Raw genomic sequence first — 144,179 nt, 5'->3', positions numbered from 1 at the left:
TTTCTGGTTTTGGCCTGTAGGGCAGCAGAGTTTTGTATAAGCTGCAGCTACTGTATGTAATATTCCTTTGAGTAAGACTGATGAGATGTCTGCTGCAGTAATCTGTCCTGCTGGTAGTTTCTCTGGGTCTCGCTTGGATAAAAGGGATCTGATCTGTGCCAGATTTTTAGATGGTGATAGGCTGCTTTAGTAATGGCTTTGTTATGGCTGTTGAAATTATGTTCTGGCGTTTCTAGATCTAATGGTAGGAAGTAGAATTGAAACATGCCTTATCAAAGAAAATGCAAAAATAATCAGAGTTTAATGAAGGTTTTAGGACCAAGCAGACACTTTTGCCGCCTGGTAGCTCTGCAGCAAGCAGCACTCGCACTATTCACTCTCAAACCGGACTACATTTAAAGCACCAATCTGTGAGAGTTTAATGTCAACCTCAGTTTAAATAAATATTTTAAATAAATACTCAAGTAGCAATATAGCATGGTAAGCAATTTGACAACACTATAGGAAAAATTTCAGGACTTCAAAAAGTATTCAGCTGACAAGTCTCCAAACACAAACTATTAGCAGATAAAATGCAGTATTTAAGTCTCTTTTTAAATATAAGCTGATGGGAATAACTGCAAAAGGTCCACATTTTGAGAAAAATAACCACCACTTTAATTCTGTTGTGAGGCCTGAGACAAAATCAGTGCCCCCACCACCACCACCACCTTGATGTGAGATCAGATGGTCCTGATACCCCACTATAGTGGTGGAGATGCTGTACTGTCAGTGAGCACCGTCCTCCACATGAGATGTTAAACTGACACCCTGACTCTTTGTGCACATAATAAATCCCAGGATATTCTTTGACACTCTGACATCCTGACTAAATTTGGACATTGCCCTTTATCCACCCACATTTATCCCAATATTGAGGAGATTTACTTCTTCAAATGTGGTATTTTGGGTGTTATTGAGATTATCTGAGCTATAGAAATGTATTCTCATATATTACAATCTGTAAATAAACTGCACTCTATGATAGTTAAGTAAAACTGTACTTATGAATTTAACACATAATCTGTAAGGGCCAACCAGCACTGACTTATTTACCACACAAGCAGAGCTGAGAGAGATGGTGCCTATGATAAAGTTAATCAGTGGAAACTATCTAATATTTGTGGTATAGTAAGATATAACGTGGTTCCTGTTAATACTTGTTGTATCTTTTTCAGATCACAAATGATTTGGTCTAGAGTTATTTAATATGTCAGTAAATATTTTGTTAAATTCATATCCAAAAGTATCAATATGGTCAAATAATGTAATAACACAGGCTATTGGAGCAATAATGCATTTATGCATGTACACTACTGGTCAATAGTTTGGGGTCAGTAAGAATTTTTTTTCTAGCATTTGAGGCACAGGCAACAAAATCAGCTACAATGTGTTCAGAGCAGAAAAATCCAATATTTTGTAAGGTATAATAAATAATCTGATTGGTGTTTTAAGATGAAACTTTACAGACACATTCTGGAGATGAAAAAGACTTCTCTTAAATCTTGAAAAAGGGGTAAAATAGGTGCCCTTTAAACACCTTTTTGAACATAAATCACACATATTAGATGAGCCTCTGAGAGAGAACTTAACCTTCTCCAATTTCAGAAAGCCTAATATGTCATGTAACCAGACTTTGTTTGCGGGTAGTTGGTGGGATTTCCACATTAAAAGAAGTCTTACGAGCAACAAAGGAGAAGGCGATGACAGTATTTTTGTAATCGAGGGTTTTGGTAACCAACCCTAGTTAGGTTAGTGAAAAGTTGCTCTCAGTCTCAACAAATATCAGTATATTTAAATACTAGCCTATATTTTAACAGTGCATGATTGCATAGTGACTACATAATAAAAGTCCCTCTATATAGCCATGTTAAGTCTGTTGTATGCTTTTTACATCTGATGAACATTGCAAAAATCAGAAATATTGTTTCAAAGGAAGAGATGGAGATGCTTCTTTTGTCTCTTCATGGTTGGATTATTGGAATGTCAACCCAGACTCATTTTGAAAACGTACCTCTATATACATTTCTGGAGACCGCGAAATACATCCCTGGGGGTACGTTTTTTTGAAGTTTTTGTTTTCGCGAATCCACGAGAGGTCACCGTGTACGCTTTTTGAGATCTCAAATTTCTCTTGAGAGTGCCATTCGTGCCTGCTGTTCTCGCGTAGACCCACCAGAGGCCACTGTTGACTGACTGTTTGACTGACTGAATGACTCTATGACTGACCGACCAATCGACTGACCCACCGTCCTCCTTCCCTAAATCCAACCAATTTTATTGAATGACCCGCCCACCCACTTCCCTAAACCCAACCAACAATTTTGAAAAGCAATCCAAAAAAAGAAAAGCCCTTGTCTGATTTTTACCACGTTTTGAGATTTTGCCACATTCTCACCCTGTTATTTACTTGTTTATTTTATTTTTTGGCTTTGTTTTTATCTTACCTGCTTTCTGGAACTGTTCTTCACTAGACTCGAACCCCGTCGTCATAGTCAACTGCTCTCTGCGTCTCAAGTCCTCCGACGTACAGGTTACAGCGGGAAAGCTGCCCATACGGAGGTAAGCTGATAAGCACGAAAAGGAACGGCATCACACCGCCCTGTAGCGCTCGTTTAATTAATGAAATGCTGCCATACGTACCTCTGGCTACATAATTCACGGTCTCCAGAAACGTATATACGTTTTCAGAATGAGCCTATGTTGTGTAATGTTCTGTTCGCTTGTCTGAACAAATCTTCCATGGATCGATTGAAAGTTGTGCGGAATGCAGCGGTGAGGCTTTTAACCAGCACCAGTTGGAGGTCGCACATTACTCCTGTGCTTAAGGCACTTCACTGGCTTCCTATGAGTTTTAGAGTAAATTTTAAGATTCTGGTCATTACATATAGAGCTCTGCGTGGTCAAGCACCCCTATATATTCAAGATCTTTTTATGTAGTCAATCATGTAGCCGGTCTCTGAGGTCTTTTAATTTTGCCCCCTGAGCAACAACGTTAAGAGTGGAGGAGACCCATTTGATTGGCTGTTAGTAAAGTATTAGTCATTTCGAAAGTCACACCAACTGGCCCGCAAAGAAATCCGCACAAAATACACCTCCTTCAGTGTGCAGCCATCATGAACTCTTCAGGCTCAAACTCAGTTAAAGGCCACCAAATGTGTGTTTTGTACTTGTTTACACAGGGTTTTAAATGAGATCCAGCCTCATTCACAACACTACATTTCATTTTAAGTAAGAGTTCAGCTGAAATGTACTAATGAACATTTGGTTTAAAATCAACAAGAGGTTTCAGATGAACAGTGCAGCAGTGTGATTGTGCTCGATCAGGAAATGTGGTTTTGAAAAAGACCTGCGTTGTATTTGAACTTATAAAATGAATAGTTCTGGTTCTTGATTCTGATTGGCTGAGCTGTATTTGAGTCATAACAGTTGTAACACTCTACAAACAGAAATACTTTACAAACACACACCTGTGACTGTTGCTTGGCAGCCATTCAGCTGTTAGTATTGAGCCAAAGAAACTGCTTTATTTGCTTTTATTTTGTTAAACTTGGCTATTTATATAGAATTATTTCATAACAATAGCCCATGCCCCTTCACTGTTAAGAATTCACTATAGCTTCACATGGAGTATTGCTTTTTAAAGTAATTACCAATGGAACACATCTGACCTCCTCTAATCACCATTTCACCATGTTTTAAAGTTCCCCTATTATGGGTTTTTGAAAATGACCTTCCATGCAGTGTGTAACACAGCTCTAAGTGAATTAAAACATCCAGCTGATGTTTAAATCTGAAAGTGCACCGTGTTTAAAAATATAATTTTTTAAAATAAAAGATTTGTTTAAATGATTCATCGTTCATCCGAATCTTTTGCCTGTTCGTATTGATGTCGACACAAAACAATATCAAATATCAAGTGTCGGATCTGGTCAAACGTGAACGCTCCTTTCTCTTCAAACACTAGCAGAGTGTGGGTGGTATTGATCATGACTGAAGGTGTGTGAACATTAATGTGTGAACGTTCTGGTGATTAATGCAATAATCTACCCTGCAACGGGGGATTTGCCAGCCATTTGTTAAAGGAAGGATCAGAAAAGACTATTAATGTTTGGGTCTTTGTCAGAGTAAACAGTACACAGTTCATGGATCAGTTTCTCCCTTCATTTCACGGCTGTGTGATTAAATTGGTTGCTTGCAAAATATGTATTTAATTGTGTTTTGTCACTTGTAATTGCTCCATGCCGCTTGTACTGTATCTGTTTAACTCTTTATATTCACATATCACGTCTAAAGCCATGTTGAAAATGCGGCGCATGCCACTTTATGGATTTAAATGCATTTGTGAGCTCGCGATCCTCTACCCTTTGTCCTTGTCATGACCACACTCAGCTGTTCCTACACATGTGTGGCGGTCAAGTTTCAAAATAGTTCAGCTTTTGCCACTGTGTGGTATAATACTGAATGTGTGTTGTTGTTTTTACTTACGGTTAAGAATAGAGTAATATGCCTCATAATGCACTCCTAAGGAGGGGTTTGGTGTAAGATGGCTTAATCTCTCCAGAATATCAGACCCTGAGAACTGTTATGGAATTTCATGAGATGCAATAAAACAATAAACTCTCTGATCTGAGAAGAAGATCAGGAAACCAGCTGTTCAACTGTTCTATTCAAATCAACCTGAGACAGGTGACAATAGGCTGTAAACACCTCACCAGGGGGTGATGCGAGAAAGTTCACTCTTCTCCTTTCACCTCCAGCCCCCCTTCTTGACCTACGTTCAGAGCACATTTTCACATTAAATGTCCAAGGTTTTAATATGATGTATCTTGTAGCCTTATATTCATGTTTGGTATCATTTTAAATGTCTCTGTGTGATTGGTAAAGTGGTCTTAATTTCTCCGTAATATTTTACTTGTATATGTTGATTTGGTTTTTGGCTTTGATAAAGCCTTTGCCAGATGCTCCCCCCATAGAGAACTCATCACCAGGCAAGGGAGCTTTTGTTGTCTTGAGTTTACAACTGTTTGTTCTGAGTTGAGTATATAATGGTGTGACTAATATCATTGGGATCTTGTAGCCAAGACACCCTGTTGCAGCATCTCTGAGACTTATGCTGCAACCTATTTCTCTGGTCAGGTATGCATCTCTAACTCTTGGAGTAATGGATGTTGTATTTTTACAGTCTCATCTCTGAATTGGTTTTCTAATTGTTTTATTATGTAATTGGCATAATACAATTTTACCTGACAAATAAAATGTTAAGTTTTGACTTATTCTGAGTCTAAATCTTTTTATTTCCAGTAGATTAAGTGGAGTCTGCGCTACCTTTATGATTCAACATGATTAGACTTTCGATTTTAAAGGCACATTTTTTACTTTACGGAGCCATTTTGGCACAACAGCATGGAGATCTTTTCATCATCTAATCGCTGATTTTAGCAAGTTGCATGGGCTTGGCTAAATTGATTGTTCTTTTAGAATGAGTGAGCAGTTTGCAACCAATCTATTTGAATAGTTAATCCTACACTCTCTGACTAAGTGTCAACATTCTGTCCGTGAGAAGACACGCAAACCTGGGGCGTGAAACTCTGAGCAGCATTTGGTCCCTAATAATCGTATAACTGAAGAGTAAGGAATTAGATATAAATCAAAACTCTAAATTGAGTGATAAATTGAATGAATGTGATCGGCTCTTCCAATTAGAAATACAGTCTAAATTTTACGATCACTTAAAATTGGAGTCAGATTAAATTTGGAGCTAAAAAAACGAATATAAATAAATTCTAATAAATAAAAACATTTTTTTCAGAAGCACTAGAAAAAGTTTACACACATTTAACCTTCGTCCATGCAGTTAGTTTCGCCATTGGGCTAATAGATGGACTTTTACATTGGCAACAAATGAATCACTGAAAGAATCATATAGGAGTCGTTGGGATAATTAGGTAAAAATAAATGCATATTATAAGACAATGAAAGTGTTTTTTGACCTTGCATGCATATCAGACTGTTGTTGTATACCACCAAAACCAAAATATTACCTTTTATAATGCATAATAGGATAATAGGGGTTCTTTTAATGAATTCTATGTGTTATTAACTGGCTTGGACCTTGCAATTTGAAAGCTCTTTTTGATTTATATTCACCTAGCATATCTGACGAGTATTTTGGTCTACTCACTCACTCACTTTCTTCAGCTAAGTCATTGATTTATGAGGGGTCACCACAGCGGAATGAATAGCCAATTACTCTGGCATATTAACCGAGCACATTCATCCTTAATGCTATTTACAAATATATTTTTTTAGTATTCCACAGTGTATTCATTATAAGCAATATAACAAGAATAAAGGTCAGTATATTTACAAAACGTCCATTGAGTGGCTAGTGACCTGAGGTATGTAACAGCGTACGTTTATTTTTCCTATGCAAAAGTTTACATCTATCGAATTTAGTGTAATTCACCCTTATTTTCGAGATAGTAATGTCTCATACATTAATAATATATATATATATATTTTTTTAATATATATATATATTAAAAACAAAAGAAAATCATCAGCAAAACGAGGGTAGGTCTGGATAATAAGTTGTCACCAATCAAAAGACTGATTTTAAATACATTATTATTTTTTTTAGAGAGAATGTGGTTGAGATTATGAATATTGGCCAGATGCTGATCTTATTTGGAAACTGTACCATGACAGTGACGATAAAGTCATTTGCTCAAACTAAACCCTTCAAGTTTCCAAATGCATGTAGTAAGTGCTTTAAAAACGCAACCGACAAATATGAAACAACCCTTGAATTGAAGCGCACCATTGTTAGATGTCTTATGCCAATTATTTTTGTCTAGTCTGAAAACTGTTTGACCAGTAGTTTAAACCCTCATAAAATTGTAATTATAATGTAATATTGTAATTCTAAATAGTTGTGACAATGAAGACGATACAACTGATTGATGCTTGCCATTTTATACTTTTATTGAAAAATTTATGGAAGAATTCAAGAAAAAGCATTTCTTCCTTTTTACGTGAAGTCACTAAACATTCCCAGTTATGTTGTGGATCCATGGAAGATATGCTGAAATCCTAGTATACACATTAGGACGCAAACGTGAATTACAGAGATAACGGTCACCGAAAGAAGTGATACCAACAGCAGTGTCTCCACAAACCAAAGGACCTCCTGAATCCCCCTGTTCAAACACAGATCAACATGTCAAATTAGTTCAAACATTAACATAAAGTCTGAATCATTTTTCATACATACATTGCAGGTTCCACCATGGCCATAAACACAGATCATCTTTAAGGCCTTATAAAGAGATTCCCATCTGCGTTCACACTCTGCATCATTCACTATAACTGTCTTTGCCTCCATTAGAAGATCCGGCTTTGGGCCATTCTTCCACAGTCTTCCCCAACCAGCAACACTACAGAGAGTATCTGCTTCAACATCTTCTCCTTTCTTTGGTAATGATATCAGTCCAACATTGTTGCTCAGTCTGACTTTTGTCTTTAGCTGTAATGCAAAACACAATTGTTAGTTGTGAACTAATTGGTATATACTAATATACAAAATAATGTTTAACTAATGCACATATAATCACGGGTCATGTATAACTCTTCAAGAGCTCAACCAATTATTAATGATTACTTCATGAGCAACAAATGAATATTCATTATATGATTCATAAATTAATCAATAAATTATTATTTAAATGAGTCATTATGTATTTATTCCCTAATAACATATTATATTATCTAATGATATAAGTTCACATGTTGATTGCCATCATAGTTAAAATCATGAACTTACACTAGGTTTGTGCCCTAGTCAGGCAGCGCTGAAGCAGCGCGAGAGGATCACAGCGCATCAAGCGAACAGTATTGACAAAAGGAAAAGACACAACTAAAGACACTTAAATGCCTGTTTTTGTTGTATTTGCAGCAGCTCTGTGGTGCTCGTCCACAACTTCATGCATTGGGATAAATTAGGCTGTCTAGTCTCTGTGTTCAGTGCGTTACAATCATGGTGGAAACCCAGACAGGCTGTCAGGCAGCGTAATACTGGCGTGAATCAAAGCACATCTAATGATCGGTAATTAAATAGGAAAAAAGAAAAATAGAATAAATATCTATACTTTTATATTAGACACACATCCAATGCTTGTATTTGCAGCAGCTCCACATCCACAACTTTACGCCATGGGTTAAATTAGGCTTTACAGTCTCCTTTACTTCCACTGTTTATGTTCAGCGGGAGAATCTCAACCAACCCTGTGACGTCAGACACAGCGACATTCTAAGATGGCTGCGCCCTAGGTCTAAAATCTATAGTAAAACACGCCGTTTTCTGCTAAATGCTTACATTAATCAAGTTTGTTTAATATATTTTCATTAAAGTGGAATCCAATGTACAAAATAAGGTTAACTTGACTGAGTGCTTCATTTCCCATTTAAGCTATTTTTGTTTGTTTGTTTTAAAACAACCACCAAATGCCAAAAAATGAAATAATTATAGGTTGATACCTTCAAAAGCATGATGTCATTCCGATCAGAATTCAGTTTATAGTCTGGATGCGGGATGTAGGATTCCACTTCAAAGGAGTTGTAAATTTCATTTTGACTCAAATCATGGGCGCCAACCACAACTGTGATGACATCACCCCTGTTGAAAAAGCACATTGTATCACTGCCATTTGATTCACTTTATGATTGTACTACAGCTGATGTGTCATTCAAAATGGATTTTAGTCTACATCACAATTCACAGTAAACAAAACTCTTACTTCTTCCAGCAATGTGCAGCAGTCAAGACAAACTCTTTACTAATGAGGAATCCACCACAGCTATGCCAGTTGTTTTTCTGAAGAGAAACCATGTAAGGTCTGGAGTGAGGTTTTGCTTCAGTGCCGTCCTCTATACCCACACGAGCTGAAAGAAATAGCGTTTTTAGTCAATTATTGAGAACCTGTGCTTTCAATATTCTTAACAAATCTGTTGAAGTCAGTCTCACCAGTGAAGGTCAGGTGTGGAACCAGAGAAACCAGCAGGAGCACAGAGATGATGATGATGGTCATGATGAAGACTGTTCATGTCAGTCAGTGTGACAATCAGTGAGCTCTCAATGACAAAACACTGTAAATATATACCTCTCTAAAAATAGACATTAAAGGTGGGTGTAGACGTTCAAACTGATGTTTTATTATTTAAATTTGGCACCCTGAGCAACAGCTTTTTTATGAGAGTAGACAAGACCCATTTGATTGGCTGTCAGTAAAGTATGAGTCATTTTGAAAACCACACTAACTGGCCCACAATGAAATTCTCACAAAAAACACCTCCTTCTATGTGCAGCCATCATGAACTCTTCAGGCACAAACTCAATTAAAGGCCAGCAAATGTGTGTTTCTTACTGTTTTTACAGTTTTTACATTTTGAATGAGATCCAGCCTAATTCACAACACAACATTTCACTTATGCCAAGAAAGAGGTCAGTTTAAGGTACAAGTTTAAGTGTATACTACAAGTATACAATAGGTTAGATCTCAGTACATGGCATGCACAAAACAAACTAGGGAAACCTCAGCTGGATATTTCCATTCACTTAGAGCTGTGAAACACACTGCATGGATGGTCAAAATCATGATAATAAAACCCATAATAAGGGCTCTTGACGTTGTTTTAAAAGTACATGTGATCCCAGATATGTAATGCGCACACAAAATGCATTACACTTTAGTGCAATTCCCCTTTATTATTCAAGGTGGTCATCATGTCTCATATACAATGATAACATGAAGTTTCATAGTCAACACAGGCATAAAACGAAGAAGATCACAAGCAAAATGGGCAGTGTTGGGGAAAGTTACTTTAATTCAAGAGTTCACACTTAGCTTATGATTTTCAGTAAGCTTGTTTGGCATGCTGTATCCTTGAGTCCAGGGCTTCCTCTCATTTGCAGGACGAGAGGGGAGATTGAGCTCAGGCAGATCTCAAAAACGGTGAACTTATTTGAGAAGGAAAAATACTGATACTAGAAAGCTATAAAATAGTACCCATTTGGCTTAGTCTGTTTACATTTGACGCATATCTTTAGACGGTGGGAGGAACCCGGGGGAAACACAAGCAAACATGGAAAGAACACGCAAACTCTGGACAGAAATACCAACCGGCCTGGCAAGGACCAGATCTAGCAATGTTCTTGCTGTGGGGCAACAGTGTTAACCACTGGGCCGCCATGCTGCCCATTCTAGGTGAGAAGGGGAGGAAGGGGGGTTTTGTCCAGATGAAGATATTTGTGGAATAAAGACTGTGGTTATTTATAGTGACTTATGATTGGAGGATCATGATTAGCTATTGCGGGACCAACTGTGGTAAATCACAAGCATGTGATCCTCTCAAAATTAGTTAAATAAATAGAAATTAGATAAATAAACTTCACAAAGTAATGATTACAATATTGAGTTACTCCCCAGAAAAGTAACTAGTTGCAAAACTTAGTTACATTTTAGGGTAAGTTATGTGTTACGTTACTTTTAAGTTACTTTTGTGTTACTTTTTCTGACCTGGGTGAGGCTTAATCTCTTTCAGAACTTGCAGGGTTGTTTCTTTTCTACAATTCAGTTCAGTTCAGTTGTCGGCATCTAGCTCTCTGCAACTCTCACATGATCATCCGCTGAGCCCACAAGGGCTGCGCCTGGTCAGTATCTGGATGGGAGACCACATGGGAAAGCTAGGTTGCTGCTGGAAGAGGTGTTAGTGAGGCCAGCAGAGGCGCTCAACCTGTGGTCTGTGTGGGTCCTAACGCCCCAGTATAGTGAAGGGGACTCTATACTGCTGCTTCAATCATCACTCTCCCTCTCCAGCCACCTCTCACCACACCTGTGCACAATCACCCAAATTCTAATTACACACACCTGCACCAGCAATCACTAGTCACTATAAAGACTCACCTTTCCAGTCGATCATCGGCTGGAATCAAAGTCAGAAGGTTTACCTCACCTTCTCCCCTGCTCGCCTTCTTCCGTGGATGTTTCCCTCCTCCCAAGGACATTTCTCCTAACCTGTGGATGCACATACTGTGAATAAGGGAAATGACTATTATTCTCTGGTGGTTGAATGAAGATCCTTGTTTACCTTATGAACTGTTTACAAGACCGCTCAGATTCCACAAATATCACTTACCTGCTTCTCCTGCTGAACTATCAACATTGTTTTGAATAAATAAAAGACTAAAAGAGATAACCATCCTTGTCTTCATTGTGTGACCCTGACATTAGCGTTCCCAATTCACCTATAGCACATCTTTGGGCTGTGGGGGAAACCGGAGCACCCGGAGGAAATCCATGCCAACACGGGGAAAACTTGCAAACTTCTCGAACCAGCAACCTTCTTGTTGTGAGGCAACAGCACTACCCACTGCACCACTGTGCCGCCTTGAAAGGTAAGTAATTATCATTATTATTTCTACCATTCACAACACACTGTATAACCTTCATTTACCTTTAAAAACACATAAAAAAATGAATGTAGGATAATGTTATCTTCTGAGAACTTTCTGACCCCAGAAATATGCATGTAATTTATACAGATTAATGAAAGTTTCAAGCAAAGCATTTGCTACTTTTGTATGTTTTTATTTATTAGTTATTATAATTGTTGTACCCCAACACTGAAAATGAGCAAGGATCTGGTGAATGAGTTGCCATCAACCAAAATAGTTGCTGTGTCCCAATTTGCATACTTGTACTACACCCTAAAAGTATGTACTTTTTTTTGGGAAAAGTACACACTTTTGAGTGTGTAACAGAAGAGTATGCAAGCCTTTAGGTCATACTACTTCCTCGTTAACAGATCGTTGTGTTGCTTAGACTCAACAGTTTCTTGTCCTCATAGTCAGTCTGTCAAGCATGTTCATGTGTAGCACTTAGTCATATTACTTGCCTGTGCTTTGCTTCAGACAATATGTTGTAATCATTATAGTTGAAAAGATCTGTTTTGAGGGGCAGCACAGTGACTCTGTGGTTAGCACTTTTGCCTCACAGCAAGAAGGTTGCTGGTTCAAGTCCTGGCAGGGCCAGGAGGCATTTCTCTTCAGTGCCCCTCATAAAACATATGCAAGAGCAATTGGTGGTTCATTTCACTGTGGAGAATATATCGGATAGAGACACGGATGACTGCCAGGACACCAGGCCATGGTGCGGTCAATGTAGGGAGGAGTGACAGTTGAATTTTGGGGGTTGAATAAAAGTAGGCTGCATGGTGGCGCAGTGAGTAGCACTCTCGCCTCACAGCAAGAAGGTCGCTGCTTTGAGCCTCGGCTGGGTCAGTTGGCGTTACTGTGTTGGCGTGGGTTTCCTCCAGTTGCTCCGGTTTCCCCCACAGTCCAAAGACATACATTATAGGTAAATTGGGTAGGCTGAATTGTCCGTAGTTTATGTGTGTGTGAATGAGTGTGTATGGATGGTTCCCAGTGATGGGTTGCAGCTGGAAGGGCATCCGCTGCATAAAACATATGCTGGATAGTGCCAAACAAGTTGGTGTTTCATTCCGCTGTTGTGACCCCAGATTAATAAATGAGTTTTATATAAGATGCAGCTACTTTATGTAATATTCCTTTGAGTAAGACTGATGAGATGTCTGCTGCAGTAATCTGTCCTGCTGGCAGTTTCTCTGGGTCTTGCTTGGATAAAAAGGATCTGATCTGTGCCAGTTATTTAGATGGTGATAGGCTGCTTTAGTAATGGCTTTGTTATGGCTGTTGAAATTATGTTCTGGCGTTTCTAGATCTAATGGTAGGAAGTAGAATTGAAACATGCCTTATCAAAGAAAATGCAAAAATAATCAGAGTTTAATGAAGGTTTTAAGACCAAGTGGACACTTTTGCCGCCCGGTAGCTCTGCAGCAAGCAGCACTCGCACTATTCACTGTGAAACAGGACTACATTTAAAACACCAATCTGTGAGAGTTTAATGTCAACCTCAGTTTAAATAAATATTTTAATTAAATACTCAAGTAGCAATATAGCATGGTAAGCAATTTGACAACACTACAGGAAAAAAAATTCAGGACATCAAAAAGTATTCAGCTGACAAGTCTCCAAACACAAACTTCTAGCAGATAAAATGCAGTATTTAAGTCTCTTTTTAAATATAAGCTGATGGGATGCTGTACTGTCAGTGAGCACCGTCCTCCACATGAGATGTTAAACTGACACCCTGACCCTTTGTGCACATAATAAATCCCAGGATATTCTTTGAAAACGGTATAAGAGTCTCACTCTGATATCCTGACTAAATTTGGACATTGGCCCTTGTCCACCATGCACCCACATCCATCACTATATTGAGATTTACTTCTTCAAATGTGGTATTTTGGGTGTTATTGAGATTATCTGAGCTATAGAAATGTATTCTCATATATTACAATCTGTAAATAAACTGCACTCTATGATAGTTAAGTAAAACTGTACTTATGAATTTAACACATAATCTGTAAGTGCCAACCAGCACTGACTTATTTACCACACAAGAAACATGTTTGTTCAACAGAGCTGAGAGAGATGGTGCCTATGATAAAGTTAATCAGTGGAAACTATCTAATGTTTGTGGTATAAGTAAGATATAACGTGGTTCCTGTTAATACTTGTTGTATCTTTTTCAGATCACAAATGGTTTGGTCTAGAATTATTTAACATGTCAGTATATTTTTTGTTAAATTCATATCCAAAAGTATCAATATGGTCAAATAATTGAATAACACAGGCTATTGCAGCAATAATGCATTTAGGCATGTACACTACCAGTCAAAAGTTTGGGGTCAGTAAGATTTTTAAATGTTTTAAAATAAGCTTTACTAATAAGCTTACTAGCTTTTTTAAGCTGTGTGGACAGAGCTGTGTGTAGGTATAGTGTATCCACAGTCTTATTGGGGTGATCTAAACACAATAAGTCTCTTTTGAAATTTCCTGATGTTAAAAAAGGATCCAAATCCCTCCCACTTTAAGGTCAACTGCAGCATGACGTAGGATATTTGGTTTCCCCATCCACCCAATTGATTGACAACCACGTATCAACATGTCTCCGTAGTAACTCGTATAATCATATCAACAAAACAGGACAGACGCAAAGCGACAGAGATTAAAAGATCTGTTCAGCTCGCTGTGATCATCAATCATCATCAAATGTGATCGAGAATCTACCGATATTCATACAGCAGTGTATATTAACATGTATCCTTTCACATTTACCGTGCAAAAACAGAGCAAAGTTAAACATATGCACTGTGTGTGTGTGTCCAATGTAAGTGTGCATGAACTTTGGAACTGCATTGTGTGTGACTCATCGAAAGGCTTGAATTAACTCCACAACAAATACATCGAATAACCACCGGGAAAGTGCTTGTTGTAGTATTTCTCACAAACATTACGTGAAATCTGCTTCCTTCATGTCTGTCACTGTGCTATTTATCTGACGGAGACAGAGACACACTGACTGGGGGGGGGGGGGGGGGGACTAGCATTTGAGGCAAAGGCAACAAAATCAGCTACAATGTGTTCAGAGCAGAAAAATCCAATATTCTGAAAGGTATAATAAATAATCTGGTTGGTGTTTTGAGCTGAAACTTTACAGACACATTCTGGAGACACAAAAGACTTCTCTTAAATCTTGAAAAAGGGGTAAAATAGGTGCCCTTTAAACACCTTTTTGAACATAAATCAAACATATTAGATGAGCCTCTGAGAGAGAACTTAACCTTCTCTAATTTCAGAAAGCCTAATATGTCATGTAACCAGACTTTGTTTGAGGGTAGTTGGTGGGGTTTCCACATTAAGAGAAGTCTTACGAGCAACAAGGGAGGAGAAGGCGATGACAGTATTTTTGTAATCGAGGGTTTTGGTAACCAACCCTAGTTAGGTTAGTGAAAAGTTGCTCTGAGTCTCTAGAAATATCAGTATTTTTAAGTACTAGCCTATATTTTAACAGTTCATGATTCCATAGTGACTACATAATAAAAGTCTATATAGCCATGTTAAGTCTGTTGTATGTTTTTTCATCTGAGGAACATTGCAAAAATCAGAAATATTGTTTCAAAGGAAGAGATGGAGATGCTTCCTTTGTCTCTTCACTTTGGAATATCAACCCATAATCATTTTGAAAACGTACCTCTATATACATTTCTGGAGACCGCGAAATACATCCCAGGAGGTACGTTTTTTTTAAGTTTTGTTTTCGCGAATCCATGAGAGGTCACTGTGTACACTTTTTGAGATCTCAAATTTCTCTCGAGAGTGCCATTCTTGCCTGCTGTTCTCACGTAAACCCACCAGAGGCCGCTGTTGACTGACTGTTTGACTGACTGAATGACTCTATGACTGACCGACCAATCAACTGACCCACCGTCCTCCTTCCCTAAATCCAACCAATTTTATTGAATGACCCGCCCACCCACTTCCCTAAACCCAACCAACAATTTTGAAAAGCAATCCAAAAAAAGAAAAGCCCTTGTCTGATTTTTACCACGTTTTGAGATTTTGCCACATTCTCACCCTGTTATTTACTTGTTTATTTTATTTTTTGGCTTTGTTTTTATCTTACCTGCTTTCTGGAACTGTTCTTCACTAGACACGAACCCCGTCGTCATAGTCAACTGCTCTCTGCATCTCAAGTCCTCCGACGTACAGGTTACAGCGGGAAAGCTGCCCATACGGAGGTAAGCAGTCAGCTGATAAGCGCGAAAAGGAACAGCATCACACCGCCCTGTAGCGCTCGTTTAATTAATGAAATGCTGCCATACGTACCTCTGGCTACATAATTCACGGTCTCCAGAAACGTATATAAGGCTACGTTTTCAGAATGAGCCTATGTTGTGTAATGTTCTGTTCACTTGTCTGAACAAATCTTCCATGGATCGATTGAAAGTTGTGCAGAATGCAGCGGTGAGGCTTTTAACCAGCACCAGTTGGAGGTCGCACATTACTCCTGTGCTTAAGGCACTTCACTGGCTTCCTATTAGTTTTAGAGTCAATTTTATGATTCTGATCATTACATATAGAGCTCTGCGTGGTCAAGCACCCCTATATATTCAAGATCTTTTTATGTAGTCAATCATGTAGCCGGTCTCTGAGGTCTTCTGGCAAAGAAAGCCATTCCCAGAACTCGTCTTAAGACTAAGGGCGTACTCACACTATGTACAGTTGTCTTGAACTGGGCCAAAGCACGCTAGTGTTTCTGTACGTGGATAGTTAACTTGTTTTAATATGTTTTCTTTTATTCATAGGTGTTCTTTTACCTGTTTCTAGTTTTCTCTTATTGTAAAGCACTTTGTGACTCAGTGTCTGGGAAAAGTGCTTTTACTTACTTATTTTCCTACTTATATCCATCAGAAATTCTCCTAAATTATGTTTGTGTGTCATCGGAGGCCAAAATTTGATTTTGACTAAAGATAATATGTTTTTGACTAGATTATTAGAATTTTGAGGCTTTGCATGTTGGTGTATAGTTTTGAGATTGTGTTTATAGACATGGTGAATTGTTTTCAGAAAAAAAACAACAATATTTTCCCCCATTCAAATAGATACAAGCTGTATTTCCACTTGCATACAAAAAATTTAAGTTGTCAAGATGCCCCTTGATGCAGGTTCCACCGTAGCCATAAACACAGATCAGTGCTGAGGCCACATAATCAGATCCCCATCTGCGTTCACACTCTGCATCATACATTATAACTGTCTCTGCCTCCATGATAACACGGTTGAAACTATCTAGCTGACAGTGCAGCTTTGCATCAAAAGAAATACGTGACATATCTAGCCATTCAACACACTAATAGCAGGAGATGAAAAAAACAACTGAATTTATTATTTAGGTAATAATAAACATTGATGAATGGCTGTTTTAACCATATTCTTTCAATTTGATGGTCAGCACTTACAGATATGCATAGTATATAGTTGTTTGTTTGTTTTTTGTCTGAACAGCTAGAGAGTGCACTGAATGCAATAGAACCAAAGGTGTGAACAAGCTTCGTCCATTAAGGCATGACTGAGACATACATGTACCTGTCAATCCTCCTGTTTTTCCTAGGATTCTCCCATATTTTATTATTCTATCCCACTATAATCTCTTTAAATGTACCCATACTTCATATTTGTAATCTTTATATATATAGAAAAAATTCCACTTGTTGTAAATCTTTTTAGACGTGCTTGAAATGTAGCATACTAAGGACATCTGCTGATTACAATTAGACATTCCCTTTCCGTAAGGAATCTGTAATTGTAAATTTGTATGGGACTTGTAAAAGTGTTTAGCGTTTTGTTAATTTTTTTGTGAAATGTAAATTTGTTTTGTCCTTGGTAAAATAGTTTTTCCTATGTAATTGTGTCTTATGATTGGTAAAAATGTTTTTCAAAATGTAAATTTGTCTCGAGCTTTGTAAAAGTGTTTCACACTTTGTAATATTGTTTTGCACTTCCCGGCCACCGTAGTTATATGTCTTTCTGTTGTATTCATATTTTGTATCTTTCTTCAAAAGAAACAAACCCAGCCGCTCGCGACATCAGCAGAGCTGTCAAACGAGCGTTATTTTGCCCGGTCTCTCACACAGGCATCTAAACGCGCATGTATCATGCACAGACCTTTTACACTTGACAAAAACTCTCGACAACCTTTACTGGCTGCTGTGTCTTTAATATGGTGTAGAGATTATTATGCGTTATCGAAACATCAAGGAGGACGCAGCTAAGAAATGTCACTTATAAATTAAAACTGTATTTTTTTATGCAACAGCCTTGCATTTAAAAGGGAAACATAAAGGCGAACATAAGCAAAAAGACCCCTAGCCTGTAAGTTGTTTTATGGAATAGCCTATCTTAAACTGAATATGTATTTATTTATTTATTTATTTATTTATTTATTTATTGTTTGTTTGTTTGTTTGTTTGTTTGTTTGTTTGTTTGTTTGTTTGTTTGTTTGTTTGTTAAAAAGACCGTTTTCACATTTGCGTGTTTCATAATTGGGTAAACTTAGAGAGCAGCAAATGGTAGAGTACCACAAATACATACTGTATATACATTTATATTAATTTATATTAAAAAAAAAAGGAAAAATATTTGACCAGGAGTTTTAAAGACCCCCTATAGTTGTGTAATTATAACTATGTAATATTGTAATTATAAATAGTTTTGACAATGAAAACGATACAACTGATTAATGCTTGACATTTATTGAAAGATTTATAGATGAATTCATGCACCTTTCTCCATTTTTTATATATCATGAAGTCACTAAACATTTCCAGTTATTTTGTGGATCCATGAGAGATATGTTGAAATCCTAGTATACACTTCAGGAAACAGACGTGAATTACAGAGGTAAGGGTCACCGTAAGATGTGACTCCAACAGCAGTGTTATTACAAACCAAAGGACCTCCAGAATCCCCCTGTTAAAAACAAAGGTCAACACGTCACTAGAGAAATGAGTTCAAACATTAACATGAAGTCTGAATTTTATATCATACATACATTGCAGGTTCCACCATGGCCATAAGCACAGATCATCTTTGAGGCTTTATAAAGAGATTCCCATCTGTGTTTACACTCTGCATCATTCACTATAATCGTCTCTGCCTCTCTTAGACGATTAGGCACTGGGCCGTTCATCCACAGTGTTCCCCAACCAGCAACACTACAGAGAGTATCTGCTTTAACATCTTCTCCATTCTTTGGTAATGATATCAGTCCTACATTGTTGCTCAGTGTGACTCTTTTCATTAGCTGTAATGCAAAAACACAATTGTTAATTATAAACGCATTATTATATACTAATATATAAAATAATTCTTAACTAATGCAGATACGGTATAATCATTGGTATATGTAACTGTAATGCAAAACACAATTGATAATTCTGAACTTTTTTTAATGATGATTCTGCTGTTTTTGTTTGTTTGAAAACAGAAGCACCAAATGCGCAAAGGTGAACTGAATTTTCAAAATAAAACAAAACATTTTAAACAAGTATTGCAGATTTATACCTTCAAAAGCATGATGTCATTCTCAAAAGTATTAGAATTATAGTCTGGGTGCTGGATGTAGGATAACACTTTAAAGGAGTTGCATTTTTTACGCAAATCATGGGCGCCAACCACAACCGTCAAGATGTCACTTCTATTGGAAAAGCATTTATTATTATCAAATGACGCACTGTATGATTGTACTGAAGCTGATGTGTCATTCAAAACAGATTTTAGCTCAACACAGTTCACACTAAACAAAACTCTTACTTTTTCCAGCAATGTGCAGCAGTCAAGACAAACTCTTCAGTAATGAGGAATCCACCACAGATATGCTGCCTATAATATTGAAGAGAAACCATGTAAGGTCTGGAATGAGGTTTTGCTTCAGTCCCGTCCTCGATACTCACATGAGCTGAAAGCAATAGTGTTGTTAGTCAATTACTCAGCACATGTATTTTCAATATTCTTATCAAATCTGTACTTCAGTCTCACTAGTGAAGGTGAGGTCTGGGACCAGAGAAACCAGCAGGAGCAGAGAGATGAAGATGATGGTCATGATGAAGACAACCAGTGAGCTCACAATGACAAAACACTGTATAAATAAACTGTAAAAATAGACAGGTGGGTGTAGACATTTAAATAGTTTTATTTTTGATTTTGCACCATGAGCAACAACGTTAAGAGTGGTGGAGACCCATTTGATTGGCTGTTAGTAAAGTATGAGTCATTTCGAAAGTCACACCAACTGGCCCGCAAAGAAATCCGCCCAAAATACACCTCCTTCAGTGTGCAGCCATCATGAACTCTTCAGGCTCAAACTCAGTTAAAGGCCACCAAATGTGTGTTTTGTATTTATTTTCACAGGGTTGTAGATGAGATCCACCCTCATTCACAACACTACATTTCATTTAAGCCAAGAAAGAGTTCAGCTGAAATGTACAAATGAGCATTTGGTTTAAAATCAACAAGAGGTTTCAGATGAACAGTGCAGCAGTGTGATTGTGCTCGATCAGGAAATGTGGTTTTGAAAAAGACCTGTGTTGTATTTGAACTTATAAATGGATAGTTCTGGTTCTTGATTCTGATTGGCTGAGCTGTGTTTGAGTCATGACAGTTGTAACACTCTACAAACAAAGACTGTTTCTCAATATGCGTTCTTGTCTGTACTTGTGTCCTTGTATCCAGTGTTGCCAGATGTAGCTGACTGATTCCAGCCCAAAAACTGTTCAAGGGGTGGGGGGGGGGGGGGGGGGGGGGGGGGGGCACAAGCGTTTCTACACTGTTGTAAGCATTTGTATGCGAAGAACGAAGGCTATGGCATCTCTTTGGGAGATCAAAACAGGTTTATGAGGGCAGACCGGGGCTGGTGGGCACGGCGTTGCAAAACCGCCCAAATTTTCACTCCCCGCCTATGTCATTTTTTACCCGCAAAAATAAATTCAAAACCGCCCAATCTGGCAACACTGCTTGTGTCCTCGTGAAACGTCATCAACTGTTGCCGAAGTACTGTTCCAATTCAAAGTTCAAATTTTGCCAAGTACAGATAAATTTTGCCAAGGATGCATAGAGAGGTGACTTGTGCGAACTTGCGAAGCACAGATTTCCCTGAATGCATGAATAAAATCCAGTTGCAGGCCCGCAGAACCAGACGTGTTTTAGGCACACACAATCTAGCACACACAATCTAGGCAAACCATATATGGTTACAGCGGATGTTAATGTTATTAACGTCTTCTTGGACATCGTCATCGATATATTTTGATATATATGGTTAATAAATATTGTGCATAATAAACATTAGTGTTTACTTTATTTCACAAATATTACTAGATTACTATATTAATAGACAGGCGAATGGGGGTAACGTTGTTTCCGATCGCCATTCAATTATAATATACTGAACAGTTTTCTATCAGTCATCATAGATGATCAGTCATTATTGTCTGACAGAGTCAATATAGCACATACTCATTTGCTGGCCTTGCTGAAAGATTTAAATTGGACAGGTTTCATTTATATAATGGATTCACTTATAATGAAGGAAATAATAGCAAGTTAATATAGGCAATAATACAATTTGGATGTAATAAAAATCTTTTTACATGTAATAAATGTATAACACTATATTAATATTTTACTCAAGCGATTTAATAGTGTGTATTTGCTTAATTTTCTAATAACTTTTTCATTAATGATTTCCCACATTAAATACTGTAGTAATTTATAGTAAGCAATATATTGTTTTTAAAACAAAATTTATCAATAGAAACAAATTAACTATTAATAATTAATTTAAAAAATAATAATAATAAGTACATATATATATATATATATATATATATATATATATATATATATATATATATATATATATATATATATAACAGCTGTGACTGTTTCGTAAAATATAGTAGTTTATAATCAGATAATCAGTTAAGATAATCAGTTTATAACTATATTATATATTATATTATTTTACAACTAAAGTTATTAACCAAGTATCATAATATTAAGATCCTAAAATTAGTTTATTACACTTAATCCTACAATTAGACTGTCTATTATGTTTTCTTTGTGTATGTGGACACATGAATAAAGTCATAGGTGTGTTTAACCAATTATTTTTATTTACATAATTTAAGTTCAGAAACTGCAGAGATGTTAAAAATGATCATTACGATATAATAATGACTGAAATGGGAAATCATATTTGTGAAAATAAATAGGTGGCGATAATGCTAAGGAGTTAGTTACCATATATCACTGATCATCAACTGGCGGCCCGCGGGCCGAATTTGGCCCGCTGAGCCGTTCAATCCGGCCCGCGACTCGATTACAAAATTGTGAGGATCAAAAAGAAAATAGTGGTCCACATTATTAAAGCAACTAAAAATAACAACAACAGAGTCTCTTGTCAGAATAACCACCATTTATGACTATATTTAGGCTACACTCCAAAATGAGGACAGACTCAGACAGACTATGCGGTGTTAAGCATTTGTTTCAAACAAGCTTAAAAAAACTACAAAAAAAAGCGAATGAACGCATAACTTTTCCTCATGCCCTTACTTAACATTTGTTTTTTTTATTTCTAAGTCTCAACAACGTGCTTGATACTAGTTTGAAACTTAACAAAATGTTAAGCCAAAATTTGATTTTTATTTGATTTTCTTCTTGGGGGTCCGGCCCCCAAGGAGACTGTCTGGTAATGCCCTGGCCCTCTGACAAATATAGTTGATTACCCCTGTCATGTATGGTTTGCCTAAATCGTGTGTGCTAGATTGTGTGTGCCTGAAACGTGTGTGGTTCTGCGGTTCTGCAGCTGGATATATCTCCAATGCATTGCAGCGTAACCAGTGAAAGCTAATGGCGGAGGAGGAAACCCGCACGGTTTTAAAAATACTCATCTGTTGTGACACAAAATAAAGTCTTAAGAGTTTTTCAGGCGAGAATATGGTTGTTTTAAACTCGAATTGGCAGTTTGTTTATTAAGATAACGCGTCTTTGACGATGTGCCTCAGCTTATGCGGACTCTGACCCCCAGTCTGTCAGCGGGAGCTCCGTCATCACCTCCCCCGCCGAGAGCAGCTTTACATCGGCTAGTCCATCTCGGATGTACCGCTGGATCTCATCTCTCCATTGTAGTTAAAACATGATATTTAATACATCTTGTGCATATCTAACGGACAGTCTTTGGTCTTGTAAATCTATTATTTGTTCTCAGGTGTATTATTTTGGCAGTGTTATTTTGTTACAGTTTGTAATTGTCTTTAATTATGTTACCGTGTTGTACAATGTTTGTCTTTGTTTACCAAATTGCTTAACGTTATCTTTATTTCCTATTATTCACTTCTTGTACTTTATACTTGTATAATGTCTATTGTAGTTTATTAAATCTGATAATCAAAGACACGAGTCTGTGCAACCTATTTCACTTCACATTTATGGTTATTTACGTTTATATTTTCTTAAATCAAAATATAGATTTATAATATTAATATAATATCAATAATAAGGCTGTGCTTTATATAACTAAATCCTTATATTGTTAATGTACAGTGAAACCGATGAATCCATGGTGAGGTAAGTGACATTATAAAGTTTGAAGAAGTACCCGACTTGTGTCCTTGGTGTTCTTCCAAGTCTGAACTTGGCAAGTCTGAACTTCCAAGGACGCAAGTCTGAACTTTGCATACTTGGTATTGAGAAACAGCCTAAATTAATTTACAAACATACACCTGTGTCTGTTGCTTGGCAAACCATTCAGCTACTAGTATTGAGCCAAAGGAACTGCTTCATTTGCTTTTATTTTGTGAAACTTGGCTATTTATATAGATTATATAGTTTTTTTCTGTTGTCAAACTGCTGATAATTAAAGACGGTCACAATTTTTACCGGTGGTATAACATAGGAAGTCCCCCATATATCATTCTGTGTCATTCTGTGACAGTCGCACAACATTTTCCTATGAGAGGTGTGCCTGACCAATGGACATTGAGTGCTTCAGAAAGTATCATAATGTCTAGGGGAGTCATCTAATCAATAAGTTTAATGAGTTCAACCAATACACAGTTGTGATTGTTTTGTAATAATTCCTCCATGTCTGAGGGAGATGTCAAGTGCCGTGGTGGGCATTTCTCTCTGTCTCACACTGAACGCAGTCGAAAAATCACAATAGACTGGGTCATCGAACCAATCAGCGCAGATTAGCATCGTGCTAAAAATGGTTTGGGAACAAATGAATCTCTGAACAAATCATATGGAAGTCGTAGGGATAATTAGGTAAAATAAATGCATATTGTAAGACCATGAAAGTGTTTTTTCACCTTTCACTGCATGCATATCAGGCTGTTGTTGGAGACCTCTAAAACCAAAACATGATCTTTTTTAATGCATAATAGGGGCTCTTTAAAGGAATTCTATGTGTTATTAACTGGCTCTGACCTTGCAATCTGAAAGCTCTTTTAGGTTTTTATTTATCTAGCATATCTGCCAAGTTTTTATGATCTACTCATTCACTCACTCACTCACTCATCTTCGTCTTAGTCCCTGATTTATGAGGGGTCACCACAGCAGAATCAAAGGCCAATTACTCTGGCATATTAACCAAGCACATTAACCTCATCGTTAATGCTATTAACAAATCATTTTTAGTACTGCCAGTCTATTCATCATAAACAACATAACAACAATAAAAGTCATTTGTAAAAAGTCTATTGAGTGGCTAGTGACCTGAGGTATGGAACAGAGTAAGTTTTGTTTTTCCTATGCAAAAGTTTAAAATCTAACGACTTTAAAATAATTCACCCTTATTTTCGTGGTAGTAATGTCTCATAGAATAATTATATATATATATATTTTTTAAATTACCAGACGCTAAAAACACGAGAAAATAATCAGCAAAATTAGGGTGGATCTGGATAAGTTGTCACCAATCAAAATACTGATTTAAAATAGAATTTATTTATTTTATTATTTTTTTTTAGAGAGAATGTGGTTGAGATTATGAATATTAGCCAGATGCTGATCCTATTTGCAAACTGCACCATGACAATGAGGATAAAGTCATTTGAAAGTCATTTCAAGTCAATGAAACCTTCCAAATTTCCAAATACATGCAGTAAGTTCTTAAAAAAACACAAAGAGAAATATAAAACAAGCCTTTGAATTGGAGCGCACCATTGTTAGATGTCTTTTTATGCCATTTACTTTTCTCTAGTCTGAAATGTTTTTGACCAGTAGTTTTAAAACTTCATAATGTTTCAATTATAATTATGTAATATTGTAATTCTAGATGGTTGTGACAATGAAGACGATACAACTTGTAATTTAATACTTTTGTTAAAAGATTTTATGGAGCAATTCAAGAAAAAATATTTTCAACCTCCCACCACCAAAGCATATACAAACAATAAAAATAACTTATGTTAAGCTGTTCACAATATTTTAACTTCATTTACTATACATTACAGGGCTCGAAATTAACATTTTTGCTTGGTAGCACTGGTGCTCCTAACTTTACAAAATTTAGGTGAATCAGCCAAAATTTAGTCGCACCCACCAATTATGACTAACCCACCATTACTACAAGTTTTATGAATAGATTTATTGCATTTGAATTCAACACTAATCAAAACTAACAAGCAAAAAAAAATGTATGCATGCGTGAGGAAAATATGTCTCAACGAAATCCCTTTATCACAAGAAAACACATTTTTATAACATAATTAAGTGATCGAAAGTTACACAGACCGCTCACCGGCCCTGCACGCACTGCTTGACATGAATGAATCTGTCAACGATACGTTAACTGTGCTGTGTTCTCACGGGTGGTGTCTGATATTGCACAGATGCTTTTGACATATACCTTATTGTTTGCATACGTCATTTTAATAGCCGTACTGGTCTTTTCATGAGCTGCAATATTATGTAATCTTAGGCGGTGCAAGCACTTTTGCGATGGTGTATGTGGTGTTAAATTTTACATATAGCTGCCACTTGCACGGCTGACAGCATCTGGCGATTAAATGAAGGATTAAACAGAACCTCTTGTGCTTAAAATGTGTAGATGTGGCAAACAGTTAACTCACCTGAAAATTTCGTCGCACAGACTTTTCAGTGAATGGCTTTAGTTATTTTTATAGCGGACTTCAAGCCACTGGAAGTCTTTTATCCACTCTTCGAAAAATGTAGATGGTGGATTAACATTCACCACATGATCAGCAATCAGATGTGCCATTATGTGTAGCTTTAGGTGGTTTCTAAAACTAAATCTGTCAGTGTTGTTTTCATTCTCTCATCTTCAGCGTGTTACATTTTCGCGGTTGTAGCTTCTGTCATCTGAAGGCAGAAGGCGTTGACTGAGTGATTGAAAGCTGATTTTAACCAATCCATTCGGGTTCAGTTCTAGAGCAGTGGGCTAATAACAAGAGCAAGAAGGCGGGCAAACGTTGCGACCTTTGTTTACTGCAGCAGCAAGTAAAAACTGCAGTTTTAAACTGTTCCTGAGTGCTGCATTTCAAGTGCAAACATGCATTCTGCCAGAATGTGTCCTAAATTCATCCTGATATTTCTGACATTTCTTACTTTGGTCTGATGGGGTCTTGCTCTTATGCGTAGTCAAAGTAGACGGTTTCGATGACTCAGGCAAACTGTCCACAGTTTCCTCAACATTTTTAGATTTGCGAAATATAAATTTACCCATCTCTGCAGATGCGGTTTTCACATCCAGATGCGTGCTGTATTAATAACTAGCGAGTTATGATGTTCCATTCACTTTTTTTTTAAATACTAATCAGTAATGTCTTTAAAAAAATCTGAAAATATTAGCTTTCACTTGGAATACTGAAAAAATATATATTATAATCACTGAAAATTACAGTTTTTAAATCACTCTTGCGACCCCTTGAAATTATTCTGCAACCCCCAGTTTGACAACCACTGCTGTAGACTTTCGAAAGGCAATATAGCTTAAAGGGGCTAATAATTTTGACCACAAAATGGTTTTAAAAAAAATAAAAACTGCTTTTATTCTAGCCGAAAATAAAGCGAATAAAACTTTCTCCAGAAGAAAACATATTATCAGACATACTGTGAAAATGTCCTTGCTCTGTTAAAACAAACTATGGAAAGAACTAAATGGAAAGACTGGAAAACAATAGGGATAATCCATGCAATTCTTATTGATAAACATATGTTCTTAAACTTTAAGGGTTTTTACATCCGTTTTATGCCCCAGTCTGCATCTAGGTGCTTTATAGTGATTGATAATATGATACATGATGATCATTGTGTTAAACATTCAAGATATACAACTACGTGTTGTATTGTAATATTCCACAGAAACAGCAAATTGTTATCTGCTTGAAAAAATAAAAGGGTAACTGGATAAAGGTAGTGTGGTTGGGGCAGTGTTCCTGGACCTAAAGAAAGCCTTTGACACGGTTAATCACAGTATCTTACTAAATAAATTAAGAGAGTTCAAAATGTCAGCAGAAGCCTTACAGTGGTTTAGGTCTTATTTGGGTGGGGTGTGTGAGGGTCAATGGGATGAAGTCATCTGTGCGTTCTAACAATATTGGAGCACCTCAAGGGTCTGTTCTTGGCCCATTGTTGTTTACAATGTACATAAATGACCTTCCAGATTGCTGCCCAGGAGTTAACTGCCAGTTGTATGCAGATGACACAGTAATCTATGTGTCAGCTAAAACACCGTGCCGGGCAGGTGAGCAACCGTCCCAGGCTTTACAACACATTTCAAGATGGCTTGAGCTGTCTCATTTTACGTTAAATGTCAAGAAAACAGTTTCTATGTGCTTTTCTATAAGAAATAGGCCTGTACGGGATACATTTGAGGTGCTGATTAAAAATAAAGCTATTAAAGAAGTGAATGAATTTAAGAATCTTGGCAGAACTCGAGACATTAATTTAAAATTTGATAGTCATGTTAAAAATATGAGTAAGAAAGTTAAGCCAAGTCTAAACTCTTTTCGTCTTATTAGAAGGTTTTTAACATATCATACTGCAAAATTATACATGCACACAGTGATATTCTCTCACTTGACGTATTGCATTACATCGTGGTCACAAGCCTCTTTAACTACATTGAAGCCTATTGACTCAATATATAAACAAGCAGGTAAAATTATGGACTTAAAGCCTATGCGATGGCATCATTGTGAAGTTTTATGTAAACATAACCTTTTTAGTTTTGATAGTTTTATTAAATTTAATTATCTTAAATTGGTTTTTAAATGTTTAAATAATCATGTTCCAATGCTGTTTTCTGATTTAATCAGTAGACATCAATCCTCTCACAGAGTCACACGGGCAACTGCTAATGGTGACTGTCTAGTGCCAAAGTTTAAGACCTCTTTTGGCCAGTCTGTTTTCTCTGTAAAGGGAGCCAAACTGTGGAATGATTTACCTGTTAGCTTAAAATCAGAAAGTAATCTAAATATTTTTAGTAGTGTTCTTAAAAAGTGGTTAAAAGCAAAACAGCAGTGTTTGCACAAATAGTCTACTGTTAGTTTGTCGGAGCATGTCGCCTTTGCTTTCGCCTTTGCTCCAGTAATTTTATGTAAATAATTATGATGCAGTGTATATGTTTTTATTATAGTTCCATTTTGTCAATTGTGTCAAGCCTCCTGTGGACAGGTGTTGAGAATTAGCAAGTTTGCTAAAACACTTAAACAAATGCATTTGGTTGTCCAGTGTAATTGTGATGTCCATGTCAAATAAATAAATAAATAAAGTTATATTTCAGCAATTTGTGAATAGGCCAAGTTGCAAGTAGAAACTGTTCTTGCGTGGTTATGTTGTGTGCCTTTTTGGGAAACACATGGAATTGGAAAGAACATTCAAAACCTTGCATATATAAAACCTTCTTAACAGCCAAGACACATCATTATCGGGAAACCTAGCCCTCTTCAATAATGAGGAAACCAACAGATATGTTGCTAATACATCTGAAGAGAAACCATGTAAGGTCTGAGGTGAGGTTTTGCTTCTGTTTTCTCCTTTCTATAACCACATGAGCTGAAAGTATTAGTGTTGTTAGTCAATTCCTCACCACATTCATGCCATTTCAAAAGTCACACCAACTGACTCTGGTGACACCAACTGGTAAATGCACTAACTTATAAAGACATTGTGTAGCCATCATAAACACTAAAGCCAAGAGAGCAGTTACAGTTTAAAGAGCCCCTATTTTGCATTATAAAAGGTCATATTTTAGTTTTGGTGGTCTCCAACAACAGGCTAAAATGCATGTAAGGTCAAAAACACTTTCATTGTCTTATAATATGCATTTATTTTTACCTAATTATCCCAATGACTCCCATATGATTTGTTCAGTGATTCATTTGTTCCCAAACCTCTCCTTTGCGTGATGCTAACCTGCGGTGATTGGTCCGATGAGCGAGTCTGTTGTGATTGATTGACTGTGGTTAGTGTGAGGAATGCCCACTAAGTATATGTGTGAGCCCAATGCAGGAGTGCATTAAATCAATGCAGTTAAACACCAGCATATTACTCTACTCTTAACCCTAACCCCAAGTAATAACAATGACACACAATCAGTATTAAACCACACAGTGGCGCAAAATGCATTTAAATCCATAAAGGAAGAAGCACACATTGTGTTTTCAACATGGTTTTGGTTGCAATATGGGAAATAGCCTTAAAGATTTAACCTGAGAGATACATTACAAGCACTAATATATAATATATACGTGGTTACAAGCCGCGCAGAGTGATTACAAGTTACAACACACAGTTAAATACATAATTTGCAATCTACAGTAAACGAGACAATTTTAATCACACGTACATGTTCTGTAGAAAGGAGAAACACTTACAGGATCTGGAGGAAGAAAAAACTGGTCCAAATAAACTGTGTAACAGTTACTGACAAGGTCCCATACATAGTCTTTGCTGCTCCTTCATTTAATAACAAACAACCGGCGAATCCCATGTTGCAGGGTAGGTTATTGTCTCACTCAGAAAAATGGTGGGAACAAACAGAACACCTGGTATACTGGTATTGTTGTGAAAACGATTTTTAACCCTGTATTCCCCACAGCTGCATGTCTGGCCATTGCTCAGTAATAGTAATCTTCGCGTCATGATCAATCCCATGATCATTTGTTTTACCAGATCCGGCACTTCATATACAGATCCAAACCAAGGCCGAATCATTCATCTGACTCTGAGTCGACTCAAAAGAATCAATAGTTTTAAACACGTGTGCAGTGCACTTTCAGATTTAAACCTCAGCTGGATGTTTCTATTCACTTAGAGCTGTGTTACAAACTGCATGGATGGTAATTTTCAAAAACCCATAATAGGGGCTCTTTAAGTTGTTTTAAATGTACATATAGTGTCTAGTGATCCCAGATTTGTAAAGCCTGACCCCATGGCTAAACATGTCGTTTATACAGATTAATGAAAGTTTAAAGCAATGCATTTGATACTTTTGATCCTATTAAAAAGTAAAATCACTGTCCATTCAGATAATTCTCTTTTCCTTTCCTTCCATGTGTTCAAAATAGTGAGAATATTTCCATCGCAGAAATGTAAGGCCCTGCCATCTTTTTTTCTGTCTGTTCCTGCATTCTCTTATTGTGTGCAAGATTCAACATGACTATGATACATTTTAATTAAGCAATTAAAAAAAAGCGAATTATCTAAACTAAAAAGTAACTCATGTTACATTTTTAAAAAAGTAACTCAATATTATTACTTAGCTTTTAAAAGTTATGTGTTACTTTACATGTTACTTAGTAAAGTAATAATATTACGTAACTCACGTTACTTGTAATGCATCACCCCCAACACTGAAAATGAGCAAGGATCAGGATTCCGTTCTTTATACATGGATTACTTAACCAGCTGGATTTGGTTATTGACGATTTGACACAATCCAGTATTGTTTTGTTCTTCAAAACTCATCAGACAGTTGTTGTCATAGCAACAGTTCTGGTAGCTCAAACCTGCTTGGGAGCAGGCTTATTCCATATAAACAGGATTAGATCGAGTCTTTTCAAGCAAAGGTGATACTGAAAGTACCAAATGCTGATATTTTCTTACAATAGAAGTTATATATACTTGGAAAAATAGTGAAATAGATTTAAAAACGATATAGTTCCAGTTTAAGTTTAACGTTTAGTTCATCCAGACATTTTAATCTGATTCGCAGACTTGTTTGAAGAACTAAATTAGCCAGAGATCAGATATCAAGATTAAAAGATCCAGGATCTGACAAATCATCTTGGATCATATCTTAGATCATTTAAGCAAGGTACAAAGAACGAACCCCTGGTGAGTGAGTTGTCCTCAACCAGAATATTGACTCTAAATCCACAGTTTTGATCATGTAATTATTATCCAGATGCTGATATCATTGAAAAAATGCAACATGACAGTGAGGATTAAATCAGTTGCTCAAAATGAATCCTTTCAAATTGCCAAATGTTCAGAAAAATGCTTTATTTCACTCTCTTGTAATTGTTAATAAAGTATCACAAGACTTCTGCGACAGCAGTTAAGAGAATACTTAAATTTAGAAACGGAATTTTACTATCTAGCATTTATCTTCAGTACATTCGTCATGGTAAAGATGCTTCATGTGGCTCTGAGGGGGTGAATAAAAGTCTCCTATAGTGACTTTGCTGGAATTAATAGGTCATTTGTGTACTTTGGGTGATTCCAATTAACCACCCACCACTGCTATTTGTCTTTTTTTGGCTAATACATGAGCTCCTCTTCTCTGAATCCTTTGTCAGCTGGTACTGTAACTATGGCTTCACAGCAAGCAGCACTTAACCTATTCACCATCAAACCAGCCTAAAACTAATATCCCCAAATATTCCCTGATTCATAAAATAGTTTTGTTGTACTTATAATAGATGGTTTAAACCATGAGTGTCCAGTCCTGAAGAGCTGACGTCTTGCAAAATTTAGGTACAACCTCAATCGTAACCAACTCCTACTAGACTTGCTAGAAATGTTCTAGACTGTGCTGCCCCCACATCCTGAATGAGAAATGAGATCAGAGGTGTGAAGAACAAGTGTTAAGATCAGAGGTGTTAGTCTATGATCATAAAAATAATAATAATAATAAATAAAAAATGTTAGCTCTGTAAATTCTTTCCAAAAATGTTTGAAAGTATCTTAGTGGACTGAAAATTATTTAAAATAAAGCATATAGTGAGTTTTTCCCAACACAACACCCAAAAACAGTACTTAAAAGTTTTTGTAAATGTATTAAATGTACTCCAAAATGTTTTTTTTTTTTTTTGTTTGTTTGTTTTTTGCACTGTAATTCATCTTTAAAGAGAGCACCATTTCTTACCATCTCTGCAAACATTCATAGAAGTGTTGTTTGGGTGGGCTGACTCATTTAAAAGGGTTGCTCTGCCGACACCTTTGAGCCAAGTTTCTTTAAAAACATAAAATCCAAGATGTTTTGTAGAGTTAACAATCATTTGTCCATAAGGGAATGAATGTTTAAAACTCGACAGTACTGTTTCTGGCTCTACAGAAAGTTTGCAGTGATGTCTGATTGTTGTATGTTAGATGACAATAGGGTGCTTTCCCAGGGGTCTGTGTGGGTCCTAATGCCCTACTATAGTGATAGGTATGATATACCATCAGAGTTATTTGTAGGATATTTGTAATCTTAAACAAATGGTTACAAGTTTGCTTTCCTGCAACAAAAACTGATGACTATGAAAAACTCCACTGTTGATGATAAATAATAATATGTGAGAGCAAGTGTATAATAAAATATAAACTATACAGTTTTACATTAATTTTAGGCTACATGTCTATACGAACATCTACAAGATAAATGTTTTGTGAACACTTACGGTGTCTGACGGTGCTCTAGATCTGCCGGTTTCAAACCACTGGATGTATATTTTCCAAATCTGCTGGCTGCTTGGCATGTCACAACAGTATGAACCGTTATAGGGGTGGTTATTTTAATTATTAATAATATACAGATCAGAGTAAACTATTTCTAAACTATTATAAAGGGAAAATCGCAGCCGCTCCCCATACAGTACATCTTGTTTGGATGTCCCCTGTAAATCACACCCTGGGTAAGACTATCCATTAGATGAGTTGTTAAACTATGCCCCTAACACTCTGTTGTCCTAAAAATTCCAGGATAATTCACATAAATGCTGTTTCTGTCTTATATCATCCCGTTTTTGTCCTAGAATATTATTTAATACAATTCAGTCCATTTTAACACCTTTTATTGACATTTTAAACCATGTGTCAAGCTTAACCTGTGAAGATTTTCTTAATTACTTTGTTGACCAGGTTTCCTCAATCAGACAGAGTCTTTATAGCAGTAACAATGTAAGTCTGGTTACTTTTTTTTTTTTCTGAGGCCATGTCTGTGCTTAGCGTGTTTGAACAAGTCTCCTTATCCTACCTTTCAGACGTTTTATATATTTATATATAACATATGTCAAGTAAATTATGTGTAATTATGTGCAAGTAAAACAGAACTTACTGTGGTAGGAGAAGCTGTGAAAATCTTTATTTATTTAATAAATGACTTGTGCCTTAGAAGAAAAAATTGGTGACACTCAGGCCCCGTTTACACTAAAACGTTTTAGTCTTAAAACGGCGTTTTAAAATGAAAATGATCCGCATCCACACAGGCGTTTCAGCTAGTGTTTCTGAACAACTCTCCATCTTCTGTATACTACACCGATGTAAACGCGCATCGCGTGACTACACTCTGGCATGCACTGCAGCATACTTTGAGCACATCTACTCATATGAGAGCTGTGCGTGTCGGACTGTTCATCAAGGATTTACCACGGGATCTAATCTCACTATATTTGTTAAACGTGATATTTAATTCATCTTGTCTCTATCTAACAACATATTCCCTGACTTTGGTCTTTTGAATCTATTACTTGTTCTCAGGTAACATGTTTTGGCTGAGCGCAAATATTAATTGATGTAACCATGTATACTAATTCTGCACATTTGACTGATTGCTTGCCTTTATTTGCTATAATGTATAAACTTGTTGTATGTTATACTTTAATAATGGCCATTATTGAGTATTAAAACTCATATTCAGCAAAAGAAAGGGTATGTTTCATATTTTCAAAGAAAATGAAAGGAGGCAGTTCTGTTATAGGCTCCGTTTTGTTATAAAACTGCGTGAAGATGACAGTCATATATGTGGCTACTGTACACAATGTTAAGTTAATATCAAAATGAAAAAATAGGCAGTTTCTCATGTCATGTTTTATTTTATTTTTGGAAAAGTGAAACAACGTAGCCAGGGTGATGTGAATGAGGTTAAAGTACACTGTTCCCTTTGAAGACTTACCCGACGTGTCCTCGGGAGTTGTCCATATCAAACTTGCGAAGTCTGAACTTACAAGGAGAGGATGCAAGCCTGAACTGTGTTTAGGCTACTTAATATTGAGGAAAAAGCTCCAACGCAGCCACGCCTCTGTTTTCAGATGCCTCCGTTTTCCCCCATCCACAATAACATGGAGCAGCAGCGTTTTCAAACTACAAACGGCCTCTTCAGCCTTTCCAAAACGCTCCATTTTTGGCGCTCGAAAACTTTAGCATAGTGGTTGAGGCGCTTTAGAATGAGCAAAACAAAATTTCAGATGTTTTACAATGTGGTCAGCCTGCTGGTTTGTCCATTCACACACATTTTTATCATCACATGACTTTTTTCTAACTGGAATATGTTCGATAAAAGTGTTTCCATCATAGTTTATGCACATTTTGTCTTATCGAATAAAAAGTTTATCCTACTCAGTTACGCACATACAATTGTTATGACACAGCCCTATCACCCTGCAGCCCAAGACCAGTTACTCACTAAGCTAAGCAGGGCTGAGTCTAGTCAGTACCTGGATGGAAGAACACATGGGAAAACTGGGTTGCTGTTGGAAGTGGTGTTATTGAGGCCAGCACAACCTGTGCTCTGTGTGAATCCTAATGCCCCAGTAAAGTGAAGGGGACACTATACTGTCACCAACTTTTGGATGAGACGTTAAACCGAGGTCCTGACTTTCTGACTGTCCATGGCACTTCTCTTAAAGACTAGGGGTGTCCTGTGGTCGCCGTCGCTTCATCTAAGTGAATGTTGCACACTGATGGTGGTATGGAGGGACCCCCCTCATGATTGTGAAGCGCTTTGGGTGTATGGCAATAAATGCGCTATATAAATTCACATTACTTACTTACAATTTTCAAAATTGATGCGCAACTTGCCATCCAAAAATGACATAAAGATAACTTAGCAATTAAAGTGAAGGCATGTTTAGACTCTGCACCATGTGCTCTGATGATTTCAAAATGGCTGATTTATTGATAAAACTAAAAGAGTACCTGAAGTGGCCACTAGGTGTCAGTATTTAACAACAAACTATGGCATAAGGCCAGGATATAGACAAATTACCAGGTTGTAAACATTCAGGATGCTCGCACAGCGAGGTTGCAGAAAAAAAAACGGGAGCGCTAGCATTTACAGCAAGGGAATGACATCTGATGCTGTACAGAGTTTGTTGTTGTATCAGAGATAAGTTATACTGATTACATATTATATATATTATTTACATAATGCTTTCAGCATATTATAACACCCAGTGATAAGCACAGTTATTTGGCAAATTAACGCTAAAGTGAGCGGCGTTTGTCTGACAGCTCCATGTGCGATAGCACCCTCGCAATGGATATTGGATAAGATTAAACGGCCAAGCATCTGGCCCAAATAATACAACTATCTAATTGAAACTCCAAGTGATTTTACAAGAGAGAAGTTAAAGGCCTATAAGTCTTTGGATGCCTACAATTTTGTTCTGTGTGGTCATGTGCAAGAAATAATGTTCCCTGATTACCAGATTCAAAGTTTTGTAGTGCTAAAAACCGAGGTTCTGCCTTGCCACAGACAAGTAAAGAAGACAGAACTGTACAAGGCCTGGGTCATCATCAACAAGCAAAACTATTGCATTCTGACAGCAAACTGCAACTGTACGGCAGGGTATGTGAACTTATATTTTTACATTTCATTCTAAGTATTCAGTGTCCGCAGTTTAATTCACCATATTTGACTGTTTTTGCTTAAATCATTGCTCCAATCAAAGATCGAGGAATTTGCTGCTGCTCACATGCTGGCGAATAGTTGTAAATGTGAGCACATCATGCCAGTTCTTTAGGACGTACTCACACTATGCTATCCGAACTGAGCCCAGGCCTGTTTCCCGGATCGTTTGAGAAGTGTGAGTGCTCTGAATTGGGCTCAGGCACGGTTCAGTTGGCCGGCCTTGGCCCGGTTGTAAGAGGTATGCCAGAGCATGTTTCACTTGGGCTTTGTAGTGTGAGTGCAAAGCCCGCCTGAGCCCGAAACTGAAGACGAGACGTGACTTTTACGGGACTGTTTCATATGGATTTATTAATCATTCTTACTGTTCAATGAACGCAAACTGTCGTAGATGGTTAATGACGCAAGCCCCTCACTGCACGACAGCTGCAGCTTTAGCAAACCTCCTAATTTCTGCAGCACAAGGAATTTATGATTGTTTATGAGAGTCAAAAGTGGCTGATTTGTTCGACGAAATATTTGATTGCGTGTCACTGCATCCCACACGACCAAAACGATATAACTAAAGAAATTCCCACTGTGCTGAGCAAGAGCGCTTCTTTTTGAACAGCGCATCATCAATGACGTAAGCGTGCTCAGGCGTGAATGCAATGTGAGTGTGGGCCGTCAGAGGAGATGGGAGGGGGGACAAGCGTGCTTCGGTCCAGTTCAGGTCAACTGTACATAGTGAGTACGCCCTTACTCTCTTCACTGGCTCCCTGTTCAATTCAGACTTGATCTGAAACTACTGTTGTTTGTTTTTAATGCAGTTAACGGTCTTGCACATTCATATATTTGTGAGATTTTAAAGATTCATAAACATAACAGGGCCCTATGATCAGCAGGCTAGTTGTTGCTGAAGGTCCTCAGATCTAGGTATTAACAATGGGGTGATCGTTCTTTTGCAGTGTCAGCTCCAAAACTGTGGAATACCCTCCATATCATCACGAATGTGGCACCATTTAAAGCAAAACTTAAAACCTATTTATTCAGAATTGCTTTTAATATTCAGTAGTGTAAAATGCTGTTTTATTGACAGTCTTCTTTAGATTGTGTTCTTACCATCTTATGTGTTTTAATGTGTAATAGGGTATATGCCGAGCTAGTGTTGTTCCAATACTGATAAACTTCCGGTGACCTGTTATTGTGAGTTTTTTTCCATTTTATATGGTTTCTTTTACAGCATCAATGTTGTAATGTAATATAAAAACAATCAGTTAAACAGACTTTGGCATTCATTTAGTTGCTCAAGCGTAAAATGAGACAAAAAGCCGTTAACTAGCACGCGCCCGTCAGAATCGGCAGGCTAGCGCAAAAGCTTCATTGATTATACTGGGGTAAAATAAATGCTCATATTATAAAGATATGGTGTGGAAAAATGTAATTTAATGCGGTGCTTCTTGTACAATCCGAGACCCACTTTATATCGGATATCACTCAGCCAGTGGAGATTGCTGATTTTTAAAGAAAACAGACCTTAAACTCGCCGAATTTGCATTGGCATACAATTCACCGGAAACGATTAACCCGGGTTACAGGCAAATTAAAAGTCCTATTAGCATGCTTCGGCATACACCCTATTTGGTTTTAATGCTGTAAAGCACTTTGGGCAGCCCCCTGGTTATAGTAAAGTGCTATATAAATAAAGTTGATTGATAGATTGATGTACATGGTCTTTGTCCACAATGACCCATGATCAAAACTGCTGCAATATTACATTGTTTACATTTTTGACCCTATTCTCAAAGCTGTTCTATGGTGTGACTGTCTCGTGCATAGTTTGATAAGTTATAACCCATTAAAAAAATGCTAAATCATTAATAAATACATCAGGTCTAATTTTACAAATAGCTATTTTAGTAAATTGCAATACTTTTTAAAGCCATATATTTCTAAAAAAAAAAACTAAGGAACTTAATACATTTTGTCACTGAAAACCATGTGCACTGGTGTGAGACTATGGGCCCTATCATACATACACCCGGCGCAATTAGGCGCAGGACGTGTTTCCAATACGTGTTGCTATTTTCAGACCAACGCAATCTTGATTTTCCCGTCTTCCGCCACATTGTTTAAATAGCAAATCCATTTGCGCCACTTTGTGAACTCATGAGTGTTCTGGTCTAAAATAGAAATGTGTTAAAGCACATTGTTGGCGCATTGCTACTTTGAGGCACTAAAATAGACTGCTCAATAGACCAGCTAAGAGCATGTCTAAAGTCCAGAGTGCATCAGATGTGCGCCTCGCTTACACATTGCTTAAAGCACACAGAATGTACAGCAATACAAAAATATCTTTACAAATTTAAAGGAATTAAATATTACAAAAATTATTTTCTACATAAATATAAAAACCAGTCTCTCCATGCCTTCTTCATCTTGGGGGGCCTTTTTTAGTTTATTCACGACAATTTGCTTAATGTTATTACTAGTAGTAGTATTATTTATTATATGCATATTTATATTTGTTTTATTAAAAAAACTTAAGCTTAAGCTTAGATATGTCCACCTGTCAGGTTTTGGACCATATGGGGCATAGGACGTGTCTTTGGATAGAACTCAGTTTTTTGAACACACTTCATTAGTATTGTTCATTTATTCGTTTGTTGAAAATTAAAACTGAAAAGAAATAGTTTTGAAACCAACCTTTATGCTTAACAAACGAAATTATTTATGTATAGGCTAATGGATGTCTTCAGTGAGTGCGTCCAGCACGTTTCCTTATCCACGAAAGAATGAAAGTGAAAGTAAAGGCCAAATGGAGGAGGCTTTCTTAACCCTTGCCTTGCAGATGTTCTGTTTAACTGTTTTCTCGTTAGTGAAGCGTTCAGTTTTTACACTTACAAAGTCCACCATGTAAATAACAAATGCGCCATGGTGCAACGCAACTTAAAGGGCATGGGAGATGGGACTCTGATTGGTTTCTTCTCAAAACACACCTATAACTCATTAAGAGAATAAGCTAACCCTCCGCAGCGCAGAGCGTATTTTTCTGTCCTTAAAATAGCAAAAGGGGATTCGGACACGCCCTTAATGCTTTTCCACCCTGTGCTTTAGACTTTGCGCCTAGACCTTTAAAATAGTGTTCTGGGCTATATGACAGTCAGATATACAAGTACAAATGTGAAAGCAACAGAAGGCCACAGGTGACCGTTTGAGATTATTGTTTTGTTTTGTTTACATTTTTTGTTTCCTTTTATTTTTGACCATAAAATGATGGAATTGAATTGTTCAATTAATATCAGACAGCAGGTTTTGACAACAGCTCTCTGTGAAGAGAAGAATACTAATAGAAAAATAGTGTTTTATTCATTTACAAAAGCAAGTTTTATTGTACACAAATAAATTTGAACAAAATAGATGGCTTGTGTGCTTGTAATGATGTTTTACAGCCTGCAAATAACATAATTTGAATGCCAAAAAAGATCTACAGCTTACGCTTCTGTAAATTTATGTGGTAAATGGAAACACTTTCAGAAGTTAGATAGCATTTTTTTTTTCAGCTGATTTATCACCAAAGTACCAACAAACACTGACTTATTTTACACACAGAAACATATTTATTTAGCAGAGCTAACAGGAATAGAGAGATGGTGCTAATGATAAAGATAATCAGTGGAAACTATCAAATGTTTGCACCTCGTGGACATTAAGATGTTGCATAAGCAAGATGGTGTTCAATTCAATTCATTTCACCTTTATTTGTATAGCGCTTTTATAATGTAGATTGTGTCAAAGCAGCTTCACATAGAAGATCATAGTAAATTGAAACAGTTTCAGTTCAGTTTTCAGTGTTTAAGTTCAGTTTAGCTCAATTTAGTGTGGTTCAATAATCACTACTGAGAGTTCAAACACTGAAGAGCAAATCCATGCAAGCCAGTAGCGACAGCGGCGAGGAAAAAACTTTTTTATAAAAGTGTCTTGAAAAATATCTTGTCAAATATTATTTAAGTATGGCAAAGATAAAATAAATCAGTTATTAGAAATAAGTTATTAAAACTATTATGTGTTGAAAAAAGTCTTCTCTCCGTTAAACAGAAATTGGGAGAAAAAACAAAACAGGGGGGTAATTGCCAAGGCTGAACAGAATACACAGACAGATAATACTCAAACTGAAAATTTATTTAATAAAGAACAAATGCAGCTGCCATTCGCAGACCACCCGCGGGGAACGCAAACTGGATTAAAGCAACAGAAATGAAGAGAGCGGTTGAAGGAGCAGTATGAGGAGATAACCCCTGCAACAGAGCGAGTGCTGGAGCTGGCGAGCGCAGAGGTGGAGGCTGGATTCAAAAGCGTGGCGACTGTGCAAATAACAGGCAAGCAATCACGTTAAGTTATAAATTATAGTGCTGGCCTAGACTGGACGGGACAGGACAAGACATAATTCACTCAAGGCATTAAGGAATAGCATAGAGTGTGTAAGCTTTAATAAACAATAACCTGGCAAAGAAGTACAAGACAGGGCAAGTATATGTAGGTTGAGAATCAGATCCAAATAGCAACAGGTGAGTAATGTGTGTGTGCCAGCACCGATTGAAGACAGAGCAGCTCAGATCAAACCTGACCAATGACACTGATAGTTCTGACTTTAACTGTCAGTCCCCAGACTTCATATTTAGCTCAGTCTCAGCGATGAGAATGTGTCCTTATTTTAATCTTAAACTGTTTCGCGCTGCGAAAAGGGGCGGGATTAAACAAGATGATTAGTGATTAAAAAAAGCGAGCGATTGGTCCTTGTTTTAAATTTCTGTCCAGAGAGGTCATGTTTTGATCCTCGATTGGTCTCACGCAGTCAAGTGATGCGATTTAGCAGGTCAGAGTTCACCAAGCTTGAACTTTGCACCGCAGCGACCTGCGAAACGTGACGCATGACCTTAATTAGTCACACCAGAGTTTGTGTGTGCGAAATTCTGTCGTGCGGCGCTGCGAAAAGGGGTGGGATTAAACAAGATGATTAGACATTAAAAAAAGAGAGCAATTGCTCCATGTTTTAAATTTCTGTCCAGAGAGGTCCTGTTTTGATCCTCGATTGGTCTCACGCAGTCAAGTGATGCGATTTCGCAGGTCAGAGTTCACCAAGGTTGCGTACGTATGAATGGAAGTCTATGGGAAGAACAGTCAAGTGTTACCGCAGCTTAATGCGTGTGCGCCAGCGCTGATTGTAAGACGCAACAGCTGAAACACAATAGATTAAGACAAAGCAGCTCAGATCAATTATTCTTATTTTAATATTTTAATCTTAAACTGTTTGATTACATAATTAATTGTGCATATTATTTACATTCTTAATTGTGCATGTCTACATGACTAAGATGTACTATGGACACACATGATGTCACAAAGATTCCCGTATACTGGGTGTTTACATAAAAATGAAATTATGTTTACATAGAATTAAAAATTACGTTTTTAAAGAGTGACCTTTTTGAAAACTTAAAACTTCTGTGCATTTTTCTAAGTTGTGCATTTTCATGCTCCAAAAAGCTGTTGTCGTGTAAATGTTATTCATTTTTGTGGCTGAAAACCTTATGACCTCTTATTTACCACACATACACGCGCATCAAAAAATAACATCTTCGTGGGGCATCAGCAAAACTGCTGAGTTGTGTTTCATACATCAGATGTGGTGAGCAGAAGCAGAGAGATTATGTTCATGGTTAATATAATCAGTGAAAACTATCAAAAGTTTGCAAATTTGGTGGAGAGTAAGCTGTGGTATAAGATTGAGGTATAAGATTGTGGTATAAGTAACATAAGTAAAATTTCTTATTAAACTTGTGGTCTCATTTTCAGGTCACATGGTTTATTATAAAACTGTTAAGCACATCAGCATAGATTTTAATATTTGATTTAATAAACAAAGAAAAAAGTCTTACATGATCCATGTGTAGTTCAAAAACATAAACATAATTCTGAAAAATAGGATGAATGATTATTCTAAGAAAACCTTTGCCTTTCATTTCTGTAGAAGATTTAAGAACAGTGTGTATACCATAAACTGTGTGTAGATATATATATAAATGAAACAACGACTTAACTCACGGCTGAACTATCATAGTATGATGCATCGTTTAGGAAAAGAACAATGTAGTGACGAGTGTTTCCCAAAACCCATAGTTTCTCTGTCGCAGATCCGTCGCTTGAACCACGTTAGTTATAGCATAAAATGCCCATAATGATGCTCTAAACTGGGTGGAGAAACAACTTCTTTAGAGAAGAACCCCATCATTTCTTTGTGCAAATTATATTGTTTTACACAAACAGGCATTTAAAAAAAATCCAATATTGGTTTTTGTAAAAACATGGACTCGATTTCCATATTAATTTAATTACTTGTAAACATATAGGACCTATGTTTGCTTTACTAATATTATTGATAAGTTTACATACATATTACATATTCTATTCTAAAAGATAAAATCACTTACAAAAGCTAACATGTATTCTAATATATAAATCATATAAATAAAATAAATAATAAGGAGATTTATTATAACATGAAATTTAATATTTATTGTTAATTAGGAAATTAAAAATATCCTATGTTAATAATAATATTAATGATGATGATGATTATTATTATTAAGTAGGATATTGTTTATTTATTTTTTTGAAAAGTCTACTTTTACAATTTGACACATGTAAACCACAGCAGAAAGTTCTAACCAACAGGCCCATGTCATATACAGAAGAGATACTAATAAATAACCCAATATAAATTAAAAGCATTAACGTATGCTATGTTTTTTGTTTTCGCAAGCTTTGAAGACGTAACATGAATTCCGCTTTTAAATAATAGGTCACCTATAGCTTTCTCCATGAGGCTGTGTTCAAAATGACATCAATGTTTTCAAAGTGAACTGCAAAGGGAGCACAATTGCAAGCATGAAGATCGCTAAAACTGAACTTTAAAAATAGTTTGAAAGCAAATTACACCTAAGAGAGATGACTTTAATGCTTTTTTTAATCATTCCAACTTTGAATGTTAGAATGTTTTAAATGAATGGGTCATCGGGGGGAAAAGTGGGAATAGAACACAGCCAGGAACTATGTTTCTAACTACAGCTCCAGAGGTGTAGTTGCATGTGCAGAAGTTTGCGTCACAGTTTGCGAATGTTCATTGGAATGAGGGATTTGGGAAACGTCAAATCAACGAACTATGTTGTAACAACGGAACTTGAGACCTTAGTTGGCTAACGATGGTTTTGGGTTACGCACCCCAGAAAGACCACACAGAGGTGTTTTCACAAAGAAACTTATCTATTTTACGCTTTGTCAGTTTAGTGCTAATTTGTAGTTCAGCACCAAACAATTTTGGCACCCAACCACACCCCTAAACCCAGCCGTCATTGGTGGATAAGCAAATCGTACTAAATTGTACGAATGAGATCGTACGAACTCATATTAGCCACTAAATCAAAAAATTACGAATTGTCGTGAGATTGTGTGGTCCTTATTCTCCAGCTTTATGTTGATCGTATAAAAACAAAGAAAACAATCTGAAGTTGTTTTTATGTTATATATTCCAGAAATGTTACCAGTCCGGCCTACTTGGAAAAGATTTTCCTCCATGTGGCCCCTGAGCTAAAAGAAGTTTGACACCCCTGATTTAAAGAAACTAGGAACCAAGGAACTATGGGTAATGTAGTGCACCATATATGGACGTGTAATATACTGAACATTCTTGGTGATGTAATACAAAGCAAACTAAAAAAATAAAGAATCAAATTCAAACAGTGATCACCAATGTTTTTTAAATGCAGGATCCCCAACCTTGGCCTTGCTAGAATAAAACTTCTAATTGAAACTTTGAACCATTAATTAAACCTTTAATTGAACCTGCACTCGTTTATCCTACTTTCAATTTTAACCAACTTTCATTGGATTTCCATTTGGATGACATTTGGAGGGGTGAAAATTTGGGTGACGCTGCACTGTGACAACAGCAGTAGCCAGATCATATATAGTGCCACTGTAAACAAACAAAAAAGATTGCTTAAATAGTTTTCAGTAACACTTCTGTCGGTTCTGCATTAGCATTTTATAAACCAAATAACAAAAAACCAAAATCTTGTAACAAGCTGGATATTAACGTGCAATGTAGTTTTAGATGCAAGGTAGCTTTTAAAAGCATTTTCTTTCAACTTTTCATTTCCTGTAAGTCTTTCAAGTAGTACATGATGTAACTACATAAGAGTCAAGTTTTGCATTTTAAAGTCAAGTTGTTATTTTTGAGCAAGATACTAATGGTCTAATCCAATTAAATGCTTTATGCCAAGTTAAACTAATAGTTCTCTTGCCAAATCCAAGATGGTTTGGCTGAATAGATTCAAAGTCTCAATTGTTTAACTGTAGGAAGGTTGTGATATGAGTCAATATTCCAAAACAAGTTAATCCAATATTTTGATTTTAATATCAATGAACATTTTTAAACCGACTTCAATGGCCACTCCCAAAAATTGTAAACATTAAATCTACCAGACACCATTAAAACACTCTGCTCAAATCTATTGCTGTTGCCATCAGTTCATCTCTTTGTGCTGTGTAGATCTCCAATAGACCCTCAAAGACAAACATTAAATAATCTGTGATGATACACTCTACACCAGTGTTTCCCAACCCTGTTCCTGGAGGCACACTAACAGTACATATTTTCTGTGTTTCTCTTATCTGACCCATTAACTTCAGGTTTTGGAGTCTCTTCTAATGTTCTGATGAGTTGATTCAGGTGTGTTTGATTAGGGAGAGGTTGAAAATGTGGACTGTTGGTGTGCCTTCAGGAACAGGGTTGGGAAACACTACTCTACACACTTCTGTTCCTTGTTTACCCCAAAGGGTGAGTTTTAGTGCATAAGTGGTACATTTATGCATAGAGGCTATATATTAAGCGGAGAAAGGTCAAGCACTGCTTTAGTTTGAACAGGACACATCAGTCAAGTTTTCTTCAACTGATGGTCAGCAGGTCATGACATTCACCAATCTACTTCTCACATCAATCACAGCAGTCTATTTGTTATGATCGCCAGCCATCGAGAAGTTGCAGATCGCTGGAGAACTTCAAATCCTATCATGCTTGTCACTCACACACCAGTTCTAGATCACCACAGAGCATCACAGAGACATTCATTCCATGTTCAGTATTGTTTCTTGTTCCATGTTCTTGTTCCCATGTTTTGCTCTGTCTAGCTTTTGATTCTTGGATTGTTTTTTTGGATTGTAATAGTTTCCTGCCTGCCCTGACCTTTGCCGGTCTCTTGGATTACTGTTGTCTATTGCATTTGCTATTAAGGTTTTGTTCCTATTTTAACCCCTGCCTGTTGACCATTCTATTAAAATAAAGCTGCATGTGGAGCTCCATTGCTGTGGCCACCTGATCTCTCATTACACTATTGAAATCCATACATCTTATCTCTTCTCAATGATCGGTTGCATGCCAATTCTAAACACTCTCCACCATCCTCCTGTTAGCTCCTATCTTGTATCTGATATTTGTCAGAGGTATTTATCCCAAGTACATGGTTATCACCCTCAAGTCTCTGGCATTTACATTAAATTGTAATTACCTCTGCACCGAGTTTAGGAAAGAGCGTCAGATGATTGTTATGTTTTCATTTCATTTATTTATTTGATTTGATTTTTTCACCAGTTTGGTCAACTGATCAAAAACAACCCGTGGTTATTTTAACACCTAAATAGCTTTTTCTTTAATCTTGAAATTTGATGTATTTTTCTAAAATTACCTCAAAATTATGGAAAATTAACCATTTTCTATTTTCATGAAGGTTATACTTATCTATGAAACCATTTTTTACCCAACAACAACTACAAGCACACATTGGTAAACACATGCACATTCCAACAAAAGGGACATGCTCCGACCTTTAGGACATGGAACACGAAGACCACACCAGTGTTAATATTGCATTAAAAATGGTTGACACAATGAGGACAGTTCAACTGATTGATGCTTGCAATTTGATTGTTTTATTGAATGATATATGGAAAAATTCAAGAAAAGCATTTCATCCTTTTTTCATGAAGTCACTAAATGTTTTTAACTTTCAATTGGATCCACTGAAGATATGTTGAAATCTTGGTATACGCATTAGGATAGAGACGTGAATTGCAGAGATAACGGTCACCGAAAGCTGTGATACCAACAGCAGTGTTATTACAAACCAAAGGACCTCCTGAATCCCCCTGTTAAAACACACAGATCGACATGACACTAGTAAAACAGGTTTGTACATTAACCTAAAATCTGAATCATCATTAATACCTACATTGCAGGATCCACCGTGTCCATAAACACAGATCATCTCTGAAGCCACATAATAAGATCCCCATCTGCGTTCACACTCAGCATCATTCACTATAATTGTCTCTGCCTCCATTAGACGATCAGGCACTGGGCCATTACTCCACAAACCTCCCCAACCAGCAACACTACAGAGAGTATCTGCTTCAACATCTTCTCCATCTTTGGGTAATGATATCAGTCCAACGATGTTGCTCAGTCTGACTTTATTCTTTAGCTGTATTGCACAATTGTTAAATGTAAAGTTATTTTTTGTATGATCATACTGGTGAATGTTTTAAGGTTCAAAACAGAACTCCCAAAGATGAATTAAAAACATCTTCAATAGAAATTTTTATATTTTTAACAAATAAAAGAATTACAGGTTGGTACCTTCAAAAGCATGATGTCATTCAGATCAGGATTCAGGTTATAGTCTGGATGCGGGATGTAGGATTCCACTTCAAAGGAGTCGTAAATTTCATTTTTGCTCAAACCATGGGCGCCAACCACAACTGTCAGGACGTCACCTCTGTTGAAAAAGGATATTATATCACCGCCATATGAATACACAGCAGCTGTGTCATTCAGAAAAAACTACAACACAAAAAAAACGTAACATTTCAGTTTACACTAAGCAACTCTTACTCTTCCCAGCAATGTGCAGCAGTCAAGACTAACTCTTCAGTAATGAGGGATCCACCACAGATATGCTCCCCATAATATTGAAGAGAAACCATGTAAGGTCTGGAGTGAGGTTTTGCTTCTGTGCCGTCCTCTATACCCACACGAGCTGAAAGCAATAGTGTTGTTGTTCAAATATCTGCCATTTAATTTCACAAATGTGCAAATTGTGTGTTGTACAGTCAGTCTCACCAGTGAAGGTCAGGTCTGGCCCAAGAAAAACCAGCAGGAGCAGAGAGATGATGATGATGGTCATGATGAAGACTATCTGTGAGCTCGCAATGATGGCCACATTTTAAATAGCACGAGAAGTGGGTGGAGTCAGCAACTTTTAAACGAAGTAATGAAAATTTGAGATTTGAAGATAAAGTGGATGCTTTTTGTCTTGTGTATGTTTTGTGTCTCTACTGCTAGAGAGCGCACTCAATGCAAGAGAGCCAAAGGTGTGAACATGTTTCACACATTCTGTATGCAAACGACATGACTGAGACATACCTGTCAGTCCCCTTGTGTTCCCAGATTTCTCCAATATTTTACTATTCACACTATCATCCTTTTAAATGTACCCATATTTCTACCATATTTTAATCTTTCTATAAGAAATCCAGCTGGCTGTTATTGATTTATTTGCCTTCTGGTTCTTAAGTGTGGGACTAGTCAGGGATTCATGTGGGATAGGTGCGGTTTCCTGACATTTTAGCCAACCCATTAGATAAGAGGTTGTGGTTAAGGATTACAGTATGTAGATTATAGGGTGATATTGCAGCTTCATATCACACTACTTCACATTAAAATTTACACTGGTAGCAAAATCTGATGGGTAGCATATTGCGTCATCAAAATGCACTACCTACTTTTTGAATGGGAGGTAGGGCAAATTTGAACATTGGCCCAATGCATAAGCAAACTAAGCGGCTGTTTAGGGTCCCATGTACACCAGTGGGGGCCCCCAGAGTGCATAAAATAACTATAATGGTGATTATACAAAATGCATTATTCAATGAAAAAAAACACACAATATTTTGTTAGCATGTTGTGCGGCTTGTTTGCAGGGTAGACACAGTTCTTCAAGCTGCTTCAATCAATCTGAAGAGTAAAAATAGACACTTTGGGATGTCCATTTGTCATGTTTATTCTGACTGCTAAAATAAAACTGTCATCAAACCAAGGTTATTATAAGTTAACGAAAACGAACGAAAAAACGAAAACTAAAATTTAAAATAATTGTCGTTAACTGAAATAAAAATAAAAACGAGAGTTTTTCAAAAAACTAGAACTAACTGCAACTGTATTGTGTACATACAAAACTAACTGAAACTAACTAAAATTATAGCAAAAACCCCATTCGTTTTCGTATTTGTAAATGTATTTAATACATAATCTTACTGTAAGCCTTTTAGAAGTAAATCTATTAACTCCTCGCTGCAGGTGTTTGACCCGTAGGGCACCTCAGAGTCTGTAGTCCTGCTGCCATTGGCCAGAACGAGCCGGTTCTCCTCCAGTCATCCTCGCTGTTGCACCCACGACAAAAACAACGAGTGGACATCACAGCAGCACGGTGATAGCATTAAATACAGAGACTTACAACTATTACTTTAACACGTTTGTGTCCAATAATGGGTTTTTTCTCTGTATCGCGATCGCGAATGAATCTTTTTAACCGGAACTAGTTCACCTATTCAAACTGAATCCTTTGAAATGATTCACGTCTCCAGTAAGCACTCGTCCATAAACTACTTACTTTTTAACAAGCCTAATACCCCCTCTAACTCTAAATAATCCAATAAATACTCTTATTCAGTTATTAGAACAGTGACGTTACACTAAGATCAAATTTGAGAAGCGGTTAACCGATAAATCTGCGCATGCGTGATTCAGTGAACCGAGCACATACAGTACATGTCAGCCTCCTGTGACTGAACTAAACTTCAACAACTGCAGCGCGGGTAAACCGAGGGCTTAAATAAGAGGATCTGGTGAAACGTAAGTTTATTTCATGAAAGAAAATCGTAATGGATTTTAAATAGGTGAATCATGCTTCAGTTGGGTTGCAAAACTTTATTGTAAGACATTTTTCAGATCATGGTGATGTTTTAATTGAAATTACGACTTTATGAAATTATGACTACATAATGTTGAGTCCTAACTTCCGCGATAAATATCTGAACTTCCCTTTACTACTGTGTATCTAACATTATAATCAGCCTTGCACACATATTGTAATGAATGCTGCTGTCTTGTGGGCTGTTGTATTTGAGTTTGAGGATGAGTAGATGCTAGTGTTCATGTGTCCTCTGAATACAGGTTTCAAAAAATGTATGGCTGAGTTTTTATTATACAATATTTATTCTGTTGCTTTTGAATCTTGCACCTAATAAATATCCTCATTTAGAAAAAAAACTAATACTGAAACTAATAAAAACTAAACTAAAACCAAGTCATTTCAAAATATAGAAACTAATAAAAACTAGTAAATCTCCCTCTAAAACTAATTAAAACTAACTAAATTTGAAAACAAAAAGTCAAAACAAAATAGAAACTAAAACTAATGAAAAATCCAAAACTATTATAACCTAGCATCAAACACAACATTTAGGCCAGAGATGCTCAAACTAGGGCCTGTGGACCAAAGTTGGCCCATGCTAATCTTTAATTTTGCATTTGAGAGGAGGAGAATGATGGGGAGGTGGTTGGGCTGAATATCTTTGACAGAGATCATCATTTCGTATTTAATGTAACCTTTTGTTTATTTAATTTCCTTTGTTTCGTAAATGAATCAGACACTTAATAATGTAAACACAGTCACTCGACGGATAGTGAACAATGTACAAGACGTCTGTAAGCAAATCAAGGCTAAGGCAAGTGCAACTTAGCATTGAGTTCCATTGTATTTTTAATTGGATTGTTTATGTTTTTACTGTGATAATAATAAAAATACTGCATTAGTTAATATAATTTAAAGCAATGTTTTGTAGTTTAGTTAAAATTTTAGGAAATACAAAAGGAACATTACTCATGGAAACATCAATGTAATACAATTTGGTAAATTTACCTTCGGCCCACAGCCCTCAGTTTAGTTTGGTTTTTGCCCTTCATAAAAAAAAAGTTTGGGCAGAATGAGCACCTCTGATTCAGGCAATTTTTCTTACTTTACTTCATCTATAAATATGAGTGGCTGACCTCTTGTGGTGAGTTTATTAATTACATCATTTTAATGAGTCCATAATCAAAGCTGATGCTGCAGTGAGGTTTTGCTTCTGTGTGGTACGTGCACTACACCGACATTCAGATAAGCTGAGAGAGATCAGATCAATGACATTTTTTATCATTTGATCAGTCTCGCCACTGAAGGTCAGGTGTAGCAGCAGGAAAATCAGCAGGAGCAGAGAGATGATGATGATGTTCATGATGAAGACAATGACTGACCTCTCAGTGATAAGCACCTTTTAAATAATGTGAGAAGTAGGTGGAGATATTCAGCTTCCTTTGTAGTTTTTCTTTCATTTTGTGGTACAGAATGCGTTACTCTGATGGGAAAATTTCACAATTTTTGTGGCATGAATTAAGATGACATGACTGAAACCATCCGACATTAAGTGCAGCCTTTTGTGACAAAGTAGCATAATCTAGCCATTAAATAATAGCATGAGATAAAAAAAATAACTTTATGGTAATATTTAGCTAATTATAAACTTTAACTTAAGTGACGATATGTTTTCAGCATATTCATTTAAATTTGAGTCCGAATTTACAGATATATTTATGGCTGTTTTTTCAGTCTGTACCACTAGAGGTCGCACTGAAAGCATTCAAGTAAGCTTTCCATACAGTACATAATAGGCATGATTGAGAGCATGGCCAAAGTTGCCCCTTTGTATCCCTAAATTTGGCCCGTCAGAGGGAAAATGATCGGGAAGCCTTTAACAGAGATTCTCATTTCTATTTTAATGTAACCGTTTGTTTTGTTGTTTGTTTGTTTGTTTGTTTAATTGTCTGTTTGTTTTATTGTTGAGCGACGAAAAAAAAGCAAACTGAAATTAAATGTTGAAAATGAATCAGATTTTTAAAAGTGTACAGACTGTCATTTAATGAATAGGGGACAAAGGTGAAGACATCAGCATGCAAATCATGGCTAAGGCGGGTTCAGCTTGACTAGTGCATTCGCGGTAAAATCATATACATTCTCAAAAAATTATAATGCATTAGTAAATACGATTGAAGTAATTTCTACTGTTTATTTTTAATTGTTATGAAATAAATTAGGAAATTATTCATGGCAACTTCCTACAGTTTGCTGTATTTACTCAGCCCACAGCTCTCAATCAAGCTTGGATTTTGGCCCTTCGTAAGAAAAAGTTTGGGCACCCCTGATCGAGAGACTAGAATTCAACAAGATCCTTGCTATGTTGATAAGTCAGAGAAATCTAAGTTTGTTGCATGTGCAGATCAATACATTTTCTACATAAGCTGCTACATTGTGCTGTTTGATACCTTTGAAATGAACGTGGTAAAAGTTCACAGCCATTTTAGCCATTTTAGTTTGAGCACCAACCACAAGTGTCACATGAAAACACGAGGTATTAAAAGCTGAAAAAATGCAGGCGACCTGTGAAATACAACCTATACTTGGACAGAGAATAAACAGTTATGATGGATTTATACTGCTGGTGCTTTATGTGAGGTCTAAGTTGACCATATGTCATCAGCCTTTTGTTACTATACTAATTTTCATTTAATAATGTGATAGTAATAATACTCAGCCTATTAGCCAGCCTGCTGAAAGGGTTGCTTTTTTATCAAAAAGGTAAACATTTTTGCAGTTATTTGACTAAGTTTCGATTTAATTATGAGGTTTAAATACTGCATTTTAGTGAGATTTTAAAGAGCCCCTATTATACATTAAAAATGGTCACATTTCAGTTATATGGGTCTCCAACAACATACAGATATGCTTGCAAGGTCAAAAAACACTTCCATGGTCTTATAATATGAATTGATTTTTACCTAATTATCCCAGCGACTCCCAAATGAATCGTTCAGCGATTCATTTGTTACCAAACCCCTCCTTAGCGCGAAGCTAATCTGTGCTGTCACACTTCATTGTAAACTTACTCAACAGTGTTATTCAGACACCTTACCACCAAAAGCAGTATAGTTAAACACCAGCATATTGCTCCATTCTTAACTATGACATGTTCAGTATTAATCTACACAGCAACAAAAGCTAAACTATTCTGAACCTTGACTGCTGCTCGTGTGTAGGATCAGCTGACAGTGGCCATAGCATTGACAAACGGCAGTGAAACGCGCACTCTTAAACGCATTTAAATCCGTAAACAAAGCAGCACGCGTCGCGTTTCAACATGGCATTAGACGCGATATGAGAATATAAAGAGTTAACCAGATACAGTGCAAGCGGTTACAAGTAACAAAACACAATTAAATACATCATTTGCAAGCTAGAGAAAACAAGGAGACAGCATTTTACTTACACTTATGAAACGTGTCATGGGCCAGGCCTGATTTCATTAACTCTCTTTCATTTCTATTTGCAATCATTGCTGTGGCACCTCTTGCGTGAAGTGTTATATGTTCTCAGGGCTTACCTGTACTCTGCTTTGCCCAATGATCACATCCCCAGCCAGGGGGTTGTAGCGCTCACCAGCGCTCCTCCGCAGCGTGCAGCAGCCTGCCTTTGTTTGACTTTCTGCCAAATAAACTGTGCTAATTTTGCACGCACCCCTGGTGTATTGTCTGTCCATTACAAAATGGAGTAAGAAACTAATCCATGAGCAGTGTACTAAAGTTTCTGTCCACCTCTGTCAAAGTCTCATACATCTGTAATCTTTTCTGATCCTTTCTTTAACAAATGAATGAATCGCCCATTGTAAGCGTGTAGATTGCTGAAGAACTCCTTTCCCTCACACTTCCAATAATATCCAGGTAAGCACAGCATCTTCATGACTCATGATGACTTCAGGATCTGTTTGTCTTTGCTGATGTGTTAGTGGGCGGGGCCGCAGGTTTGAATTTTCCCGGGTTTGCGCGAGCAATAATTGATTCAAACGATTCATTCGAACCACTACGAGTCGACTATTTTTTTTAGATGAATCAATAGTTTTAAAAACTGTCCACTTTCAGATTTAAGCCTTAGCTGGATATTTCACTTCAATTAGAGCTGTGTTACACACTACATGGAAGGTAATTTTCAAAAACCCATATTAGGGGCTCTTTAAGAACTTTTTATTGCTAAATTAGCTTGTTGGATGGTCACTGTTTCTGAGGTACCAAAAACATTTTCTAAAGATTTAGATTAAAGTAATATGAAGAGTTAGATGAGACTTAATTTTAGGCTACTTTATGATATATCACTAGGGGGAAAAATAGCAATCTGTTAAAAGTTTTAAAGGGCACATAGTTTACCTCTTTTTTATGATTTAATATTAATATTATGGTTCTTCTGAGTGTGCCAGTTCAGGTTCAGTTCAAAACACAATTCAGATTTTTTTATTATAATGTTTTAAAAAGTGTCATGTTGGGGGCGTGTCCACAGTTCACTGATTTAGGGGTTTGTTGCTTCACATGTAGACTAGTTTCGGCTTCCCGCCCAACGTAACAAGGGGGCGGGGCCATGAGCTCACCCGCTCTGTGTTTGGGCAGACTGAGAGAAAGAGCAGGAGTCAGCAATCAGTCGTACATATACAAATACGACTCGGACACAGACCAAGCAGAGAGTACAAAATTATTTGTGTCTTTGTATAGTTTTACAGGCACCTGTGTGCTAGTTTTAAGTACCGAGCTTGTACACAGAAACTAATAACCACGCACACTGAATTAACTTTGACTGAGGCACGGGATGCGTCGCTCGAAGCCGCGACACGGCACACCAGACACTCTCTGTGGCGCGGCAGAAACATGAAGTGTCCCGAATCGTCGCGCCGTTGTGTATACCCTGATAGAAACCTATGTTTAGAATTATAAAACGCATGGCACAGCGTCAGGTGTAGCAGCACCTAGTTAAGATCACAGGGAGCTTCTGGGATCGCGAGAAATGCAAACGGCTGAAGTATAAGGTAGACTCAATGAGAAGTACACATGTTTGCAAACCTACCTAAAGATACAACCAATAATTCCGATTAGAGCGATAATGTGGAGAATATTGATCTTGTGTTGAGCCCAATGAGCCTTGCATCTAAAAATAGAGCTAGGGTGTTCCTTTAGTGATATTGCTTCGACTCACGCTGAAAATGGCGGACGTGAATCAACAAACTGAGGATATGATGACGGGTCTGTCAATCAAAATGGTGTGCGGGGGGGACCGCTCTCCTACGTAAAGTTGCGATCAATCTGAAAACCGCTACAATTGGTCCACCGTTTTTCATGTTGTTAAATTGAAAAAAAAGCACTGGGTGTGCTTATATCACCCCAATATGATGGTCTATACACCATACATGCACATATGTCTGTCCAAACAGCTTGAAAAGTAGATTTTTTTTACCATAGGTGCCCTTTAAATTTAAAACTGTGACCTATTGTCATTTATTCAACACAATCTCACGGTGATTCATAACTTTTTGATTTAGTGGCTAATTTGTATGAATTCATATGATCTAATTTGTACAATTTAGTATGATTTGCTCATCACCCAATGACGGTTAGGTTTAGGGGTGGGGTTGGGTGCCACACCTCCTTTTTAAAATCGTACACTTTCATACGACTGAACTGAATTCATACAAATTAGCCACTATACTGACAAAACCTAAAATACTTATGTTTTCTCGTGAGATCAGAGAAACTGGCCAGCAGATTCAACTTTCCTCAGTTTAAGAATTTGGCCATTTGAATATTAAAAAAATAAACATAATAAAAATAACAATTATAATGTAGAACTTCATGATTTTTCTAGCTTCTCCTGTTAAAAAAAAGTACATTTGAAAATTCTTGGATAACAAAAATAGCCTAATAAGTAAAAATATGGGCCGCTTTTTGGTACTTACCAACTTTTTATTGGTCATTTTTTTCGTTCAAGGATAAGATCCAAGATTTAGAATAAAAGTTATAAAAGTTTATAAAATGTTTTCTCTATAACTACAATACAGTAAAAGTTGATTTAAAGCCTTTTTCGATGGGTTATTTTGATAACTTATGAATGGCATTACAATCAAAATAGGACAAATGAGCTCATTAATTAACAATAGTAGACTGTTAACTATTTTTGTATATTACACAAATTTAACTGTAGGACCGTTATGCGGTACGTTACTGTATACGTTACGTACGTTACTGTCCTTAAAGCTGTATTTTAAATTAGTGTATATTTTACTGTACACTGTAAAAAATAAATCATAAAATTTATGGTAAAAAACGGCAGCTGTGGTTGCCAGTATTTCACTGTTAATTCATAGAAGTAATGAGTCTGGATTTTGAATTACCAACATCTACACATCTTTTGTTACACAGATAGACACAATAATACAGCCATATGCAGGTGGTGATGACAAAGTTACATAATGAACCAATGCTCATCACAAATAACTTTTCCCACAAGTAGAAAAGTGTATCAGTATTTAGAAGGTGCTCAGTGTCATTTACTCAGCTACTAAACACCAGTATGGTAACACTCATACAATTAAAGTCATGAAATAAACATTGTTTATTAACATTTGATGTAAGATAAATCTCTAAAGTGCATAACGGATGGGTAGGGCCAGACGGAATCTGCGGACGTTTTTTGCAATTTCTGCGGAGAATTTTGGTAAAAATCTGCGGATTTCTGCTGAATAATTTTGGGAGTATCATAACTAAAACCTTAATATGTGAAATAAAAAAATAATATCTTTTTAACTTATATTTAAAGTTTAAAATACAAATCCAATTATATTCACTTTATTTGGTAAAAAAGCAAGTCTCTTATTCAATTCAATTCACCTTTATTTGTATAGCGCTTTTACAATGTAGATTGTATCTAAGCAGCTTCACATAAAAGGTCATAGTAAATTGGAACAGTATAGTTCAGCTTTTAGTGTTTAAGTTCAGTTCAGTTTAGCTCAGTTCAGTGAGGTTTAAAAGGATGAAAATATATATTCTTGTTTAAAATCACTACTGAGAGTCCAAACACTAAAGAGCAAATCCAACGATGCGCAGCTCTACAGATCGTTAACCATGCAAGCCAGTGGCGACAGCGGAGAGGGAAAAAAAACTTCACTTATATAATATATCTACTAAAAGACAGAAAATATTAATTTACAAACTGCATTGGATATAAATCAGAATTTCGCATTAGTCAAAAAAATTACTGTAATTAATTAAAAAACTGAATAAATATAGATTTGCACACATTTACTCAAGTAACTAAACAGAATTAATGACGGGCTAAAAATCTGCGGAAAATCTATGGAATTCGCAGATTCCGTGTGGGCCTACTGAATGGGAAACAACTAAAATGATCCATAATAGCGTCAACAAAAAGCATAAAAAAATTATGTGCCATGCAGGGAATTCTGGGAAAATCAATTTACGGTTATTCGCCGTATATATTAAGGAAACATACTGTTAACATACAAATTTTTACAGTAGCACCGTTGAAATCACAGCCATTTTTTTTTACAGTCATTGGTTTGAGCCTCAGCTGGGTCAGTTGGCGTTTTCGTGTGGAGTTTGCGTGTTTTCCCCGCGTTCGCGTTGGTTTTCTCCGGGTGCTCCGGTTTCCCCCACAGTCCAAAGACATGCGGCACAGGTGAATTGGGTAGGCTAAATTGTCCGTAGTGTATGAGTGTGTATGGATGTTTCCCAGAGATGGGTTGCAGCTGGAAGGGCATCCTCTGCATAAAAACATGTGCTGGATAAGTTGGCGGTTCATTCTGCTGTGGCGACCACGGATTAATAAAAGGACTAAGCTGAAAAGAAAATGAATGAATGTAAAAACTGTATTTTTGCTGTAATCGATTTATGGTAAGTTACTGGTGAACTGCTGCCAGTAATTTACTGTGGATTGTACAGGAAATTGTTAACAATGTAAAAACAAGAGTTTGAAAAATCTTTTCACGACTTATATATTTTTTTATTTATCCTTATGCTCTATTAATGTCATATCAAAACGTAAATGATGCTTAAACACCTCAGCCAGTGGAAGAAACAGAAAAAAATATCAAATGAATGAATGAATGCTGTGTGTAATATACTTACTATATTGTACTCAGCTTGGTAGTGCACTACAAATGTTTCGCCACTTGATTAAATTTACTGGGGTTCAAGTGAATTTGAAAAATACTTTTTGTTTGTGTATCCATATGCAATTAGTGTAATTTTCTTGATTTTGATACATTGAAAATTTTCGATTTATTATATTCAGTTTAATGCATTATGCTGCTGCTTTTTGAAGCATACTTTGTAGTCTGTAGATGCACTTGTGCTTCTGTTTTAGGTCTTTCTTGAAATGGCAAGAGCATTTTACACCTTTGAAATGGATGTGGTGAACCTTCACATTGTAGCTAGATCAGCTATTTAGATTCTAAGTGTCAAATGAAATTACTGGGCAAAAAAAAACATTGCACACACAAAATTGCAAACATACTTACATGATCATTTATGACAGATTCATGTATGAAATAGGTTCTTTATCTGAGATCTGGAAGTATTGTAGACTATGTCTTCAGCTTTTGGACAATACACCAGCTTTCAATAATAACAATAAAGGTAACAATTCAACATTTAGTTTGATAAGTGCCATCAGCACATAGATTAAAAATGATATAACATTAAGACACATTGTCATTTAACCTTGTAAAAACATGTACAAATGTTTTCCCATTTGATTAACTTTGCTAGAGTTCAGAAATATATATGTAAGTATGAAAATATATATTCTTGTAATCCACATGTACAAGTGTGCTGCATTCAACAGTCACTGAGATTTCGTGAAATTGTAACATTAATGACAATTTGACTTGTTTAACAATGCTTGATGCTTTTATTAGAAGACGTGAACAGCGTTGGACAATTCAAGACATTTTTGCAGTGCACATTTTTTGTTATGCAGTCAAATATCACTTTTAATTATATTGTTGATCCACTGAAGAAATGCTGAAATCTTAGTATACACATTAGGATACTCAGGCGAATTGCAGATATTAGTGTCCACAAAAGATGTGACACCAACAGCAGTGTCTCCACAAACCAAAGGACCTCCTGAATCCCCCTGTTAAGAAACACAGCGCAGTGAATCACCCTTCTCTTTTTAACATTACATTATGTAATGCAAAGCACTATATTGAGGAGGTAGAAAAAAATATGGTAGCACACCATGTAGTATAATAAAAATATATATTATTATTTATTTATTTATTTTTACATACACTGCAGCTTCCTCCATCGCCGTATACACACATCATCTGCGAAGGTAAGAACTCTGATTGCAATCTCTCTTCACAGTTTGCGTTATTCATGATCTTCACATTTGTTTCCATGAGGACTGGACTTGGCGTGCCATTAAAAACCAAACTTCCCCAACCTGCAACACTGCAAACCGCATCTTTGTTGATGCCTCCATTTTCTTTTGGTATAGATATCCAACTTACAGTTTGGCTTCTTGTGACCTTTTCTCTAGCTGCCCCAAACAAATCACCGAAAGACAGAGTCAGAGGATAAATGTTTAAGAATCATGTATTACATCAGGCCTGTTTGTCTGTTTTTTACCTTTAAAAGCATGATGTCATTTACATATCTTGGTCTATCATAATAATCCAGATGTTTGTAATAGGACTTCACTCTGATGCGTTTGGCTCCTTGGCTCATATTTTGTAGGTTATGTGCACCAACCATGATTGTCAGATATAGAGTAATGCTGCAAGAAACATTAAGCATTTCTCAATTGGTTTCTTTAATCGGAAACAGTTTAAAATAATAGTACAATAATACATGAATAATAATGATAATATATAAACTAAACATTACTTTATTATAAACTAATGATGAGTTAAGGCGCTAATCACAAACTAACTTTAACTGTGTGAAAAATGCAACCCAGGCTCATTCTGAAAACATAGTCCCGAGGACGTTTCTGGAGACCACGAAATACGTCCTGGGAGATACGTATTTTTGCAGTTTTTGGTTTTCATGAATCCACGAGAGGCCGCTGTGTGCGCCTTTTTGGCTTCTCAGACGTCTCCCGCGAGTGCCGTTTGTGCCAGCGCTGTTCTCGCATGAACCCACCAGAGGCCGCTGTCGAACGAACGTCTGTCTGTCCAACTGGCTGAATGATTGATTAGGCGACCGGCCAATCAGCCGGCCGACCCACCCTCCCTCCTCCTTCCCTGAACCCAACCAATTTTTTTTACCACGTTTTCAGATTTTACCACATTCTCACCCTGTTATGAACCTCCTCGCTTTATTTCTTGGATTCTGTTTTAGTCTTACCTGATTTCTGGAACCTTTCTTCCCCGAACCCGGTCGTCGTTGTCGTGGTCAGCTCCTCTCTGCATCTCGAGTCCGCCGCATACAGGACGAGCTAAACGGACAAACTGGTTGCAGCGGGAAAGCCCTCCACACAAAGGTAAGCGGCCAGCCGGCGAGCGCTAAAAGCAACAGCATCATACCGGCCTGCTGCATTCGCTTAAAAAATTAAATGCAGCCATACGTACTTCCGGCTACATAATTCGCGGTCTTCAGAAACGTCCTCGGGACTACGTTTTTTAGAATGAGCCTGGGTTGGAATAATGGCTAATTAGTTGTTAGTACATGATTGTTTGTTAATTAATGTACCAAATTAGTTTATGCTTAATTTAACCATCAAGAACGCATGAAATGTTAATCTATAATCATGGCATGACTTTACTTGGAGGGGCACATTATCATTAATCCATTCTTAACTTCTCATGAACTGTTAGTGTGTCCAGCATGTCCAGCTAGTGTGTTTACAATGAATAACAATTAAAAAAAGAGTTCTGTCAACATCAACATGAACAGTTTAAACAGTTCATGAGTAGTTAAGGATTAGTTAATGATGATGTGCCCCTCCAAGTAAAGTCTTGACATGATTACACATTAACAGCTCATAAGTTCATGTTGGTTACATTTAGCTTAAACTTAAATGCTAATTATTACATTAGCTAACGTCATGTACTAAAAAGTAATTAAGATAGCTGTTATTTTCACACAAACTCTTGCGATTTATGTTGTAGTTAAAGTTAGTTCATGATTAGCGCACGCCTTAACTCATCATTAATTCATAATAAGGTAATGTTTAATTTACATATTAACATCATTATTCAGTGTAAAGTGTTACCCTTTAATCCCTCAGAAAAGGTTGTGGACAACAGTCTTACTTGGTTCTGCAATGTGCAGCGGTCAACACAAACGCTTCATTGATGAGGAATCCACCACAGATATGATGCCCTTTATATTGAACAGAAACCATGTAAGGTCTGGAATGAGGTGTTGCTTCATTGCCGTTCACTATGCCCACATGAGCTGAGAAATAGAGTAGTCAGTCATGTTATTCAGCACACACTCAATTAAAGTTACCCAAATTCAGAAGAACATTTTGTTGTATAGTCATGTCTCACCAGTGAAGGTCAGCTGTGGCGGCAGAGAAACCAGTAGGAGCAGAGAGATGATGACCATGGTCATGATGAAGACTATCAGTGAATGTTTGCAGATGAAAAATAAGAGTGAGTGGAGACTGTTTCTCAGCTTGTGATGTCAGTAACGCTAACCATATCAATTCTTTGGAATCCTTGTAGTTTCATGTCTAAAATGACACTTGTGGTGTTTAATCACCTCATCTGGTTAGCACCAAAACTGATGATGAAGTGTGAAAAGAAAAAAAGTCCACCACCACTGTGCAGCATCCACCTGGATGACACGACGGCCACCATATTGCGCCAGACTGCACACCACACACCAGCTGATTGGTGTAGAGGAGACGGAGTGATGAAGCCAATTATGATTTGGGGATGGTTGGGAGGCCATGATGGACAGATGCCAGTTGGCAAATTTGGCCAGGATGCAGGGGTTAAACCCTGATCCTTTTTCAAAGGACACCCTGGTATTTTTTTTTTAATCACCACAGAGTGTAAGGACCTCTGTTTAACACCTCATCCGAAAGACGGCCCTCACTGAGCAGTATAGAGTCCCCATCAATATAATGGGGTGTTAGGACCCACACAGACCGCAGTTTGAGCACCCTATGTTGGCCTCACTAAAACTACTTCTGGCAGCAACTTAGCTTTCCCATGTGGTCTCCCATCCAGGTACTGATCAGGCGCAGCCCTGCTTAGCTTCAGTGGGTGACCATCTGAGAGTTGCAGAGAGCTAGCTGCCGGTAATGCCGATGACTGACGTGAAACTGACGTTTCGAGCGTCGAGATCCCGAAGCGCAAGTGTTTCGAAACACTGCACCGAAGCATGATCCGAAACACCCATGTCACGTGACTAAAGCAATTCAAAGCATCAATCATTTCAGAAACATCTCATATATCCTAGTGGACCGTGTGCACATTGTTACTGTGCTGCAAATGGCTTTTGGTTTCGAATCCCGACAAATACTCCACAATTATGATTTTATGTATTTTAATAATTTTACTGTTTTATGGTGTAGTCTAGCTAGGATACAGCTGCGGATACGCCATCAATATAGCATCATTTTTGTAACACTGTATAACAATAATTAATATTTTTACAGTACTGTTTGGGGTAGACATTAATAAAATACAATAAATGTGAAATTTAATGAATAATATAAATAATTATTGTTAACGCAATATATATACTACATTATACTATACTATATTAAACTAAACTACATTATATACTACACTAAACTATACTACATTACACTATACTACACACAGTATACTCTACTAAATACTACATGGATATAGTATAAAATATCAAACTTCATTCATTCAGCGGTCGCCAAAGCGGAATGAACCGCCAACTTATCCAGCATATGTTTTGCACAGCGGATGCCCTTCCAACAGCAACCTACTGGGAAACACTCACACACTCTTACATGCACACACATACACTACGGCCAATTTAGCTTATTAAATTCACCAATACTGCATGTCTTTGGACTGTGGGAGAAACCGGAGCACCCGGAGAAACCCATGCAGACACAGGGAGAACATGCTCCACACAGAAATGCCAACTAACTCAGCTGGTACTTGAACCAGCGATCTTCTTGCTGTGAGGCAACAGTGCTAACCACTGAGCCATCGTGTCACCCAAATATCAACCTTCTTAATTAAATACTTTGATAACTGTGATAAAAAAAGACATTTTCACACACAACCATACATGAGTTCAAAATGTGTTCTTTGTGTTGTAATGCACCTTTTCTGTCAAAAGAGGGCTCTATAAACATATAGTTGCACTCCAAATTATTAGCCTAACTGTGATATTTTTGTTCATTTTCAAATATTTCCTAAGTACTGATCAACACACTTTTAAACAAAGTATTTTTAGTAAATCATTTTGTTTTGCCATGATTACAGAACATAATATTAGTTAATCCTACACCGTAAAACCCAAGAGTCAATTTTATCAAATGAAATGAGTGTAGTTAACTCAAAATTTACTGAAAGTTAATTTTACTCATTTGAAAAGAGTTTTGAACTCAGTGTTGAAGGTAAACACTTAATTAAATACCTCATTACTTCAATTTAAATGGAGTCAGTTCACAGTACTCATAGAGAGTAGTTTTTCAAATACTCAAACTTTCAAACTCAAATAGTTTGTAGCAATTGGTTTCATCAAATGGTTTGAGTTGCCTTAACTTATTGGGTTTTACAGAACTCAAATGGTTTGAGATCTCTTCATTTATTGGGTTTTACTGTGCTCAAATTGCTTTGTTTACTCAAATGGATTAAATTTACAGTACTTAGGATTAGTTTTTGAACTTAAATGGTTTGGGTTATCTTAACTTTTTGGGTTTTACTGTGTAGATATTTTGCAAGATACTATTATTCAGCTTAAAGTGCAATTAAAAGCTTGACTAGTTTATTTGTGTTAATTACACACCCGAAAATAATAATTCGATAAGACTTTCTACAGTATGTATATATATATATATATATATATATATATATATATATATATATATATATATATATATATATATATATATATATATATATATATATATATGTATATATATATATATATATATATATATATGTATATATATATATATATATATATATATATATATATATATATATATATATATATATATATATACAGAGAAAAAATTACTTTATTGTAACATTTTGACACTTTATAATTTCATTAATTTCTACATCTCTTCATGTTTTGAAGCATACTGATTTAGGTACAAAAATGCCTCCAACAATGCAATTTGTTACAGAGCAATTAGCAACCTGAAAATTGTCAATTCTGATGCTTATGGACCTTTTTCACAAGCCTGTAATGATGTTTTTAACGGTCATCATAATCTTAAAACCTTAAAAGTTTTTAATATTTAGATTTTTTTTTAATGTATAAACATTTATATGCATCTATGTATGTATTATATCATCTTTACATCAAATTACAAAAAACGAATTACCGCTTATGCCAGGTGTTTGCAATGCAGCGTCTATGGGGCTAAGAGTAAAGTTGACATTATTTTCTCCTGTGGCTGCCGTTATCAGTTTCACAATATTTTCCTTTGTCCGAAAGTCTTACACCATCCAGGCATTTTTCTTTTATTATTTGAGCAAATAGGATGTAAAACATATTTGTTGTACTCCTCCATTCACTGCGCTCTAAGTTTACCCAACTATGACGACTTCCGCTGCTAAAAAACCCGGAAACGTGAAAAGGGTCTATATAGCATTATGTGTAGCATTTTCAACCCTGTCCCCTTCCTGTGTGAATGAGTTCTAAGGTTTTAAGGCCATGGGTCAATTAATAAAATTGGTTGGGTTTAGGGAAGGGGGAGGGTGGTTGTCGATCATACCCTCAGTCAGTCAAAAAGTCAGTCGACAGCGGCCTCTGGTGGGTTTACGTGAGAACAGCAGGCACGAATGGCACTCGTGAGGGAAATTTGAGATCTCAAAAAGCATTCACAGCGGCCTCTAGTGGATTAGCGAAAACAAAAACGTGCCGCCGGGACGTATTTCGTGGTCTTCAGAAACGTCTTTAGAGGTGCATTTTCAGAATGAGCCTGGGTTGGTTTTACAATTTGAAAAATATTCAGCAATTTGATTGGTTTTCTTGTTGTGGCATGATTCGAGAGATCCAAACGCACACAAAATTGTCTAGATGTCTGTCAGCATTCACCTCATCTGCTGGATATTAATCATGTAAATGCTATTAGTAGCCTACATTTAATAACATATCTGGAAATGAGAAGACTCAGACAAACCAGATGGATCCTGCGAGTACGTCTGATACAGCCATCAGTATCAAATTAACTTCATTGTCAGACTTAATAGTGACAGACAGAGAGCTGAGGCTGAAACCTCATTGGCTAAAGCACCCACAGAGTCTAATACTAACCCAGTGGAAAGAGTCCAAAATAAATGGCCTGTTCACGGCTAGACAAGCTTATTTTACAAATGTGTCGAATTGGAGGAAAAGAAACTGATGAAAACCTAACTTTAAACATTCAGCAATGGGAAAACATCCAAACTTTGAGCTGCTGAGAAACAGTGCAGATGGTGACAAAAAACAAAAGATTTGACTATTTACCTTTCTTATATGCAGACCTATGGTAGAGATTTGGCTCGGTCAAGTATTCCCGCCAGTTTTAATCCTGTCAGTGGAATAGCAGACTAAAATGTTAGGCTAAATGTTTGTGATTAATGTTAAATGTTTAACATCTGTCTCAAATCAAAATTTACAATGTTTATTTTTACTTGCGCACATTGTTATTTTTATGTCAACAATTAATCCATGTAAGTAAATGTTTGTTTTGGTAATCTTCAATCAAATCTAACCATTTTGCGTATGCATTTGGAGTGGTGGTCCTTCTCCGTTGACGTCAGTTTTCATAGAAATGAGAAATAAGATCTTCTGAATGGAACACGATGTTCAACACCTTACAAATTCCACAGTTGTACCCTCTTTCATTAGTAGCCAGTTGTGAGCACTTCGGTTTGGAATGACACTTCAATATGGCGGCCATGATTGTTTTCAACAATATAATATTGCTAACGATATGATATTACCCATCCTTATTTAACGGTCAAGGTCAGGATTTATTTTAATTATATATATGTTAACTTTAGTTTAAATCATAATTCATGTTATTAAACTGCTTATTACCTGCCTATTATTAAGATATAAACTGTTCATTAGCATTAGTAAGTATGATACTATTCTGCATCCCTAATCTCAGCCAAAGCCTAAAACTTCTACCTTACTATTACTAAACAGCCAATTAGTAGTTTATTAAGCTAGTAGTGGTTTGTTAATCCAGCGAATTTTGACCTAAACTAAAGTGTTACCGTATATATCATATAAATCCCAATCCATCTCAATTCCCAAAGATTCAAAGACAGCTTCACAATGCTGACTGGGATGATAGCCAATAAACGGCCTGCTTCAACTGCTCAAAACTTATAACAATGGACAGCAACCCCTCCTTAAGGCAGCCTGCTCAGTCCACTCGCCAGCGTTTGGCTTTTTTGCAGGCATTCTGGGAATGCCAAAAACGGTGCAGAAGGCTGTGGAGACTTTGTGGTGGCGGCACATACCGCGACAGTGGCATGGCAGGGTTCACGCAGGCAACAGTTACACACACACCACTGTAGTATTCACATTCGTCCAGTGGCTTCAGAGTCAGACAGTGTTAATCCTCGAAGTGATGACAATCTTCGCTATGATGATAGTCGTAGAAAGAGAGCGACTGCGATGGTGCTGCACAATGTATTGTTTCAGCATCAACACTGAAATGTGTGCATCCACAATAGTCACATCACAGGATGATCAGAGTAAAAGAGACTGAAGTTGACCACATTGAAAAGAGACTGACTGTGTATAAACAGAAAAACTATAAAAACTGGTTGACACTAAGCCAATATATACAGTGAACAACAATAAATTGACTTTCACAGAATTCCCAGCATAAGACTTCACTTTTTATTCTTTTTGTTGACATTACTTGTTGACGTTACTGTGTTTTTCTCATCAGAAATAATGTTTATTGCGTTTAGTTAATTTTATGTGTGTTACCTTGATGTTTAGTAGTTGTATGAATGACACTCAACATCTTCCATATATTAGTATGTTTCTCTCAACCCAAGTTCATTCTGATTAGGTACCCCTATATACAATTCTGAAGAGTGCCAAAATACGTCCCAGGAGCTACGTTTTTTTTTTTTTCATTTTTTGTTTTCACGAATCAGCTGGAGGCTACTGTGTATGCTTTTTTAGATCTCAAATTTCTCTCGCGAGTGCCATTCACACCTGCTGTTCCCGTGTGAATCCACCAGAGGCCGCTGTCGACTGACTGATCCACCGTCCTTCCCAACCGATTGTTTTCAAAGCACCGATTGACCAGCACCCTAAACCTAACCGACAGTGTTTTTAAAAGCAGCAATTGAGCAGCGCCAAGCGCTTTCTCTAAACCAGGGGTGTCCAAACTACGGCTGCGGGCCATCTGCAGCCCCCAATGTTTTGTGGTGGCCCGCGAGGCTTTTTATAAATATTAATAGAATCTGGCCCGCTATACAATAAATGCAATAAATTCGATAAATAACCACCGGGTGTCGCTATGACATGTCTTCAATTAGGCAGCAGTTCCTGTTATGACGTAAAACGAACCAAACAAACTGAAGGAAACATAATTGATAATCACGTTTTGGCGAGCCATGGCACAACCGAGAAAAAGGAAAATCAACAGTGAGTGCAGGAAATTTCAGTCACGTTAGGGCAAAGAATATTTCCTCACAGAGGTCAACGGGAAATTTGCCAGGAATCAGTTGCAGTAATTAAGGAATATAATATTAAAAGACATTATGAAACAAAACATCAGGCCTTCAGCTCTTACACTGGTGCCGAACGAGATCAAAAAGTAAAAAACAATTAGCAGCTGCCCTATCAGCTCAACAACAGCAGTTTTTTCGTGCTAATAAAGTGCAAGAAAATGCTATGCTGGCTAGTTATGAGGTAGCTCAGCTAATCGCACAACACAGGAAACTCTTTACTGAAGGAGAATTTATATAGGAGTGTCTGATGAGTGTTGCAACTGTCATTTGCCCAGAAAAGATTTAAGATTTTAAAAGCGTAAGTCTTACTAGAAACACAGTTGGACGACGAATTAAAAAAAGCAATCCAGAAAAGGAAAGCCCTTGTGGCAGCCTGATTTTTACTATGTTTTCAGATTTTACCACATTCTCACCCTGTAATTTACTTGTTTATTTTATTTTTGTATTTTGTTTTTGTCTTACATGCTTTGTGGAATCATTCTTTGCCGAACTTAACTCCGTCATCACGGTCAACTCCGCTCTGCGTCTCAAATCCTCTGACGTACGGGACGAGCCACTAGACAAGCTGGTAACAGTGGTCAGCTGGTAAGCGCGAAAAGGAACGGTGTCATACCCAGCAACCCCTCCCCCATGGCGTTCGTTTTAAAGATGAAATGAAGCCTTGCGCTCCTCTGGCTACATGATTCGCGATCTTCAGAAGTGTATATAAGGCTACATTTTTAGAATGAACCTATGTTGGTTTCTCTACTGGTGGGAAAATTTGTTTGTAATGAGCTTTGGTTAATCATATGACTTTACTTATATTATTATTATTTTTTTTTTGTTTGTTTGTTTGTTTTTTGTCTGTGCAATAAAACTACACAAGATGTTAGTACAACTGTAAGATGTTAGTTGTTAAACAACTGTGAATAACAATAATTCCTACTGTATTTTTAATGGTGGAATTCTGGCACACAGCTGCCAGTTTTTACCATAGATTTTACAGATCGCAGAGAAACAAAGCATTACAATGTCTATTTTGTTTTCCAAAATTTTGCAGCCTTAGACTGCAATATGGACAAGGGGTTTCTGAAAGCCATATATACATAAATATTTTTAAGCCTTGGAGTCAAGCAACAACTCATTTTAACTGCTGTCTTAAAATGAACATATTAGGACATATTAGCCTCAAAGTAAGGCTAAGCAATGGATGGATAAAATCAAATGCAGAAGTAGCTGGGAGGTAAAGAAATATTGAATTGCCTACAAATCTGGATCAATTTCAAAGCAACCCCCGAGACTTGCCCCCGACAATAATTGAGGAGAATTTAGATTCTGTTCATTCTTCTCTCTAAATCAGCCAGTTCTTCGTGAGGCGAACTTGATTTACATTGAAAACACCGAACAGGTTCACTGGTTATTAGTTGCAAATGTGGACCTTGCAGATGTTTTTCTTCTGGCTTTTGGGTCGATTACAAATGGGACGGGTGGAAAATACATCAAGAAAGAGTAGACGGGAGAAATAAAAAAAGGAAAGAACAAAAATTCTGAAGTTTATCACAGATTTCAATGATTGTGAGAGCGATTTGAATTAATAAGTGGCGGCAGGTCAGTGGAGTGGTTAAGAAAACTGTTGGAAACAAGTTTTTGTTTTTAAATGAAGCTAATGGCCAAATGATTGAAAGTGTAGTACAATATACAGTACAGACAACCCAAAATAAAAATCACATTTTTGATATTTAGTTTTTTACTAGGATGCAGAACATGTAAATGAGGATAGCAAAATTAAATTACCAGTGAATCACACCCAGAAATCCTTCATACAGTAGACTAAAAACCGAAAGGAAGTGAAAAGGTTCAGGTTTGATGAATCTGGTTGTCATTGAGGTTAATAGTGGACATCTGTCACGATCACCAGCTATCTAACCCTTATAGATCACTGGAGAACATTCACTTTCACTCAGACTACAATTCTGCCACCATATGGACTACAAATCCTGTCATGCACCACACACACACACCTGCTCCGGTTGTCCTTTAATTACACACACAGCTGGGAGCTGCTCAGTTACTGATTACATAGACCATATAAATGGTTCACTTTGACACTCTCATTGCTGAGTCTTGTTTGATCACCTTGCAACAGTACGAAGCATTATTCTAGTCTAGTTTTTCTTAGCGGTGGGCAAAGCAAGGCTTCATGAAACACTTAAACAGTTGAATCAAATGTGTTGAACATTCGAAACGTTTTGAAAACCATATCTACAGCGACAACTAGTGGTAATATTTATGTATTTCTCTGGAACAGTTATTTGAACTTTCAAGTAATTTAGTGGAGCAGTGAGCGTTCCATACTAGCATGCAGAGATAATAGGTTCAAATCCAGGGGGATGCAGCTATACACATTTTTTTAAAATACTCTGTTCTTGTAACGTGTTTTAACATTGACATCCAAATAAACACTTTATGAATAAATATGTCATGTTTTGGTCATAAAAATTACATTATTAAAATACATCAAGTCTTAATTTCAGAGTTTTTGTACAAGTCGGGATTCAAAGTCAGGCCACTGGCAGCACAGTGACTGTGTGCACAAGCATGGTCCACTAGGCTACATAAGATAGAGGTTTTATCCTGACTCTGTCAATCAAACGCAGAGTCGCCAGGTCTCAAAACGCATCTGAAATGACTGATGCTTTGAATCACTTTAGTCACGTTACCTGGTGTTTCAAATCACCTTATTCACGTGACCTAGGTGTTTGGGATCAGGCTTTGGTGCAGTGCTTCGAAACACTTGCGCTTAAGGATCTCGACACTGTCAAAACTCTAGTCTTTCTGTGTCTGACCCTTGCCTTGTTCTCTTGTTTACGTTGTCTGCTGCCTGTATCGGCCATTTGGCTGTGACCTGACTATGCTTCTGGGTTTACCTGTATGTTCTTGTTTACCCGTGTTTAACCATTGCCTGTACGACTACTCTTTAATAAAGTTGCACGTGTATCCTCATCTCCATTGTCCAGGGTTTGTGTAACAACAATGCATTGATAATTAGGGTTAGGGTTAAAGTTAAAGTTGGGTTAAAGTTGTCTGACTTATTTTTGGTTGATTGGAATCATTACATACTGTTTTTCTATCAAAGATATTTGACTTTATCAAGATAAATTTGTAATGCCACATTTTTTCTATGAAGAATTGAACTATGGCGTGTAAATTGTGTTAATGTGAGAAATTTTACAGATGTCTGAAAATATAATATAATATAATATAATATAATATAATATAATATAATATAATATAATATAATATAATATAATATAATATAAAACAGGATGACACAGCTAATCTATTATATGAAAGCTTTATTCTTTATGTTGACTATCCTAATTATGGACCCAAATTCTGAACAATCAAACTGCCACCACTGTCTAAAAATGGAGGAAGACAGAAGATGTCTTCGCCGAGCTTTTCCAGGGTCCTGTCCTCTTATTTTCACAGGCATTCCATCCTGATTTTCCGCCGAGACATTTCGCGGGCTGTTTTAGCATTGATCAAAGGTCCACAGCTTTGATCTTTCGTCCTAGTGCTGCCAAAAGATCACTCCGGTCTCTCTGGCGGGCGAACTGACAGGACAGTAGACCAACAATGATAATTACAGGCTCCTCTTTATGTTTCTTTCTGTGTCTTTCAAGCTAAAAACTGGCATAAACAGACACTCTGCACTACAGCCTGAATTCCTGGCCTGTGAGATGAGCAGAGGTAGAAAGGTAAAGTGTTTTACTCTATCGATGAAGAAAAAAATAGATTAAAGGAATATCTAAAGTAGGTTTCTGCTGCAGATTGATGTTTATATGAAGCCTTACATTCATGGACATTTATTCTAAGTAATTTTAAAGCAAATCCCCTCTTGGTTTCAGTCTGGAAATGGGTTTTTAATAGGAAATATCAACAGTGCAAGACTTTAAATGATTAGTTCAGCTAAAAACTTAATAAAAATACATTAACAATAATAACGAATATTAATATAATATTAATTCCTCACCCTCATGTTGTTTTGATCATTTTTGGTGATACTTTACTGCAAAATGCTTGGCTCTACATAATTCCTTCATGTTGTCCCAACACAATAATCCCACTGCAATCTAACAAGTCATTTCATTCTGATTTAGTGACTAGTTCTCATTAATTTGTATGATCTCATTCATACGCTGTAAAAAATTCTGGGTTTCACACAATTTTTTCATGTTGTCCTAACACAAATCGATTAAGTTAGCTTAGTATTTTTTGCAAATTTAAGTTGATTGAGCATAAAACAATTAAGTTGTCCAAAAAACATGTAAGAATTGTGTCGTTTCAACTCACTTTAAATAAATAGATTAAACAAGCACCAAAAGGCATTTTTTGAGTGTTGAGGACAAAGTAAATAAGGTACAGTATTTGAGATTTGAGAGATCATTGCATACACCCGGTATTTAAGCTTTTGTCAGTACGATTACAAGTGGATTATGTTAAATTCAGGTGTAAACAGGGTCTGAGCTTTTATGAGCTTGTCCACTTTCAATCACTTCCAGAAGTAGTTGAAGGAATTGAATTGGTTCAAACAGTGTGAAAGTAATGTAGACTGTGACAAAATAAAGGGAAAAAGGCCGCAGTCGTACAACAATTCAAAACATTCTGATTTAGTAGCTATAGTTCTGATTAATTTGTATGTTCTCATTCATACATTTTAGTACAATTTGGAGGCACGCTTCTTTTAAAAAAGTATATTTACTGCTAATGAAATCATATCAATTTGTACAAATTAGCCACATAATACATAAAATACAGAAAGAGTTTACTTGTGAGAAAAGGCTGGAAAATACAAGATCTGAACATCATCTAAAGTGACACGTTTAAGTTACACAAAGCTAATTTTGCCAATGGAATATTTACTTTTATAAGGATGTAATTCGGTTACTAACTCAGTTGCTATTTGTGAGAAGTATCTACACTGTAAAAAGCGATTAGTTGACGTTACTTAAAAAAAGAGCGTGAACTCGTTGCCTTATAATTATTAAGTAAACAAACTATGTGCATAATTAGTAAAGTTAAGTTAGGTCAACAGGTTTACTTACTTTTTTAAAGTACAATCTACTTGTTGCTTTTAAGGCAACGGGTTTGTAAAGTAAAGTAACTAGTCACTTTTTTACAGTGTATTAACTATAAATACTTTTGCAGCTGATTGGCTGCAAGTGTGTTTTGGGACTCGACCAGCTCAATTTCACATAACTATTTTACTTATTGTCAGAAAAGTGGCTAATTCGTATTAATTCATACTATTTACTTTGTATGAGACCTTACGATTTTTTTAAAAGCCCCCAAAACCCACCTCTAAACCTACCCCTTATTAGGGGATGAGCAAATCGCACTGAAATGTATGAATGAGATTGTACAAATTAGCCGCTAAATTGTAACGTTACAAATTGCATTGATTCGACACTGTGGTCCAAAGCATTTTTCAGATCTTACATCTTAGATTCTCTTCAAATGGTTCCTCTTTACATATTTTTTTTGTACTTATTTAGGCTTTTGAATTCCATCATGGACTCTTAACCTTTCCTCCAAACGCATTTAATGATTAAAAGTTTTTAAAAATTTACCTTTTATTGACATTTTTAATAGTTTGAAGTTATATATTGTCTGAGTTGGTGTTGTAATTTACAGTACAAAACTGGTAATAAGCCAGTACATTTTCTGTTATTACTGTATATACTAACCTATATAAAATAGTAACATATAACAGATTTTTTTTTTTTACTGTGTGGTAGATCTAAGAATCCCCATATCAAGTACAATCTTTGGTTTATAGAAGTTCATATACAGGTCTTTAGTGACTAATCTTGCATTATATGTAGGTTCTTTAAATGAACATACTGGTTTCTGTGAGCATCTGCATGATTTTCCTTCTGAATGGGGCTTTTCTCTGTCTTCCAAGCTTTGCAGCCCAAGTGTGACCCAATCATGAAGTTTTGTCGGATCATTATGTCAGTAGTAGTGGCATTAAGGATTTTTATTGTCATTAAACCTGCAAATAAGACGAGATTCAATGGGGCTAATAAACCAAAGCACTCTCGTAATGTAATATATTCAAATACCTCAGCATACTCCATTAGTCATAACCTTGTTCAAACACGTATACCGATACAAAACGTCAACCAACCTTTTACACAGTGAATAAAATCCTTTTACTTTTTGACTAACAGGCAAGATGGGTATAGACGTCTCCGAAGCTATTTAGCGACTGCCAGCAACAGGTGAAAGCAAAGCCCTGTTTTGACTTAAACATTCGAAGCTTCCATTAGTGCGGCTAGAATTCTGCCTTTTTTGGACGACAGCTTTGGACTTTCTGCCATGGCAAACCACTCAACAGGTGATGTTGATCATTAGTAGGCAGAACATGCAGTTGTGGTTGGTGACACGTGGAGGGAGCCAGATTCTCACCCATACATGGAGCAGACTGTGGTTATTGAGGACAAAACTCAGACAATAACATCATAACCGAACAATGACGATCAAAAATGTTGAAACATATGAAATTTTCTATTTTGAGAATGTTAAAGGGATAGTTCACCCAAAAATGAAAATTGGTTAACTTGATTAAGAAACTCATAAAGGTTCGTTTTTTTATGTTTTTTTTATGAGTTTCTTTCTTCTGTTGATGATATTTTTCAGAAAATTCAGGTGAAACCTGTAACCATCGCATCCTACTATGTAAGAAAAACAATTATTGAAGTTAAGGGTTACATGTTTCAAGCTTTCTTTACAATTTCCTCTCTTGTGCTTCAAACTCAAACAGGTTTGGAACAAGAAAAACATGAGTAAATGATGACAGCATTTTCAGTTTTGGGTGAACCTTTTCTTTAATGTGACAGTAAAAACAGCCCTGTAGAAAAAAAACAAACCAAAGAAATAGGAATTTTATTGATTTTAATGAAAACTGTATTGGTCTTTTGGGTCTCTAGTGACATCTCTATTTATACGTTGTAAAACCCAATAAATTAAGGTAACTCAAACCAGTTTAAGTTCAAAAACTAATCATAATGAGTACTGTGAACTTAACCATTTGACTAAATGAAGCAATTTCAGCAATTGGTAAAACCAAATAAGTTAAGCCAACTCAAACTTTTGAGTTAAAAAAATCTAATCTATATGAGTACTGTGAACTTACTTTGTTGGGTTTTACAGTGTCTGTATTTATATATATATATGTATCCAAGATGCCTATACTGAGAGACTACTTCAATTTCTGAACCTTCAAAAGTTGTAATAGAAAAGTGGCTTTGATGCATTGGTTTTGACTTAGAAAACAACATACAGTCCGCTTTTAAAACTAGATTTAATGCAATTAAGTTATGTTGAACTGCATTAAAAGCAAGCTGTTACTGAGAAAGAGAATGAGGTGTATATAGTGGTATAATCACCATAGGAAAAGTTTGTATTTTTAACATTTTGATCAATATTATTTATATACAGGTCAGTGTTGGCGAAAGTTACTTTGGAAAGTAATGCATTACAATATTGGGCCCTATTATACACCCGCCGCAATAAGGCGCAAGACATGTTACCACGATGTGTTGCGATTTCCAAACCAACGCAACCTTAATTTTCAACCTTAATTATTTTGGTGTTCAAAATAATGAACAAAATTTCTCATCTCAATTTTAATTGAGCAATTTACTTTTTAAAAGCTAATATGTAACCTGCGTTGCATAAAAAAAGTAACTCGAATATTATTGCTTAATTTTTTAAAACAATGTGTTATTTTACTCGTTACTTAGAAAAGTAATTAGTCACTCTTTATTTTGATGGTCCGTTTGTTGAATTTAAGTTACATTGCAACTAATTCTCATTAGATTATAAGTAGACTGTTAGGTTGTGGTTAGGGTTGACATGTACTTGCAAAGTTTCTTATAGTCAGTTAAATGTATGTTGAAGGAGCAGTATCAACAGATATTAAGCAGACAGTCTACTAATAGTCAAATGGACCATCAAAATAAAGTGTTACCAAGTTATATTAGTACGTAACTCATGTTACTTGTAATGCATTACCCCCAAAACTGACACAGGTGTGTAGTAAAAAAAAAGAAAGAACCTAGTACTGAACCATGTGGTACACCTTTAGTTCTATTCAATGGGCTTGCACATTGATTTCGATTTGAAAGATAATTTTTAAACAAACTAATACCATGTTCAGATAATCCAATACTGATGAGACAGCAAGGCACGATCAACAGTAACAAATGCCTTGGATAAATCATCAAATAAGGATGCGCAGTGATCTTTTTAGGATCAACAGATTCAATAAACTCATTTAGTACTTTTAACGCTGCTGTATTTGTGCTGTGTTCTTTTCCAAAACGGACTGAAAATTAGACATAACGTCATATGTTATACCAAAACACACTAGAAACCATTAAAACGTACAGATTTGAATAGTTAAATGTCATGGTTTGTTACCTTTTAATGGTATTCATAGCGGAAAACCATTAGAATCTTCTGTGATGGTTTCTATTGTTTTCGATGGGGATAAAAACACATTTTGTGTTACAGGAAGTCTATTACGATAAAATTTTGTCCTGTAATATGTGAAATTTTTGAGTGTCATTAGGTTAAATCATTCCAATCACAAGAAATAAATAAATGAATACATTTTGAGCACAAATCATATTTTATATTGAAAATGGCTTTCATACTGACAGCTTCAGAAATCATGTTGAATTATATGTTATGGATATATATAACAAAACAACCACTTTCTGCTTTTTTCTTTTTTAATTATGCTCAATTACCAACAGTGATGTCCAGCCCAGTCTAAATAAAAGATGTCACTGGACATATTTTTGCCTTAAATAAAATCAGATTGGTTTTATGTGGCAGAAGTCAACTTTCAGTGAATTGTACTTAAAAGAACCATTTTGTTTTCTAATAATTTATGTAAATAATATTTTTTTCACTATAATAATCATTTATGTAAAGAAAATATTACATGAATGTTAAAAGTTTTTTATGGAATTATCAATGACAATAAATAATAACCCAGGTTCATTCTGATTACGTAGCCCGATATATATTTCAAATACATTCCAGGAGCTACTTTTTTTTTTGCATTTTTTTGTTTTCACGAATCCACCAGAGGCCGCTGTGTACATTTTTTGAGATCTCAAATTTCTCTCGTGAGTGCCATTCATGCCTGTTCTTCATAAATCCACCAGTGGCCGCTGTCGACCTACTGACTGACTGACCAACCAAACCCCCTACCCTTTTCTAAACCCAACCGATAGTGTTTTAAAAAGCACTGTGTATCTGTGTATCATTTGTGGTGTACCAACGTGCAAGGAAACATTGGTTACATCAATAAATTTCCTGTTCATGGCTTTTCTGTTTTTGATCTGAACTCATGATCAGAAAATCAGATAAAGAGTCATTATTCATGTTTTCCTTTTGTTTCAGAATACAAATAATGGAAAAACACGTTGTTTTTTGGTAGTTTTTGGTTTGAATAAAAAAAAAAAAAACGATTGAACAAATGATACATGGATTCACCCACCTCCCTAAACCCAACCAACAGTGTTTTCAAAAGCAATCCAAAAAAAGAAAAGCCCTTGGCAGCCTGATTTTTACCACATTTTCAGATTTTACCACATTCTCACCCTGTTGTTTACTTGTTTGTTTTATTTTTTTGGCTTTTGTTTTTGTCTTACCTGCTTTCTGGAATCGTTCTTCGCCAGACTTGAGCCCCGTCATCGTGGTCAACTCCGCTCTGTGTCTCAAGTCCACCGACATGAGCCACTGAAGCCACTAGACAAACTGGTAACAGCGGGAAAGCCATCCACATGCAGTTAAGTGGTCAGCTGGTAAGGGTGAAATGCAAGGGTGCCATACCGCCCCCTAGCATTCATTTTAAAGTAGAAATGCAGCCATACGTATCTCAGGCTACATAATTCGCGATCTCCAGAAATGTATATAGGGCTACATTTTCAGAATGAGTCAATGTTGACAAATAACCATATTTTTAAGAGTGTGGATTGTGCAATGAATGGAAAAAAATGTCCCATAATCACAATTTGTGTGAAAAGTAATACATTTTTTGGAGTTTTGTTTCCAATAATGTTCATTTCACTTGGAAACTTCAGTGAATTTATAATTTTGGGGATGCAAAACTATTGACATGAGACTGGGTTGGTGATGTGAGTCAGAAATGCGCCATAACAAGAGTACAAGACAGATGCGGTAAAGGCCTTGTTAATTCAACAATAACATTAATACACAACCCGTGTACACATCATAATAACAGCCTTGCTTAAGTCTTTACTGGGTCGCGGGATGAGCCTGAAGACAGAGTAATAAGTTAATGTACTGTGTGCAGGGGCGTAGTGGACATTTTAAAAGTGTGGGGGGGGGTGTATGAGATCATACGTTCATATATCTATTAATCATCTGTTTCTAAATGGTCTGTTTCTAAAAGTGAGAAGTACATATCCCCCCGATCCCCCTGGTTGCTACGCCCCTGACTGTGTGACAGTACTCAGGAAAAAACAACAGACAGAGCAGAACGTAATAACATTTAATAAGTCCCCATCAAATGCTGATGGCATAGCGTCGCTCATGATGAAGTGTCCGGCTATGTGGGCAGCATTGGGAGGAAATGAGTGGATGGGTGTCTCCGTCTAGCTTTGTGACCTCTGCGGGGTTTTCCTCGGCCGTTCAGCGACACGAACATCTGCCTCCCCCTGTGTTTCCAGCGCAGAGAAGCGTAAGTGTTATAGCCGTTCTCTTCAATCCGCTCTTTGAACTTGCAGCTGGGGTTGTATCTGGCCTGTAATGAATTGAATTTAGAGAGCAGGTTGAGACACTACTGAAACTATATTGGTTGTGAACATCAAAATGCTGTGTATTTGTTTTAGACTGTTATCCTGTCAAATACAAATAACGATTTTGTCTAGATCAGTGTTTCCCAACCCTGTTCCTAAAGGCACACCAACAGTACACATTTTCAACCTCTTCTGATAATCAAACACACCTGAATCAACTCATCAGAACATACGAAGAGACTCTAAAATTTGAAGGTAATGGGTCAGATAAGGGAGACATCCAAAATACGTACTGTTGGTGTGCCTCCAGGAAGAGGGTTGGGAAACACTGGTCTAGATCAGTGTTTCTCAACCACGTTCCTGAAGGACCACCAGCACTCCATGTTTTGGATGTCTTTTTCATCTGTCACACCTATTACAGGTCTTTCAGTCTGTGCCAATGAGCTGATGACCTGTGTTTGGTTAAGGAGACAAGGAAAATGGATAATGGGGTGCGTGGTGATTTCCAAAAATCGAATTTATTTTATTAAACTATCAGAATGAGCATATTTTGTCCATATGCTACAGAAGATAAAAATAGTAATATTTTTAAAATTATATTAAAATTATAACTTTTTAATAGTCATAAAACAACACATTTTTCCATTGGATTGTGACCCCTGGGGTCTCATTATGTCAGATTAAAGACACAGCAATAGGGTCAGAAGCAGCAGATTGATTTCATGGGTCCTTTATGGCACTCACATACATTAAAATTAAATACAGGCCACGAATCGAGTGGTGTTCTGCAAAATTTAACAAATAGACTTGGGCCTATTGGTGTGTGTGAGCTATTTTGCGTTTGCAAGGTTTGTATATTTATCACCATTTCACAGGATATTGGAGGGTGCGATTCACTGGCATTGCTATTTTGGGGGTCACGGGCTGTTTGGGAACCCCTAGTCTAGATAATTAAAATGGTATATTTATATAAATTGAATGAAAGGAAAACATATTTGGTTGATGAAAAATATCAAAATCTCTCAAATACATTAGATAATCATTTTTTAGCAGTCACAAATCATTTACCAATAATCTGATAAAGCTTAAACATTCAAATCTTCAAAAACTGCCTTAATTTGCCAGATCTATACTGACTAAAATGGTAGTCAGTTTTTTCTATAGTTACTGTCAATTTATTATTTTTTTTCCTTTTCAATTTTTATTTTATGTATTTATTTTTTTTAAGTATACTTACTTTTTAAAGTTTGTCTTAAACAAATGTTGGGTCAATTGTGGCCAAATCCAATGTTTGGTTAATGTTTTTAATTAAAATTTAATAACACTTTTTAACCCAGTGGTTAGGTTTGTCCATATTTGACACATAAAATATAGCTACAAAATCTGTTGCTGGGTGGTACCTTTTCAAAAAGCTACATTTTTGTTCCTAACAGGTCCTTAAAGGTACAATTTGGTTAAATGGTTTAAAACGCAAAAAGTACAAATGTGTACCTTAAATGTACAAAAGTGAACCATAAAGGTACAAAGTTTCAGCTTAAAGGTACATAAGTGTACCCTGAAGGTACTAACATCTACCTGTATGGTACAAAAGTGTATCTTTTGAAAAGGTACCAGCCCAGTGACAAATTTTGCACCTTTATTTCTGAGTGTGTAGTAAAAGTTCCTATACAGAATGAAATAATGTAACAAATTCAACTTTCAATACAGTTTCATGCATTTCATTTTCGTGCAAGTCAATTTTGTTTTCATTTTCAGTTGGGTTTTTCCATATTTTTCCCAAATTTGGGTTGAAGAAAACCAGCATTTTACAGTGTATTTAAATGTAAAATGTATTTTTTTATATAATTGAGCGCACATATATGGAAAACAACACGGTGGCGCAGTGGGTGGCATGATTGCCTCACAGCAAGAAAGTCGCTGATTCGAGCCCATACTGGATAAGTTGGCATTTCTATGTGGATTTGGCATGTTCTCCCTGTGTTCACATGGGTTTCCTCCGGATGCTTCGGTTTCCCCTACAGTCCAAAGACTTGCAGTATAGGTGAACTGAATAAGCTAAAATGGCCGTAGTGTATGTGTGTGAATGCAAGAGTGTATGAGTGTTTCCCAGTGTTGGGTTGCGGCTGCAAAGGTATCCGCTGTGTAAAACTTATGTTGGATAAGTTGGTGGTTCATTTCGCTGTAGTGACCCCTGATTAATAAAGGGACTAAGCCGAAAAGAAAATGATGAATGAATGAAAGTTGGCAGTTCATTCCGCTGTGGTGTCCTCTGATTAATAAAGGAACTAAGCTGAAAAGAAAATGAATAAATGGATGAATATTTGGAAAACAAATGTCAGATTTCAAGCTTTAAGGCTTTTTCGAGCTGTCAGATTAAAAGGCAGCCATTTAATGGTAATTTCTTAACCAATTACATGTGGATTACTTGAGTAAGTCTTGAATATGTGTTTATGTCCTTGGTCCTTTTAGTGTAGCACATTAACCGATACAGTTTACCGAGCTAACTGAACCATGTAGTGAAAAACAGCAATAGAAACCTGAGAGTGAGTAATATTCCAAACAGCTCATTGTGTACCCATCATGCATTTGTATTTATCTCAACCGGCTTGTCTTCTCAAATCAACCCTCACCGTCTCGCATGGACTCAAAAAGCTGCTTGACGAAACCAAAATAGTTTTGCCACAGCTGGATAAAGCTATTAACTTTAAAAGCACAAAAAGGCTGATGACAATAATGCTTGGAGTCCTAGTTGAGCATACAGTTTGATAAGATCATGGTGGAATGAGTGTGACTAATAATCACTTAGAAGGGAAAGAAAAGAAGGGTGCTTAAGCCTCGAGTGATTCCCAAGGTTTGTCATGTTTACTCTGGGGATCGGAGGACAGATATAGACATCTGTAAGCCATCTTATCATGGCTGGGTGACAGATTGCCAGGCTGAGATTTCTCAGAGAGCAGTTAAAAGCGCACCATGCAATGGGGCGTCTTCATTAAACAAGCCACAAACAACTGTCTGGTGGCACGCACTAATTTCACTAAACCAGTAAGTGACGGCAGACTCTGTCTTAAAGAGTAGGTCATTTGACATTTTAAAATGTCCTGATATTTTGTTGGAGTTGCTTACAACAGGTTTAAGTTCAGAAAACCCAATACTGGGAAACAACCACCCTGAGGAAACCCACGCAAACACGGAGAGAACATGCAAACTCCACACAGAAATGCCAACTGGTCCAGCTGGGACTCAAACCAGTGACCTTCTTGCTGTGAGACAACAGTGCTAATCACTGAGGCACAATGTTGTCATTCAGAAAACATTGTAATTTATATTAAAATAATATTTATTTAATATTAGAACCAATTTGCAATGATTTCAACATGGTTTGCTTAATTCAATTTAGGGCTGAAATTCTTTAAACCCCTCCCATTTCCATAATCCATCTCTGCTCTGATTGGTCATCTGCCCAAGTTTCCTTTGATTGGATTTTCTGTGTGTATTTCAGCTGTTATTACACTAGTGTGCTTTGCTTTTATTACGGTTATGCCTGGTTTCCACACTATTTTGGCATCTTCAACTCACAAAAATGGAGCATTTTGAAAATGCTAAAGGGCCTGTTCTAGTTTGGAAACACTGATGTTCCTTTTCAGTGTAGATGAAGCTTTTGAAAGCTGAGGTGTGGCTATCCACAGTCAATTTCTGATTGGTCTTCTCGATTATTGTGTATCCTCGATTCACCAAGCCTGTGTGATAGGGGTGTCAAAATAAATTGTTTCTTCAGTGCGCCGCGATGCAACTACAGACGATTCGGTGTCGGTTCAGTAATAATCATAACCGGTTATTGTGTACAGCTTACATTATGCTTACAAAGGCGAGGGAGGCAAACGCGAGTAATTAAAACACAACCAACTACTTAAAAATGCAGAAATTCTGCACAATTCACTGTGTATGTGTGTTTGCTGGACAGTCTTTCACTGACACTTACAGCAGAAGCCCCTGTTTCACTGCGATTGAGAAAATGAAAGCAAACTCCATTTCTCTCTCTCTCTCTCTCTCTCTCTCTCTCTCTCTCTCTCTCTGTCTCTCTCCCACGTTTGCACATTTGACCTGTTGGTGTGACTTTTTCTCTCCTCTCGGCTGTTACAGCGATACTTCTGGATACAGACATGAGCGCGTGTCTGCAGAGCGAGTTTTCTCCTCCACGTCTATCATGGATCAGCTGTGATCGCCGCTGCCGTTTATCAGTGTCACTCAGTGTCACTCGCAGCCCTTTCTGTTGAGTGCATGACCAATTATAGGGGTGTAAGAAAGAGATCGCTAGACAAGGCTCAGAAAGCGAGCGGGTTATTTATATTTTATTTGTTTGCTATAAATGTTCATGTTGTTCTAAGTTTTAAAATATTGTATTACAAATAGTATATACAGTTGAAGTCAGAATTACTAGTCCCCCTATATTTAAATATATATATATATATATATATATATATATATATATATATATATATATATATATATATATATATATATATATATATATATATATATATATATATTTATTTATTATAGGTGGGCATAGATTAACTTTTTTAATCTCGGATTTAATCTAGATTAATCTAGATTAAAATGGCTCATTGGCATTCAGATTATGTTTGCTACCCTAATAATACGTCTTTGAGAACGGGTTTCTTAAGCCAGGTGGCACAGTAGACCAGGGGCTCATCTCCTGTTTCCAAAATGCATCACAAACTGCTTGAGAAACTGTTCTACTATGAAAATTGGTTCAAGTGTTCAATAAGATGTACTTGTGTTTACTAACTGCTTATTCAGTTAAACATGAATTTTGAACAGTAGGCCTACATAAGCCCGAAACATTGATTTTTAACAGAAATGGAATTAAGACATGTGGAGTATGCATATATTTGAGGCATTACTGAAGCAAACGATCAGTAAACACTGTCATGTAAGACTTTTCGCCATATTTTCCTACAAGATCCACACACGCGGCTGTCAGTAAAGGACCACACACACACACACACACACACATCGCGAACTGTGGAAGTTTTTTTTCTTTCCATTTGGCGTGCGTTAAAATTTATATAAATTTATATAAATTAAATTCCATAACACTCTCACCGGTCCTTACTCCTAATTTGCATCTAATACCCCAGTTTGTCACGGGGCATGAATGAAATGTTCACGAGTGAAGGTGAAACTACCGAACTGCAGTTAAAGTCAGGCATACTGCTGATTTGATTCAGAAGGGCACTTTTTTGTCAGACGGCTCACCGGTCTGGTATACATCCGCTCTAAAATATCAAGGTGAAAGTCATGATAGCTTGCGTAGAGTAGACCCAGCTCCCAACCCAACTTTAAGAATAGATTAATGGTGATATTTTTTTTTATCACGCGCTAAGAGTCTCGCGTTAAAGCTGTACATAAACACAGATAAAAGCCCACTCCTAATATATGTATATATATATATATATATATATATATATATATATATATATATATATATATATATATATATATATATATATATATATATATATATTTATTTATACATTTTAATACAAGAATTGCTGTGCTGTGAAGAAAATATAAAATCCTCAATGCATCAGGGTGCACGGAGATATCGAATTGAACCGAATCACTGGCATGATAATCCTAACCGAACCGAACCATGAGACCAGTGTAGGTTCACACCTCTACTGTGTGATATGACCAGTAGACTGCAAGTATGGATATTGGAAAAATATGTGTGCAGTCACGTATCATGGTTTTTAAAATGTATAGCGAGAAGAGAGTTTTTATTTTAATATTCAATAAAAACGACAGTCTATATGATTGAGGTATTTACATGAGTTGCTTTTTGAATGTTCTTTTCATGATCCCGTTTTACATGTTATAGCACATATTTCGAGTAACGACATTGCGTCACTGTGCTTTCCACATTTCATTCGGAGTTTTAAGTAACTTCAGGAGTTTCATTTTTAATATCCTGTTGCAAAACATGGTGAAAAGTCCTACATGACTATAATAGTTTGATTAAGGTGTTTACATGTTTGTACTGCACTTCAGTAATGTGACTAAAACTGGAAAACTCCATGTCTTAATTCGATTTCTGTTTAGTTCGATTTTGACTTTAGTCAGATTAAGGTAATCAGAGACCTCTGTTAACATGCAAGACTTTTAATCATACAATTGTCTTAATCATATTAAAATCAGATTATTGGTGTCCATGTAAAAGTAATCACTGTCTATTTCTTACAACTTTGTGGACATTACAATTATTTTTTTGAAAACACATATGACATGCTCTTTAAGTTCCAGAGTATTCCCCAATTTCACACATATTCATTTTTAAATATCTGTAATTTAAAAAAAGTTACCACTTGAATATTTTCATGCGATGTACCTACCGATCCAAAGAGCGTTCCCTTTTTGGACATAGCTAAGTACAGGCCGGTGCTGACAGATTTGATGGCAACAACTCCTACACTGACAGATCGGATTTCCATCAGACCTGAGGAGGGGGGAAAAAGGAACAGAAGTCTGGTTTAGAAAGAGCGAGTTTCTCCATCAAAAGCCACTCTATCATTGCTGATTAGAAAACCAGGCATCCATATGCTCAAGGGATGTTTTTTTCTCTCTCTCTCTCTCTCTCTCTCTCTCTCTCTCTCTCTCTCTCTCTCTCTCTCTCTCTCTCTCTCTCTCTCTCTCTCTCTCTCTCTCAGGACATGAAAAAACAGGACATTTTACAATAGGCCAGTTTGAATGATGCTCTTTGTGAATCTACTAAGAACAACCTAGATTTCCAGACATGTTCTTCTTTTGGTACTCATGTCGTGTGATGAATGGAAGCGTAGAAAATGGCAGCATGCTAGATTGAAGATATAGCCTGCATTGGGGGTAATGTTTTAATGTTATTAATGCTTGTTGCAAAGTAAACCATGTATTGACAAATGCAATTGATTCCAGTATATATGACAGCAGACAAAATAACAGTTTTGAATGGTGTTCAGACAGTAAATTACACATTGGCTATATTAACCTCAACCAAATGAATATATTCAAATTACAGTTGAAGTCAGAATTGTTAGCCCCCCTTTGAATTTTTTGTTCTTTTTTTTATTATTTTCCAAATTATGTTTAACAGAGCAAGGAAATTTTCACAGTATGTCTGATAATATTTTTTCTTCTGGAGAAAGTCTTATTTGTTTTATTTCGGCTAGAATATAAGCAGTTTTTAAATTTTTTAACACCATTTTAAGATCAAAATTTAAAGCCCCTTTAAGCTATTTCTTTCGAGTCTACAGAACAAACCATCATTATACAAAAACTTGCCTAATTACCCTAACCTGCCTAGTTAACCTAATTAACCTAGTTAAGCCTTTAAATGTCACTTTAAGCTGTATAGAAGAGTCTTGAAAAATATCTAGTCAAATATTATTTACTGTCATCATGGCAAATATAAAATAAATCAGTTATTAGAAATAAGTTATCAAAACTATTATGTGTTGAAATGTTTTTAAAAAATCTTTCTGTCAAACAGAATGTGGGGGGGGGGAATAAACTGGGGGGCTAATAATTCAGGAGGGCTAATAATTCTGACTTCAACTGTACATCATTTTTTTTGTAATTCAGTTTTTATTTCCAAAATTAATATTTACAATTTTACAATCATATAGATAAGTACTTTTTATATATCCCCTATCACCCCACCCTGTTATCTGCACATCAGGAATCACAGAATAACTATAGTTTAGACCAAGCAATTAAATGAATTATGTAAAATTTGACATTCGTAGTGTCTGATGAGGATGAAGTGTCCAAGATTTCCAACATAGACTCATTCTGAAAATGTACCCCTATATACATTTCTGGAGAATTATGTAGCCAGAGGAACATATGGCTTCATTTCGTCTTTTAAGTGTGGCTATCCTCAGTCACTTTCTAATGGTCTACTGGACTATTTTGTATCCCTGATTCGTCAAGCCTCTCTGATATGACCAATAGTGTCAGGGTTTGTGGTTGGGAAGGATGAGGCGACGACCCAAATGCAAATAACCAAGGAATTATTTTTTATAAAAGAAACAAAATAACAACTAAAACAACCCTGTGAGGGGAAAAACACAGCAACAAAATGACTTGACTTGATTCGGTTTGGTTTGGTTTGACTTGGCTAGACAGACACAGAATCATTGACCACGGACCAGCACAGGACAGAGCACACAAGGAGAATAAATAGGAAAGACAAACCAATGAACAGACAGACGGACAGGTGAAAATAATAATTACAAACTGGATAACAAGTTGGGTGGGACAAGACACTAGACAAAAGAACACATGGTACAAAAACAACACGAGCCATGTGCTCACATACAAACAGGACTAGGACACCCAGCCAGTGAGAGAGCTCATTGACAGTGAGCTCACATGAAACAAGACACTAAAGCACGTGGTTACAATGTCAACATGAAACCATGTGCTATACAGCACAAACACAAAAAAACACAAGACACGAGCACACAATAAATAAAGATACTTACCATGCGCTCACATGTGCAACGTGAATGTTCCCTTGCAGCGCCATCCGAAACCGAAACCAACTAGACTGAGACGCTGATAATGAACAACACGCCGCAGACAAAATAAACACAGACGCCAGGACAAGAGTGCGCATCCAGACTGCGTCCGGACCTTGTCCGAGCACAACCAGGACGACGCTAATACAATGACAAGGACAGACAATGACGAGACAGATGAGTACTCGACCAGAGAAAACTCAAGCCGAGCACAACATATAACACATGACATGACTAGTGTCTGGACTCCACCATAACAAGAATTAACAGGACTGGAGTGGCAGAAAAATAGACTGCAAGTATACTTGTTGGCAAAATATGTGCGTCTCCAGTGACCTAGAATAGTCACGTATCATGGTTTTTACAGCTGTATAGAGAGAAGAGAGTTTTTATTTAAAAAGTGCAATAAATACACCAGTCTAGACTAGGAGCATTTTCATTGTATGACGCTGTTTTATATGTAACGAAAATGCACTAGCGTAAACAGCACCTCAGGGTGTTCGTATTTTGCAGGCATGCAAATGTCTTACTTTGATCTTGTAGCCGAGGAATGTATGGCTGCATTTCATCTTTTCTTAAGTGAGTAGACAGCGGCATCTGGTGGATTTATGCGAGAATACCAAGCGCGAATGGCACATGTGAGAGAACTTTGAGATCTGAAAAAGCATACACAGCGGCCTCTAGAGGGTTCACAAAACAAAAACGGTTATAAAACAAACCTCCTGGGACATATTTGGTGCTCTCCAGAAGTGGATTTAGGGGTGCTGATCAGAATGAGTCTAGGTTGAAGATTTCTTTGATGTTGCATGTATAGATTTTCCATACCGTTAAAATGTCCAGTTTAGCATGGTTGATCCATGCTGATGACAGCTCTAGGTACCGTATTTCCAATAGTGAATGCAACCAGTGCTTAATGGCAAGATCATGAGGGGGTTTCCACCTCTGTACCAACAAATTAATTGATCTTTATTTATTTCTATAGCGCTTTTACAATGTAGATAACATCAAAGCAGCTTAACATAAAAGTTCTAGTAAATTGAAACTGTGTCAGTCCAGTTTTCAGAGTTGAAGTTCAGTTTAGTTCAGTTCAGTGTGGTTTAATTTTCACTGCTGAAAGTCCAAACACTGAAGAGCAAATCCATCGATGCGCAGCTCCACAAATCCCAAGCTAAGCAAGCCACTGGCGAGGAAGAAACTTTACCAACTGACGAAAGTGAAGGAAAAAACCTTGAGAGAAACCAGGCTCAGTTGGGCACGACCGTTTCTCCTCTGGCCAAACTTCTTGTGCAGAGCTACAGTCTAGGCTGAAGAACCCTGGACGTCCATTGTGGAGAAGCTGCTGGTGTGAGTAGGTCACCAGCAGGTGTACAGGCTGGCCCACAAATCTCATGCTCTCCAGTCCTCCATGACATCCAAATACATTGAATTTATTAGTCAAACATATTTAAGTTTTCGGTGTTTTGAGGGATAGTTAGTGTATTCTGACTATATTGATAAATAGATGACCTACAGTATATTTAATCAAACATTGACAAGTTTGTATTCCTGCACCAATAAAAGACGATCATGAAAGTTCGGACTAATTATTTTACTGCTTAACTTCCATATACTATGGTACTAATTATGAAATCACTACTATTTATTTCTATAGTATTTAAGGCTAAAATCCTTTTCCATAATTTGTTTTGTACATCTGACCTTTGACCTTTGCTTTAATTTGCCGTCATTTATAACTGACTTTGTCCCGTTAGGGTAAATAATTTTTGGAAACTTGTCTGAAACTTCACACATTCAAATACATTTTCTCTGTCTAGAAAGAAGTTAATCAATGTCTTAGTGTTTCAGAAACATGTCAAAAACTTTATTTGCTTAAAATTTCTTCTTTAAATAAAGATCTTATTTAAAATTTCCTGAAACTCAAGACAGATTTATATGCATTTTAACATAGCTTAGTGTTTCAGAAACAGTTGTCTAACAATGTTTTAGAATTTTAAACAGTATTTAAACAATTTAGTTTTGTTTCAAAATCAGTTGTGTACCCATATAATTTTTGGAAGTCACAGTGTAACAGTTTTTTTTTTCAAACACTGTAGTGTAACAATGTCTTTTCACCAAAAAAAGTGATGTAAAGTTTTTTTTTCGAAAACATAAGTGCAACATTTATTCATACTTTCGTTCATTTTCTTTCAGCTTAGTCTCTATTTCAGCGGTCGCCACAGCGGAATAAACCACCAACTATTCCAGCGTGGGTTTTAAGCAACAAATGTCCTTCGAGCTGCAACCCACTACTGGGAAACACCATACAATGGGGGAAACCAAAGCACCTGGTACTTATGGGGAGAACGCGTTAAACAGTGTTTTAACAATATAAGTTTCAAGAATTCACAATTAGCTCATGATTTATACATAGCTTGTTTGGCATGCTGTCCCTGGAGAGAGCCCTGTGTTCAAGGGATCCTCGGGCGCAGGGCTACCCCCCTTTCGCAGGGCGAAGGGAGATTGAACTCAGGTCGACCTCAAAACTCCCCCGCTGCTAAGGCTAAGGTGAACTTTCTAAGAGTAAGACATTAGAAAAAAGATTTCGGCTTATTTTGTCTATAATATAGAGCATTGGACGGTGGGAGGAAATCGGGGAACTTGGGGGAAACCCACGCGGATGCAGGGAGAACATGCAAACTCCACACAGAAAAATACCAGATGGCCCAGCGAAGACCTGACGCCATTGGTATTCTTGCTGTGAGGCAACAGTGCTAGTCACTGGGCCACTGTGCCACCCATTCTGGATAAAGGTGGAAGAAGGGGGGTTTTCTTCCAGACAAAGGTTATAGAAAGGAAATGAGGATATATATATATATATATATATATATATATATATATATATATATATATATATATATATATATATATATATATATATATAGTGACTTGAACTTTGATTGGAGGATCATGACTAGCTAATGTGGGCCAGATGGGTCAGTCATGAGCACGTGCTCCTCTCAAAATTTGTTTAACATTAAACTTTATTTGTTTCAAAAACAGTAGTGTAACAATGTCTTTTCACAAAACATGTGTACGTCTTTTTCAGTAGCAGTAGTTTAACTAACTAACTAAAACTTACTAAACATCAACCTAGAACACAGACATAAAAACTCTTGCACTGCCTCATGGTACTGAACAACATTGACGGCTACACAGGATGTATCCCTAAAAAGACATTGTCATTTTTACATGACGCACAGATTTTTGTGCTTTTGAATTACTGTTTTTCTAAAATGTGGATAAAAAATTACACAAATATTTAGAAAACATACTAAAATGTGCAGTATTTTTATTTATTTTTTTGGTTAAGATTTTTAATAGATTTTATAGTTAAAAATGAACTCACCATCTTGCCTTGAGAGCACCTGACCTAATGTGTGCTGATGTCTCATTTAGTTTGTGTATTCTAATTATGTGAAGCAAACGGCAACTATCTTTTAGTTTTATTGGCTAAAGGAGATGTCGTGTGACATTACTAAGATTTAATTTAATTGGTTAAATATCATTAGCATTTTTAAAAATAAATTTTTTTTAAGTGTCACTTATAAATGACAATTCCCTATAGAGGGCTAAAATCCAAACTATGTGTCTTTTAGCAGAATTCTGTTGCCCGGTGTAAAAAGTAGACAATTGTTTGTAATTCCTGAAAATGCACGTTGGTTTTAATTCGCTACTCTTGGTAGATTGCATTGGTCCTTCATTCTAAATTCTGCGTATTCTGTGGGTTTTTTTTCTTCCAAAATGGATGCTAGCCCATTGTCATGACAGTAGACTAGATTGTTTTGGAGATGACCTGAGATTGTCCTGGAAATCTGTGAATAAGTCTCGAGTTCTTTCTAAAAGCATTCCTCTCCATTACATCACATTCTTCTTAATGTGCGATGTTATCAGTCGAGAACATCCATGACTATTCAGGACTCATAAAAAACAGCTTAAAAGGAAAAAAAGAGAGACAAAATGCTGCAAACCATTTGGTGTCGGCTGGGTGCCTCTATAATACTGCAAGGGGAAACGCTGCAGACAAATCAGCTGTTGGCTTTGGACAAGGACTGTAAACACTGTAACACATCGAGGTGCTGAATGAGATGTTGACCTAGTGCCAGTTGGGAAATGAACACACAAAAAAAACCACAGGAAGGCCATTCTGCAGAACACGTGTGCTGCAGGTGGCAGACCGAAGAACTCTGGATCGGGATTCTGGTTAAAGCTTCTCAGCTGTGACTGAATAAACCCTCGCCGTCAGGTTTGAGCAGGTGTAGCCATTTCTCAACAGCCGTTTCTTCCAGTTTAAACTCGTAGACTAATTATCGTATGCAACTTTGTGACACTTCCTGCTATGAATTACTTGTTGAATTACACATGCTCTAGTATGATGAAAAACAATGTGTTCTATTGGGGAAAACCTGGACAATAGTAGAATGTAGTGACAGAATAATGGCATTGGGTGTACGCTGTTTCCAATGGGTTTGGAATTGTAAAACAACTTATACGTTGTTATATATCAGTCATTATTAGTTTTATGCCAACATATTTTTCTTGGCGATTACTATTTTATGTTCTGTTGCAGTATTGGCTGATTCATATGTAATTTGGGTCCCACTTTATATTAAATGGCCTTAACTAATATGTACGTACACTGAACGTAATCATTTGTTGCAATGTACTTACAGTATGGTGCAAATACATGTTTTTACATTGTACTTATGCTTGATAGAATCTTTAATTAGACTGTTGACCATACCTTACACCTTAACCCAAAGGTTCTCAAAGTGGGGGTCGCGAGACAATGTGGGGAGGAGGGGGGTCGCTTGGTGATTTCCAAAAATGTCATATATGTTATTAAACTATTAGAATTACCATATTGTATCCATAACCTACAGAAGATAAAAATAGTATTTAATAGTTACATAAAATAACAACATGCAATTAAAAAGCCATCAGCTTTTCAATTCGTTTTCCATTGGATTGCGACCCCTGGGGTTATTACGCTAGGTTAATGACACAGTAATAGTGTTAGTTGCAGTAGATTGATTTTATGGCACAATGTTAAATTTTGACATCTTTACGGCACTCACGTACATTAAAGGTAACGGCCACGACTGAACATAGATTATAATCTCCAAGTGACAGTCTCCAAAATTAATCGTGAATACCATTCTCATTAAGTGAGATTAATATTAAATTAAATGACTAAATTAGATATTAAATTAGATGACTATTAAAAAATTATATAGTTGTTAGACTGTTGCACATTCTTTTGTGTTGTCAATAAGCTTGTTTATATTAGTTCCTATTGATGCGTGTGCATTGTTGTGTGCAATGTTTGTATGTTTAGAACCATCTACGAGGATAATAGGGGTCGCGAGTCACTGGAATTGTTATTTTGGAGATCGCAAGCTGAAAAATTTGGGAACCCCTGCTTAACCCACTTTTAAACCTATCCATACCACCAAACCTGTCCCTAATGCTGAGTTCAGACTGCATGATTTTCAAAGTAGTCCTGTCACAGATGTTTTCACATTGCATGACTATCTGGGGTAGCATTTTGTCGGTGCAGTGTTTACACTGCAAGATGGATCGGCGACAGGAGGTTTCACACTGCATGACTTCACAATAGAAAGAATCACAGACAACTTTGTCTCGGTCTGCAATCTAGACTACATCTCTAACATCCAACACACGCTAGAAGTGACATGAAAACAGCACAAGCTCACGTGTGTATCCTTTGTTATTAAATGAGAAAGTAGCCTTTAGTGGGGTAGAAAATGTACTTATTTTGCTTACCTGGCTTTGAAGGGAATTACAAATTCTCCTCAACTTTTTTCTTTTTCGACCCGGTTGTGGTATTGCTCAGATGACACGTCAAACAGACACAAGTGCTCCTGCCACATTTACACTAGTTTTTCCTCCATTTCTTGGGTCCAAATCAACTGAAAATGAGCGCTTTTAACATCTCCCCCAACCTCCCGCTGGCCTGTAGATACCCATACTAGTGGATGCTGCTCTCTCATTGGCTGTAGGTGACCGCCAATGTTATTTTCAATCAGAACTTTCAATTTCACATGGCATGATTTGAATTGCCGACAGCTCCAGATATTTAGCATGCCAAATATCTCACAGGTCTCTGGGACTCATCAGCAATTCTCTCAGATCGTGTCTCTGATAATTCATACTGTGTGATTGTTATTCACGTGAGCAAGCGCCGATTTGCCTGTGATTTCAGGCATTTGTCGGCTATTTCTGTCTAAACCTCTCGGTGAGTCAAAATCGGGGCTAAAATCATGCAGTCTGAACTCGGCATAACTCTACCCGTATCCCACCTCAAGAGCACTAGAAATGATCTGCAATACATTTTGATCACAGTAAGTACATTGTGTTTATATTTTGAAATAAGTACATAGTAGTTAAATACACTTCATATAAAATGGGACAGTAATTTGCAACCCAGGCTCATTCTGAAAACGTAGTCCCGAGGACGTTTCTGGAGACCGCGAATTATGTAGCCGGAGGTACGTATGGCTGCAATTCATTTTTTAAGCGAACGCTGCGGGGCGGTATGACGCCGTTCCTTTTAGCGCTTGCCGGCTGACTGCTTACCTTCATGTGGAGGGCTTTCCCGCTGCAACCAGTTTGACCGATTAGCTCGTCCTGTACATTGGCGGACTTGAGACGCAGAGAGGAGCTGACCACGACGACAACGACCGGGTTCGAGTCCGGGGAAGAGTGGTTCCAGAAATCGGGTAAGATTAAAACAAGCGAAGAGATTCATAACAGGGTGAGAATGTGGTAAAATCCAAAAGCTTGGTAAAAAAAAATAATTGGACGAGGGCTTTTCTTTTTCCGGACGGCTTTTATAAATCGTTGGTTGGGTTTAGGGCAGGAGGTTCAATCGGTAAAATTGGTTGGGTTCAAGGAAGGAGGAGGGTGGGTCGGCCGGCTGATTGGCCGGTCGCCCAGTCAATCATTCAGCCAGATGGACAGACAGACGTTCGTTCGACAGCAGCCTCTGGTGGGTTTACGCGAGAACAGCGCAGGCGTGAACGGCACTCGCGGGAGACGTCTGAGAAGCCAAAAAGGCGCACACAGCGGCCTCTTGCGGATTAGCGAAAACCAAAAACAGCAAAAATACGTACCTCCCGGGACGTATTTCGCGGTCTCCAGAAATGTCCTCGGGACTACGTTTTCAGAATGAGCCTGGGTTGGTAATTTGTACTGTGCAATGTTATATTTTCGTGTTATCTACTTAAGTGACTGTTATGTTTAGTAGGCCTTTATGATTACTTTATGATTAAGTTATTAAGTACCATAAATTTTTTTATAAAATTCATTCATTTTCAAACTAATTAGATAAAAATAAAAAAGCATAAAAAACACCAATTAGTTTTTACTTTAATAGTTCCATTTTCCTCCGAGTTTGGGTTGTTTTGTATTTTTGTGGTAATATCTGATAAAAAAAGTATTTGTTTTACTTCAGCTTAGTCTCTGATTTATCAGAGGTTGCCACAGCAGAATGAACCACCAACTATTCCAGCATATGTTTTAAGCAGCCTGCAACCCAGTACTGGAAAACACCCATACACACATACACCACGGTCGATTTAGTTCACCCAATTCACTTATAGCGCATGTCTTTGAACTGTGGGGGAAACCAGAGCACCCAGAGGAAACCCACGCAAACACGGGGAGAACATGCAAACTCCACACAGAAACGCATACAGCCAAGACTCAAATCAGCGACATTCTTGCTGTGAGGCGACAGTGCTAACCACTGAGCCACCGTGCCGCCATATTATACATTAATTAACAAATCTAATATTTCTTGCATTACATTTATTGCATTTGGTAAATGTTTTTATTCTGTAACATAGACTAACTATACACAACAATGTTCCGTACAGATTACCTTTTAACACCAATCTCTGAATAAATACTTACGGATCGTGGACAATATATCTGTGTAATCTTTGTGTCTCACTGTTTCATTCCCAATCACAACAAAGACTCTCCTACCAAATGATTCCGAAAAAAAATCTGTTTGCTACGTCCACCAAATACGCTTGAAAATGAACCGTGGGCAAGCTTAAGATGAGAGTGACTTCAAACAATGACCATTTTTGCCAGTGAATTGATGCGCCATGTACGGAACACTATTTTAATCCTGTTCGGAACACCGTTAATACTTATCATCTTCCGTGCACATGCGAAGGCAGTACTTTTCCCCTCTTTTCTTAAAAACTACTGGTCTAAAAGACATCAATCAAAAAAATTTAAAAAAAGCATCTCCCTAATGCATGAATGTAAATAAAACTGATATAATGTAATAACAATTATATAATAACAGAATTGGAATAAATGGCAAGCATGTGCATAACTTGTTAGGAGAAGACCGTCAACAGGAAGTGACATCAAAAATGTTAAAATGGAGAGGAGTGAGGGAGATACAGGGTAAATAAAGCTGTTCTTCATAAACTTGTATGGAAAATGTAATCCATTATGAAGCGCTGATAGATGCCCCTGTCATACAGCTGCAGCCTCATTCTATGTCTGTGCTTTGAAGGCCATATGTTATTTCCTTGCTGTGTTTACAAACACTGTAGCTTTGGTGATGGACGCGTGCAAACAGCTCATAAGACATCCAGCCAGTTTCCCAGATGACTGGGACTCACATTGGGTTTATGAGCAACGCTCCAGTCAAATGAAAGCACCTGAAAGTACTGTTTCTTCTGATTTTCAATATTAGCTGCTTGAAGGTGTGAGTCAAGACCAATTCTGGAAGACCTCCTAAATAAAGAACTGACATATTTAAAGTTGCTGTATGTAAGTTTTTGACTTGTCTAAAGCATAAAAATACCATAATATGTTTGCAGCTATTACAGAAACATGCCTTGTGAACATTCTTGTTTATCTTAAAAACAATGCTGAAGTCAGATATTCTGCTGTGAAAATGTGCTTTCTGTGCTGGAATGACTGTCTTTGTTTTGGTTTTTATAACCCGTCCAATGCCACTTTAGTAATTATATTCCAGCACCCTGGGTTGCCTTGGTGGAAAACCGTGTATTTCATTCATTCATTCATTCAGAAAGGCTCTCAATGCATGCGTCCGTGACTGAAATGCAACCTCTGGTGGACAGTAGCAGATTGTAGCAGTAGCAGTGGGCATTTAATCAAAAAGTAATCGAAATTGACATTCAAAACCTATAAAGATAAATTTTTTCCAAATCAATTTTTTCAATGACTTCCTTACTGCATGTGGAGTCATGTGATCCCGCTCTGTTAAGGCTGATTTATACTTTTGCATACCTGCACACCTCTAAACGTCTCACTAAACGTCACACTTTTGCACTACATTGACGATGATTGGAAGCTGCACCAGAGATGCCTTAAGATGGCATATTTTTCAATAAAATAAAATTATTATTTACATAAAAATATTTGTTTACAGAAGATTCAAGAAATGCACTGTTTAAAGTATTATTTACAGGATATGCAAAAGTTATTTTATTTAGAATTGCTTATTTTACAGCTTATTTTCCACTTTTAATATGAAAAACGTAATAATAATAATTAAGTTTATTTCCAAAGTGCAAGCTATATTTATATATATATATTTTTATAAGAAAACGTGACTGTTTTAGGCAATGTGTGCCTTAATTTCAGTTGTTCAACATTGATGTAAATAATCATAGATAGTGTGCGGTTCCTTTAATTATTTTAAAATCATGTAATGAATGCATCCTTCATTCAAAAATCTCTCACTTGTAATAAGTGAGCATAGTTACTGTACTTGTCAGTCAACTATGAGGGCAAAACAATCAAATAAATAAATAAAATAATCATTCATCAATCGTAATCGAGTTAAAATGTTAAATGAATCGAGATTTAGATTTTAGGCCGAATCGCCCAGCCCTAGTAGCAGACTCCGAAATGAGACACAGAGCTCCACACAAGGTTATTAATTAGCAAATAATATAAATATTATGAGCGTAAACATTAGGTGAGCAGGTTACATTGTAACCCCATGTCAAAACATGCTATGTGACAAGATTTGCAGTTATAAGCAAGTTGGCTGTTGCACCAGATGAAACATGACAAAAAAATTGAATAAACCCCTTCAGAAGCACAGGATATGCCCTCACTCACAAAATGGTAAGGTTTATAATCGAATTAAGACATATTAAACTTATTTAACATTATTAAATGTACATGTTGAATCACTTTGTGTTGGTTTTGAGTAACGTTAAATCGGCTGCTGCTTTCAGTAGTATGTCAATAAATGTCGCGTAAAATGCCATTCAAACTTACATTGTTAGCATTTAACACTGAATAAAACACATGAGGTGTACCTGAGGTGATCACAGTTTATCCTGTTGTTCTTCTGCAAGAAATAGAAGTTGTTTCTAAATGATCAATTCGAGGTGTTGGCTAGAACAAAAACTTCTATTAGTATGAAAAGAAGTATTCCTTCTACCGCGTGCCATAGCTGTTATTTAGAACACAACTTAATCAATGTTTAGTCAATGTGGCAACCCGCGCTTGCGCTTGTTTTGATCTAGGAATGTAATATCCAGTTCAACCACTGGGTGTCAGACTTACATGCTGCACCTTTAATGAGCTAAAATCGTATCTTTGTTGAGAAGAAAAAGAAAAGAATTCCCCATTTGCAATCAAATTTTCGTATAAATGTTGCTTTGTCAATCTGAACTAGCCATACCTGTGAAAATGCAAAGGACTGGATTTGTCTAGGTGAAATTATTCAACTTTCTTTTACGCATGACCAAATGCCTACAAAGGCAAGTAGGGCCATTATTAAGCATTATTCTCTTTCAAACGTCCTCCATTGATGTTTTCAGGAATGAAATATGTCATGAAAAAGTCTAGCCCAGCATAACCTAAAACTCTGAAGAAAGAATTTCCACAGCGCAGTCTTTTTTTGTGACGGTAAGAATTAAATGAGATTGTTCTCCGTGAAGTGGCATCTGGTTGGCGCACTTGTTTTCTGTAAAACACACAAGAAAAAAATTTGTAGGTGGGAATAATTTCAGCGAAATTGTATTCGAGATCGTATTCATCTCATCTTCGGCAAACTCTCTTGACCTTTGACATGTTTTGGCCGGAGCGGACAGCATAAGCTGCTTGAACTATTACAAGCAAAAATCCCCATTTCTTCAGACTTAGTCAAGTGTAGACGACCTATTCTTCCCATCCCGCATGTAACTTCTGAAAGCCCTTTGCGCAGTCTTTTTACTCTTTCACTTTTGCCTTAATCTCCCATCCTTTACTTTCTGGAAGTGAGCCCATCTTCAGATCACTCAGCCCTTTTTTGACATTGAAAGCAAATCATTTATAAAAAAAAAGGCAGGAAGGAGCTCTCAAAGCGATTCCTTTGTCAGAATTATCGTCGGGTGAGAGGAGCAGAAGGAGGAGTGGTGGAGAACGTGGGCACTAGATGCTGGTAATAAGGAGAGTCAGGGCGGAGGTCAGGAGGTTCCTAAAATTATGTTTCCTTCAACTGGCCCTTTGCTCCCAATAGGCCTTTGTTACCTACCTGAGATTTGGAAGCTGACAAGGTCTCATTAATGACCCAGCTTTTGTCACACAGAGAAAAGTTCCACCCACATCAATTAAAAGAGAAGGAGGGGGTCGGCAGGGTGAAAGATGGAGCTAAGTTTCTCCGCCGAACCCCCCTCTCTTACGTGCTTTTTAAAGTGGGTCTTTAATTTCCCAGGTTGCCCCCTCCAGAAGCCCTCTCTGGCCTGTCGCCCCTGCGGGTGAAAGCCTGGGAATCTCTTGTGTCCAACTGGGTGCTTGTAGTTGATTGACATACCTTTTCAATTTTTTCACAGTTTGCTTTCTTCCTTTGGAGGGTCCTGATGTTGTTTTTTCTCCTTTTCTTCCCTAACCCTTTTCAGATCACAACCTTTTCATGCTGGGTCCTTATTGCTGGGCCTAATGGCCGTGACCAGCACCTTTGATCAGATCAGCCTCCTCCTAGGTGCTCTTGAGCCGAATGAACTCTGGGCCTATGTGTGTGGGATGAGCATTCAGGCCGTCAGCCCACCCCAGTCACCGCTGCTTTAAACAGCTTGAGTTTCAAGTGTGCGGGAAAGCGCTCTGCCTAACATTTGGACCATGTTACACTCCAAATCAAATTTTCACCTAACCCCGGTGCCCTGGGGAAAGTGGTTATCATTTGATACTATCACTAGTCCCAGAAGGAATGTGCTCTTGTACTTTTGTACCAAGTTTGTCCAAAAATTTAATTTTAAAATTTAAAACCTGGCAGAAAATAATGAAAACAAAAACTGAACAGGGGTGGCAGATGTATAAAAGTAGGGATACACTGATCTGGAAATTTTTACCAATAATAGAAACAGATAACTTTTTATATTTGGAAGAGGATCGCTGATATAGAGGCCTGTGATTATATATTAAAAATGCAGAAATGCAAGGAAACATCTACATCTTCATTCATTCGGTAAAAATACGGAAACGGAAAAAAGGGGGGTGGGGTGTCATCGTGAGGTTCATCGTCATCAAAGCAGACGTCCTGATGGCTTGCCCCTTCAGTGTTAATCATTGTGCTCAAGAAAAAGCAGTAATTGCAGACCTACCTAATTGTAGACCTATATAGGCTATCGTATATATAATATAAGGATATTGTGTAGTCCTGTAATGTGCACGTATGACAAAGCCGCTGATAATATTAAATCGTTTTAAATGTGCACACTATTTCCACTCTCGCAATTGCATATCACGACCTTGTGCGCTCTATGTACATTATTAAGCCAGAATGCACATTTGTTATTATCCTCTGCAAACATCTGTTTTTATGTCATTTATTTAGTGCTACAGTCGGGCACCTCACATTTAATACCTGAAAGTTTCGTAAGTTTAGATGATATTTTATAAACTTATAAAATTATATTTCATAATTAATTAAAAATATTAACAGGTGATGCATTGGCGCAGTAGGTAGTTTTGTCGCCTTACAGCAAGAAGGTTGCTGGTTCGAGCCTCGGCTGGGTCACTTGGCATTTCTGTGTGGAGTTTACATGTTCTCCCTGTGTTTGCGTAGGTTTCCTCCAGATGCTCCGGTTTCCCCCACAAGTCCAAAGACATACGCTATATAGGTGAATTGGGTAAGCTAAAATTGTCTGCAGTGTATGTGTCTGAATGAGTGTGTATGGATGTTTCCCAGTGATGGATTGCAGCTGGAACGGCATCCGCTGCATAAAACATATGCTGGATAAGTTGGAGGTTCATTCCGCTGTGGCGACCACGGATTAATAAAGGTAATAAGCCAAAAATAAAATGAATGATAGAATGAATGAATGAATAAAAATATTAACTATTTCCTACACTGAAGGAAAGGGAAAACGAAAGTAATAAACTTAGCGATGTATGATATTTTATTTCAGGGTGAAATGTTAAAGTATATTAGGCTACTCAATTCAACTGGACTTAATATTTTAAGGCCTTTAAATGAATTAATGGCTTAAAACAGTTTGAACTGTTGACTGACTAGTAGTTTATTTACCATGTGGAATAAAAAAACACTAAATTACAGGAAAATGTATATTCTGTGGGCACAAGAGCACTAAATCTAGTGTGTGAATCTGTCCCTACATTGAGGTACAAAGTACTGTATAAACATATTAAATGTTAATTAGGTCACTATTAAACTGCTAAACATTGAAACTGATAAAACCAAAAAAATTTACTTAAATTGTGTGGCCAATATCAAATATTTAAATAAAGAATATTATTTATTATCATTTTTAGAAGGATTCTTTTTATTATTTATCATCCAAAACACACACACACACCACACAAATATATACAGTTGAAGTCAGAATTATTAGACCCCCTGATTTTTCCCCCCAATTTCTGTTTACGGAGAGAACACATTACTAAACATAACAGTTTTAATAACTCATTTCTAATAACTGATTTATTTTGTCTCTGCCATGATGACAGGAAATATTTCACTTGATATTTTTCAAGACTTTTATACAGCTTAAATTCACATTTAAAGGCTTAACTAGGTTCATTAGGTTAACTAGGCAGGTCAGAGTCATTAGGCAAGTTATTGTATAATGATGGTTTGTTCTGTAGACTATCGAAAAAAATATATAGCTTAAAGGGGCTAATAATATTGACCTTAAAATGGTTCATAAAATTAAAAACTGCTTTTATTCTAGCTGAAATAAAACAAATAAGACTTTCTCCTATCAGACATACTGTGAAAATTTCCTTGCTCTGTTAAACATCATTTGGGAAATATTTAAAGAAGAAAAAAAATTTAAAGGGGGCTAATAATTCTGACTTCAACTGTATATTATAATATACTGATTTTGTGGTCAAGGAACTTTTATCATTATCACTGTTGTCAACAGCTGTTGTAAAAGAAATATTTTATTTCAGATTCATGGTAATTAAAATCATCATAGGATTAGTTTCTTGCACTTTTAATCAACATACAGTAATGCATCCTTGCTAAATAGTAAAAGTAAAAATCTTTCTTATGTATTCTGGTTTTAATATTCTGGATGCTAGATATGCACTGCACTTTCCTTGGATGTCAACTGGATTTAGGTAATTTCATAATGGTTTTAATTTGCAGATTAATGTTCACAGTATAAACAGCCATTTTACAACTCGTCCTGGCATGACCGAGATGCAGTCCCACACTGACCATAGGTGTGGTAAAATTCAAACTTTTCTAAATGTACACACGCACACCTATAGGGTTCACACTGGGCACATATTGCGTAGTACCTCAAAAAAGAGAAATCTTTTCAATTAATAATACTGTTTGTACTTTTAAGGTACCAATGAGATATCATCCAAATGTCAGCTTTTATATTTCTAAGAATGTATTTGAAAGAACACTGTCTACCTACACACTGCACACGTAAAGTATATATTAGGTTTAACTGTCAAAATGACCCGGTAACCTCAGTTGTACTGTCCTAGTATACTAATATAAGTTGTACGCAGCATTTTGTGTGTTTTTTTTATACCTTGGCTTCATATTACTGTATATTATTCAGATTACGTAAGTCTGTCCAGGCATTTCAGTCTATAGTAATGATTCTTGTGTCTTATTTAGATCCCATGACACCCTACATAGCCATAAATGTAACTTATGGTTGTTATTGGTGTAATAAATGTGTACAGCTAAGCTGTTTATTATACCAGTTTCCAATGCTCCCTCTAAGCTGAACTTATGGAAAAAATAGACATTTCATGACATTTTGGCACTAAATGAACAGACACCATTTCAACTGTGGACCATTTGCGGTGTCAGATGATTTTCAGTATAAGTGCTAAAACTTATCCGCTCATAAAATTTATACTTTGAGCATTTTTGTCACACTGATATTAGTTACAGAATATCAAATTAGACTAAAATGTAAATGCCTGCAAAGTATGTGGGCAAAATATAATAAAATATAGCTTTTTGGAGACTGAAGAAATGCAAGAAGCACATGTAACAAACTAAAATAAACACAGCTTTTTTTGTCAGTTAGAAGCAGGACAATAGTTTACGCAGATGTTCTTGCTCACATTTGGTCAAAGGAAAGGGATGAAAGAATCGAGAGTGCTAAGAAAGGACGTGGTTCAGGCGATTCTTTGCCTGGCCTGATTTCTCTCTTCGTTCCCACATTCTTGCCATCTCCAGGGGGTGGGGTGGTGTGTGTTAAACTACGCTGGCTTTGATAACATCAGTCTTTCTCATCCTATTAGTCTGCTATCCATTGCACCAGAGGCCTGCGTGTGAGGTAAACATGTGCGTATTCCCATTTAAATTGGTCGTTAAATAGATTTTCCAGCAATGTCAAAGCCTGAATAAGATGTGCTGTTGCGGTTGCAAACAAAAGTAGAGAACAACCGCCAAACACCTATTAATGCTTAAGTAGAATTGATAGATGTAAGCTAAATTAAAAGAAAAATGGAAATAAATCTATTACATTTTTTGAATTGCATGATGGGACCCTGATCGCTGCAACAAATTTTGATGTTAAAAAGTTTAACAATCGTGACTTCAGTAAAAATCGATCTATTTTTAGTCATTCAAAAGAATATTGTCTTGGTTGTCCTGTAAATAATGGCACAAAAACCAGTATAGAGCTGCCACTACATTCTTTCTTATACATACATCCTGCCGTAAAATTATTTTATTATAATTTTAGAGATGTGCTTGAGGTAGATCAATTTATTTTTATGCTTTTGATGAAATAGCATTTAACTTTAGAGCCCTTTAGACAATTTCTCTGTCTTTCGCTGGCATTGTCTTTAAATGAATAATTATTTAGGCATTTTTAATTATTCTTTTATTATGTATGTACAATAATTAAGGCATAAAATGAAAACTGTAAATGAATACGCTTATTTATTGGTTGTCTTAGTCCTGTCATTTTAAAATAACAAACATTGTACACCTCTCTATATTTAGCCTAAAACACTGCTTTATTTATTTATTTATTTATTTATTAAAAATTAATGAATCCTCATTGCACTTAACATGTTTACAATGTTAATAAGCTTGTTAACAAGTTCATAATGATTTATGAAGGAATTATAATGCTTTGTTCCATTATTTCATCTTCATTTACAGTAGCAGGGTATTTACAGGTACTGTATATTTCTGTTCAAAGGGATATATCCCATCCCTTTGTGCCCCTTGGCGGCATTGTCGCAAACTGCTGGTACACCTGAAAACATTTTAATAACGCCTTTGTCCCGCTGTGGCATCACACACGGTGGTGGTGGTCATTTTGAACTGCCACTCACTGTATTTTGGTTCAAACTATTAAAAATTACAATAAAAGTTGCATTAAAAGTGCAAAGTAAACTTTTTGCTTCAAAATTTGTTGGGACAGAGATCAATGTCCCATAATTCAATTAGAAAATGTAAATAACCAGAAAATGATTGTAACTGGCTATGGGCAACCTATAATTTTTGCAGTGTTCGTAGAATATATTACAATATGCTGTAAATGAATATTCTGTTGGACATTTAACAGTGTCTTTTTGACTTTAAGTGATTACATTTTCAATATCAGTAGCTATGTTTCTGTTCAAATAATATATACTTTCTTTCTACATATATTGAATTGGTAACTTTAGATGGAAACAGAGCTTGTGATACTGATCTATGTCTAAAATATCCCTGTTAATTAATCCCTGTAATATTGACATATTTCTGATTACATGAACCAAAACAAATAAGAGCTAGTGCTATAGTTCACATAAAAGGTGATGAAATCTACACTGTTTTAAAAATACATTCAAATAAAAAGATTTTTGACCATGTCACACACACTGACGTTAAATAACCCTGCCAAGCATTTACTGTCCAGTCTCATAAATGTCCATTGACTGTAATGTGAAACATCTGTTTCAGGCTTGGGCTTTACTTCTCACCATGTGTTTCATAGGACTCCAGTATAATAAAGCACATGTCATATTCACTCACGCTGTACTGACGAAAAAAGTATACACTGTTCTATGCACCAAAGGTTCATGGTTGGAAAATGACATTTATCCTTAATGCTGAAACTGATCTGAATAACTTTACCCCAATTGCTCTTTACAAAATGTTTCTACCATTGTTTATACCAATACTAACACGTTCCAAAGTAATTCACTTGTTTATTTATACATGTTGGTTAAAAGAAAGTACATGTACAGTAGCAGTAGTACAGAAGTAAATTTGTCGCAAAATTTTAAAACTGTGATTGTACTAGCGATGTTACAGATTTTGATGGGTAACAAGAAGCCAATAGTTATTTCATGATCAACAATACCTATCTAGAATTTATTTTCTGTTCAGTAGGGATGCACTGATATTTTAACTATAACCATATGAAAGCCCATATGGTTGAAGTTAGATATAGTTAAAAATATAGTTAAAATTATGTTCACGATAATTCAGACCACCCCATTTTGAAAATGAATATATAACATATACATTTGGGTGTACTAGTTTTTGGGCCATTATCGTAAGTTACTTTGTTAGATAAGCTTCATATTTGGCTTCAGGACTGACTAATCTAATGTATATGCACAAATAAAGTATTGTATGGTTTCCAAATGAAAAAATCTGAATTTAAAAGATAGATTTGTGAGGGGAGTACTTACAACTGTAAGTCAGAATTATTAGCCCTCTGAATTTATTTTTCTTTTTACAATATTTCCCAAATGATGTTTAACAGAGCAAGGAAATTTTCACAGTATGTCTGATAATATTTTTTCTTCTGGAGAAAGTCTTAATTGTTTTATTTCGGCTAGAATAAAAGCAGTTTTGAATTTTTCAAAAAACATTTTAGGGTCAAAATTATTAGCCTCTTTAAGCTATTTTTTTTCGACAGTCTACAGAACAAACCATCATTATACAATAACTTGCCTAATTACCCAAACATGCCTAGTTAACATAATTAGCCTAGTTAAGCCTTTAAATGTGAATTTAAGCTGTATAGAAGTGTCTTGAAAAATATCTAGTCAAATATTATTTACTGTCATCATGACAAAGATAAAAGAAATCAGTTATTAGAAATGAGTTATTAAAACTATTATGTGTAGAAATCTGTTCTTCTCTCTGTTAAACAGAAATTGGGGGAAAAAATAAACAGAGGGGCTAATAATTCAGGTGGGCTAATAATTCTGACTTCAACTGTTTATATGCTGAGCACTGTATATATGGACATATGAATAACCGGTATATAGGTTGATGAATGCAAATCTTGATATGAATCCAAAATAAAAAAAAATTCAAAGTCATATATATGTTGCAGTTTTCTTGTTGGGCCAATATAACGGTAGCATTAAAATAAGCATCAGTGTGGTGCTTAAACTGCTGTTTAGTCAAAATAAATAAAAAAGTAAAAATCAAATTGTAATGCTGTAAATTCTAAATTATACAGTATGTTTCAGGAAAAAAAAAACATCTTAGTGTCACACAGGTGGGTTCGCTTGACAAACCACCTGTAGGGAACTCCATATGCTCCATACAACTAAGCACTCCATACTTCTTGGAAAACAATTCTGAGTATGCTCCAATCAGATGAGTGGGCTTGACAAACCACCCATAGGACCCGCTCTCTCCTTTCTGTATGATCGGATTCATTTCTCCTTTGGCTTAGTCCCTTATTTATCAGGGGCCACCACAGCGGAATGAACCGCCAACTATTCCGGCATATGTTTTATGCAGCGAATGCCCTTCCAGATGCAACCCAGTACTGGGAAACACCCAAACACTCTCACATTCACATACACACTCATACACTATGGCCAATTTAGTTCATCCTATTCACCTACACTGCATGTCTGTTGGACTGTGGGGAAGACCAGAACACCTGGAGGAAACGCGAACACGAGGAGAACATGCAAACTCCACAAAGAAACACCAACTGGGCCAGTTGGGATTCGAACAAGCGACCTTCATGCTGTGAGTCGACAGTGCTAACCACTGAGCCACCATGCCACTCTGTATGAGTGGATGAGGGAGGAAAAAAGAATAAAAATTAAAATAAGACTCGTCAAAGCATTGCATAATCGTTTAGGCTGCAACTCTCTGATGATTTGAAGTGCTTACACTTGTAAGTTGCTTCGGATAAAAGCATCTGCTTAATGAGTAAATGTAGTAGCATATGTATATGTCAAGATTACACAGATATTCAATTACGAGTGTTTTAAAAATTAAAGATAGGGGAAACAAATCCAGTATCAACTAATAATGCCATATATTGTGCACGTCAGAAGCCATTCAGACGCTTTTGTCCAAGCAAATGAGGCTGTGCAAATTTGAACCCCAAGCACCAAGGCACTTGAACTCAGTTGAGAGTCCATTATCACACTCATTTGCCAGAGTTGCACACTTGGGCGACGTTCCCTCTCACACAATTCAGAGCTGTTACAGTTTCAGGGGCCTGCCCTCGGCCTCGTTTCGCTTTTATGGCTTGCTGAATGCAAACTCTGGGGATTAGCTAGGTCCTTCAAAGGCCATTGGAGCCAGTGACAGGTATCCCATTACCCCCTGCACACAGAGAAACATCCCAGGTGAGAGGCACAGAGGCCAAGAAGGAGAGCAGGGGTCAGACGGGGACAAAGTGAGTTAGCCAAGGCCTCCAAGTCCTTTTTCTGTCCATTTGTATGCCTTTTCTTAATTTACAGATGCCTCTTTCTCTCATTGACAGGTAGAGAAGGGGTTTGTGTGAACTTTAGTTAAATGGTTCATTGGATTCAAATGACTGTACGGGCTCATTAAGTAACATTTTTACTTTGTTGCATGCATGTATTCTAGAAATGTATCTCTGATATGGAGATTTGTGATAAGACCTCGCTTTGAGACTGATTGAAGAGATTCTCCAAAGGCAGAGGAAGTCTTTCATTGCTCAATTACTGTCCCAGATAAAGAGGCCACTTCTAGAGTCAATGGATGTAGGGTCAGAGGCCACATGACATCAACTCCTAAAGCAAGATGGACAACAGGATGCTATGTGCTGTATGTATGGCCCACATAGGGTAGACTGGAGAACTTCAAGTACAGCAGTTTATATGCTCAATAAAAACGTCTTTTTATTTAAAATGTTTTGACTTATCATTCAGTAAACATGTATAAAAGTCCTTAAATATTTACATATTTACTTCAAAGTGTTAGTTCAGCCAAAATTGTTAATTCTGTTATTCCCTTTTGTTCATCCTCTAAACAAAAATTAAGAAATTTTGAATTAAATACAGTATGAGAGCTCACTCATCCTCCATAGACAGCAATGGCCCGAGATGTTTAAAGTCCAGAAAAGGAACCAAAAACGTTGTCAAAACATCACATGATTTCAATGGTTCAACTGTAATCATATGAAGCTCTAAAAACACTTTTGTGCACTCATGATTTTCAGTGGTGATTGACAATAATAACTCAGTAGATGCATTAGGACATAATTGCAATTTGTAATTTATTGATGTTTCCATGAAGTTTTCTTTTTTGTCCACCATATTTGAAAAAGAAAACCAAGTTTATAAATTAAAAATGAAGGTTTGTATTTATTTATCAAGTTCCAATACAAATCAGTTTCAGTTATTAGTCGAAATGTACATATTGGTACATTCCTTATATATGCAATACAATGCAATATATTATATATATCAATAAAATAAAAAATTATATTTACACTTTTAAAAAAATTTTTTGAAACATTTTGCCAAGACAGGGGTGGCACGGTGGCTCAGTGGTTAGCAGAGTCTGGGCCAGCTTGTTTGGAGTTTGCATGTTTTTCCCATGTTCGGTGGCGGCAACTATTTTCAATTAAAAGGCCCAAAGCTCTGCCCAAAAAGTCGCTAAATGTCACTAGATTACGTCATATGTCCATTTGCATATTACTGACATCATCACATCCAACTGTTTCTGTTTGTTTAATAGCCTATGGTTAATAAAGAGGTATTTATATTTGCACAACGCTTTACATGTGCATGTCAATTTAACTAAATTTATTGCTGTTAGAATACAGTATATCAGTATAGATGTGTAGTGAATTTGTAGTAATCTCTCAGAAATAATATACTCAGACAGGTTCCGAAACTGTCACAAAAAAAAAAAAAAAAAAAAAAAAAAAAAAATATATATATATATATATATATATATATAATATATATATATATATATATATATATATATATATATATATATATATATGTAAAAGAAAAGAATAAACAGTCAAATTAAATTGTTAAATAATTGCTAAATAAGTCCGCAGAGGGGTATTCTGCTCTCAGGTTGCAGGCTGAGACTTCTGTATGAGAACTGGGCCACCTGTGAGTGCTCTGAGGCGGGGAAGGGGCCAGCGGTATCACCCACAGCTCGTTGAGAAGAGTAGGAACGGTAGAGTATGGACACATGAGAGTCTATAAAAATCTCCATTAGCACCAAAAAAAGTCACCAGATTTGTCGCTAGTCGCTTTATTGAAAAATTGTTGCTAAGGGGGTCTGGAAAGTCACTAAGTTGGCAACACTGCCCATGTTTGCGTGGGTTTCCTCCGGGTGCTCCAGTTTCCCCCACAGTCCAAAAACATGCAGTTAGGTGATTTGAATAGACTAAATTGTCCATAGAGTGTGTGTGAATGAGTGTGTATTCATTCATTCATTTTCTTTTCGACCTTGTTCTTTATTAATCTGGGGTCACCACAGGGGAATGAACCGCCAACTTATCCAGCATATGTTTTACGCAGCGGATGCCCTTCCATCTGCAACCCATCACTGGGAAACATCCATACACACTCATTCACACATACACTATGGACAATTTAGCTTACCCAATTCACCTATACCACATGTCTTTGTGGGGGAAACCGGAGCACCCAAAGAAAACACACTCCAACACGGGGAGAACACGCAAAGTCCATACAGAAGTGCCAAGTGACCCAGCCGAGGCTCGAAACGGCGACCTTCTTGCTGTGAGGCGATCGTGCTACCCACTGCGCCACCATGATGCCCATAACAAGAAATTTGATTAGCATTAAAGATGCATTCTTTATAAAATCTTCACGTAAATGGAAGTTGTATCACTGTTAGTTTGCACTGCTCTGGTGATTGCAAACCAGTAGCCAGACATTCAAAAAGGTAAATTCCTAGTACATGTGTGTCTGAACCCTGAGGATGGTTCCCTTGCTAGCATTTTTCCTTGGAATAATCTAGCAGACAATCACCCACCCACAAACAATTTATGCACGCCGAAGGGCAGTGGCTCTGTGGTGAGGACTGTGAAGGCCCTAGAGGTTAACGAAGACATGGTCTGATGTGTCTGGTCTTATGAGGCACATAAAGGCGTGAGGTGGCAAGGAAAGAAAGCAGACCCTATAAATGGGCTTTTCTTTAATCAAGGAGAGGGTGTGCAGCAGTGCCTCCAAATCATGCATCACTTCCTCTGCCAGAAAGTGGGTAGACATCAATGGCTGGTACTTACAAGCAGATTCAAGCGGTACTTTGTGACTCAAGGCTTCTGTTGTTTTCTGCACCCAGCGCTATCAAAAGGCACAGGATTAAGGCTGAGGTCATTGTTGAAATCTGGCTAATTGCATCAAATTGCAGGAGAGAAGAAACGTCTGCCTGCCAAAATGCAGATGCAGTCTGAAAACAGGCTTGAGGAAGAGAGCATACTGTACTTCATCGATGAAAATAAATGTAAAGCTATATATATATATATATATATATATCCCCTTAATGTATTTATAAGTAATAATTTAATAGTAATACACTTAAAAATGTTTGACTAATATGGTAGGGTTGAATGCTAAACAAGCAGTATTCCACTGTATTTTATAGATGTGCATAGTCATTTGAGTTCTGAATGAGCCAAATAGGCTCAACAAACCTGTTTACTCTAGTAAAAGCCACTTTATATGTTGAAGTACAATTTTTGTTTCCATGTATTTAAAAAATAAAACTGCCACTTTTCTAATTAAATGGCATACATATAAATATATATACATATATATTTTTAACTAATTCACATTTTTCACGAACTGAATCATAATATTAAAATAGAACACTTGATGTTTCTATCTCTGTCATTGACTCTGACAGTTGAGTACATTCACTGTGGTTCTGTCACTGTGTTTAATACTTACTGTGCATGACGGTGGTATAGATAATGCCACATGCACTGTAATGTGTTCTATATTGGTAGTTCATTTTGAGATAAAAATAGTAAAAGGTTCGTTCAGAGTTACATTTTCGCTGGAGGAAACAGCTGGGATTATGAGGTGAGTATTGAAGAAACAGTAGATTGGAAACCAGATTGCAATGGGGTACAAGTGATAAAAGTGTATCTATAGCAAAGAACTGTCGGAGAGGAGCAGAATTCTGCCACCGTCTTCTTATCAAATTTAAAGGGGACTGAGACGATAAGTTGGCATACAGTTTATGAGCTAATCGGAAAAGTTTTAGGGGGGCTGAGTAGCAATATAGGCTTAAAAATAGGCCTAGCGACGCCCATGGCTCTGGTTGAACTTGAACTCCAGAACCTGCGTACTGTAAGTCTAGTGGCTTACTTTTTACTATCATAGAACAATAATCTAGAACACAAATCAATTATATTATCAGTTCTCATTAGACAAAGTACCTAACCTAAAAATAGCAGTGGAGTTACAAAGGTTGTGGCAACAGAAGAGATGGTTGTACTTGAAGCAGGGCAGACTGAGCGTAGACAAGGAGTTCCACTTGGTCAGTCTGAAGCAGGATGTTTTCCATGGCTGGAGCTCACTGTGTGTTTCAAAGCACTGAAATGAGACGGACTGAACAGGAAGCTGACAGGCAGCACAAAGGGGCCATCAGCTTCTTGTCAGATCTGTCAAATCACTCAGCTAGTGAGAGAGGCCTTGACCTTAACACTATCCTCCATGGGGGATTTCTGGCCCTTGTCCACTCAACCTTGGTCTGGAACTTTCTGATCAGAGCTCACCTGAAACTTTGCAACTGAATTGAGCGGTGATGACATCTTTCCATCTTTCCAGGTTTCAAAGAGCTCTAACATCAGATCTGTTAGTGCCCATTAATATCAGTATGTAACAAAAGTGACATTATTTCTTGCAAATAAATATAGAACAAGCACTATTTCCATTCCAAACATTTTGACACTTTCTGGTCTTTGTGAAATGTTCCAGCAGGACACCTTGATGTCAAAATAACATTAAAAAAAAAACGTCAAAAATCGGTTTGATCACGTTGGTGTCAAAAACATTGGTGTCAAAAAATGGGCCTGTAATCAACTTTTGATGTGCGTTTTGACACCAATGCTAGATGTCAATTTGATGTACATTTATGTCATTCAAGGTAGTTTGCATGAATTATAGGGATACAAAAGTGTCATTTTGGAATTTGGCATCAAAGCTTTCAGATGAATAAAACGTTTTTAATATTATAATACTTATTATGTTGTTGTTATTGTGGTCTAAAGGGCATCAAGACATTGGACATTCTGTCAAAAAGAAGTCAAAGTTTTGACATCAAATTGATTTGCATTTTTGATGTGTGTTTTAGTCGTTTTAACTTCAAGACGCCCACTTGGATTTTAATTGTTAATACAATGAACTGCTGAGACAGCTGTGTGATCTTGAAACAACTGACTGAATACATTCATGAAACATAACCTCAAGACCAGTTGGTTAAAAAAGGTCTCATTTTATTTTTGCAGATTGCACTTGATTTAATATTCGCATCGATGGATTTGATCTTCAGTGTTTGGACTCTTAGGAGTGATTTTTAAACCACACTGAACTGAGCTAAACTGAGCTGAACTTAAACACTGAAAACTGAACTACACTGTTTGAATTTACTATGATCTTCTATGTGAAGCTGCTTTGACACAATCTACATTGTAAAAGCGCTATACAAATAAAGGTGAATTAAATTGAATAATATTCAGTTTACTGAAAGAAATGCTAACATTTTAAATAATCAATTACTTTTACATATAAAACGGAATATGGAAATTTTATAAAAACGATCTGACAAGAAGATTAAGGCCCCATTAGTTAATTTTACAAAAAAAATATATATATAATGATTTACAATCTAGGAAAATTGATATCTTTACTATAGACGCACTAATATGGAAGTTTTGGCTGATAATTCACCCATAATTCTCAGCAGACACACAACGTTACAAGACGTTAATATTAGGTTTGATTTAGGTCGTGGAACCAAAATCCAACGTCTGATAGACGTCATAGTGGTAACGTCCACACAATGTCAAGCTGTAACATCATTAGATGTTGATATTTGGTTGATTTTAGATTGGGGGTTGGACATTGATGTCAGCCTATTGGGTTATGTCCTGTGCCTGCTGGGTACCTATTACCGATATATCGGCAGATTAATCTTTATGCATTTTATTGAGCCTGGTTAGAAAACTTTGCAAACAAAAACATAGATTTTATATCAAAACTGAATGAAATAATTAAACTGCAAGGATGCATCTAAATCATGGGTCTCAAACTCAATTCCTGGAGGGCTGCAACTCTGCACAGTTTTGCTCCAAATCTTATCAAACACAGCTGATCCAACTAATTAAGGTGTTCAAGACTACTAGAGACTATTAAGCAGGTGTGATTTGGATGTGGTTGGAGCTAAAATCTGCAGAGCCATGGCCCTCCAGGAATTGAGTTTGAGACCACTGATCTAGATCTTTCTGTTCCTAAATTCATTTACAAATTGCAACCCTGAAGTGAATCAACTGATGCAAATGATCCATTAGGTATTGGTCAATAATTTACTTTCCTATCTAGAAGTTTAAAATCACACGTGAAACAAAAAAGTGGTTTTAGAATATTTGAAAAGTAATCATGAAATGTTTGGGGTTTTTTTTTCCTGTAAGGGTGCTGTATTAAATTTCGAAAACACTAATAATGAGAATTTGCAATTCAGTTAGACAGTCAAACACTGATTCAGTAACTGGCTCTGATAATCTCTTTAGTGAATCAATAACATACAAAGAACCAGTTCTTAAGAAATGAGCAGAGCATTATTTTACAGAGCCCATTTATAAAATCTAGCCTGCTCCTAATCAGACATAAAAGAAGAATAAAAACTTAAATATACAGTGTGATCTGCTGTGTGTAGACCTGCAGATGAAGGATCGCTAAACTGACAGACAGCACACATCCTGAGCATGTTGATTCAGCTAATTGGCGACACAGGAAACTAAACAGATCTTGAGGAGTGTGTGGGAAAATCTGCTGTTTTTGTAACGCATTTCTAAATCCCAATTGTGGTAATAGGGCAAGACAAAAAGAAAAATGCGTCGGGAAATTGAGATAATGAATACGTTTTGACAGCTTTGTAATGTTGGTGGTAGCATAGTGGCTGCAGATGTAATTTGGTTGCTAAAAAAGAATAAAAAGTTTGGTGGAAGGTACTATGAAACAGAAAAAGCTAACTGTGAGGTGCAGTAAATCAGTATTATCCCTTTAATGTGTGCTAAAAAAATGATTCAAGACAAATCAAATCATAACCGCTATATAACTTATCAGTTTCAACAATCAACAAGTGCCTAAGTGAGCAATCACACACACATTATGTTTACACCATAGAGCAATTCCTATGTGTGCTTATGACTCACTGTGCTGATAGACTCAATGACAATGCCCTTATGTCATTTCAGGACAGCACATTTCACCACATTATAATTACTTTACATCTTTAGGTGGCAAGATAAAGCTGTTGAAACACTATGTTGTTGGCCTTCACAAGCTATGTTTCATCCACCTATTTTACACACATTTTGGATTATCGCATAAAAAATAACTACTAGATTCGCATACGTTTTAAAAATGTGCATAAAAACGTTTGTGCACAACTAGTTAGGATAAACCTTTGATTCGATGGGAAAACTGCACATAAACTAAGATGGAAGCACCTTTACCGAATAAATTCCAGTATCCACATTAAAAATGTCATTTGGTTTTGTTTTAAGAGATAAAAATTGGTGCGATTCACAAAGATAATTTATAAATATGTACTGTAAGAGTTTTGCATTTAAGTTAGATTTTATTTTCATACTATTTTTTGATACTTGATTTTATTTATTTGTAATAGCTATGGGGCAATGCAGTGGCTCAGTAGGTAGTGCTGTCGCCTCACAGCAAGAAGGTCGCTGGTTCGAGCCTCAGCTGAGTCAGTTGGTGTTGCTGTGTGGAGTTTGCATGTTCTTCCTGCGTTCACGTGGGTTTCCGGTGCTCCGGTTTTCCCCACAGTCCAAAGACAAGCCATACAGGTGAATTGGGAAGGCTAAATTTTCCGTAGTGTATGAGAGTGAGTGAATGTGTATAGATGTTTCCCAGAGATGGGTTGCGGCTGGAAGGGCATCCGCTGCGTAAAACATATGCTGGATAAGTTGGCGGTTCATTCCGCTGTGGCGACCCCAGATTAATAAAGGGACTAAGCTGAAAAGAAAATGAATGAATGAACATAATAGCTATTGATTTTAATAAGCTGAACTGTTTGCTAATTTATTTGCTGCTAATGTATACTATTTATTATTTTATAATAATAGTAAAACATATTACTGACCGTTTAACTGTTTATTTACAAAGGGGGGGGGGGGTGTTGTGGTGGGCATATCCCTTATTTTCACATCCCAATTTTAACAAGTATGGCCTAGTTTGATTTTTATATCTTTTGTCTATTAAAGCGCCATCTACAGGTACTTCCCTAAACAGCCACAAGTCCGTTTTCTCAACCACAGAATGGTTGCATATTAATTCTGAAACTGCGTGTTATTTTTTGCTAATTATTATTCAGTACGTTTTTCAGTGATTGTTGTTAGTTTTAGTTTTTCATTTATTGTGGACTTTTAATTTCATTTTAGTTAACAAAAAAGTTGTAGTTTTAGTTTAAAAACTAAAACTTCTTTCCTAAAAGTTTCTTTCCTCTGCTGAACACAAAAGAAGATATTTTGAAGAAATGATATAGTATTTTCTTCCTTCATGATCAGTTAGGGCTGCACAATATATATTTTCAGCATGGATATCACACTGTGCGCATCTGCAATAGTCACATCGCAGTACGTGTGATGGGATTAAAATTAACTAATCACAGTTCAGTACACATTGATGATTTGTTGAGTGATTTTATTTTTTACTCATGTGTTTTAAGTCTGTGACTGTAACATTTTAAGCAAATTTTAACCATTTGGGAACTAGAAATTATTAAGTTTGCTGCATTAACAAAGATTAATTGAGATTAATTATTTTTCAAATGAAGAACATACAGTGTTATTTTAGATTTGATAATTGAATTTCTTTACCTCAGTATTGTCATGTTCCACCAAAAAGCACTGTTTATGTAGTTTTTTTCTGCTCCTAATTTTTTTAAATTACTTTTTCATATATTTTTTGGATATTTTATGCTGATGCACTCCCCTTAAAAATCATCCCAATCCATGTAAAATTGCGAATTCTTCCCAAACAGTTACTTAAGTCATATTGTGAACTTAATTTCATATTGCAAAATATATTGCAGAAATACAAAATATCGCACTGTCAGTTTCTTCCAATATCGTGCAGCCCTAATGTCAATGCAACCAGCATTCTTCAAAATGTCTTCCTTTTTGTTCAACAGAAGAAAGAAATTTAGATTTAAAATAGGTTTAAAATCACATGAGGGAGTGTAACTAATGAAGTCATTTTTATTTTTTCAGTGAACCATCCCAACTATTCTCTCATTTGTGTGCTGTTAATTTTTTTAAATAATTCTTCTCAAGTCATAAGTGTAAAATAACCATTCAAAAATCATTTTAATACGCTTTCATTCTAAGAAACATTTCTCATTATTGTTAAAGTCGATCATTTTAGCTCAGACGCAAGCGAGTATTAATTCCGGTAGCAATGTACACAAAATAAACCATGCTACCATGGTGATATGAATGTTTGCTTAATGCTGTTGTCATGTTGTTTTATATACGCAAATCGTTTTATAACTACAGTATGATTATGCCAGCAGCTTATTGTGGAACACATTTCCAAATATGAGAACAACACTGTGTCATTCACAAATCATAAGACTTTATAAATCAAAAGCTGCAGAATCCACTGCCCATTGTAGCACTTAATCATTTAAAATATCTCATTTAGAAAGAAGTTTAATGTTTTTTTCCCTCATAGCCTCACACAGATGAAGGATGGGCCTGTTTTTAGTGACTCAGATCCATTTTATTGCTATTTTTTACAACTCAGTCAGCTGTATAAGAATGTAAAGAGGTGCACTGGGTGCGTCACATTCTTATCATGACATATTTTATAGGGAGTTTCCTTAGATTTCTGCTCTGATTAGAAAGGCACTATTTGATTCACACTGAAATATTGATGTATCATCATAAAATAAGGAATGGATAAGGAGGAGTATCAAATAGGTCATGAACGCATGAAGTGAAGCACAACATAAATACAGTAAACTTCCAATGAAGCCCTAGTGCGAGACTTACAGCAGATGCCAGTATCCCAGACTAAGAGAAATCTGTTTAATAAGCCTGTGTTTCGACTGATATTTATCCCTAAATGACAGTTTTATACCACAATATAATGTGACAGGTGAAAAATGTGTAAATCTTAAAATGTCATAAATGCATGCAGGGGAATCCCACAGTAGTCGCTCACAGTCTCCAAGATACACGGTCTGAGTTAACCTATGCTTGAAGGTGAATGGCTTTAATCAAAAGGTCAATTCAGAGCGACTTCAGTCTCAAGAGGGTGCTCCAATTCGTTGCTGCCTAGTGCCTGAACCCAGTCACAATGAGGCCGAGTCTGTCTGTCTGTTTAATTTCGCCTTGGAGCCAAGAGAGGTGGACTGTGTTGGCTTTGGCAGATGCTAGTCAGCATATGGTACAGCATGATTTAGGCAAGCTGTGGGTTCCCAACTGATCTAATTAATACTTGTTTTACATCCCTCACAAAAAGTTATAATAATAATAACAGTGCTAATGACTTCTCATTCAGGAAGAAATGGCCTCGGGTCATTTTTCTACAAACATTACTGTTTGGCTAGCGAAGATGAGAGAAGCTGAGCAATACCTTCTGAACCGTGAGACTGCCTGTCAGTAATAGCACCACTGGGTATATAGAGTGTCCAACATTTGAATGTAAATATATATTGCATTAGTTGAGTCATCACAAGGCTAGGCAGCGTTTTATGATGTTATCGTTGGCTGTTTTTGCGATGTCTTAAGAGATCACTGGATCCAAACTGACACACTGACGCCGTAAGAAAGTTTATGTGTGTTTCTAAAGTTTGATTTTAGTCAGGTTAAAGAAATAATTCGTCACTTTAAAATGTCAAATCATCCCAGCTGCATTAATGTGAAGTAGCACTACTAGACCTGAATAATGTGATTATAGCTTGGCTTTGTTTAGCATGTGTAAATGTTAATTAAAGGCGCAAAAATGCATGAATGCATGAGCGCATGAAGGGCACTAGACAACATCACTACAAAACAACACCAGGCTTCATAGTACAGTTAGTAAATTACAATAACTCTGTCTGAACTGCATCTGCGAATTGACTGATGATGTAATTCTTTGTGCGCAAACAAAGTGCACAGATGTATTCATTCACAAAGTTTGATAGGGAAGTAGGAGAGCCTATTGTAATGTTCTGACAGAACATTTTGATTGGACAAACTTGTTTTTGCTTAGAATATTACTATACATATAAATACATTTGCACAACTTAATTTAATGATTGCTATCAGGATAAGAAGAGACTTCCTAGCACCATAACAAAAAAATCAACACTTTATTTTGATGGTCCATTTGAGTATTAGTAGACTGTGTGCTTAATATCTGTTGATACTGATCCTTCAACAGACATTTAACTGACTATATGAAACTTGTACATGTCAATTTAAACTAATCCTAACCCCAACCTAACTTATAATATAATGAGAATTATTTGGCATGTAGATGCAATATAACTTAAATTTAACAATCGGACCATCAAAATAAAGTGTGTCCAAAAAATCTATTCAGTTAAGTTTCATCTTAAGACAATCACCTATTGCGCCTTTATAGTAAAATAAAATTGCTAATCAGACTACAAGTGACTTTCATGTTTAGTGCATGAGAAATAAAGGTAATATGCGATAAGCATTCAGTATTATAGTAAATAGATATACCTAGTGAAATATTCAAGCAAAAAAGTATAGTATGCATCAACAACAGTTTCCATACAAATCACTGTGAAAATAAGAAGCTTTCTGACAGACAATTAAGCAAATTCAACTGACCTGATCTTGATGAACAAGTTAATCTTTCAGACTCATGTAAAATACAAAGTTATTTACATTTATATTTAACGACTAGCTATAACATAAATTATTTGACAAGCAGGACTACCTATTCGGTAAGGTACTGTATGTGTTTTTAGCCATTGTAAGTTACGATTTGCACTCTCCGATAGTACAATGCTGATTCAGCCAGTCACCAAAGGCTTTTTACACAGCTTCATTTCATCCATTCATGACATCAAAACTAATTTTTCAAAAAAAAAGGTTTAAAACGTTACGCCGTTTTAGAGCTCTGGCAGTGTTTCCTTTTCTCTCCAGAGCCAAAAACACCTGGCAAGACCTGGATTTCAAGCATTTTCTCACTACAGTATACGCTGGACCACTGTCTATCGGAAGGATTAAAAAGGCAGGATTTGTAGGATTTTCTTTTTTTCCTGGCACCAAAATCTCCAAGAGGCCCCCACAGGTTAAATATAAGCAACATTCCCGGACTTTCCATAAGAGTCTGGAATCACCTAGCACCCATGTGCCCTTAGCACTTAAACTGTCACAGACCAGGAGCTTCACTTTTACACTTATGAAAGGTCCTTAGTAGAGTACATGCCCTGCTGTACTCTCAAATACAAGTGTATAATGCTGCTAAATACTTATTTTCCATCCACCTACTTATTGGATAAAAAATGTTTAATGGAAACACCAAGATCTGCATAAAAATGTGAAAATTTACTTAAAAAGTGAGTAGGATAAATTTTTATCCGATTTTTAAAAATGTGCATAAACTACAGTGGAAACACATTTACAGAATAAATTACAAATTTAATAAAGTCATGTGACTTATTCTTAATAGGAACAATTTATAAAGTGCAAAGTCAATCCGCTTGCATGTCGGAACTGTGTACAATGGGGCGGCATCAATGGACAAACCAGTAGCCTGACCACATTTTAAAATATCTGATAGCTGTTTTGATCATTCTAAAATTCTCTTGCCAAATTCCATCATCAAAGTAGTTCGGCATTATACTCTCACAGAGCTGTCTTGAGGGGTCTTCCGGCTCCAAATATCATTGCACATTCACTGCACCTTCATGGGGCGCAAAAGTACTTAAAAAAAAAAAAAAATAGGTGGCTGCTCTTACCACAGAAAATTCTATTTTTTGTGTTATTTTCCACCTGTTTATCTGGAAGTGACAATTTTGTTCTCTTTGATTCTTGGGAAAGTTTAATTCACATATTTGGAAGGAAACATAGCAACTGTCTCATCTAATTTTTATACTTTTGAAGGACTGAATTCAGTAAGCAAATGAAATTTGTAACTCTTCAGATATGACATTGGGAATTTATTTTCACTTCCAATGATTCTACAAGGGTTTATATGCCACCATTCAGTTGTGCACAATCTCTCCTCTGTGGCCTTTAAGCGTCCATGAACTGACAGTCTCTCTTTTTGAAATATGTTTTAAATAATTCCACAATATATTCAGAACGGGTGGATGATTTTCTTCCCGTGACTTGGGTCCAAGCTCAACACACCTATGAAATCACGGCAAGGGAAACTGTAACATCTAAGGCAAGATGCAGAAAAGCGGGGGGAAACTTGGTAAACATGACACAACTCTTGTAAATACAGCTGAAATGGAAGAAGAAGGGCTAGAGAAAAAGGGAGAAGGAGGGAAAGGCCTGGCAAACTGCAAAGTGGCCATATTTTAGCAAAAGTGACTTTTCTGATTATGCCTGTCGCATGACTTTATTTCCTTAAACGCAGTGTTGTTGCCTGGCCATAAGTCAAGCATTTGATGTCCTCAACCACATACGCCCTAGACTTCAACAGTGTTATTTTTAAAGCCAAATGTTAAGGGGGAAAAAAAGAGCTAAGCTGGTTTTGTCAGCCAGCAATATTTTAGAAGCACCTGCAACACAAAAAGTGTAAAAGAAAACAACCTTGGCTAAATCCTTTAAAGGAATAGACAGAAAATATTAAGTTATATATCCGGTTTCACACTCACCAACCCACCTTAGTTATCAAGTAGTGTTTGTTGGTTGTCAGTGTCTTTTCCAACTCAAAATATCTTACTAGTAGTTAAATTTATTATCTACAATGCTGTTTGTTACTCGCCAGTAAACATTTGTTAGGAAATTACATGGGTGTTTCCCAGTGATAGGTTGCAGCTGGAAGGGCATCTGCTGCGTAAAACATATTCTGGATAAGTTGGCAGTTCATTCCACTGTGGCGACCCCAGATTAATAAAATGACTAAGCCGAATAGAAAATGAATGAATGAATGAGATTCCATAAACAAAATAAATTAGATGTGCAACTGAAGGCCTTTATTCAATTAGCATCTGAATCTCACACTAGAGCAAGTGGTATAGTGCAAGAGGTTCTTTAAGGTTTGTCCAGTTTACTTGTAGGCCCCAGCTGTATAGATGCTGAAAGTACACCATTATGTGTGCAAAATGCATCTTGATTAATGGAAGACGCAACCAACAAATAAACTGTAAATATTTCATACAGTGAATGATTTGTCACTAACCCAATTTAGAGGGTTTGTTAAATCATGAAATTAACTGAAATTAAGATTTTTTTTCTTGCTTTTCTTTAACATACTTCTGTATCTGTATAACATTTACTAGAAAATGTACTGGGATTGTGTGTGTTTATTTATTATTATTAGTTTGTGTAGTGCCAACAGCAAATAAGAACAGTCAGGGTATCAGGCACTACTACCACACTTCTTTTTCACTCACCCCTATCTGCGAAAGTATAGTTAAATAAGCTTGTCTAGTTTGCATTAGGTGGCTAAACGATCTGAATCTTACTGAAGCTGATTGACTTCAATCTACTTTCCTGAAACTTCAAAGTGATGCGCTATATTCAGCACCTGGATGAAAGCAAGTTTCAGGAAATGGAGTCAAAGAAAGACTAGTTTGTGACCGGTTAAGCACTGAAATTAAATGCACAATTATAAAAGCCATTTCCTACATGTCTGAGTGCTAAGTGTCCAAACTCGGTACTATCCAAATTTATTCTGGCAGCACATTAGCCAATTTAGAGGCTTCCAAAAAGGGAAGAAAAAAACATTCTCACCAGCATAATCTGTGAATTAAATGTAATTAAAAGCCTTAAAAGTGCACATACTAGAGCATGCACTTTTTAAGGGAATAATATCCCATCCATCCTATTACATCTCAGTCTTCAGTCTGAGTTCACTGGGATTGATACAATATTTTCCTACCTCAATTAGCCAAAGGCCCGTTGACTAATTCCAACTGTTTTTGCACCTGAGAGTTTGGGAGCGGGAGTTGGAAAAAGTGAGAGGGGGAGGCTGTTTGGGCAACACTGTAGTGTTGACGGACACTGAGGGCTATGCAGAGGACAAGGTGGACAGCAGCAAAGAAACATCAACAATGCAAAACTCAGTTCTCATTCTGAACAAGCTAAATGGAGTCATAATATGATGTTATGAATCTCATTTTTTGTGAAAATAAGAAATTTCTCTGAAAGTAAAGACAACTTTTAGAAATTCTGTGAAGGCAGCAAGGATACCTTTCCGAGAAGGGGACCCTCTTTACCAAAAAGGAGCTCAATTCAGGCGCAGGAAATGAGAGGATGGTAAGTAAATGTTCAAGCAAATTGCTTCAGAGGACTGTACAATTTCACCCAGCTGTACGATGCACAAGCATCTAAGCTGATTTGAGAAAGCCGTGGAGAGCAGAACTTGTAAACAAATGTCATGCAACAGTTCAGATCTGCACAGTGGCAGAGCAGTTAAAGCATCTTGCCTGGAAAGAAATCTGACTCAATCACTCTTTTGCAACTACACATGCCTGCACCACAGCCAGGGTCAACCCACCATGATCTTCATGACCCACACCACTTAAATCTCAAATTCAAATGAATGAACAGCCACTTCTGAACCGTGACAAAGGATGACAGAGTAAAACTCCAGCTGGAAAAGTGTAACGATAATGGAACTGGGAGGTAGGGTAGACATGATTTGTTAGGAGCTTGGGATAACTTTGATGACAGGCACATCTGGTTCATTTATCTTAGGTTTTCTAGAGACCAGCTGCACCTGTTATTTTTATAATAAAAAAGCACACAAGTTTTTTTGTGTCACATTGTACAGAATTTAAAACTCTAAAACAAAATGCTATTATTAATACATGTTGAACTGGCATGTGAATTTGACAGTGCATTTAATTTCAAACTATGGTAATGATGTAGTTGCGTTAAAGTGTAACATTATTCCTCTCCTGTGCAACCAATCCCTGATTCTTTTTTCACCTCTGAGTTAAAAACAGGTAACTGATCCACAGAAATGGTCACATTGAAGGATATATGGTCACAATTTGGTCACAATAATGAGAAGTCCTAAGTACCACAAATAAGTCATCTTGTTGGATATAAAAAGGCAATTTTAGGAAATTTGCAAATAAGAAATTTAAAGTTTCAATTCTGAGATTTTGTGAGCAAATATTTAACAGTTAAGGGCCTTCACCTTCCAAATATATTATTTATTTATTTTCAAATCCTACCTAGCAACACCTTTGTACATACTTGTAGTATAAAGTCTGACCGTACAAGCAGAGAACTAAAAGAGCCATAAAACACAAATGATAAGAAAGTCAATGAAAGATCATAAAGACCAATTGAGCCCCACTCCCTTACTGTAGTGACACATGAATGGAGACAAACACTGTGTATCTACTTACTGTCAGCATAATTTTTCCGACGTGTGCCATCAACCTTGCCCGTCTTGTCAATGCAGAGAAAGAACTTATTGGCAGAATAGAGGCGTCGCAGGCGGACGTCACCCTCGAGGTGGTTATAGCTGCGTGTGTGCCGCTCCAGAGTCCATGAGCAGTTTGTCCCTTGTGCCAGTGCCTGAAGGGGGTCATGCCCCAGTGCAGGTGGGCAACCTCCAAGAGCAGAGCAAGCCAGAAAGAGCAGGGACAGGCATACCAGGGTAGCAGGATAAGAAGGGGGGGCTGAGCCAGCGAAGTGGAGACCAGCGGTAGTAGGTGTCCATTTGCACATGATGGGTCAGACTCCCAAGGTGCACCTTGCACAAGCAGTTGGCATGATGCTGGTGTTCACAGGGCTCTCTGCCTCACGCAGATCCCGTTAGCAGGAGCATTGGAATATAAGGTTAAAAATCCTTGAAAAACAAAGTGACCAACTTCAATTTCAAGTGTTTCTCTTTGGTCTTGTAACCAGCTGCTAGTCTTGCTCTTCAAAACGATGAATGGAAATGATGCAGTTCCATCCCGAAGAAAATTCTTGATGTTGTTAGATTGTCCTGGTATGTCCAGGTCCCTCAGTCCAACCTGAATGAGCTAAGTTAGCCTGTGTCCTGTGTGATGGCAGCACCTTGCAGGGATCTCTCTTCTAAGCCAGGGGCAGAGCAAGGTGAAATGTGAGGCTGCCTGACCCGTGCCAGTGAATAAGCTGAGCCGAATAAGTGTGTGAGAAAAAGTTTTAAAGAGACTACAGAGAGAAAGAGAGGCAGAGGATAAGATAGAGGTGGCAGTGAGAGTCTGACGGACTGAACAAGGCAGTTAAGCTGTAAATGGGTGTCTTTCTCTCTCACTCTCTGCGCCTTGCTGTCTGCTCTTTGGTGGGGTCGCTCAGTCCTTTCCTGCATTTTATTCAGGGCAGGGCTTGCATCTGGGGAACTTAAAAGCAGATGGGTGGGGTCTGTATTATTCATAATCACTTTAAGTGAATGTCACTCTCAATAGTGTTTACCTTTTACCACACTGTCATTCATGTTCCTTTAGGGAACTGATCATTGTCAGATGTGCCATATCATTTTACCTCCCATTCTGAACCAAATTGTTGCCATCACATGTGAAATCCTGCTATGTCTGTGGAGGTTAATTATCAGGTAAACGACAAGCGATACATATATTATATATTAAGTAAAGAACTGAATTTATTTTTTCCAAACAAAAAAAAAACAAGATTAATAAGTTTGTGCAGCAATGATGATGTCTCCTTCACCTGTAACTTCACCGATGAATATTTGCGTCGGCTTATGAACATGTGAATATGACTTTGAAATTGTATTCATGAACAGCTGGGAGCCTAAAAGTGCTATATTTTCTGAAAGGTCACCAAATCAAATATTTACAACATCCTTTATCTGTACTCAAGCACATCTGTCTAAGTGTACCTCTGCTCTAAAAAACTAACATCCTTTTCAAACACTCCTGGTTTCAATGAACTGTGCAGCCCACGGGCAGAGGGTGAAAATGATCTTAAAGAGTCTGCTTTAATGGGAAGAGTCAGTCACTTCACACTTTGTTGCTAGTTAACTAACAAATCACTGAAGCTTTAGGACTTATACTCAGCCTATAAATGCATAAGGAGACAGCAGTCTGCAGTCTTTTTCAGCTCCCCGCAGTCATTCCAGTCTGCTTGGGCATATCAGCATTTTGGTTTTATGCTACTGTACTTCAAAGCTTAGTCTTTTTTCCTCATAGCTACATCTTAGTCCTTCACCCCCCATTAAACCCAACTCAAGTGGACCCCTACCTTTATTTTCTCTCCTCCCCGTCAACTTTATGCTTCTCACAAAAACGGATGGTACAGAAAAGTGCTCATCACTCTCATGCTGTGTGCCTCTACAGCTGGATACAGTCTGAGAAAAAGTTGTAAAAGTGGATGCAGTTCTAATTAACAGTGCTTTCTAAGGCAAAAATCTCTGTTGTATAAATGAGGTTAGGGATTTGAACAAATAGTTAACTGTAAGTATTACAGTTATTATAACTTAAAGAGTACATCCTGTTCTGTTAATGTTACAGGTATAAATATTGGCCAAAAATGATGGGTTTTTCATCAAAGACACACTATTATTTTGGACTTTTCCTGGCCAACACGTTGAAGGGTCTTTTGGAACTTAAGTGCAAAACTGGCCACTTCAAAAGATCTTTCGGAAATGAAGGATTTTGAAGTGTAAATGTGATGTGATGAAGCTTTTCACTTCCATGATATTTTGCACATATTTAATTTGTGATGCAGATGATGCAAAATGACACAGAAGTAAAAAAAAAAAAAAGTTTGTTGCTGGGTTTTCATCCCTATTCATCCCTTTGAAGTTCTCAATCTAGACTTATAACAAGCAATGGGCAGTTTGACTTTAACCACCTTCAAAATACCCAAAACACCCTGGCAACCACAAATAAACACCCTAAATACTAATTTAAACACATTTAAAAACTTTTAACAACTTCCAGCAACCTAATATTTTGGCAGAAAATTGTGCACAGGAGAGTAGGAGAGGAGTATTAACTTCAATACTTATGTATTCTTCCCTTTTGATGTCTTGATGTCTTATTTACATTACAGCATCAGCATTTTTATTTGCCTAAAGACCCCAGAAGTCCATAATATTAGCTTCTGCTTACATGGAAAAGGATGTCAATTAAATTTTTTTTAAAAACATGTAAGATGATTCACTTAGAAGTTCAAGAACAAACGTCTTTCCCCCATCTAACGTCAGATGTGATGATAAACTTGCTCAGTCTAATTTGTGGATGATAGTACTACTGCTAAACACATGTCAGCAACACAGCTCTTTTATTCATGCCACAGTTGCACAACTGTCATCATCTAAACCTTTCAGTAAATCTTAAACCACCTACAGAATGAATGCCAGTGTGTCTGGTGTATTTGCCTGATGACTCGGTGATCATAAAAGATTTCTGTCAAAGACAGACAGTTTCAGAAAAACTATTGATTTAATGTACTGCAAAATAATCAAACAAAAGAAAAAAAAAACATATGAAACCTAATTTTGATTGACATGACCTCACAGAAAAGGCAACAATCTCTAATTCCACACATCGTTGGCTATCAGTAGGCCTCTGCTTAGCTCCCATGATGCCATGCAATGCTGGTTGCGCCCTGAGCTGAGAAAATCTGTGCGGCCATGTGGGATGTTCACTGGCGAAAGGAACCTAATCTTTCCCAGCAGGGCTCCCATCAACTCTGGAAGTGTATGAATGGAGATAATATCTCAGTAATGAGGCCTGTTTTGTACCATCAAAGTCCTCCAAAAGGGCCTGAAACCTGACCTCCTTCTTTGCGCTGACGATCTCCCCCTAATAGCACCCATTATTAATTGTTTTCTCTCTCCTGCTAACATACGGACTCTCTTCCAGTCTCCCTCCATTACCCATCTCCACCCCCCAGTGTGATTTCAGTCTCCCAGTTTTGCTTCGAACTATTCAAGCTGAAATTAAACCAATGATAATGGTATCAGCATGGAAAGTTATTCACTATTTATTACACTGTAAAGATGTCTATAAATGATCAGTTATCCATATTTTGTAATTCATGGTTATTTACATTTATTTATTCTTTTGACTTGCAAAATGGGACCTTGATATTTCCTCCAACTATGATGTTGTAAAGTTTGAAAAAGTGACATTTTTTGACATTTTAATTAGTTTAAAGTGATAGATTGTCTGGGTTGGTATTGTACAGTACAAACTGTTTTAACAGTTTTTTTTCTGTTGCCTTCAGGACATAATTGTATGTCTTATATATTCATATATATATATGAATTAGTAGCCCCGCTGTTTATTTTTTCCCCAATTTCTGTTTTACGAAGAAAAGATTTTTTCAACATTTCTAAACATAATAGTTTTAATAACTCATTTCTAATAACTGATTTATTTTATCTTTGCCATGAAGACAGTACATAAAATTTTACTAGATTTTTTCAAGACACTTCGATACAGCTTAAAGTGACATTTAAAGGCTTCACTAGATTAATTAGGTTAACAGGTTAGGTTTAGGCAGGTCAGGGTAATTAGGCAAGGTATTGTATAATGATGATTTGTTCTGTAGACAATCAAAAAAAAAAGCTTAAAAATGTTTTTAAAAAATTAAAAAACAGCTTTTATTCTTGCCGAGATAAAACAAATAAGACTTTCTCCAGAAGAAAAAAATATTATCAGACATACTATGAAAATTTCCTTACTTTGTTAAACATCCTTTGGGAAATATTTAAAAAAGAAAAAAAAAAAATTAAAAGGGGGGCAAATAATTCTGACTTCAACTATATATACCAGATAACTGTTAATTGTTAACAAATTGTTTTGTGTGTGTGTGTGTGTGTGCAACACACAGTATGTGAATATGACAAATTAAGCATATAAACCTAAACAGGTCAGTACTGAAAGTTGAGGTTGGTGGCATGGTTTATTAATTAAAATAAACAATTATAATTAAAGAAAAAAGAAATGAAAAAATTAAAAGAGCGAGAAAAGGGAAAATATATTGAACTGGCTCGAGGGGGGGGGGGGGGGTGACAAGATGAGCAACAATTCATTCTACAGTAACTGGTTCAAATTTCAAGGATTTAATATGCTCCAAAAAAAGCAACCAAATGGTAGAAAATCTGATTACTGAATCTCAAAAACTATATTTAATTTTTTCTAATTTAACAACAAATAAGGCGTCTTTAATCCACTGAGTATGGGATAGAGGTTGAGGAGACTTTCACTGCAGTAAAATACACCGCCTAGCTGATAATGACAGAAAAGCTATTAATTCAGAAAAATAAAATAGTACTTACAGTCAGGGGGTAGAACTCCAAACAGGCCAATTAACAGAGGATAAATTTTAATAGATGTACTTGCTGAAAATGAATAAAAACAGACTCCCAAAAAGAAAACAAAGCTGGACAGGTCCAACACATGTGAGCTAGGTTTGCAGGTTCAGCATTACATTTGTTGCAGTTTGGATCAATAGCAGGGTACAGTTTACAGTTAGACCAGAGAACACTGTGGACAACTTTGCACTGCAGAATCCCATGACGAGCACATACATAACGGATAGTTTTGCATATTTTTTATTTAATATTTGTTGGACTAGTCATGCATATTTAATTTTGCCATTCACTTTATTTGCTTATTTTGTAATAATGATATTGTGATGAATCATGCTGTCAGTTATGCAATAAACTGTCTCATGTCAAACACAGACTACATGCTAGATTCCTCCGACGCAGGTGGTCAAGATAACCAGAGTGCCATACTGTGCGGCCGCCTGCATAAACATCCGTTTCTAATTCAGGATCTGTCTTGAATCTACAACAAGCCTATTTGCATTTCCGGCTTCGTGACCATTGTCCATTGTAACTGAAATCAGTGATAAGTGAGTAGACAATCTGATCAACAGCTCCTGACAGCCTTCATCCTCTCAGGATAGTGGACAGAGATCTAAAAAAATGATAGCATGGACTGTTACCTTTTAAAGAAAAAAAAAAAAAGATTGTGGATAGGATTGGTGGACATTGATAGTTTGGTCATAATCAAAGAGATAGGCAACTCACAGATGTGAATACTTGAACAAATATGCCCTCAAATGCCTTAAGGATATTATTTTAAATTCTTTTATTCATATTGACTCTGGATTCTATTAGTATCGACAGGTGTGGAGAGATTTTCCTAAAAGTGTTGCATGATGGTATGCTAACCCCCTCAATGTGGTTGTAAAATACACCATGCATTGGTATGTGTAGAGGCCTAAAAATAGACTAAATTCTTAAGTGTTTTTTTTTCTCTGTATATGTATCATTGGTCAATCAAGTAGAACATATTGAAAGCAGCTCATATTTTCAAAAACAATGTCTTTATAAATGTGCGCAAAGGAGTCTGAATATCAGTGTACCAAAGAATGGCAGGTTTGTCCTGGTTGGAGGTATTATCAGGTTCTTGATGACTCTCTTTTCTTATTTGTTGACAGCCAGTCACTCAATAATGACTGTCACACCAGAGCTTGAAACATCAAATGGACCCATAATAAAGGTAATCCTGTGAACCGTATAGTGACAGATAATGTCTGATCTCCACCTACAAGGTTTGCACAACTTGCTGGAAAGACTGTCATCTTATGTTTGTTGATACTTAAATAAACATTACTGTCAGTAGTTATGTTCATTTTTATAATCGAATACATTTAGTTTAGTTATGGTTACACGGTGAAGGTTGCTGGTTTGAGTCCCGGCTAGGCCAGTTGGCATTTCTGAATGAAGTTTGCATGTTTTCCCCGTGTTCGCGTGGATTTTCTCCGGGTGCTCCAGTTTTCCCCACAGTCCAAAGACATGCGCTATATAGGTGAATTGAATTGAATAAACTAAAATGGCCGTAGTGTGTGTGTGAATGAGACTGTATGGATGTTTCGCAGTGATGAGGCATCCACTGTGTAAAACATATGCTGGATAGTTTGGTAGTTCATGGCGTGGTACCCCTGATGAATAAAGGTACTAAGCTGAAGGAAAATGAATGAATGATGTTCATTTTTATAATTTAATCAATTTAAATTAGTTATTAAAGTTAATAATGTATTATTACTCGTGGTTTAATTCATAACGTTATCTACTGAATACATACATTATGGAAAGGATTACTTTTTTATTTGAGCCCAAAATGTTATGTAATGTGCTAACTCGTTGCCTATTTTCAATTTTAATCTCACATATGTAAAAGTTTAATTTTAAACAAATACATAATACCATTAACAACCAGATAAACATCTTAGAAGGACATTTTCACTTTTAAAATAGTCTACCAATGATTTAGCTATGGTTTTCACTACAATTTGAGACAAAAAACATGGTTATTTTAAACCATGGTAACCTCAAATTTACCATAATTTTGCTGCACTAATAATTTTACATAATTTACTACACTGTAATAAAATCTCTTTTTTTAGATACAATTTTTGATTAACCACACAAGAAACATCATACTTGCTATAAATGTCAACTTTAAAGTATACTAGTCTATAGAAAAAACGTCTTAAACATCACCTTACAAAATGTGACATTTATTTTGTGTGGTTTGCGCGGCAAACACGTGATCGGTTAATATTGCTTGGCAAAGTTCGCCATCTACTGTATAGTTTCTAACAAACACAGGCATTTAAATATAATGCAGCCATTTCACACGAAAATCGATCTTAATATACTCTCTAATTTACTTATTGAACACGATTTAATAAAATATGTCCCTAAATGGTATTCCCCAAAGTTAAATCGAGAAATACTCGTTAGTTAAATAGACGTTTTCTAAATATAATGGTCTAATTTGAAGAATACTATTTAACAAGTGACTGATTAACAAGTGAGTTATAGAGTTTAATAATATTTATCAAATATATTTAATAATATATGAGAACGTATTTCATTTCCCATCGCGTTAAAACATGAGTATTAAAATAAATGTATTTACATGTCGCTGAATTTCAACTTACATGAGATACAGTACCAGCAGGTGTTTATCCAACTCAAAATGAAAGTTCGATGTGCTCGTCGTTCTTGAAGGTCTGAGCTTGTTGTATCGTCTATGAACTAGTCAGGTCTAAACAAAATGGCTGCCTTCAGCACAGGATAACGCGGTGTTCCAAAACTATCATGACAACATGTCACTCTTGAGATTGTGTGCATATTCAGCGGCATTAACGCGCAGTTTTGCAGCTGATGGGAGTCTTCGTAGTTTTCTAAAAACCGATTGTTGTCGCATGTGTCTTAGAATACGGACTAACGAAGAGAGGCAAATACAAGGTAACGTTAATGAGAAAACAGTCTAATTATCATGCTGTCATCTGTCTTGTATTTCAAATCCGCTTTACCTTAATATTTATTTTTATTACTTATTTTTTTGTTGTCATTTATTTTATATCGAGTGTACTTTACGTACACGTTGCGTTTTTCAAACTTTGTCTGTTTAACCTAAGCTAACCTAACCGAAATAGTTTACGTCTCAATGTCAACAAGGCTTTGACATGCATATTAGCCGTTTTATAAGTTTTATTTACATGTTCTGGTTCCTTCTTTGATGTTCATCTAATCTACACATAACAGATCTGTAGATCTTTGTTGTTTTAAATGTTATGTCTTTTTCTGTGTCAAAACAAACACTAAAGTTGATTAACTTTCATCGTTATGCGTTTTATCTGACTTTTTTTTAGACAAAACATGGGCTACAATTTACCGAAGGCACTATTCAGTCATTCTTAAGAAGGATGATGGGAAGAAAAGAGTCTGGGAACAGTCTCAGTTGTTGGATGGTATGGTTTTTTTCCTGATGGTTATATTTCTGTTAATCGTGGGTTTCCTAACTCCGATATTTACTTCATTTAAAAAAAATATATTTATTATTATTATTTATTTTTTTGCAGAGCATTTCGATTTAAAAATATGTTATTAATAAAACAAATCACTTATGTTGTAATATATAATTTGGTCTTGAAGTTTAAATTTTGCAGTGATGTAAACAGTCACTTAGAGACTAACTAGTAGAGATTTACTAGCCTATATTATGCTTTGCATCAGCTTGCTGTTTATTCAGGTTTAGTGTACTGTATGTTATATGTTTATCAGTAATAATCTAGATACGATTAGATTATTACTAATAGTCAAGTTCGTATTTTTTTCAGTGATAAATTGTCACACATCTGAGTTTGCTTCAAGTTGGCTGCATTATATTTATTTTTGTTTTAGTTTTTTTGTTGTTGTTGTAGTAGCAATATAGTAGATCATTAGCACAGCCAGAATAATAGAGAGTCTTTGTTTCTCAAAAAAAATAATATAAATGGGTGTGTCATATTTTTTGTAAAAATAAATCAGATATTACCATGAAAATCAGTTAAAATTTGGGAAGGATAAAACTCAGTAGGCTAAAAACTCAGTAAAGTATTTTTAGTATGATTATAAAGGCAAAAAATAATATTAGGCAATCATAAGTGGGGTGTTTTTCAATGAAACACAATACACTATCACCCATCATGTTATTTATTTATTTCAGCTATTTAATTATATTTTAATCAATTTTGTTTTAAGGTTATAATTTCGTTTTTTTTTTCTTACATAAGTTAACAATAACAACATTATAATATCGCTAACTGTCTTTAACCGTTAAAAATAGGCCTACAGCATAATTTCTGGTGTTTAATTTTGCATGCGCAAATAGCAGACTAAATTACATATTTTTCTAAAAATGATCATTTACCTGCAGCGCATACGAGTTTGATCCACGGTATATCCACTCACTCACCCTGTAGACCTATATTTCATTTATAATATTGTAAACGTCACAGGCCGATCATCTTAAAACCAAAAGGCAATCAAATAAATAAGTGTCCTAACTTGAGACAGCTTCTACATAGCAGAATGTGATTGTACTTTTCACACATGTATAAGTGTGAATAACGATTTGAAAATAAAAGTAAACAGTCAAAAGGGTTCTGTGTTTTGTCAAGCCAATAATGATAATAGTAATTATATCATAGACTACTGTGTGGTTGTGCATTGTCAAGCTAAACATTTTTATTGCTGTAATAAAATATATCGTAACTGAAAAACTAAAATGTCAAAATGACTGGAAGTTGCAGTCACTGCTAAAATTAATTTAAGGACATATTTCTAAACACCGTGAACGTACCAGATGGGTTACTCCAGAGTTGCTCATAGACCCTGTTAAGTAGACCACAATCAAATTTAGAAAAAAAATAAGACTTTAGTTAAGAATTTAATTGTTTTAATTAAATTATTCTGCATTGAAGTGACTTTTCCCTAAAACAAGCTACGTAATCTGCCAATGGTCTAAGGAAAATAATATTGTTTTCGCTTCAAATTAAGCAAAGTCAAAATTATTCGCCCACCTGTGAATTAATTTTTTCTTTTTCAATCATTTCCTAAATTATGTTTAACAGAGCAAGGCTTTTTAAATATTTCTTTAATATTTTTTTTCCAGGTTTTCAAGTCTTATTTGTTTTATTGCAGCTAGAATAAAAGCAGTTTTAAAAGAAACATTTTAAGGTCAATATTATTAGCCCCTTAAGAAATTGTTTTTTCAAATTTCTACAGAACAACCCATCATTATACAATGACTTGCCTAATTAAATGAATCAAGCCTATAAATGTACTGCAAGTTGGCCGTTCATTCCGTTGTGGCGACCCCTGATTAATAAAGGGACTAAGCCAAAAAGGAAATGAATGAATGAATGAATAATATGTACTGTCATCATGGCAAAGATAACAGACATCATTTAATTACTGAGTTATTAAAACTATTATGTTTAGAAATGTGTTGAGAAAATGTTCTTTCCGTTAAACAGAAATTGGGGAAAAAATAAACAGGAGGGGTAATACCTCAGGAGGACTAATAATTCTGGCTTCGACTGTATGTTTAGACAATGTATAGTGAATATTTCTTAGAATGCAAAAAATAAATTGAACTTCATGCAAAACCTTAATTACAGTATGTTTTTATAGACATGTAATGCCTTCATGTGCACTTCAGTTTTTCTTTCTTTCGTTTTTCACAGTTCTGGAGGCCAGAATCCAACAGCTGCAATCTGATGCCATTGTAGACGTCAAACATTCAAAGGTGCAAATCATCAAAGCGAAGCAAAGAGCAAAGAAAACAACACCTGGGAAAAGTCAGAAGAACCTGCCAGGAGAAAAAGCAGAAATGCTTAAAAGCGGTCCGTCTGCTCAAAGAAAGAGCGTAACTGAAGGTGTCACACCTGCCAATACTCACGCAAGTCGCTGGATGGCGAAACTCAATCAGGAAATGTGGATCAAAACCAAAACTTCTAAAAAGATCATCAAGATGGGCCAAAGCAGTAAGACGAAAACTAAAGCAGAAGACTCTAAAACCACATCATCTGCTGCAAACACTGCGCAAAATAAAGGAAAAGTTTTCAGAGTCTCTGAAAGACTACTGGCCAAGTTTCCAGATCTCCAAAAAATACACAATGGTGAAGTTAGCTTGGTTTCAGCCATTTCAAAAAAAGCACTGCTTAATGAAGGAGGGCTCGATGTAAGTGTGCCCGCTCCTGAAAAGCTACTGGTAGATAAGGAAGGAAACCGCTATGAAGATCCACATCTCCGGGTTCGGTGCTATTTAGAGGCTTGTGTGTTTCTTGATGATGCGACTCGAGCTCAGAATTGCCTGCTGTCCTGTCATCGTCAGCTTTCCAAACGCTCACAGCTGTCTATCAGCGCCTACAACATTGTCCTGCGGATTTGGGCCAAAAAAGTATGTATGCACATTCGTATCACTTTTTTCACAACATAAAAAACAATATCTAAAAATAAAGTTGTAAAATGGTGATATTGTGGAATATTTTTTACAATTAAACATTTTTTTTGGTATTTTAACAAATATTTATTCCCGTGGTCAGTGTGGCATTACTCCATTCCTACTTCATTACTCCAATCTTCAGTCTGTCATGTGTCAGAAATCATTTTAATATTGCGGATACAATGCCCAGGAAATGTTTCTGATTATTCATAATGCTAAAAACGTTGTGCGTTTAATGATACAAGGGAGTTCAAAATAACAGCTTTTTTATATTAACGCTATTTATTAAGAAAAAGACAATTTTAATAGAAATCACTTAAATATAAATACATTTTTAAAAGTTCTTACTAAGCTCAATTTTCATATCTAATGTTTTTAATGTACATTTTTTTATTGAATGAAGTTGTTGTTATTATCTAATATGTTTTTATCTATATTAATTCTGCCATGAAACAAACCAACAAAACCTCAATTTTCCACTAGATATATATTTTTTATATAAGAAGTTTTATTTGTAAATGTTACATTACATTTTTATCACTTTTCATTTCATTACTGTTGTTACAGAATTAATTGATTTATAAAAATAAAAAACAATTCTCAAAAAGATTGAGGATAGATCAATGTTATGGTTATTTTGATGTTTTTTTTTTCCCCCTCACTGGTTCATTGTTTACATCATCACATATATTGAATTGTCATTTATTTTAATTAGGGCTGTAAAATTAATCTGCAGAATTTGCATTATTTATTTATTTATTCATCAATTTTTTTATTTATGTATATTTGTGCAAAGTTCATAGTCTCCCGTAAGGGCCATTTATTCTGTCTAACAGAAAAAAGACCTGTCTACTTTTTTATTTACACAATGAACTAAATATAAAATAGCTTTTCATTTGCATGCTTAAAATGTTTAGCAATCAGTGGACAGCATGCTCAAGATGATTTCCAGCACTGTAATAAATGCTTGGTTCTAAACAATTAGGACATGCTGTCACAACACAAATCGATTCAGTTAACTTAATCTTTTTTACAAATTTAGGTGGATTGAACACAAAACTATTAAGTTGTTTCAAAAAACTTAAGAATTGCATTTCAACTTATTTTAAGTAAGTATAAGTCATTTTTTCAATGTGGTCCACTTTTGAAAATTCTAAAAGCTGTATTATTCATGCCAGGCCAGTAGATGGCATTGTCACTTTGTAAAGAAACACTATGGATTCTATAGTCCACCTTAAAAAAAATCCATAAACTTTTAAACCGTATTTTAAACCTACAGACCACCACAAAATTTTAAATAATATATTATTGTAGTATTTTTGTTTATTCTCTTTTTAGTCTTTTACATTTTCGATTTTAAAAATAACCATATTTTTGTGCAGTATTTTTGGTTTGTTATTTCTCCTCTAATCTTGCGTTTAAATGATTTTATGATACTTTTTTTAATTACTATTTAGTGATGTTCTTTAAGATTTTTTTAATGATTTGCAGGGTTCCATAAATCACATTCGTCGCCTGTTTTCTCTGATTGAAGAAGCTGGTATGAAACCAAACATCACGTCTTATTGTGCTGCTCTGGAGTGCATGGGCCGCATGCAAAATTGTGAAACAGCTGTCATTGACAGGTAAAAACTGACCAAAAAGTGACCCTCAAACTAACTATGTATATAGATGGATCTAACAGATGGTGCATTAACAAAGGTTAGAAAAATCCTGGTCTGAAAGATGTTTTTTTTAAAGCTTATACAGGTGCTATTGTGATCAAATAAAATACTTATATTTTAGTCTACAATTCTTCATTTTGAGAATTAAATATGACATGGTAAGACTTCACTACATTTGTAAATGTCTTATGTTGACACTGAAATATTATTTTAGAGCATTAAATGTTCAGAAACGAGATCATGTTAAATTGATTGACACTTCCAGATTGTGTCTCTAGATGTCAGTGTTGCAGTTTACAATAATTCATGTATAACAAAGGCTCCTACCGTTTAAATGTTTTCCTCAGATTTCATTTAAGAATCCAAATTAATTTTATAAGCTTGCAAATTCATAATGGTGGTCATACTGTATATATGCTTTTTTATGAATACATCATCCATGAGCTGATCCATTTATCCACAGCACTATAGGATTATTCTGAGGCAGACTTGACCGTGGCCAAAAATAGAAATTCAAATTGTGGTCATTCATCTAAAGAGCATTAACTCAGTGGACCGCCATTTTCTCTCTGGTCATCTATTTGTTTAGTGTGCAGCTTGTCTCTGGGTAAAGGAATTTAGCAGATGAACACCTCCTCTCTTGCATTTATATGCAGAGCTCCTTGACAGAATGAGGCCAGATCAAAAATCGGTTGTTTTGACTTTTTTTTTTTTTTTTTTCTCTCACTTTTCTCATTTTTTACAACATCACATAAATTAAATGATTGTTTCTTTTAATTAGGGCTATTTATTTAATTTGCAAATTTGGCACAATTGATTATATTATTTATTCATATTTTTTATGTTTGTGCATGTAAATCTAAAGTTCATAGTCTCACATAATAGCTATTTTTTCTATCTAACAGAAAAAAGACCTGTCTACGTTTTCACACTATCACGATGCACTAAACATGAAAAAGGTTAAAACATTCTAACACAACACACAACATGCTGAAGTGGATTCCATCCACATGGATTTATAAAAAAAAAGACTACAATTCTGTATTATTCATGCCAGGCCAGTAGATGGCAATATTACTTTAAGAAACGCTAAGCAGAAGTACTCCCATGCTCGCATACATTATATGCATATGATGTCACGGCTTTCTTAAACATACGTATTCGAAGTTTATACAAAGAAAATAACGTTATCCTTTTCAAAAACATGAACTTTGAAACCTGTTTTAAAATGTTTGCGCTTTTCAGTTTTATAGAAAATGCTTCTTTAAAACAACTTGAAATGCTAGCATTGTGCATCTATTAAACATATTTAAAAGATCTTAAGCCTCATTCACACGACGAGCGACTCGCAGCAACAATGCAACAAACGATCATTCATTTCAGTGGAGAGTGATTGACTTCTGCTGCCATCCGTCTGCGCGAGTGACAGCAACCGTTGACGAATAGGTCCACGTGTCGAACGCTGCAACAAAGTTGAGAATCATGCAAATGAAGAGAGACTTTCTTGAGGGACAACCAATAGGAGCACTAATAAAGCTCACGTAATCTTCTTTCAGCTTGCTCAGAGGCTGGTTGTATTCTCCATGCTGTGAACCTACGCCATCCAGATCGCTGCTAGTGTGAACGAGGCATTAGATGACATACATTACTAGTAGAAATTCTCCATTGGTTCTGAGATTTTCATAATGCACTGGTGTTCTCTTCTGAATCATTTTCAAGCTTAGTTTTTAAAAGTAAAGTGCACTCTAGGATGGTTTTTAGCAGCAGATGGTGCTTTAGGCTAGTTTTTAACTGTACACTGAAATACTCACAAGGAAAAGTTCTTGTGTGTTTGATTAAAGCTGTGGTCTCACTAGAGTTTGAGCAAATTGTGTTGTACGGCGCTGTGAATAGGGGTGGGATAAAGTGATGGAACACTGATATAATGGTGGTTGCTCCAAATTTTACATTTCTGGGTCACGATTTGATCTTCGCATGTCAGAGTTCACCAAGCTTAAACTTTATAACTTTATATGTGTTTACAGTTGAGTAGGATAAACATTCATATATATAAGAAATAAAATTGCATAAACTATGATGGAAGGGCATTTACAGAATAAATTCCAGAATGCTCATAAAAAAAAGTAATTTGATTTAGTTTTAACTGGTGCACATTACCAAGTTATAAACCACAATGGTAATCTGCTTTTCTGTCGGAGGTGGGGTGCAATGGGGTGGCATTAATAGACAGACAATATTGTACAACCTCTAAAATGGAGTTTTGGTATATCTAAAAAAAACTGAGCCAGAGTCCATCATCAAAGTGGTTTGGTATTATTAACTTCCAGAACTTAAGCGGATCCACTCCCAAAGAGTGATCTCATGCCTCTAAAATCCACTGAAGTGCACTCAATGCATTTAATCTTCATCTTCTGAGACACAAGTCATTTATAATATAAGGAAAAGACTCACAGTGGCTTCTCCTATCGCAGAACATTTTATTTTTGATATATTTTCAGTGCTTTATTTACAAATGTTTTATGCAATAATCCAGTTTTATCTGCGCCTTTGGGTGTAAACATAGCTACTGTATCAATTACAAGGCATCCAGCGGATTACATTAAACTTCTGTGCATTTATTTCCACATTTAATAAGTGCTAATGGTGACTGTTGGGGGAAATATGCTGTTGTTGCCTAATAGCAGAACCAAAGGACATGCACAGGGGGGCTTGTGGCAGCTGTTTGGGCAATCGATCACTGTGAGCTGATGGCAAACACACTGCCGTCCAGTGGAAATCCTCTTTCTACAAACCCCACAGGAGCCTATTTTTTACCCATCTGTCTCTCTTTGTTCTCCTTGCCACACTTTCAATTTGTCTTTCAGCTCTCATGCGGCACGGTTGTTGCATCCTTCAGTGCAATCCTAACTTGCCGTCCTCTCTCCACATAAAGGTGATTTGGTTTCATGTCACGATCTTTAGGACAAACAGTTCACACATTCGTTTTGCTTGTGATGACAGTCGATGAAGTCAATATCTGCTGTAAATATCAGAGATGCCAAGAACTATTGGTGTGGAAAGATAAGATGGCAACCTTGAAATTTGGACATATCACAAATACTAATCCAACAGTTCACATTGCAGTTGTACAAAGCATTTGAATCTGAATTCACATTACATTTGGATTTGGTTTATAAATACTAACTATAAATGATCAAATGATTTAACATTTTATCAAAAATCAAACAAAAAAAAAGTAGAAAATGAAGAGATTTTTTTTTATGTGTTCATTATCTCATCACGGTATAATGTTCTTGCTTTGTGATTGTTAACTCAAACAGAACTATTAATCAAATTAATTCATTGAAATTAAACAGAAATAAATATGTAATTTAAATATATAGAAATATACATTTTTGCTTGGCAGGCACCTGAAATACAAATGAATTGGAAACACATATTGAAAGTGAAGTACTACTCATAAAAACATTTAAACTAAGACACACAAAAAAAGTGAAAATGGCAAAACTATATTAAAAACACTAGAACTAATCAAACTGTTTAAAAAGCACTTACTAGTTGGTAGAGCTAGCATTTCTGAGACAAACGCATTTACCAGTAAAGGGTTGGACCCCCTTTTGCCTTCGGAACTGCCTTAATCCTTTGTGGCATATAGATTCAGCACGGTACTGTAAATATTCCTCAGATTTTGGTCCATATTGACATGATAGCATCACGCAGTTGCTGCAGATTTGTCGGCTGCACATCCATGATGCGAATCTCCCATTCCACCACATCCAAAAGGTGCTCTGTTGGATTGCAATCTGGGGACTGTTCTGCTGCTGTAGCCCATCCGCTTCAAGGTTGGACGTGTTGTGCATTCAGAGTTGCTCTTCTGCATACTGTAGTTGTAGTGGTTATTTGAGTTACTGTTGCCTTTCTATCAGCTCAAACCAGTCTGGCCATTCTCCTCTGACCTCTGATATTAAAAAGGCATTTGTGCCCACAGAACTGCCGCTCACTGGATATTTTCTGACCAGTCTCTGTAAACCCTAGAGATGGTTGTGCATGAAAATCCCAGTAGATCAGCAGTTTCTGAAATACTCAGACCAGCTTGTCTGGCACCAACAACCATGCCTCGTTCAAAGTCACTTTATTCAACTTACCCCCCCTCCACCATTCTGAATCTTGGTTTGACCTGCAGAAGATTGGCTTGACCATAAATACATGCCTAAATGCTTTGAGTTGCTGCCATGTGATTGGCTGATTAGAAATTTGCGTTAACAAGCAGATGGACAGGTGTACCTAATAAAGTGGCCGGTTAGTGTATATTATAACAGTATGTTAAATGTCACCTAGTTCTGCTTGACTGTTTAATTAATAAAAAGCTAAATTTTTTAATGGACTCCCAGACAACAGCTTGTTATAAGCATCATTTGTTAAAGAGAACGGCCTTTTAAAAAATGCTTCTGGTCACCTATACAGAGCTCAGAGCTGCATTAACTCAATGTTTAACTTTTAACAATGTTTAACCCTCATGAGATGATGCAATTTTTTTTTTCCCTCTGTCATACACAAGATGTCAAGTGTACAGTATTTTTTTTTTTTTCTTCAACGCCTCACGCCACCCTCAATGGCTTAATTTACTGACTGTGTGGCCACTAGAGGGCACTGAGGAATAATCTTTTCTCGTCTGTTTTCCATTCCCAAGGGAGCCTGTTGCTTTGGAAACCATTGAGGAATTTCTGCATCCTCAGACAAGCTTTAGGAATAACCCAGTCTGCCCTGGAGACTCACGAAGTATAAAATCCCTCATATGGTTGCAGACATTCATGAGTAAATGTATTTAAACAAATAGTTTTATAACTAAAAATGTACACATAAATGGCCTTAACTATTATGCACCAACATTAAATATGTAAAACACTGGATTTACTGTTCGACAACTGTTATAAATTTCTCACGTTTACTAATTTAAATTGTATCTTAGATAATTGGAAAGACTTTAAAATAATCAACAAATCCCAAAAAGAATTTTGCTGTTGATTAAATCGTGCCATTCAACATACCAGCAACTTTTTTTTTCTTCAGTGGAACATTAAGTCAACTTTCAGAGTCAAAAAACAACAACAAGAGGAAAACCATTCATGACAGTTTCCCCAACATAATAAATAATATATACATAATATAGGGAATAACGTTCAGCTTTTTTGTACAGTCACATTGTTTGCATAATAAGATCTCAATGCATCATCATCAAACATATATTAAAAGGCCAGTTGTCACTTTCAATTTAATGAAGAGTTTCCCTCAGTTAACTGTAGAGAATGAAGAGTTTCCCTCAGTTAACTGTAGAGAATGAAGAGTTTCCCTCAGTTAACTGTAGAGAATGAAGAGTTTCCCTCAGTTAACTGTACAGAATGAAGAGTTTCCCTCAGTTAACTGTACAGAATGAAGAGTTTCCCTCAGTTAACTGTACAGAATGAAGAGTTTCCCTCAGTTAACTGTACAGAATGAAGAGTTTCCCTCAGTTAACTGTACAGAATGAAGAGTTTCCCTCAGTTAACTGTAGAGAATGAAGAGTTTCCCTCAGTTAACTGTACAGAATGAAGAGTTTCCCTCAGTTAACTGTACAGAATGAAGAGTTTCCCTCAGTTAACTGTAGAGTATGAAGAGTTTCCCTCAGTTAACTGTAGAGGATGACGAATTTCCCTCGGTTAACTGTAGAGAATGAAGAGTTTCCCTCGGTTAACTGTAGAGAATGAAGAGTTTCCCTCGGTTAACTGTAGAGAATGAAGAGTTTCCCTCAGTTAACTGTAGAGAATGAAGAGTTTCCCTCAGTTAACTGTAGAGAATGAAGAGTTTCCCTCAGTTAACTGTAGAGAATGAAGAGTTTCCCTCATTTAACTGAAGAGAATGATGAGTTTCCCTCATTTAACTGAAGAGAATGAAGAGTTTCCCTCAGTTAACTGTACAGAATGAAGAGTTTCCCTCAGTTAACTGTACAGAATGAAGAGTTTCCCTCAGTTAACTGTAGAGGATGATGAATTTCCCTCGGTTAACTGTAGAGAATGATGAGTTTCCCTCATTTAACTGTAGAGAAGGGAGAGTTTCCCTCAGTTAGCTCTGGAGAATGAGGAGTTTCCCTCAGTTAACTGTACAGAATGAAGGGTTTTCCTAAGTTAACTGTAGAGAATAAGCAGTTACCCTCAGTTAACTGTAGAAAATGGACGGGATGAATTGGCAAATGACCTCAAGCTGGGAATCGAACTCTGGTCTCTGTGAGCACCATAGAGTGCTGTCAATGCACTAACCCAAAAGGTTCACCGCTGATTTAACTGGAGAGTTACACAATGCCAAGTGGTAATGGATCATTTTATGTCAGCCATTAAAGTTTTGTGATTGACATTTTCATCTTTCTGTGAGCTATCCCTCCAACTGTTCAGACTAGGTAATGACCTCTCGAATATTAAAATTAGGGTTTCACAATATATCTTTTCAGCATCGATATCACAATGTGCACATCTGCAATAGTCACATCGCAAGATATGCAATGTCTAAATTATAGATGCCCAAAAGCTACAGAATTGTATTTAATTACTGTATTTATACGGTATTTATGTAAAAACAAGATTTCTTTTGTCTTGTTTCTTGTCCAAATATCTACATTTCAAAGCGAAAACAAGATTATTTTACTTGCCCCACTCACAGATAGTTGAGTTTGTAGGAAAGTTACTGCTTTTTAAAGAAAAACTTGAAAGAAAAAGTTTAAAACAAAACAATATTTTCACTTGATATAAGAATTTTTAGATATTTGGACTAGAAATGAGACAAAAAAAAAGTTATAAAACTGTATCTCATATTGTAATATTTATCGCAGGAAATAAACATATTGCAACATCAGATTTTTATCAATATCGTGCAGTCCGAATTGAACGACTGTTAGAGTAGATACACCACTGCTTTCCAAGCTGCTTTTGTTTTATTGAAATTCTTTAAGACAAGTTATATCATGAAATATTACTGTTTTTGTCCATGTAAGAAAAATACAAAGGCCCAAAACGATTGTTTAATCAAGTATAGTGAAGCAATGTAGTTTTTGCACACTTTAATATATTGCTAAGGCCATTAAATATTTCCTTGATTTTTTTAAATTTTTTTTATTTATTTATTTTGTTTTATTTGTATTTTTTTATAGCCAATGAGACTTTTTTTTTGACTAATATCAGACCGATGGCGAGAATATTCCAAATAAATAGTGTACAAAAATTCATTTGTAAATAATTGATGTGCATCATGACTGAATAACATTGCATTAATTGTATTTTCAATAATAATTTGCTAGTCTGTCGTCAGCTGTTCCTCCACTAATCTCCCTGGCACAGACTCTCATTTGCTCTTCCAGCGCTCTATAATTTGTATTCTGTTCACGACAGGAACACAGCTTTACATCAACAGCCAGCAGTCCAGATGCGTGGGCCTCTGACTTTATTCACACTTCTTCTGTCTGAATAAACACGGCCTTGTAATTTTTGGACGTACAGCAGCGACCTATCTGACACCCACTACCAAAGAGAGCAGAACGTTCTCTGTGTCAGTGCAAATATTTTATATTCTACTCCAAAAACTCCAAAATACTGCAGCACTATGAGAACAGATGCTGTGGTTGGGGATGTTTTCCCATTATGAGAAGGCAAAATTATATTTAATTTGAGTCAGTGTTGAGCTTCTGTTTATGTTTATACTATCAAAAGAAGTATATTTTAAAAGTACACTGTAAAAAACAATGATATGCAAGTGATCACAGCTTTAATACATTATGCTTAACCATGCTAACCATATCTCAACCTTTTTAATTCATATTTGAGATTTAACGGGGTATCCGCAAGGTTTTAAAGGGCCATGAACATTGGACATCCTTATAAAGATAACCATGTAAACATTATAAATGAGGAGGACTTCTCTCATTCTTAATCCCCAGGTCTGAATGCACACACAGTGGATAGCAGTGTAGCAGGTCTCTTGCCCTGTCTATTCCAGCCATTAACCCTGCCGGTTATTCTGAGAATTTTAAACATATGGCGAACACAGCAGTATAGATATAGGCGATGTGTCTGAATGGCAACAAACTCAACTGATAAAAGACAAAGTCCGCCATTCTCCAATTCTGGTACAGCTGTCTCGACAAAAATGCTTGCTGCAAACCAACAGCTTTGCTCTATCAGACCTGACAGAATCGCCAGGAAACGCATGCACCAAACCCTGTGAATCATGGAAACAAACACATAACATTACGACCTTCATGAGCAGCTAAATACTGCTTGCCATATATGGATGCGGTCTCACCCAGTCATTGGGTCTCACTGTAGCTTGACAGGTCTGCCTTGCCTTCGTGCTTGCACGTGCTCTCATAAATAATTAAGAAGCAGGGTCGTCTCATTGGATAAGTAAACTACGCTATAAACGTTAATGAGAACCCAACGCATCTTGCAGATTTGTGTTACGTCACCGATTTTGATCCCACCCCAAAAATTATTTTAAACCCAGAAGATGAAATTATCTGACAAAAGCTCAAAATTATCCAGTTC

General features: G+C 36.4%; 6 protein-coding genes across 6 annotated transcripts in view; 1 reads left to right on the top strand and 5 right to left on the bottom strand.

Annotated features, from left to right (window-relative positions):
• Positions 1-7,027: 7,027 nt before the first annotated feature.
• Positions 7,028-9,153, bottom strand: LOC130215883 (duodenase-1-like). Its single transcript, XM_056447743.1, has 5 exons — positions 9,065-9,153; positions 8,838-8,982; positions 8,578-8,716; positions 7,316-7,567; positions 7,028-7,241 (listed from the first exon to the last, which is right to left on the bottom strand). Exons 1-5 carry the CDS (start codon positions 9,126-9,128, stop codon positions 7,086-7,088), a joined length of 756 nt encoding a protein of 251 aa, XP_056303718.1. The 5' UTR covers positions 9,129-9,153; the 3' UTR covers positions 7,028-7,085.
• Positions 9,154-18,337: 9,184 nt separating this feature from the next.
• LOC130215885 (duodenase-1-like) lies at positions 18,338-19,640 on the bottom strand. The gene is made up of 5 exons (XM_056447745.1): positions 19,562-19,640; positions 19,337-19,481; positions 19,088-19,220; positions 18,576-18,827; positions 18,338-18,493 (listed from the first exon to the last, which is right to left on the bottom strand). The coding sequence occupies exons 1-5, from the start codon at positions 19,623-19,625 to the stop codon at positions 18,338-18,340; spliced, it is 750 nt and encodes a 249-aa protein (XP_056303720.1). The 5' UTR covers positions 19,626-19,640.
• Positions 19,641-45,669: 26,029 nt separating this feature from the next.
• LOC130215884 (granzyme-like protein 1) lies at positions 45,670-46,969 on the bottom strand. The gene is made up of 5 exons (XM_056447744.1): positions 46,882-46,969; positions 46,654-46,798; positions 46,399-46,537; positions 45,992-46,243; positions 45,670-45,908 (listed from the first exon to the last, which is right to left on the bottom strand). Exons 1-5 carry the CDS (start codon positions 46,943-46,945, stop codon positions 45,753-45,755), a joined length of 756 nt encoding a protein of 251 aa, XP_056303719.1. The 5' UTR covers positions 46,946-46,969; the 3' UTR covers positions 45,670-45,752.
• Positions 46,970-57,727: 10,758 nt separating this feature from the next.
• On the bottom strand, positions 57,728-60,315 carry LOC130216693 (granzyme B-like). The gene is made up of 5 exons (XM_056448574.1): positions 60,252-60,315; positions 60,012-60,156; positions 58,358-58,531; positions 58,044-58,290; positions 57,728-57,886 (listed from the first exon to the last, which is right to left on the bottom strand). The coding sequence occupies exons 1-5, from the start codon at positions 60,313-60,315 to the stop codon at positions 57,728-57,730; spliced, it is 789 nt and encodes a 262-aa protein (XP_056304549.1).
• Positions 60,316-76,789: 16,474 nt separating this feature from the next.
• fgf22 (fibroblast growth factor 22) lies at positions 76,790-123,445 on the bottom strand. The gene is made up of 3 exons (XM_056448067.1): positions 122,558-123,445; positions 83,863-83,966; positions 76,790-77,451 (listed from the first exon to the last, which is right to left on the bottom strand). The coding sequence occupies exons 1-3, from the start codon at positions 122,880-122,882 to the stop codon at positions 77,257-77,259; spliced, it is 624 nt and encodes a 207-aa protein (XP_056304042.1). The 5' UTR covers positions 122,883-123,445; the 3' UTR covers positions 76,790-77,256.
• A 6,785-nt stretch (positions 123,446-130,230) lies between these two features.
• The window catches only part of polrmt (polymerase (RNA) mitochondrial (DNA directed)), a 79,903-nt gene continuing 65,954 nt past the window's right edge, over positions 130,231-144,179 (top strand). Inside the window, exons 1-4 of the mRNA XM_056447698.1 lie at positions 130,231-130,422; positions 130,830-130,928; positions 133,188-133,903; positions 135,440-135,573. Coding sequence (XP_056303673.1) covers positions 130,281-130,422; positions 130,830-130,928; positions 133,188-133,903; positions 135,440-135,573 — 1,091 coding nt within the window. The 5' untranslated portion in view covers positions 130,231-130,280. The remainder of the gene's footprint in view (positions 130,423-130,829; positions 130,929-133,187; positions 133,904-135,439; positions 135,574-144,179) is intronic.

The sequence above is a fragment of the Danio aesculapii genome, chromosome 22, assembly GCF_903798145.1.
Source record: "Danio aesculapii chromosome 22, fDanAes4.1, whole genome shotgun sequence".
NCBI classification, from domain to species: Eukaryota; Metazoa; Chordata; class Actinopteri; order Cypriniformes; family Danionidae; genus Danio; species Danio aesculapii.
Note: the sequence above shows the minus strand (reverse complement) of the source record. Positions and strands in the feature narration are given on the sequence as shown.

Bases quoted from the DNA above. Each gene is read 5' to 3' on its own strand.
- LOC130216693 (XM_056448574.1), bottom strand. From the start codon at position 60,315: ATGACCATGGTCATCATCTCTCTGCTCCTACTGGTTTCTCTGCCGCCA. The intron at 58,532-60,011 runs GTAAGACTGTTG...TGTTTCTTGCAG, and splicing joins GCTGCACATTGCAGAACCAA to CATTACTCTATATCTGACAA. The intron at 57,887-58,043 runs GTATGTAAAAAT...GTTTCTTAACAG, and splicing joins GCGATGGAGGAAGCTGCAGT to GGGGATTCAGGAGGTCCTTT.
- LOC130215884 (XM_056447744.1), bottom strand. From the start codon at position 46,945: ATGACCATCATCATCATCTCTCTGCTCCTGCTGGTTTTTCTTGGGCCA. The intron at 46,799-46,881 runs GTGAGACTGACT...TATTGCTTTCAG, and splicing joins GCCAGACCTGACCTTCACTG to CTCGTGTGGGTATAGAGGAC. The intron at 46,244-46,398 runs GTACCAACCTGT...TGTGCAATACAG, and splicing joins ATGACATCATGCTTTTGAAG to CTAAAGAATAAAGTCAGACT.
- LOC130215883 (XM_056447743.1), bottom strand. From the start codon at position 9,128: ATGACCATCATCATCATCTCTGTGCTCCTGCTGGTTTCTCTGGTTCCA. The intron at 7,568-8,577 runs GTATCAACCTAT...TTTGCATTACAG, and splicing joins ATGACATCATGCTTTTGAAG to CTAAAGACAAAAGTCAGACT. The intron at 7,242-7,315 runs GTATGTATGAAA...GTGTTTGAACAG, and splicing joins GCCATGGTGGAACCTGCAAT to GGGGATTCAGGAGGTCCTTT.
- LOC130215885 (XM_056447745.1), bottom strand. From the start codon at position 19,625: ATGACCATCATCTTCATCTCTCTGCTCCTGCTGGTTTCTCTGGTCCCA. The intron at 19,221-19,336 runs GTAAGAGTTTTG...CTTTTCCAATAG, and splicing joins GCTGCACATTGCTGGAAAAA to AAGTGACATCTTGACGGTTG. The intron at 18,494-18,575 runs GTATGTATGATA...TGTTTTTAACAG, and splicing joins GCCATGGTGGAACCTGCAAT to GGGGATTCTGGAGGTCCTTT.
- fgf22 (XM_056448067.1), bottom strand. From the start codon at position 122,882: ATGTGCAAATGGACACCTACTACCGCTGGTCTCCACTTCGCTGGCTCA. The intron at 83,967-122,557 runs GTAAGTAGATAC...CCCCCTCCTCAG, and splicing joins TCGGAAAAATTATGCTGACA to GTCTGATGGAAATCCGATCT. The intron at 77,452-83,862 runs GTAGGTACATCG...AATTCATTACAG, and splicing joins AGGGAACGCTCTTTGGATCG to GCCAGATACAACCCCAGCTG.